The sequence below is a fragment of the Ostrinia furnacalis genome, unplaced genomic scaffold (assembly GCF_004193835.3).
Source record: "Ostrinia furnacalis isolate ACB-3 unplaced genomic scaffold, ASM419383v2 OfSCF4031, whole genome shotgun sequence".
Classification (NCBI taxonomy): domain Eukaryota; kingdom Metazoa; phylum Arthropoda; class Insecta; order Lepidoptera; family Crambidae; genus Ostrinia; species Ostrinia furnacalis.
In genome coordinates, this window is record NW_021134270.1 from 27,892 (window position 1) to 165,301 (window position 137,410).

Below are 137,410 nucleotides of genomic sequence, written 5' to 3' on the forward strand. Positions count from 1 at the left end.
ATTTAGTATTTTACCTACAACTTATTAAACTTGTAGGTTGAAGCCTTAAAAAAACACTGATACTGAAACCTACTTTAAAATCTGTTTTTTTAAGCAAGTTTTATCTCTTATTTCACAAAGTTTCTATTCTCTCTTTTAAAAGTTTGATCTTTTTCGTCACTTATTCTTTTTACCAATTTTCTTTTTTTTTTTTTTCTTCTTTTTACTTATTATTTATAACACACAAAGTTTAACGAAGTGAAGTAAGTTCTCTCTCAGGTAACTCGATTTCATTTTAAAGTTAAGCATATATTGATAAGTTTATTTAACACAAAGAACCAAAGACCAAACAACATGAATCATTTACTAATAAGGGGCGGTAACGTTTAAATTACGAGTAGCTCAATTTGTTTACACGTGAAAAAGTTAAGGCTGGGTTGCACCATCTTACTTTAACTTTGACAAACGTCAAAAATCTATCAAACTCCATACAAAAAGCAACGGTTATCGTCATAGTTACAGTCAAAGATAGGTGGTGCAACTCAGCCTAAGTGTCATTATTTACAGGGAAGCGCGTTCATGATTCCGCATAATTTTGTATAGAGTTACACTAAGATACATTTTCATGACAGAATTCCTCTGAGTAAATACCGAAATTAAGAGATTACTTAATTAAACGTAGTCAGACTTGTTAACTTTCTGGTGTAGGCGTTTAACAACTGAAATTCATTGAATTGGTTCAGTGGTTACGGTGACTTAGAGATCATGTCAAAATCTAAATCGGAAAAAATATTACAAAAGATATGCCTTGAAGGCATACTGTGTTAATATTTAATTAGGTAAGTACATAAGGAAAGACTGGGTACGGTTGTAACAAGGTACGTTTGTAACAACGTATTATCGAACTACGCACGGTAGGTGAGGGGTTATCCAAGGTTAGTGAGCAGGTAGGGAAAGTCCCACAAAACCCACTGGCAGTCCCCATCGACCAGTATATGCGCAAAGCATTTCCCGACGTAAAAAAGGGGTAAAGCTGAAAGGCATGCAGGCGACAAGTCCATAGCCTTGACTAGTCGCCCGAATGCTCTTCCCCTTGTACCCCTTTCTATGTTCTTCTGATTAATTTTGTTGCGGGTCCAATGACAGTTTAATTTTCCCCCGGGACAAACTTGACCTTCATTGGTTGGGTTTTTATGGCGATCAAGCTGTAGATCCCAGCTACACAGGAGTTGCAGTGGTGGGAACGAGAGGTGGGAATAGTCCCGAACCGTACCTACCCTACCCAGTTTACCCTACTTAAAATAACATAGTTAACCTTAAGTGAACTTTGTGCTGGATAACACCCGCCTTTCACTACAATAAAACTTACAACTTTATTGTTCATTCCCAAAGTCAAGTGAAAGGTCAGCTATTATTACCAATCGATGATTATTTATTTACGAAAGAAACTGGTATTTCAATTCGAACGTTGAACGAAAACAATGTTATTAGTTACTTCTAAACTTAGGTGTTGGTGTTCAATACCAGCTTTAGTTTTCAAAGTAGGTATGTTACATTCGGAATTAGCCCATATTAATCAGAGACCAGACCATTAGCTGAGCAATTAACATTTAAATATTAGGACACAAATAAATAGATTATAATTATCATCTACAAAAATAATCGTCAATAACTTCAATGCACATAATTGATACCCGTGACGTTAGTTCACGAACCACGAGGCCGCTGGCAATCGTTCGATATTCGTCCTTTAAATGTTAATGTTCATCTAAATACGACGCGCACAATAGCTAAGGACTTCTAAGTAAGACCAAGTAAAGTAAATTTCAAGTACCTAAAGTAACCGAAATTCAACCGTAAACTATGACTATCAATCAAAGTTACCAAATGTCAGTAACATAAGCCTTTGTTTCAACTTTCAACGACTCTGAAAGCATTGTTAATTCTGAATAGAGTCGTAGTTTTAAAATGTCTGGCTCCAAATAATTTAATTCAAGTCTTCGTAATGAAAATCCAAAGATTTATCAGCGCTTTTGTCTTTGATTTTTTTGTTGAAATGCGTGGTACTCAAACCCGATTCACAATAATTTCTAATGAGAAAATTGTGTTCTTTCTTTAAAATTCGTATAAATTCTTATTGCGTATCTTATCGATTACTGCATAGGTACAACAGTGATAATCGCGACTTGTGCCTATGCATAGCACCTATGGGTACAGTAAAAATGAACTAAGCGATACGCGAATTCTTACGAACAGTATACCTTATATTCTACTGGTCTTTCGACGGAACCATCGTCTATACTTAGCTCCAAAACTCTTCCCTCTTCATAACCACCGATTATTTTTGAGTCTGTATCATATTTATAGTATTTTCAAACATTCGAGTCAACTCAAGTATGCTAAACAATCTGGGAACAATTTACCTGATTATTCAATCGGGAATCAAAACTAGGACAGTCGGGACTAGTCGGGAGACCACCTTCACATGAAAATGTTCTCAAAATAATGTTTTATTGATGAAATGAGAAAGTTTAATGTCCCTTGGCAACCACAGTGAAATACCTATCATAAGCTTTATAACAATCAGTCTGCTAAATGGGATGCAGCAAATATACTAAAGTTGTCATTGATCGGGACGGTCCAAAAGCCGATAAAGGCCAATGTGCAAAGCCAAAACAAACTGGGGCACGAGACCACGTAAGAACTGATAATACATAGGCGATTGCGGTAGAGGAAGCGATTCTTAATCGTTTCAACTGATCCAGAGCGGGTCCGCCCGGATGCCTGCCTATAACACTACGTTTTCCGATCCGTGCTCACCACTCTAGGACTTTTCTGCCCAAAACATCATTTTATGGATCATGTGGCCCGTTCACTGCCACTTAAGTTTGGAAGTTCTGCGGGCTATGTCGATTAGATATGTAGATGTATAGGAAGTATTTATTTGTTTTTAATCATTTATATTACACAAAATTTAACGAAGTTAGCTGTGTCTGTAGTAAATAATGTAATAAACGACTCAAATAGCTTCTCTGTGTCCAACAGTTGCGTGCACATTTTTAGATTTTAAACAACTTTATGGCCACGGTAATACTATCATACAGTATTGTAACTTCATATAAACGGACGAAACGCGAGCTTTCCTTCGAAATTCAAATCTTGGTATGCGCTCGACATGCAAAAGTCGGGGGTGTCGCGAATGTGCCACAGTAATAAACGGACGATGTGTTGTTTTTTAAACAGTAAGCGCTCTTTTTTTAATAAAAATAATTACAAGCACCTATTGATACAGGGTGTTAGGTAAATGGGTTTATGAGCCGACACTAGCCCATGTTAACATATGCGTATGAATGGTATGGTGAAGTCAGTGATATCATCATTTTATTTATTTTTTAATTTTCACACAAAATAAAATTTATAAGATCAGATTTGTATGAAAATTAAAATTATTAAAATGATGATATAAATTTTCTGACTTCACCATACCATTTATATGCACATGTTAAGTGTTAACATGGGCTAGTGTCAGCTTATAAATCCATTTACCTAACACCCTGTATAATAATCAAACATTTTGTACGCTTCAGTTGAGGCGCATACATTTTACGGTCGCAAATTTATAATATTTGTTAAAATCTTAACACAAATAATCACAAAACAACATGCATTTATATCCTATTTCATTCATGAAGTATTTTGTTTGTCAAAATAAAATAAAATAAAAATTACAATCACAAAACTAGATAGAAATTCTAAGTAGGCAGATGTCATGAAAATAGGGTCTGCAGGTGGTCAGCCCTATCGCATGTTGTCATACGGTGGCGTACCGCGCGGCTGTTGACATTTATTTCAAAAATATGGCCGAGTTGGAATACTGTATAGATAGTATTACCGTGTTATGGCATAGAGCAATTGCTACTTACAATTTATTATCTAGTAGGTAAAAGACATAATTTTATGTTAGAACGTACCTACATAATCGACTGAATGCCGACCAAATCGCTTCCACTTATGTCTAGCCAAGCAAAACCTTTTTGGGACTCCGCTATTTTGTCAATATTATTCATTGTCTAGCATTCTGTGTTACCTCTACATAACGTCACTGCTAGAGACGTCATTTTAAACGTTATTAAACCGTCAGAAATTTATAAGATGTGCGCATTTTTGTCTTCACAAATAGTTTTATGTCTTCTATGAGTTTTAATTTTTAAAAATATCGTCCTCGTAGCCGTACATTACGTTCTTTCATTTGTAAATTGTTTCTCAATGCTCTTCATTGTGTTCAAGTTAATTAATACTTTTAAGATTTTTCAAATCTCAGCCTTTAGATTGCCTGAGTTAAAAAAAATGTTAAAAAAATATGGGAACTCTTAAACTTAAGATCCACAAAACTTAAAGCTCTTGTGTACACACTTTACACTGTAAAGCATTGTTAAACGAATAGGGAGTTCCGGAGTTAGTTTATTTATTAAGGCATACACAACAGGTATCAATCAAGGGATACAACGGTAGTTACAAATAATTGCAATTATTACAGAATAATGCTATATAAATCTAGATTGCAACAATTAGTAATTAATATTCTTCTACTGTTGTAGAATTTGTTTCAAAAATATAAAATGAAATTGTTTCCACGGCAAGCTTAACCAATTCTGCCACATTTGAAAAGTGTGACACTTCAATCTCTAGCAGGTGACTCGATCCATTCCTAAGTCCCTACTCAGCTGACCATATCGAATTTGGAGCTTCTATCGCTCTCACACATCGCAGAGAGTGAAAGGAATAGACACAGTCAATGCGCCGGAGTTCGTCTTACAGAATAGGACCCTTGGAAGATTGCCAGTTCCCATGTAGTAATTCACGATAGTATCTCTAAAACAATGGGAAAATACGATAATTCTTCGATTGCGACGCTAGATACGTCTGAAATTATGTAATGTGACGCATAGCTACAATCGGCGGTCGTTTTACTTTTAGGGTTCCGCCGTTAAGATTAATGATGAATTATTTATTTTTATTTTATTTATTAGGACAACCAACAAGACAAACACGCATACAAATTATTATCATCAATCTAACTTACGCATCGCCAACACGATAAGCGGTATAACTACCTACTCCTATTTACCATTTGACTTTGGACTTATACATCACAATACTGTAGTTAAGTTTTTTTTTAATTTTACCCGCGGCTTCACCTGCGTGAAATTTTGTCTCTCACAAAAAACTATACCGCGTGCGTCCCTGTTTCAAAAACCGGGATAAAAAATGTCCTATTTTCTTTCCCGGGACTCAAACCATCTCTATACCTTTCATCATTTGTTCCATCAAAATTAGGGCTCTCGCGGAAGACCAGTTTCTTGACATGCCCTTACGAGCATGTCAGGATAAATGCTGAACGGGAGCCTATTGACACAGTGGCCCACTATTTTCTATATTCGTTTTGTGTTGTTATTGTATATAATTTTTGCTTACTGTGTTCAATAAAGTCTATTTCTTTCTTTCTTTCTTTCCGAAGTTTAGACGTGAAAACGTAACCGACAGAAACAGTACGGAACGCTCAACACACAACCCGTGTTACGCTTAACCACTTTTTGATATTGCGCGCTATAAACCCGATGTCTCGTTATTAGAATGCTATTTTTGCAATATCCAAGGCAATTTTAAATGTCCACAAACAATAAGTGTTTCGGAGAATATTGCAACCAATAAAAATCTTGTTTGTTTAAATTACCATTTTAATAGGTATAGTGAAACCCGTTAACATAAATTTCAAGGTAGATCTTACTAGACCTTACCTAGGCTAGGTTATACTTAAGTGACGCTGAAAGGACTTGTTTAGTTTATTTTAACTTTAATTTATATACTTTACTTTTGTACTTTTTAAATCATTTGTCTAATTCAGTCATAGCATTTTGTAAGGTTACTTGGCAAATCAGGTTAGGTACCACGAAATTTTTCCTACTTAATCACAAGATACCTATTGCCAAAACAAATAAGGCAATCAATACGCTCACCTAAATTGCCTTATACTTCAATTTCATTAGATGAAAGCTCCAAGGCGTCCCGGTAGTCGGAGGCTCCAGGGAAATAAGGTAGAGTGTCCCACACGTTTAAAGGTATACTCAATTAACTAATCTTTCAGATATTTCAGAAAGATTCTGTTTTGAGGTTTGTTGCGTTACTTTAAGCGGCGCTTATTTTAGTTGACAGTAGCTAAATAGTTTTGGACCTATTCGTTTCTGCCCACAACTTGCGTTCTACATATTATTATTTACAAAGTGACATTTATATTTTGTTTCTTGTATTATTTTATTAATTTAATATTTAATGTCATATAAGTTAATAAATAAGGCGAACTTGATGCCTTAAGGCATTCTTGGTCAGTAAACCTTCGGGCTAAAGTAAAAATAAATATTTATAAGATGGTAAAAGTGACATTTGTTATTTGTATTATTTTATTATAATGTCAAGTAAGTCAAGGCATTCTTCACCTTTTGTAATCTTCTTACTATACAGAAAAATATAATATATTAGGTATATGGGTACCTTTTAATGACAACGCAAAACTCGTTAATGTTTAATGACTCGCATTAACCACGTTTTACTTAGTGAAGACTTATGACGTAGGTCGCTAATCTTAAGTACAAGATTACAGGTAGGGCTACATTTTGGATATTAAATCCCTGTGGCTATTACATAAGAGAGTACACATAATTGTAAATTGTGCCACCCTATAGTGTACTCGTACATAGGTACAACAGAGCTTGCTTTATCAAAAATACCATACGAAAGGTACAGCATATACACAAAGCAGATTTCAAATTACGTCTTTGAATTTGATGCATCTGATTCTGATGGTATTTCACATTCAATAAATCATCTCGGTCTAGTATCCACTGGACTTAAACCTCTCAAAACGCATGGTTTTACCTGCTCTTCAGCTTATTTCTTCCAGCTTCTGCCAGAGAACACTGTAGGTACCTAACGCTTACCTACCAATTATCGTATTACTCACTGTCTGCCTGTCTGTCCGTCTATTAGGTACCATTTCACGCTTAAACCATTAAATCGATTTAGTTGGGTATAGAAATACAGTTTGAAATCTAGGAAGACACATGAGATTGTTTTTTTTCTCAGTTTTTTGAACGGGAACACGTACTCAATAAAGTATTTCTGTGACAGAGTGAAACTCACGCAAGCGAAGATTTGGGCAAAAACTAGTACCTACTTTATACTTTAAGTATAATAGGTATGTAAGTTATAGTGGAAAACCTTGTTCATTGTGGAAAACCTTGGGGGAGGCCTTTGTCCAGCAGTGGACGTCATTTGGCTGAAACGAACGAACGAACGAAGTTATAGTAGTAACCTCAGATGGGGTAAGTAGTAACTTATCGACAAAACTTTTTTTACAAGGATTTTGAGGCTTTACAAAGGATATAACGCATTAATACCTACCTACTTAACTTATCGTTGTCACTCAAGTTTCTATCATATGCTTCAGTTTCAATGTGGTAGCAGATTTTCCGCCAACTTCGCTAAAGTTTCGAACGAATCTGTCCATCTAGGGTAAAGTTGAGATTATCAACTTCTTGTTGGCCCTCAATTTTTCCGAGACTTTGATACATATCAGATAATGGAACATCTGCTATCGTTTTAGTGTTATTAACATCCGGTAATGTAATAATAAAATGGAAATGCTGAAAATCAGTTTCTGATGTATGCTGAGCGGGTGCCTTTAGTCAGATCGAAGGGCACAAGCAGTGGACAGATAGTCCACTTGTGTATCTCTTTCTGTATGTACCTATGTCTTGCCTATTCTAAAATCTAACTATTCTAAAATCCTAAAATTAAAGTACAATTTCGTTTTAATTAAAGTAAAATTGTTACATTTGGATCCAAATAACACAATGGTTCTATGCTATTCCCATTCTATTCTAATCTAAAAAGGTAAGTAGGTAATAGATATTTTCTCCATATTAATTTATCCATATCATCTGTATTATTTTAGTCTACTTGAGTTAAATGTTAGGTATTTGAAATTCCTCCAAATTCACGTTTTTATTCCCAAATCATAAAATGCATGGCGTCGTCGTGTTTAAGATATAAAAAGTGTTATTTTGTTAGTTTCGTGTGTATGACGACGCCGTGAGACAAGACGCATCGACAAGCAGCTGTGCTGACGAGATATAATTAGAGATTTAACGGCTTTTTTTACGTACCATAACGTGTCACTTATCGCTACTACGATCGTGGAATATTTTGTTTGAATACACACGATATTCTTTGTTACGCGGAGAAATGTTTGCCAAAATCCTTACACTTGGATTCAAATGCATCACTAGCTTTTCCCTTGAGCCCAAATCTCAAAATACAATAAACAAAATGTGCCATTGCAATTGCGGCTGCTTTGTTCATCTGCATTATAAGAATGGACTGTCAAAATGCGAGCATAGAATTTGCACATTTATGAACCTGTGATGTCAGGTCACTTGTTCGCCAACAAGTTTACTTTAGTTAAGTCAACTGATGACCTAACTGAAAACCGACTTTGCAAAAAGCTTTGGTTTGGATCCACCAAAATCCCAATAAAATTGCATTTGCCTGTAATTCTTTGTTTTTATGTGCGACTATGGTTAGTTTATACAATACAGAGCTTTTAAGCTCATTTTCAATGTCAAGGTAATTAAGTTCCATGAATCAGGATTCGAGAACGTGATATGTACTTTGTAAGATTTCATACAACACTACATGTAATTCAATAGCTATTCTCATTATCTGTTGTTGGTTGAGGATATGTTTACTTTAAGCTCGTACCTATTTTTTCATTATTACTAGATTAAATCTTCAAAAAAGACATTCTCAAAACTTATTTGTTTAACTATAATAATTAATTGATAATAATCTGGGGGCACGGCAGTGCCCCCGCCAAGTCGAGCGCGAAGCAAACACTGCCGTACCATCCTTTACTGGAACCATTTCGCCGCATTTTTAGGCCCCTATTTGAGAACCTCTGGATAAGACCAGAACGCAGAAATTTTCGTCATCTAGTAAGCTATAATCACATACTTTAAATCTAAAATTTCAAGTCTGTAGGTCATTTAGTTCCGAAGTTAAGCGAAAGCAAAGTTTCACATTTACGACACTCACTCACTGATGATCATCAAAATAGAACTAGTACTTCCCATTAACTCAGAGGGCTGAAATTTGGTACAGAGTTAGGGTTTAATGGCCACATAAAGGGAAAACTATAAAAACTAGGAAAATCGAAGATCTGGAGTAACCACATTCATAATCAATACTACTCCGGCCCCGTGGTGTTCGCCTGTATCGCTCACCGCTAGATGGCGCTAGCACTAGCAAGCGGTGTCCAGATTTTTTTCCTTTCTAGAGAAAGTCGTCGATTAAGTTGAATGTTGTGTAATTTGCATTTCGTTGATTGGTGCAATGGTGTCATGGAGCACCTGGTTTTGTCACCCTTCAACGGCCAAGTCACACAACATTAACTATAATAATAAAGAAATCGCAGTAAGGAACCATAGACTTGGCACGACTTTGTCTAGATTTCATTACTTTTTAGAGATAAACAAGCAGCTCCATCGAGACTTGGCTAGTTTTTTACAGAATGTTTTTGGTGGGATTTATTATGTACCTAAGTAATTTCATAGGCAATCAAATAAGTAGGTATTTGTTTTCCTACAGGACGCTTAATGACAGTTATCCGCGTCTATACAGATTTGTATGAAACGTTTCATTAACCTACATGGAGTCACTGAAAACGTGATTATTATAGTAGGTACTCGCGTACTAGCGAATTACCTATACTTAACTCATATTTTCTCAAGTAGGTTATTGCGCTTTGATTTGGCTAGTGTTTTTTTTGTATTAGCATTTGTGATTTATTTTGTCTTGAGCATTGTCATTCACTTGATGAACAACCATTAATAAGAATCGTAATCGAAAAATTCGTAGCAACAGATAGATAGATACAGTAGGTATAGGTACATCACCTTGTTAGCGGATGAAAAGAGAATAATATACAAGGAATTTCTCTGAAATCTTGCTTTTGTATCGAATATTTCATGAATTTGCGTATTCATAATATTTGCGACGACTAAATTACTCATAGTAAAATGTGAAACTTATTCATACGCTATAGCTCACAGCTTTCGTAAATCAATAAATAAATAAATAAATAAATAAATCTTTGGACAATTTCACACAGCGCCAGCTAGCCCCAAAGTAAGCAAATACATTAAATATGATAATGTTCTGTATAATTTTATTATTTATTTATTGATAAAGATTATTTTATCATTTCTTAAGATTAATATTAGACAACATTGTCATTTTGCAGTGTTATACCTTAAAAGGGCTCAAATGTAAAAGACAGCATATCATCTTTATTTACAGGTAAATACAAATTATAAATTATATTTTCAGGAGTTTCAATGACAAAGAAAGAAAATCTTTCTTGGACAAATTAAACTTTTTATTAAAATGTTAGATGAGAGACAGAGATGGATGGATTTATTATTTGAATTTATCAGTGTAGCAGCAAATACGGCAAACAAGGAAAAAGATTTTTATAACAAAGGTGTCGCGTTGACAAATGGGTGTATCGCGCCTACGACAGCCTAAGACGTGCTTTGTGAGGAGATAAATAACGAAGGGATCGATAATCCCATAAATGATTACAAGATAAGTCACCTTTACGCCTTCCATCTTGATAAACGCACAACAAAAAGGAAATTAATGACGACATTACTCTACACCTTTTTTGCAAATATGGCTTAGTATGTGACGTGCATAGGATAAAGCCAGTGTTATGTAAGTATTAATTACGTTTATTCAAGTAATGAAGTGACAGTATCATTACAAAAAGATGGATGATAAGAGTTTAAGATATCCCCCCGCTTCCCTTATGTTTCAGATGTCACTTACTGAAACTTCATGCGGGCTTACTCTTTTGCCCCTTACTTTTACACTCTGTTATAATACTTACCTTCCTAATCTGTACTAACTTGTAGTATTAACCCTCGCTGTACGAGGTGGGGTGTGACACACCCCAGTCCTTTAAAAATAGCCACAATTTTAAAAATATGCAAGTGCTGAATTTGAAATTCTCAGTAGCTGGAATTATGACACTGCTGCTTCGATCAGCGTTGCAAAATCAGTCCAGCGGTGACTACCAACTGAGTTACATGCCTTTAAAGTGCGTGTGGGTGTCACACACCCCACATGGTACGGGACGTTGTTAAAAAGTTTAAAAAAAAATCTAACATTTTTGGTGTAATTTATATATTTTTAGCTTTGTCAATTGAATAAAATTCAATACAAATATTATTTTTCGTGATTTTTACGGTATCTGAAATTTTCAAGCACTTTTAGTCAAATGAGATGACTTTTAGTGCGAATCTGGAAGTTTAGTACTGAGATCCGAAGATGTATGTGAACATACACTTATGGGCTACAATTTATACTTGGTGATACAATTTATGGGCTACTGAAATGGGATAACATATTTTATAAATAAATAAAATTGTTACGCTCCCATTTTATGCATTGAGCATACTCATTTTCTTTCATCAGAATTGTGGTAAATTGAAAACCGATGATCAAAACAAATTTATACCCTTCCAGTTTTTAATTTACTTTTAAATTATAAGTAAATACTTGTACTTTGTTAAATAAAAACGGTTGTCATAATTAAAGGCACTAATTAAATATTATACATAGGAAACTAATTCCTAAATTACAAGAACAACGGAAATTGTGTCTTTTTGTTTTTTTATGATAAAAATGTTATAATACATATTTTCAGCTCAGAACATTTCTTAAACCTAATTAGCATACGTAAATAATCAATATTAAATATTAAATTCCACCTAAAAAAATGTTGAATGAAAATTTTATCACTTTGTATATTGGGGTGTGTCATACCCCACCTGGTACGGGACGTAACTTTTAGTCACCTCGTACACGGAGGGTTAACAGCGTTTTATTAATAATTAACTTTAAAAAAAAATAAAACCGACTTCAAATGCGTGAACACAAAAAAAAACTAAAAATTAAAAATATTGCGTATAAAAAAGTTCATCCCCAATTTTCCACCCTTGGGGTGAAATATTTTCTTCAAATTCGCATGAAACCACCCTTTTGATAATACCTATTCAACAAAAAAATAATCGTTCAAATTGATTTATAATCGGCGGAGATATTGCGTATAAAAAAGTTCATCCCCAATTTTCCACCCTTGGGGGTTGTTTTTTCTATTATTAAATTTAAATGGCCACCCTTGAGGTATTACCTATACGCCGAAAAAAGATTTGTTCAAATCGGTTCATAATTGGCGGAGTTATCGCGTAACAAACATAGAAAAAAAAAACATACGGGTCCTACCTCCTCCTTTTTTGAAGTCGGTTGAAAATACTGAACCTACATATAATACAGTGACTACGTATTTTATTTCAAAGTTTGAACTATATGACAATATTTTATCCGTCAGAAAAAATGTTAGATCGCTGTAAAATTGCCGATAACACCCAATCGAAACTTTTCCGACGCCGAATCCAACCGTTCGAGGACGCAGGTGAATGACGTGTTGACAAATGAAAGCTTTTCGCCTAACGCCGTGAAACGTGAAACGAAAACAGCGTTGGAATCGCTTAAATCGAGCCTTGGCACAGATAAACAATTGAAAAAAGTCTTCTATCGTCCGAAAATTAGAATTCAATGGATCCGAAGTGACTAGCACTTTTAGAAGATTAGGTACACTTTTTTTGATGCCAGGCTATAATGCGCGCCGCGATAAAATCATATCGATGATTATCTATAGACGATAAGGGTATGGGCTTATCACGTAAATTCGATAAAATGGCGTGATAAAAGCTTATCACGGCGCGCGTCCTAGGCCTAAATTTTTGATCATCAAAATACTAGGACAACATGTAATTCTTGCTGTTCACATCACAAGTCTTTGCCCATATCAGAATGCTAAACTACCAATGCTAAACCAGCATTAGTATTGGTAATCGATATAACTTATTGCAGAACTTTCCATGGCTTGTTTCTGCAATCAATCAATACTCGTAAGTACGGACGACATCAAGGTTTTAAGCTTTGTGGCATCTATGCACTTGTAATGGGTATATTACGCAGTGTGCTGTGTAATATGACTATACTAGCTTTCCGCCCGCGACTTCGCCCGCGTGTAATTTTGTCTGTCACAGTAAAACTTTAACGCGCGCGTCCCTGATTCAAAAACCGGGATTAAAACTATCCAATGTCCTTTCCAGGGACTCAAACTATCTCTATGCCAAATTTCATCAAAATCGGTTCAGTGGTTTAGACGTGAAAGCAAGACAGACAGAGTTACTTTCGCATTTATTAGATGACACTTTATCAATACCGACAGCGAATGAAGTTCTGAGTGAATCAAATTATTGTTCAAAAATGAAATTTCTGTATGAAAATCCTAACTTATGGAGTAGTATTTCAAGAAAAGTTAATTTATAAAACAGACCTTATATTTTTAAACGCAACTTATCGTGCTCAAAAGCAACAGCTTTTCCTTTATTTTCTATCTAAAAGAACTCATATGTTACTCGTAGATAAGCATTGCAGGTTAATTATAACTCCTAACAATATCCATTGCACTTTGTATATCCAATAAGCTTTACTTAGCTAAGTGGACCAACAAATAGATTGTTCATTATAATAATTGGCAAGATATCTTAGTATCGAGCTACCTTGTAGTAATTAAATGTTAATCAGATGAACTTTCTAGGATTAAGTAATTAGATTTGACCATCCAGGAACTTCGTAGTTTGAAAAAACCTCATAAAAATTCAAAACAGTTGTATAAAACCGACTCAAGGCCAGGTTTTTTATCCGTAGTGAATTCACATAGTCAAAATTAGGTAGGTACAGAAATTTCCAGGAGAGCTTATTTCTTCTTTTAAAAGAGACCAATTGGTTAATAAAGTTATTTATTTAAGTTCAATAAAAAAAGAAAAATAACCAAAGGAAGAGCCATCCTGCCATTAATGATAGATCGCCCGGTGCTTTGTCCTGCTGGAAGCTCTTCTGGAAGGACTGGTATTTTGTTCTAAACGTCCTGCCAGAAGATTATCGCAAGTCCTGCCCGCAGTACGCAATTTGTACGTGTTTGCTTGCTGGTCCTTCCAGCAGTACGGTGACCTTCAAATTTGAACTCATCCTCACCAGAAGTAGTAAACACTTGGTTAGTGTTTATTAAATAAAAAGTAATGTCGTAGAATCATTTTGTTTAACCAGTATTTTACTTTTCTTAATATATTATAAACTTGTTTATCTTCTTTCAACTTAACTAATAGGAACTATAATAAGGAACTTTAAATTAATTACTTTGGTACGTCACTTTGTATTAGAAATTACACCTATCACTTACAAATACACTACAAATTAAAAACAAAAACAAGAAATAAATTATAAATGTTTGATTAGGCTGGAATACTTCACATTCATTATAATATTATCGCCAAAATGTTGCCGACTCCACGCCCGGCGCGTCAAAATGTGTCGCGCGAGCGCGAACGCGCTGCCCCCGTGTATACTCGTGCGCCATCGGGCTCCGACTAACGGTTAGTCGCGTTTTTCGATCTTGGGCACTATTGGGTGAAAGAGAGAGAAACACTCTATTTTTTCGTGTAAATTTGAAATTTGTACAATGTATACTTACGAAACTGTGATCTTTTAATTTTGCGTCCTACCGGAAGTACTTTAAGTCCTGCTGGCAGGACTCCGGGCGATCTATCATTAACCTTATCATTGTTCTGAAAGTGTAAACAATTTAGAAACTGATTTATTTTCATTCAACTTATTTTCCTTCGATGCCGATCGATTCCCGCCTTAGGCAGTTCGATTTTTTCAAGTTGTTTATTATTAAAAACTTATATTCCACAAAAAAATCGTAAATTAATTGTTAACCATGATATTTATTAATCACTGCAGTCCCACTCAACCTAAGTTCTCATAAATTAGGGATAGACTGCACCTCGGCGAGCGTCATTAAGGAGAGTGCATCGTTTTTCCAATCAGCAAACTAATGAACACAGACATAAACTACCGCTGCAACCTGAGACATGGGCGGGGAACATGAATATCATTAAATGATTGTGCCATTTACATTTGTAGTGATAAATGTATAATAGCGCCAATAAAAACTAGAGATGGGTTATACTAGGTAAATTTGATACTAGGTGCACCTATTCCAAGTATTTATTAATACTTGATCCAAATACCTATTCCACCTAGTACGTAGTAATTTACCATACTTGACGCGACTAGTGCGGACTAATCCACGTATTATGACTTTAAAATACAATTTTCTTTGAAAAGATACAACCGTAGTATTAATAATGCAATTTGAAATTGAATAATAATGTTTTTGCTGGCTGTTGATTTATTGATATCCTCCCTTCATACTTCAACAGGCTATTCCTATCTCACACCTGCCTGCGCTCAAATTTGTTTGTCAGACAGAGACGGAGTGAATCTCTACGTTCGCACATAAGCTTAGCGAGAAATACGCGGTGCGCGTAATACACGACTACGGATTATGCAATAATAACCTCTATTACTTTGATGGTAGGGTCGGAAATCGTGTAATTTAAAAAATACTAGGTGGACGACTACGGATTATGCAATAATAACCTCTATTACTTTGATGGTAGGGTCGGAAATCGTGTAATTTAAAAAATACTAGGTGGATCAAGTATTTTAAAAATTGGAATAGGTGCCACTTAGTACTGTAAAATACCTAGTGTGTGGATCTGTTCTAGTAAATACGTCTCATCTCTAATAAAAACTGCAGTATTCTAACAAATAAGTAAAGCTGTCTGGCCAGCGTGATGAATGCGAAATCCTCTGGTAAATTAGAGAGGGTCCGTGGCCGAGTCCCCCAGTATTTGACGCACCCGTGGTGGACGCCCCCGATTTAAATAAATCTAATATCATATTTTTTTCGGCTTTTGCACTAAGTACAGTCAACGAAAAAAGTTTCACAAGCTAATTATTATACTAAACTATGCATGTTTGACGCTATTTATGCAATCTGGGAGCAAAATTTTAACCCAAAACCAGCAGTAGTAAGAAACAAAAAACTTTTGTAGGAATTATTTTCCTTTCATTAGATTCATTTTTGTGTTTAATTCTACTGGCCTAATAAATATTTATTCGTTTATAAAAAAAATTGTGCCTGACTGTACATTTGATTAAAAATTGCTTCAAATCGAATTTAACTGACCGGGGGCGTCGACCACGGGTGCGTCGAAAACTGGGGGACTCGGCCACGGACCCATTAGAGAGGGTTGTGCTCCTGCAGTGCAGTCTTATGCAATATCTTACTTTACCTTTAACAAACATCAAACTCCATACAAAAAGCACCGGTTATCTTTATAGTTACTGTTAAAATTAGGTAGTACAATTCAGCCTTTTAAATGGTCTGATGATGAAGTAGTAAGTGCTTATGTTAGGTGAAATGAAAGAGTTATAACAAAATCGCCTCAAACGAAATTTTGACTTTAAAGAACTCTACAACACATCAGACGTTAAATTGCTATAGCAAACTAGCTGACTCGGCGAACTTCGTACCACTTTTGAAAATTCTATAGCCTATGTCAATCATATTAAATAATAGGAATAGGATTCTAACGTTGAAAGGATTTTCCAAATTTTTCCAGTGGTTTCGGAGCCTATTCAATTCAAACAAACAATTTATTTATATTTACTCTTTATAATATTAGTGTACTTAGGTATCTATCCCAACCCCATAAGGTGTCACAGTGTACCTATAGTTTGATATGTCTATCGTCATAGTTTTAATTGATACCTTTCTCTACAGAAATCGATATATATTGACAAAAATAGATTTATTCGGGGCGCGACCATGAAACTGTAATATCCGTCAGAATGTATTGCCGCTGGACTAATCACCATTTACAAAATAATGGTCACAGTTTGACATCGTATTGTTCTTCAAATTTACTAAATAGGTAGCTTCTATATTTCTTTGAAGGAAATACTCTGAATAACAACGTATACAGTTAACAGTTCCTACCAATATTATCTTCATCATCATTTCAGACACAGGACGTCCACGGCTGAACATAGGCCTCCCGCAATGATTTCCTTATTAACCAGTTGGTAGCATCTTATACCTACCTAGTACCAGAGTAAATACAAATGAGTAGGTCATCTTCATAGAAACGCACCGAGCGCGGTTTGTATGTGAGCGCGCCAATACGTATGTGGCGCGCACGCACACACTGACAAAATTCGGCGCAACACCAACACCCCGCTAATCCACTCTAAATTTTGTCAGTGTGTGCGTGCGCGCTCACATACAAACCGCGCTCGGTGCGTTTCCATGAAGATGACATACTCATTTGTATTTACTCTGCTAGTAGGTACCTTAGCATCCTTCAATTGTATTTTATAATTATAACTGACTCAAGCTTTGACTCTTAGCTACCTTATCGTTCGTTAGATAAAAGATAATTTCCAGTTAAAATTCAGAACCTCCAGAAATATAATGAATTTCAGTTAGTTATAACTTATCGTTGCCGTTGTACGGCATTATCGTTATAATAACCTACAATTATTTAACCTTAAATTAAATTATGAATAAATAACGGTTATTATTATTTTAATATATTACTCAAATATAGTTAAGTGGTGTGAGGTAAACATCTGTTTAGTACGGTAACAAAATGAATACTTAAAATTATGAGAATTTGTCAGTTCTATAAAAATTGATTGATAAGATATTACTAAAAAAATTGCATGCCTAAGCAGTAGTTAACTAAGTTGATGAGTACCATACATTTCTTAAGGTGCCAGCACCAAAATTATTTATCACTCCCATCTATCTAATAATGGTGATAAATAGGTGATGCACCATAAAATATTGCATATAAATATTTATGCCATTCAGCAAAAGCCATATAAATGCGCAGCTTTTATAGGCCCACGCTGAAAGCTTTCTCGCGCACTTTCGCCGCACCTCCTTTATGGTGCCTGTGCTTTATAGCATCCGACGGGAAGACGATGTTAATGCGTTAAGAAAACGTTTTCATAAACGTTTGTTGAAGTAAAAGTGCAGTATAATTTTAAAATACTGTCTACAATAATATTATAAAGAGGTGTCGTTTGTAAGTTTGTGAATTTGTTTGTTAACTACGAGTAAAACGATACAATTTCTTTCATCATTCCTAATTGTTCTGTAACAGACTAAAATTCCTCGTAATTTCAATAGAGCCCTGAGAATATCTTCATTCTGAATATCAAAAAGCAATTTATTTTAAAGCAGGACAGGCACGCTGTAAGGTAGTATTAGAACTTTACGAAATTGATTCTGCCCTAAATTGTTTTAGAGGATATCTGGGCGGTTGTTTCGGTAGACGCTACAATACCTACAATAAAATTTCTCCATGTCTTTAATTGATTGTGGTGTCTAGCCAGTACTTGTTTAATACTAGCTTCTGGCATGCCAGCAGTATCGACTGTGTAGAACTACCCACAGAATACCAGCGTCATGTTCTATAGAGCATGACACACGGGGGGGTGCCATTTTGATTCAATAAATTTTATTCTGTCAAATATCTGATAACTATTGTGAACATTTAGTTTTTAATAAATAAAAAAATGTTATAAGTAAATTGAGCTTCTTTATTTCGTCACGTTGTTTACGGTTTTAAACATACCAATTCCTATCGTCAAATTAGTTTAGATTTAGAAGATACTTTTTTGCATGAGAGCAGCGAGACAAAATTTCGCGTTTATTATACTTTATAGTCAAACTCAAACTTTATAGTAAATAAATACATTCAACGTAAAAATATGCTGCTAAAAATACATCGTCCAAACACTGTCTACACAAAGACAATTCATCGCAAAACAAACATGGACGCTTGAAGCAGGTAAATACTGCCCTAAATATTCACGACGAATATGAACAATGTTCCGAATGAACAGAGATGTTTACGAGTTTTACATAACAACACTGTGATAAATATCGTAGTTTATCATACGTTGTATACTTAAGTATATACTGCAGTAGGTATATAGTGTTACATTAGGCTGAAAAATAGCGTAGTAGGTAAGCTTTGTATGACATTGGCAAAATTAAAATACTTGATGGATTTGTCATATTACGTAGTATGAGTATACTGTGTTACATATTTATACACTGAAAAATAGCATAGTAGGTAAGCTTCAGGCATTGGCAAAGTTTCAATTGATGGAAATTCTAGCAGTCATCCTGACTTTGTCCGTTTTTGATTTTGATTTTGTCGCAAAAGTATGGATTACCTCACGTAACACGTGCCACAGTAAAACGTGGATAGGAAAAATAATCGTAATCTAATCTATTTAAGTATAGGAAAACATAATATACCTGTAAGTAACCGCAATCAAAGTTAATCTTTGTCTGGGTATTTAGGAAGGTAATTCCTTTTTAATATGATAAGCCTTTATCCAATTACTTCTGCCAATCCACCCAAAGATTTGTATAAGTTACAGAGCGTTATGTTTTTTGTGACAGGTAAAATAAAAATCTATTGCTATATATTACAGTTTATAATCGAGCACAAAAGTAATTTAAATCATATGTATTTTGGTAAAAAGGTTTTTCAAAAGTTATTTTACAGATTTCAACAAAACTTTAACCGTAATAATTGAGACAGCATTGAGATTTAAAAAATGCAATATTATGATATTTTTAACAGCGTTGATTCTTAGATTAAATAAATAGAATGAATATATACTTTTTCAACTGGAAACAGACCAACCGAAACACATTCTACATCTTCTTTTAAGAGCGTTTACGTCTAGCGTGGCATGTCAAGTTTAGGTAATTTCGATGCTAGTTTTATTCACACTAAAATAATTATGACTGTGTGCGTGTTCTCACGCTCTATAGTCAAACCAAAATACTTTGATCCACCATCGTAAAAGTGTGCCAGGCTGTCAAGTGACAGCTCAAGGAAACTATAAAATCTTCAAATCTTCCAACACCGACTCCATAATTATAAATAATGGTATACATTAGTCCTAATCAATAATAAATACGTAAATTCTTTATCAAATAGTAAATTATCAAAGGTTTTTTACTATTTTGAGAATATTTTATACAGNCACCGATTACTCCGTCAATTGTGGACCGATTTTCAAAATTCTTTTTTTGTTTGATAGGGTACACTTCTGAGGTGGTCCCATTGTCACCAAGTCAGGATCTGATGATGGGATCCTAGGGAAATCGAGGGCAACTCCCAAATTTTATAGGGACGTATATCGTTTTTCAAACGTTTTCTTAAGTTATTCAAGTATTTGCTCCTGGAAATCATCATATCATATTGATGAGCTGATGATAGAAGGTAAAACTCTTTAATGTTTAGGAGTTGGAGGATAATTCTTTTAATTTTATAGATAAGTATAGTTTCTAAAGTTATTCAAATATTAGCATTAGATAGTCATCATCTCATCATGATGAACTGGTCATGATACGTACAACTCCTTAACGCTTAGGAGTTGGAGGATAATTCTTTAAATATTATAGGTACAAATAGACCAACAGTTGTATTTTTTCATGTTTTTAAGGTGGGCTGACGGTTTAAGATCTTTTTAGGTTACCGATATGGTAACCTGTATTTTGTAGGGAATATTATTTTACACTTGACATGAAGAATATAGTCTCAATGTACTGCTTACCTTCAGTGGTAATACGTGGTATAATAATAAGTTAACTAAAAAGCAAGAAATAAGTTAATTTTTATAAAAAAAATAAAACCGACTCCAAAAAACATACACTAAAAAGTAGAAAAATAATTACTAATTACATATTTATTAGGACGAATTAATATTTATGTATACCATGATTGATACTTTTGGAGTCGGTGCAGGCAAACTTCATCCACTTGAAACTCCACCCGAGTTTCGAAAAATGTTTTTTTAGCGGATGCCTACCTACTTACTTCATAACATCTACCTGCATGCCCGATCCGTCCAGTGGTTTGGGCTGTGCGTTGTTAGATCACTATGTCAGTCAGTCAGTCAGTCACCTTTGAGTTATATATGTATATTTAGATTTCAGTGGAACTATTCTAATTAAAAACAATTCCTACCTAATTAGTGGCATTTTTGAGACTCCACGTTAGAGCGCGCTGAACGGTACTGATGACCTAAGGCCAAGGGGAGGAATATATGGCCTATGACCATATTATACAAACTTAGGTTAGGTACGCGATTCTTCACCGGGCTGGTAAGTATGCAGTTTCATGAATTTTCCAGTCGAAAAAAAAGGTACACGATTCTTACCATACGCCCATTTATTGTGAAGGCTCGTGTTCAGCAGTGAATATTTCTAACTAAACTAAGTAAATTGCAAGGTAGGTGCAATATTGAAACATAAAACTTCAGTCATGTCTCTTTATGCGGCACATAAATGATGTAATAGACATAAAATGAGCCCTAATAGTAGAATCAATAAAACTTATGTTAGATGTTGGAGCTTCGTATGCCAATGAAATACTACGAGCATTTACGACATAAGTAGTTAGGTTTTCTGGCATGATATATTTTTAACCTTTGCCCTGCTCCAGTTTATGTAAACCTCTTAATGTCAGATAATTCTGAGGTTAACCCCTTCAAGAAATGCTGAATATAATTATTTAAACACAGGCTGTCTTTGTATTTTCTTTTCTATTACCCATTCGAAGTATTTGGTAGTTGTATTTCTTTAACCAAACAATAACGTTACTTTGACATCAAAGTAAGAAACCAGATACCTGAAGCTGCATACTTCAAAAGTTCAAAACTTGTTTACTTTCAACTTTCATAACTTTGTTTTCGCCTTATTTTTGCAGACGGCGCCTTTCATGAAACCTTCTATTATGAACAAGAAAGAAGAAAAACCTAGTGTTTAATGAGCATTTTTTTAAGAAGTAATCTCATATATTAGACAAGCACATTTTTATTGTACTTTCGCATCTTTAATAATGATAACTACAATAACTACCAACTCTATGTTGGTCACACATGGACATGGCATGAAAATGTAGGTATCTTATCGAGTTTCTTTTATTATTTTTTTCTCACGACTCGATTTTCTCCTATGCAATAAACGAACTTCCTATTTATAAATGTAAAAGCACAGTGAAAGTTTATGACTGAGTACGGATTTATGGATTTTTGTTCACGCAAAACTACTAAACTGATTTTGATGAAATAAAGTTTGGTATTATAACATAAAGACATAGTTTATACTGATTTGTGATTTTAAACTGAATTTCACGCGGGCAAAGCCGCGGGCAAAAGCTAGTTGTAAATAATTTAGGCATTTAAGCCCATAGAGCCACTACCTACCCTATATACCACAGTATTAAAAGATTTAGTTGGTCTTCGTTCGTATGATGAAATTGGTAGCACTATTTCGTTTTAACTGAATATTATGATCACGTAGACTCCAGAGCTCAGCCCGAAGGGAAAATAACAAAATAGGCCTGTTCTAGTCAATGCACGTCACTTAAGCTTCAAATGAAGATTGAGTAAAATTGGAAAAATACACGCAGGAAGATTTAATTAAGGCTACTGACAACGCCACTCTTGCAGCGGAGCTTTGGGCTGACACTGTGTAGGTTTGTTGTCGACACAAGAAGAAGATTGGAAAAATATCATGAATTTTTTATCAGACAAGCAAAATGATTAGAATCTACAAGGTTCTGAACGTAACTCTAGTGATGGGAAAGTGCCTTTCTTTTAGATTTAAGTTCCTATACCCAAATAAAGCTGACCCTGGCTCATTTTGCTGTCCTGATACGTCGTCATCGTCATCATCATTACTAGTCTGTGTGCCTAAGGCCACAGCAATGCTTGGAGTGATGATGATGAATCTGGAAGTCTCTAATATTCCCACAAATAAGTAATTGAAGCGATTCTACCCCGATCATTATCAAGTTTTATGGAGAACACATTACAAAAGCAAATGATAAAGTCTATTAGGTATATGCTGTCTTGATTATTGCAAGAACCCATACAGCTTTACTCAATACTCAATACTCAATACTTTTATTGCATAACCACCACTTTAGTAAAGCTTAACCCTGTTCAAAAGCTTATTTATTACTACTAACTTTTACTTCGGGTGCTACTTCAAAAACAACCTTCAACTTTGTGTGAGCATCGTATAACTCTCAGGTATGGCCGTAAATCACCATAAAAATGAGCTTAAAATCTAAGAATACGGAATCGGTAAGCAAGGTCAGCCAAACGAGCAATTTGTGACGTAACATTCCACGATCTGACTTTACTAGTATGTATAGTTCTTGCAACTCACGAAGGCGAGAGAGCTTTATTTGTGTGTGTACACAAACGCCCGTATTCACAAACGATGCTTGCTTAAGTGAAGCAGCAAATTGAACGCACAGCATTTGGAGCTCTGTGATTGCTTCATGTGTCACCCTGTTCGTCCACGCGCACTGTGAGACCTCATAGTAATGTTTGTGAATATTAGCGTAACTATGTAATATCCCTATGAAAAATGTTCAATTCATACCTTGCATTTTCGGTAAGCGGTTTAAAAATATCCTCGACTTAAGTAGGTTCAGTCGACAGCAAATATTTACATTTTTGTTGGAAAATAGCATCTATTACAATAGACTAAGATTGAAATACTGCCGTCTGTACTTTGCCGGGAATCCTAAAAGATGGTCAAGTTATTTTTAGAAAATGGTACAGGATTTAAATAAGCGGTTTAAACATACCTACCTTTTCTAAAGTTCTTTACTGGGAATCCAAATGTATTAGTCAATGTATGATATATTTTAAAGTTACTTATCTCAACATATTTTGTACTTAAACATAAAATTGTAAATAGTTGTAACAGATACCCTTGACGAATAGTAAACCACTTCGTTTTAATTATCTATTCTACTTTGATCACCTGGATGTGATCACCCATGTGATCAAAGTGGACTCCAGGCGATAATTTGGTGTCCTTTGATCCCCTTTAACACCTGGGCTTGGACGAATAAACCACTGGACACGAAACCTACAAGATTTCTAAGGAAACACGATCAACCACTTTTTGCGGGGGGAGAGGTTTGACAATTGTCAAATAATGACATTTAGTGCTGGGAAAAGATCGTAAATTTTTATCGATAGTTATGTAAATGAATGAATGAATGAACCTAACGAGATAAATGAATTATGGATTGATTTAATATTGAAAGTTTCTTTAATTGAAAGACTATAATTAATTATTGTATCGTGTTTATTATAATGCCATTGGTAAATCATAGGTACAAATAATATTACAAATTATTCATATAGGTAGGTAACTAGGTGAAATATTTTTTGGCTGTGTTATCATTATCAAATTCGTAAAGCAATAAACAAATAATATTCTGTTACGATGACTAAAATTATCAAAACAAAAAATCTATCATTCGTTGTTGCGTTCATATCGTTTGTTGCGGCGCTTCTTCTCAGCACTTGCCAAATGTTGGTCTCGAAGCGCTGGTAGGGTAAAAAGATTATGAGACATGTAGAGGCTCCTTAAGAGCAAAATGACGATTTGTAAGAACTATTTATTAGTCCAAACAAATAAAGAAATTTTGACTTTGACTTTGACTATCAAAATCTAAAATTAATTTGAATAATTTCAGTTTCAGTTTGTTTGGTATATCGATAAACTTATCGACATTTTTCAAGCCCTTTACGTCATAAAAAATGAGATGTGAATGAATGAATGAAACCTATAATCCAACCAAATTAAATATGCTACATGTTTTAAGCATTTACATGTACAATGAGTACTTTTTAAAATGACGTAATCATATTTTGTTTACATATCAAATTTTATTTATTTTACGAAAAAATAGCTACTATAATAGATTTAAAATGTACTTACGCGTGATAAGAAACATTTCTTGTCTGACAGGAATAATTTTTGCAATAAAGTACGGCGCATTTACCCATTTTTCGTGATATTTTTACTCTTCGAGAGCTGGCGTCATACTGACAAAGTGACAACCTGACAACATTTACCATGGCTAATTTAGCCATGGTAAGTGCTAGCGGGGTAAAGACGAAAACGTCACTCGTTACGCGTCCAGTGGTTTATTCGTCCAAGCACCTGGGTGATGAAATCCAGATGATCAAAGTGGAATAGATAGTTTAAAGTTACATGAGATTATGGTCCTATTGACAGTACTGCACACTTCGTCGCCTTTCCCAATAAGTCACTAATTACGGTTTTATTAAAACGACTGAGATGTAATGCGCGATAACTTCAACTCAACAGTTGTTGATCACGCGAACACCACATTTGCACAGCTGCAGAAACTCTGTGCTCCTTATAACCGAACACATAAGGTTCATAATCCTCCATTTTACGTTTGAGGAATTTAGGTAGGTACTTTACCTTCGACGTGCCAAAATAACAAGCGACCTCACTTAACCTACACGATTAATTATTCGTAAACGTGAGTATAGATTAGAGCATTTACTTGTAACAGAACAACGGCCGCTCTATGAAATGTTCTAGGGTCAGTGTCTTTGTCACTCTTTCTCAAACCAAATGTCGTAACATTTGACCTGTATTGTATCATTCGTAAGAATGTTACATTACATAGAAATACATAGTCTATACTCATCTTTAAGCTGGTCACTGACTTGAGCAATTTATGCCAACACGTTCGCAACGAGAATGTCATTGAAGAAAGCAAGAACTCACCAACTACAAAAAGTCATCAAATGAAATTTAAAGCTCGAATGAATTCACCTTTACGAATTGACTATTGCACAAATTCACTATTCTAGCTCTTAATAAAAGGCATATTATGCGCGGTGGATTAATTATTTCTATTCATAATTAAGCTTGAAAAATAATTCATTTATTGATTTCTCTTGCACTTAACACTTAGTAAAGATGCTCACTCACAAACATTTATAAGTACCTAAGTCACGTTACTCATATAACAAAATAAATGTAACATAGGTACTCGTATATGAAATTTAATTTACGAGAACTAACGTCTCACATACAAAAGCTTCGCTACGAAGTTTCGTAGCATTTCATTTGAAGACAGACCTACGCTACGGTATGGCTATTGACTACGAAATTACTACGAAATGTAAAATTATTGTGAATTCTAAATCACTTGTTGTATTGATATTGTTGTGAATATTTTAGTCTTGTTTAAGTTTCATTCGTTTCTAAGTAAACTGCTCCAAAGGCAAATATTTTCATTCCTTTTTCAATATAGGTACTTACTAACTGTATGTACGATCAACTTTGTACGAAATATGATACTTACTTACACCTCATTCATTTGTTTCTAAAAAAACATCTGACAGTTAAATTAATTACGCCCGAATTCGCAAACGATGATTGCTGGAACGCACAGCGTTGAATAGAGCTCAGTGATAGGTTCGTTGAATATGAGCGTAGTCTTATAAAGAGGAAAGATTTTATTGTAGGTACTTAATGAAATCCAAATAGCCTTTTTAAACACGAATGAAATTTTGTTTTTTCCTTCATTAGTATTCAACTCGCGNGGTTTATTCGTCCAAGCACCTGGGTGATGAAATCCAGATGATCAAAGTGGAATAGATAGTTTAAAGTTACATGAGATTATGGTCCTATTGACAGTACTGCACACTTCGTCGCCTTTCCCAATAAGTCACTAATTACGGTTTTATTAAAACGACTGAGATGTAATGCGCGATAACTTCAACTCAACAGTTGTTGATCACGCGAACACCACATTTGCACAGCTGCAGAAACTCTGTGCTCCTTATAACCGAACACATAAGGTTCATAATCCTCCATTTTACGTTTGAGGAATTTAGGTAGGTACTTTACCTTCGACGTGCCAAAATAACAAGCGACCTCACTTAACCTACACGATTAATTATTCGTAAACGTGAGTATAGATTAGAGCATTTACTTGTAACAGAACAACGGCCGCTCTATGAAATGTTCTAGGGTCAGTGTCTTTGTCACTCTTTCTCAAACCAAATGTCGTAACATTTGACCTGTATTGTATCATTCGTAAGAATGTTACATTACATAGAAATACATAGTCTATACTCATCTTTAAGCTGGTCACTGACTTGAGCAATTTATGCCAACACGTTCGCAACGAGAATGTCATTGAAGAAAGCAAGAACTCACCAACTACAAAAAGTCATCAAATGAAATTTAAAGCTCGAATGAATTCACCTTTACGAATTGACTATTGCACAAATTCACTATTCTAGCTCTTAATAAAAGGCATATTATGCGCGGTGGATTAATTATTTCTATTCATAATTAAGCTTGAAAAATAATTCATTTATTGATTTCTCTTGCACTTAACACTTAGTAAAGATGCTCACTCACAAACATTTATAAGTACCTAAGTCACGTTACTCATATAACAAAATAAATGTAACATAGGTACTCGTATATGAAATTTAATTTACGAGAACTAACGTCTCACATACAAAAGCTTCGCTACGAAGTTTCGTAGCATTTCATTTGAAGACAGACCTACGCTACGGTATGGCTATTGACTACGAAATTACTACGAAATGTAAAATTATTGTGAATTCTAAATCACTTGTTGTATTGATATTGTTGTGAATATTTTAGTCTTGTTTAAGTTTCATTCGTTTCTAAGTAAACTGCTCCAAAGGCAAATATTTTCATTCCTTTTTCAATATAGGTACTTACTAACTGTATGTACGATCAACTTTGTACGAAATATGATACTTACTTACACCTCATTCATTTGTTTCTAAAAAAACATCTGACAGTTAAATTAATTACGCCCGAATTCGCAAACGATGATTGCTGGAACGCACAGCGTTGAATAGAGCTCAGTGATAGGTTCGTTGAATATGAGCGTAGTCTTATAAAGAGGAAAGATTTTATTGTAGGTACTTAATGAAATCCAAATAGCCTTTTTAAACACGAATGAAATTTTGTTTTTTCCTTCATTAGTATTCAACTCGCGTATATTTTAAACATCAATCATAATCAAATCTGCTGAGTTCCGAGCACTTTTAACATGTCTAAAAACTTTTTATCTGGGCCAAGTCCATTCGATAATCCTGAACGACCGTCCGTGCCAAATTGTAGCCAAAGTTGGACGGAGTCGGGGCGACGCACAATGCATACTAATTCGATACTATTGAGCGTACTAACCTGCAATGAGACTGAGTCCATCGAATTTAGTGTCCCTTACAATTACAAACCCTACATTCTAGTTCGTGCAAATAGACTCTGGCAATTCACCTTCTAACTTCGGCCTGATCATCACTTTCAATCAGGTGAGATGTAGCCCAAAAGGTTCCTGTATTGGATGTAATAAGCATGAAAGATATTTTGAGCTTACCTACTTCACGTTATCATTCTCGTTAATCTTCAAACGCAAAAACACAGTAACGACTTTTGTGACAAGACTAAATCGACCAATATTCCCATAACCTTTAAAACTCACCATTAGTGCGTATCTTGATGTATAAAAATGAAGCCGTAATAAGTGACATTTTCAGCTCTTTGGTAAATAAGCGATACATTAAATTACCCACCACTTAAACGGTATAATACAAGAACGTCAAGTGACTCCGTCTCCATTCTAAGGTTGTCAATAGTAAGTCAATAATGGCTAACAATAGGCGCCCGTCTAGGCCACTGCCGAGGCCTCCATACATTTTTCATGGCCTTTTGTACAACCTACTATTCGAGAAAGGGGCCACCTAAAATATGTAACGCCAAATCTAAAACTAAACGTGCCTTATTTCGTTACACATAGAGGCGAAAGTATAAAATCGTTTGTATCGCGCATTGTAGAGACCATTTAAATAATTCAGTGGAGCTCTGTCCGCTAGATCTGTTAGATAAAACTGTAAAATTGGATCTTTATTTGCTACATTTGAATGAAACATACACGACAGTTGATATTTTCGACGCCGCGCATGTAATCTTTGGTTCGTCGCAGCAAGCTGTTTCGTAATCAATTTTGATTCGATTAATTCGTATACCTACATCTTCAGTTGACAGCCGTCTAGTGAATCATGTATCAGACTACGTCGGACTTAGAGAGATGCCTCACGGTGCGGTGCGGCGCCGCACCGCAACCATTTTGCCGCATGGTGGTATACGGCGCCGCAACGGCACCGTCTCGCTCAATCTCAATCGAAGTATGGTGTGCTTGCGGTGCGGTGCCGGAACGCACTGTCTGGCATATCATTGATTTTTATATGCAGGACGCCCCAGCGGCAACGCCCCGGTGCCGCGCCGCGACCGCACCGCACCGTGTGGCTTTTCCCTTATAAAATTACGGGTTGAAGCGGAGTTTTGGGCTGACACTGTATAGGTTTGTTAGTTGTCGACACGACAAGAAGAAGAATACCGATGGGGGCAAATACACTATACCTATGTGTGATGAACCTTAGAATCCCGATTCAAGGACAGGGTAGAGTGTTTTGTTTATTTAAACTTTAATTCCAAATAAATTCGAACATAAGGCGAACTTAATGCACTAACTAAAACATTCTCGACAAGGGAAAAACAATAGTTTTAATTACACTTACATGTGTGTACCTGTAATTTCTATTTAGTCGACATAACATAAACTCTACTAACTAGATTATTTCAAAAACCAGAAAGAACTTCAACTTAAAAAAGACTTATAGTAGATACGTAACTCAAAAAAGCCCTAAGATTACTCTTTCAGTCATTGACACATTACACGATTTTCGCAAATAAAATAAAATCTTTCAATTGCTTATAAAGACCATAACAATATATTTGTGGTAACGGATACAGGAAGCTCCTTGATTGTGACCCTTAATTGGAGATATATCTTTTGTCGTGGAGGAAATGGACAAATGTCGTTTATCTTTTGTTGTTTCCAATTACATTTAGATATAGATTTTTTGTTTTTCTTCTTCCCTGGGGTTATATGGATTCTCCCTGCCAGGCGAACAACATGGCTTAATATTGGACAGTCGACTTAACGTGCTCTATGAAGCAAGAAATCATTATTTATAGACTGCCAGATAACCAGCAAAATATTTACGAAACTGGGCACATTAATATTGATTTTATAACAAACTAGATAGAAAAATCATCCCAACTAATATTATAAATGTGAAAGTAACTCTGTCTGTCTGTCTGTCTGTCTGTCTGTCTGTCTGTCTGTCTGTCTGTCTGTCTGTCTGTTACGCTTTCCCGCTTAAACCTCGCAACCGATTTTGATGAAATTTGGCATAGAGATAGTTTGAGTCCCGGGAAAGAACATAGGATAGTTTTTATCCCGGTTTTTGAAACAGGGACGCGCGCGATAAAGTTTTTCTGTGACAGACAAAATTCCATGCGGGCGAAGCCGCGGGCGGAAAGCTATAAGATAATAAAACCAACACATAAATTAATAGATAAAATCACAGGATTACTAAGTTTCTTTCATAATGTTGATCTATGAATATGGAGTAACTCCTTAATAGAACACAATTTAGAAAGTTAGTGAAATACTGAAGAAAAACAATTTCATTTTCAAAAGTTGAGTGAAGCAATATTATCGAAACTTGAAAACCTATGAAAACGGTTTGATGCAAGCATGTAGGTGGTTTAGTTACATAAGATTTTCTTTTATAATCTATCAATGGTTTACTCGTTATGGCTCACTCACATCAGTATTTGTTTAGTCCGCTTTCACTACATTTTCTCCCCTAATGCTCAAGTCATTATAGACCCCTATAAAAGTTTGTACGTAACAAAGTTCAGGCAACAAGCCCAGCTAAAGTAAAAAGTATCGGATAAAAACTCATAGTAATAAAAAAGAGAGTTAGTTGACTTTGATATTATTAGCTATATTCTAAAGCACGAGAAAAAAACTTGAAAAATGGCGATATAAAACTCATTATTATTATGCTTTTGGTAATAATATTACCTATCTGAATCAATTTTTATAATGATCGTACTTACGTTTATAATGAATCGTACTTACGTCACTTTAAACTAGGGTTCAACGCACATGTACTCTTATATTTTATTAGTAGGGTTTTTGAACAAAAGAAGCTTTTCAGACTTTCTAGGACATAGCCATAGCCAAAAGCTAGTCCATTGCTACATTACTTGTATGTCTACATTATATTGCTAAGGGCATTGTTTGACTATACCGGGCGACACCATCAGATGAGATGAGATTGCGCTCAGCAGTACCTCATGATTGCATGACACAGGTGTTGACATTTCATGAAGATTTATGTCGCTAAATGAGGAATTGCCGGGCCATTGTGTACCTTGAGCACAATACTTTTCAGGGTGAACTTATTGAATTCAATAAATTGAAAGCAATTAAAAAGTGGTAAGCAGAATTTTACTTCTATAGTGTGAGGCCATAAGGTAAATTTACATAAATTGCGGTCTCTATTGGTCGTTAGTGTAATTCGAGACAACTGAAAACTGGTTAACTCAGCCCACATTACGTAGGTATGCGTAAAACATCCTATGGTATAAAAAGTTGCTCGTTTCAAAAGGCCAAATTTTATTTGACGCGAAACTTCTGATCCTGCGCGGTTAAACGAAACTTTTGACGTTTTAATGAAACCGTAAACAGTCACTTCAAAAGGATTTCCGTATGATGTTGAAACAAAACACTCTGGCCCTCTTATTTGTTCAGTTATGAGATGAGTGTTAATCAGGGCTATTTTCAACGGTTCCTAATTAAGGTTTCAGATAGTTATCTGACACATATCTAGCAAATAAAGGTTACCAATTACTGGTGAATTAATATACCTACAGATAAGGTACCGATACCTACGCAATGAACAATAAATAAATTTGTAAATAGCTGTTAAAGGTAAGTTAATTCATTTTAAAATTTAGTAAAATTCCGTCCAATAGGTTTTGCATGAAAAAGTGAATACAAACTTTCGGGATTATTATATGTATTATTAAAATACTCTATAGCAAGTAAGTAGCAAATTAATTATTACGCAGAAGAAAACAAGATTTGAGTATTAAAAGTTTTTATGTCCATAAAATGTTTATGCCTAATCCATTGCGGTATACTAAACAAACATAATAAAATATAATAAGTACTTAATGAAAATACAGCTCATCATGTTTAAAGCCTTAAATCTCTTTTATGACCGAAAGAAAAGCCCGTAAAGGTATATTTAGCCTTCATGAAATTAGAAAATGAATTTATAATCGCCATCTTTGATGCCTGAGCTGTATTGAAGCTTAGTAGCCTACAGACGATAGCATATAAAAGTAAACATTGTGGAACCTTACTTAAGGCGCGCGCGCACGGATGACTTTTGTCACAGTATGTCTCTCCATAGATAAGAATAAGTACTACGTTGTCTCTCTTTTTCTCTTTATAAAAGTGTAAAAGAGAAAAATATAGTGTCGACAAAGTCACCCATGCGAGCATAGCTTTAAAGAGTTATAATAGGGGTGAATTTCCAACAAATGTATAGTCAAATGTTGACTGTACGGGTACAATACGTGTAGTACGGTATCGATGTCAAACGCCAAGGCCGCAGTGGGTTTACACCACCTGGACTTAGGGAAACAATTATTATTGGTAACAAGAATATTAAGTAATTTACTGAAATAATTAAAAGAAATCCGACAATTTAAAAAAGGAAATGTAGGTAATTTATGAAAACTGAAAAGAAAAAAGCAGCAGTTTCAGAATATCTTTAATTAATATTCAATTGACATTAACAGTCATGAGCCATTAAGGTAAGTATATGTTACGGTAAATGTGATAAATGTGCAAATTATGAATAATCGCCGGTTATTATGAATAATTACCTCATTTGGTAAGTGATTAATATGAAATCATTTATGTATGTATAAAACTAAATAGGCGGCTTAGGGGGTGGCCCAACCCAAGTAGCATTTTACTCCATTTAAGAGTTCACATTTAGTTCCAATGTGTACTTAAAGCATTAGTACAGTTCACTCGTGATGTATAAGCTGTATTATTGCAATTAATTACACCTATACCTGTCTAATGGACTTATAGGAGTGTAGACTAGTGTAGAGTTATACTTTTATACGATTGTTGGTGTTATAATACTCTAACAACTATCCTTTAGTCAGCCGTCTGACTAAGAGCATTATAGGAGGGTAGAGATACGGCAACCGCTGTTTAACGGCCTACTTGTACGATGTTATAGAGCTAGCATTTTAATAGAACACACGTGGTCATTTATAAAGCCAAAGGCTGTTATGTTTACTTGTTTTAGACTGTTATACAGCTAGTAGCTGTAGTAGGACTTGTTTGTGATAATTAAAATAACCTTTTTTTACTATCTGTACAAAAGTGTTTCAATGGTTCGCATGTGCACTGTAGGCTGTTAAAAGGACTATATGTGTTGTCCATTAGTACTATTCTTATTTGCTTTAAGCTGAACATGAATGTGAATGTGATATTCTATTACACATTTCCCCAAGCCTGTTTTTAGTTGTTCATGGTGGTTCTGTACATGATGCAGAGGAAAATATTATGCCTGAACCTGAAATTTCCCTTCAAAATATACAGACAGAGGGTGATGATAGATAGTATTACCGTGGTGATGATTGCAGTTCTAGTGATAGTGAATACCATTTTGATTTGGACAATTATTTAACCTTTCGCAAAAAAATAAGAACATGGGCTATTGAAAATCGTATTCCTCATTCCGCTTTGAATAAATTGTCAGGCATAATAAACTAATTTAAACCGGGTACACTACCGTCTGATGCTTTAGGTATTCATACTTGACTATTAGTACCTGGGCTAAGCGATTTAACGGACATTAATAATTTTTAATGCGGATCTCTAAAATTTCAGTATTTGAAAGAATTAAAGATACACAATTGACCTGAACTAGGTACATCTTAAAGCTGTACATAAGTTCACATTAGAATAAATTTATAGACATTAGCCCTGTAGTGGTACAAATGTGGAACTTCATATAGATAACAGCATTCTAACAGAACACATGTGAACCTAATATACGCTCACCGCATTAAATTGGAGTTAAAACAGTTCACATAGCCGTATTTCATTTCCACCATTTTGTTCTACATAACCTAAAATATTTACCAAATAAATCTCCAAAATTAATGCAGATTTATCACAAAATTCGCAGATAGAGCGATTGAGTTTTGGTTTCATGTTATAATTAATTACCGTAATATAATTATAATGCCAATACAATATCAAAAACTGAAAATTGTAGATTTCCTCTCAGCCAGTTTTAAATATTTTAAAATGAATATCGCGTTTTTACAGAGGCGCGTAAATACTTTAGCCGTAAATATGTATACATTTCACGATAAAGTTGCATTCCCAATGGCATTAACATTATTAAGTATTTAAAACCCGTGTTATTATTTTCATAAATGATTATCCGCCCGAGTTGTTTCCCCTTGGCACTCACGTACAAATACCAAACTAATATTAAAATGTGGAAATAATTTAGGACACACGTGAACTTTAGGTAGCATTGGAGTACTTTTGTCGGACTTTATAATTTTGAAAGCTGTGCATTTAGCCACTTGTTACTCTTTATTACACTCATGTACGTTGTATGGTTCACACTGCGTCCCACATAGTGCCGTAAGTCAGCCTTAAGTCCGATGTTACTACTTAAACTGATATTATAATGCTATTATACTGCTAATGTACAGCCATAGTGAACTTAAGGCTGTCTAATTTGTGCCCAAACTGGTTCTATAAAAGCATTATAGCAAGCTATACAGCTGACATACACAGCTTGTGGAGTACATGTGAACGACTAGACATACTATATAGAACCCCGAATGCTACTTGGGAATGGCCACCTCCGCCGCAATATAAAAAAGAGTATAATTATTTATTAAAATAAGAAAAAGTTCAGAATAGCTTAGGTTGCATTTTTGAACTAGATACAAAATTAACAGAATAACGAACGTCAGGTCATCTAGTAATTAAAATAACACGTTCGACTTTCCTTTAACGGCTTTCGACATAATCCCAGTATACGCACACGTGAGAAAACCGGTAAAGTTTCGTAACGCGTACAAAACGTATTTCAGACTGTATTCGGTAACATTTTTTTTAATAACTTGTCTTGATCATTTTAGGCTTTGTTTGTATAAAAAATGGGTGTCATTTGTTAGGCCACTGTATACATCTCAAGACTGATACTTCCGTCACTGTACAAATATTGTATAAGTATTATAGAGACAGCTCTATTTGTAAAGAAAAATCCCCATCTTTTTCCGCGTCTTTTCGCACGCGTAACCTTCGTGGTAGAAAAATGGCGTGATTAATGTAACCATGCCAAATAACTGATATTTAGTACTAAAAGTCTTTAAGCTACAGCGCAAGACAAAACTTGGGAAACAAGGTAATCATAAAAAAAAAAACTAGGTTTTTAGTTGCTATTTTCAACAACAATTAAGTCTGTCCCTGTAAATCCAGCTTTGAAAGACCTTTCCCAGGGCAACTTACATTCACACTTCGATCAAGGACAAATAGGTACGCCTAATTCAATGGCATGAAAAGGTAATAGCGATTTCGTGTTACAAAGTAAAACGGGCCTATTTTTCACGATAAATCCAGTCTACTAGAGGCTATTTTTGCTGAAAACAACTGAATAAATTGAAAATGTTATGCCGTTTTATGAAAGTGGAATTTTAAGTTCGCAATTCAGTCATGAAGTTATTAAAATGTTCAACTTTAAACTTATTTCATTTTACAAGTGAATACAGTTGAAATAGCAGCGAAATATTTCGGTTTTTGTGTTGTAGTTGTACTTACATATTTCGCGGTAATTTTGCATAAGTTTACAAAATTTTGATCATTGATTACGAAATTTTTTTCATTTGTTGTCATTATCCAAAAGTACAAGTACCGTCATCCATAATTAGTAGAACGAAAGTCCGTAGAGGCTCAAATTCCAAAAGCATGTTTGACACAGCATCTAATCAAGTTTTTTGGGGTAAATGTAAGCTTTATACATGAGTTGGTACTGAATATTCCACACCACACGTACGGGCGTTCCCTAAATTGCACGCTATGCTGAGGGTAATTTTATTAGCATCCGCTTGGCATATGCCACTAAATGCAACTGTACATGAAATACGGTTACAACATTATAATCTACCAGTCAAAAGGCCATTAGTTTAATAAGCATGAAAAAATTCATCTTTTCCATTATGAATGTAAATGTTTATGAACCTAAATTGCTTGAATAAAAATTAATTATTGAATATTATAACTAAAGTCTACACAAGTCTACTAGACACATTCTAATTATTATTACTAAGCTTACTTACGTAGGAACCTTTTTCCAATTAGGTATTATTGTTTGCCTGAAAAAAATTATGCTATGCCCACCTCCGATTTACTAAACGTAAACTGTGTTGGTAGAGTCATTTGAATTTACCATAAGACTTCAAGTATACTTGAGTTGTTTAGCAGTTTCTTTGATAGTTTAATTTGCTACTCGGCTGGTTTACTTTGCCCTCCCGTCGACTGTTAAACCCTGAGGGAAGAAACGAGCTAATGCTTTAACAGAAAGTTCGTTGGTGTCATTTCAGTAAAGTTTATAGCAAGAAAACTTTACGAAATTTAGAAGAATGCGAGATTTCTGTATGAATATTCAGGTCTGTAATTTAGCTTCGAGGGGAAAGTTCGCATTACTCTCGTGTCAGGTTAATCTATTAGTGTGGGTACAGTCAGCGTCAAATAGTTCGTGACGCCCAAAGTGGCCAAAAAGTTAAATTGTCAACGCAACCTTATTCTAAATTGTAACAAAGACGTGTTGCGAACTTTTTGGTTACTCTGGGTGTCACGAACTATTTCACGCTGACTGTACCACTGTATACTGTCTTCAGTATTCAAAGCTGCATGGCCTAAAATATTGCCTATGTGGTTGCATACCGATTACATACTACTACATCAGTTACTACACTAGTGGAGAGGCTGGTTCGACTCCTGACAAGAACAAATTTTATGGATACCTCCTACTTAGTCAGAACTCAGAACGTACGAAGTTGAACCTTAACTTCGAACTCCTCCTATATTCTTTTGATCAATTTCGTTGCTGGTCCAATGACAGTTTAACTTGACCTTCACTAGTTGCGGTTTTATTGGCAGTCAAGATGTAGATACTGGCTACACAGGAGTTGCAGCGGTGGGAACGAGAGGTGGGAATAGTCCCGTTTAACCAGAACGTTCCCATTCAATGGTAATATTGGAGGACTTTACAGGAAACATTACCGATAACGGACCATTCGTGCGTTTACCATAGACCCCTAACTTTAAAACAAGCTTATGACTAAGCACTCATTACAGCCGTCCTTCGGCCATATTAATGAGCGATATTGATTGCCTTATTATTTTCCAAGTTATCGTTAGTAACGCGTTTCTAAACAATAATCGTAATAATACCGTTGTAAAGGCCTTGCTTATACAACAACAAATAAATAACTATCTGGATCATCATAACAAATCATAAATTTTATACAATATCTTGTATTTTATATCATAGGAGAATGTATAACTACAGTTAATTAACAGCATTTCATCAATTACACTGCGGAACAAAAAAAATAAAAAAATCTGCGGCATCTATTTTGTTCATGGATTTTGTAAACACTTGTATTAGACATAAATGGTGTGCATTTACTTTCTTTGGATTGACTCTGGTTCTTGAGATAAACGAGACGCAAGAAATCAATGAAAAAAATTAAACGACCCTCCCTAAACTTATATTAATTTGATTATACCCACTAAGTTTTATTTTCTACTCATGTATTAGTGTAGTTGTAGTTACAACAATTTAGTAATCAGCTGCTAGACCTTGAAATTATCAGTTTGTGTCTTTTAAATTAATTTTTAAAGAGCTTTTTGTCTCAAAAAATATGAGTTCATTATAAAAATCTTGCATTTACAACCCCAACAGTTTTTGTGAATATTTGGCTTCTAAACTTACAAAAGCAAAGAAATAAGATCACGGAGGTAGTGATAAAAACCTACCAAGCATAGTTTAGTATAAAACTTCCATAAAAGAATAGATATTGGGGGTCCAATATCGTCTGCAAGTCTTGCGTAGACTCTTTGCCATACTGGAGTCAAGCTGGACGTAAAGGACTTCAATTTGGAAGGCCAAAGATATGAACTGAGCTTTCTTATCACTAAAATGATCAAAAATCAGCCAAATTAAAGTCCTTTACGTCCTGAACGTCCGTTTGAATATGGAAAAAATAAATTCGATTGACCGCAAATTCGTACTCTTATATAAGACACTGTATTTGTAAACCACATAACACAAATTCAATCTGAAGCTTGGCTAAGCATTGTTTTAGTAGTCAAACAATATTTGGGGAGTCACAGAGCACCAGACTTTTCAGAATTGGTTGCTAAATTGTTTTAAAAATTTTACACATAAGGAGTATTAAATTATTTTTTTTACAATAACCATTTGGACAGGTTCTCCCATAATCTGGGTAATCACAATGAGGAATAAGCAGAACGGTTCCACCAGAACATCAGGATAGTGGAAGAATGATATCCACGGTCAATGGGCCCGCCAATGATGGCTGATTACTGTTGCCATAAATATGGAATTTTCCTGACCAAAACCATAACATAAAAGCTTACAGAAAAAGCTTTTTGTAGTTTTTTTTTCTATTATTTGATGAAAAGCAAATATATTTTTAATTTTTATATCGTTCTTAAATAGGATCTTAGTTTAAATATTTTTTTATACAGATTGGTATTTTTATTTTGGTTTTTTTTCATATAAATAGTGAATAGTATTTATCTCAAGATCTAGAGTCAATTTGACAAATCTAATATTTTTCTAGTATTCAGCACACTAGTCGCATTCAGAATTGACTCTAAACTACCATGCCGCAAAATGACTGTTCCCCAGTTATCTAAGAAATAAATAACATGGAGCAATAGAAAAGAAGAGGTATTCTTAATATTCTAAGCTAGTGGACAGGACCTCACGTAGGTACCTACCTACCTAAGGCCCGATTCGACCAAACTTTTATCCGAGAATAACTCCTGTGGGTCTAGACAAAGTGCAAATTATAATCGCAAACCAGTCGAAAAGTGGTCGAAAAGCCCGTTTTTTGTATGGAGTTTTGACGGATTCGATTTTCGATTCGATCAAAAAGTGCGTTTTGTCTAGGGGGGCTGGTATAACTGGCACATTGACAGTTTCAGTATGTCAAAACTGACTATGTTAAGTACATAAGTACATGGTTACTTCCTGACTTATCCTATTTATTGTACGTACTCAATCAATTAGTATACAGAGGTGGTAAACGAGGCTCTAAAATCCAATTTCAAAAAGTTTGATCATAATTTCCGTAACCTATTTTTACGCAATACCAAATATTATGTTTGTTTATATTCAGCCTGACAATGAACTTTACGACAAACATCCTACATCTACCAGTTTATATTAACTGGCATATAATAGAAGCAATACTGGGGTTCCGCAGTCGAAATTGAAAATTGACCAATTTGATGTACCGGGGAACTGAATTACCTTTTAAACTCCTTCCTCCATTCCGTTAAATAATGGATATTTTCTTATTAACCTCTCGTTCGCACCGCTCAACTCATGTGTAGCCAGGATCTGCACACAGCTTAACTGCCAATAAAAACCCAACCAGTGAAGGAAGGTCAAGATTTTCTCATTAACAACTTAAATATGGAAATTATGGATGTGGAAAAATAAGGAAAGAAAACTATGCACGACTTTTCTAAAACACATTTCATTTAAACCCTTTAGCAAAAAATAGATTTTTAGATGCTTTGGGAAAAATTGATCGTCGATTGGATTGGCGAAAAATGATGTCATAGTTTTTGCCATCATACAAAATCTGTTGAATTAGAGTCAGCCCCCAAATTAAAGTTTTAAGCTCAATCAAATTATTTGACAAAATAAATAAAATTGTCTTATGCGTAAGATCCATCCAAATTCCAAACGTTAAAAATAAAATTAAACCTCCCCGCACATGCAATCAGTTGGTCGATTTAAAAGATCAATATTTAGATCTAATAATAGATTTGCAAATCAGCTTCACGATAACATCCATGAAATGCAAAATAAATCTTCAAAACTCTTCCCTACAGCCAATACACACTTTGCTCTTTAAAAAAGTTTTATAGCGTCATTACTGACGCGTTTAAAATATACAGTCTGTCTGGAAACATTAAATCAATCAATTATCTTCCGAAAATATTGGAGGCCACGTTACTTCATCATTATTTCAGTTGGTAATTAAAACACTATTTTCATGATATTGATCGGAGTCGATATTTGAACAGAGCTTTTACAGGTTATTGATACAATAATATAGGTAATCTGGACATAGAAAACACGAGAGATACCTACCTACTAACAAGACAGAATCTTGTAAGAGCATGCCTAACATTGTGCGTAGGACAATAAGTACGTTTATTGGATTATAAATGTAATTATTATTTCATTGGTGAACAAATACAATATTATTTTAGTTATTTTACTGAAATTATGTTTATAAATCACACAAAATTCTAAATTAAAGGTTTTTTTAAATACTACAATATTATTACAATACAATATTTCGAATATCAGAGGGTAATCAGCAATCACTTTTTATTCAAGATAAAGTAGGTAAGTAAGAAGAAGAAAAAACGCCAGAACGTTTAATTTCGATGATATTAAAGAGCGTTAGGCTATTCAAGTAAACCTAGACAATAGCAGGCCTGGCTCACTCCGCGCGGTACATCCGATAATTACCTACAGCGAAGCGCCCCGCCGGCGGGTATTATATCAGTCGAGTGTCAACGCGCGCGCCCGTCGGGACTTGATGTTTTGCCTTTAATAAATAATTTCTTTTGAATACAATTTATGATGTTTTAAGAATTTTATCGTTAAAATATTAACTATTACCTTTCCGTGTAGGTAAATGAAACGGAAGAGTAACATCGATACACCAAATTACGACAAGCTAGTTCTTTTACCATAATGAATGTCTACCCCAATAATTTTACCCCAACAATATTCAGTAAAAAATAAATTGTTGCCAAAGTACCGCGAGTATCATTAGATTTTGTGCAAAGCCAAATACAAATATGATTTTCGGGTGTAGCCGTTTCGTGTTTGCGTAGTAAGTAAGTAGGTAAGTATGATGACGTCATTCTATCTTCTGTGATAGTAGGTATGTTTAATTTATTTGTCTTGTGTTAAAATAGGTATGAATGAAGACATTTTATTAAAATAAGTACTTTTTATCCTAAGTAGGTAAATATTTAAAATGTTATTTTTACAAAGGTAAAATAACACAAATACTTACCTACATACGTACCTCATTACAAATACCTAAGTAGATTAATTATATTTTTTCACTAGACAGCATAGCAACCCTAGCAGCGTAAGAAGAGTTCAGAGGCACGCGATAGAAAGAGACAAAACTTGTAGGTGAATAAAATTGTAGGTACGTAGTGCTGTGCGAGCTGAATTCCACTGTATCGCGTCGTAGCAAGACTCGCATTTATTTAAATCGTCTTGCGGAGTAATCCTTCTGTACCTGTACTATTACTTATTCTGTGACAATAGTTAATCTCCTTGAACCCCCGTGACAGTCAAAGATTAGAAATTTGAAGAGCTATTCATTAACTTCGTTGAATACCTTGTCTAATCTCAAGTTACTTCGTAACGAATCGTGTGCTGGATTATTACGTGCTAGATCAGTCTTTCCCAAAGTGGGCGATAACGCCCCCTTGTGGGCGCTGCAGGCTTAAAGGGGGGTGGTAAGAGACCCAGAAAAAAATCGGGACGTTGTGTAGAGGCTTGGGAAGCGTCATCTACTAGGAGGACTCTTAGACACCGACTGAGCTCGACTCTTGACTACAAAGGTGGGGGGCGCTAAAAAATATTTTATTCTCAAAGTGGGCAGTAAACTAAATAAGTTTGGGAACCGCTGTGCTAGATGGATGAGCAGGCACAGATCTAGGGGGTAGGGGGCAATGGGGGCCATTGTCCCCCAAGCTGACAATTTTAAAATCGTTTCTCTCCAAATGCTTCCAAAAAGATGGAAAATGAAGAAAGAAGTTCTTGACTGTTCTTGAATAGTGTGAGAAAGATACTAAAGCTGAGTTGCACCATCTTACTTTAACTTTGACAAACGTCAAAAATCTGTCAAACTCCATACAAAAATCACCGGTTATTGTCATTGTTACGGTTAAAGTTAGGTGGTGCAACTCAGTCTAGGTCTAGGTAAGTATAAAGGATATCATACCCGAAAATTAATATACAAAAATATTATTATTATTAGGCTATATTTTTTTGCGCAATATAACGCCTATTATAACTACATATGCTAGTGTTTAGCTTGAACTACTGAAACCTGTACGAACTGGCTGTAAAAGTAGTTAATTTCGAGTAGAATTAAGTATAACATTACCCATTTTCATAGGAAACGCCCTTTCGAAAGTTACCCGGATAATTTAAAGGATGTAGATGCAAGGACGTAATTGTTTTGCGAAGTTTACCTCAGTCGGAGTGCTTGTATCGATATACATTAGCTTTTATCGATACTTACAAGCGAGTATGCTACTCTATTTATAGTCCTTCCTTGGTGTTTGTACCTTTATGGCCACAGTGTTGTAGACCATAATTATTATGTTAACTTGATAAAGAAAAAAATACCCGGGAAGAAAATCCTTTCTCGTCAGCACTAGTCAACACACCGTAGAGATTTGAAATACTTACCTACATTAATCGAATCCAAAAAAGCATCACAATATGACCGGCTTGGTAGCAGTTCTGTCCACTTTTTGAGTCAGTTAATTCAGTGACCTTTCGCTTTTAAAGATATCAAAAAACGTTTTGTTATCTTTTATTAACTTCATGAAATGAACTTTATCATAAATTAGATCGCAACTTTTTTGTAGATCACTCTTTACATTTTTGTAACAAGACTTGCCGCCATTTTACCTATCTTTGTTGAGATTTATTCTACCATTCTCAATCTACCATAATAACATCATTAAGTCGAATTACTCCGTTTTGAATTGCTACGTTGATTGGATTGCAGATTTATTTCTTTGTGCTTATTTCTACTGTAGAAAATATAAGAAATCAGTACACATTTTGATTCAAAGAAAATATTATAAACTTATTATTGTTAAGTTAAGAATAAAATTATATTCTTGCATTAATTCCGTTATTGTTTTTTCACCATTATATTCAACGTCTTCTGTTTTGTATTATCGTATTGTAGTAGCTATGGTCACCATCGCAATCAGCCACCAGCCACCACAGGATTTCTGGCATGTTTTTCTACAATCGGGCCTTTGAAAGGCGGAATCATAAATCTAATCTATAATATAAAAATGAATCGCAAAATGTGTTGGTAAGCGCATAACTCAATAACGCCTGCACCAATTTTGTCAATTCTTTTTTTTGAATCTTCGTTGAAGTCCAAGGATGGTTTTTACGGCGAGAAAAAATCGAATAATTTCCGGGAAAACCCCGGGCGAAGCCGCGGGCGGAAAGCTAGTCTATAATATAAAAATGAATCGCAAAATGTGTTGGTAAGCGCATAACTCAACAACGCCTGGACCAATTTTACCAATTCTTTTTTTAAAATGTTTGTTGAAGTCCAAGGATGGTTTTTACAGCGAGAAAAGTTTGAATAATTTCCGGGTAAACCCTAAAAAACTCGAAACTTCACCCCTAAGGGTAAAACGGGGTCCACGCGTACGAAGTCGCGGGCGGCCGCTAGTATCATATAATAATGTTCATTCAATCCTGCAATGACGTAAAAAATTAGACAATAGTGATCTCAAAGTCAGAGAACGGCTATTCCTACTTCTCGTTCCCACTACTGCAACTCCTGTGTAGCCAGGATCTACAGCTTGACCGCCAATAAAAACCCAACCAGTGTAGGTTTTCTCCCGGGGAAAAGTCAAACTGTCATTGGACCCGCAACGAAAATAATCAGAAGAACATAGGAGGAGTTAAAAACATCATATTAAATGTCTTAAAACTTACAACAAAACCCCTCATTATTTACAAAATGCTACCCTGAGAATTCTAGCATGTTTACAATGAGAGCCATAATATGTTTCATTTCGTATGCCATCGCTTCAGAAATGAAGTCTACTAAATTCACATTTCAATTATGCATCCTGAAAATATGAAATCTATAAATCATGTTTATGAGTAATGAATGAGACAAGCTGGATGATAGATGAAGCCAGTTAAGCCAATTCAGTTTTCGACGGATTTAGCTTTGAAACGCGAATTGCATTCCATGACAGGATCTGAAACGCTTTAACCTATCATCGATCTAAAATTTAATTAATATAGTAAAAAACACGTCGCCTTTTTTTGTACTTATTTATCTCAGTTACGAAAGTCAAAGTTAAAAATTTCTTTATTTGAACAGACTATGTACTTAGGTACAAATCGTCAAATACTTTGCTCTTGAAGAGCCTCTACATGTCTCATAATCTTTTTACCCTACCAGCTCTTCGAGACCAACCTAAGGCAAGTGTTGAGAAGTAGCGCCGCAACAAACTCAATCACCACTGTCTGCCGGTTGATATAAATAACTAGAAATAGCAGTAACTAGTAGAAAGTACATTATTGATTCAGGAGCAGTTCTCTGAATTTACCACGCATTCTTGCATGGTGTATCTTATAAGAATATACAAAATTGCGGATATCTAGACTTCAGATAGATCTTACCTGCAACTTATTAGCACGTTATAGGTACAGTACAAGAGTGTCCACTTTTGATAAGTATCTACTGCAGAAACACAATCTAGTTAATCCTGTCTAATTTATTAGAAGTAAATGGTGGATTAGGATCTATTATTTTATATTGCACAATAATGCCTCCAGTATTAACACTTTATTTTTCAAAGGTTTTACAAATTCGTTAAAGAATCATTCGATGCCCTCTTTAAAACGTATTTTTGCATGTTTGTCCCACAGAATTTACATTTACAACAATACCAGCGGCATTCGCTTAACAATTCATGTGCGATTGGACTGTGTGTCTCACGTACCTCATTTAAATATGAAAGCTACACAGCGCTTTATTTACCCTGTCCATGTACGGGTCAAATAAACACTGGCACCTCATGGTGTTGAAATAAAGACGATTTTGCTACGAGAATGTACAGTCCGATGTGCTGTGCACTGTACAGACCCACACAAAATATCATTGCACTGGCAAATATTGTTATTCGGTTAACAACCCAGTCTTAATTGACGTTTTATTTTGGATTACATAATTTTATGTTGCAAATAGTATATCTATCTAAATATATGTAACTCAAAGGTGACTGACTGACTCACTGACTGACATAGTGATCTATCAACGCACAGCCCAAATCACTGGACGGATCGGGCTGAAATTTGGCATGCAGGAAGATGTTATGACGTAGGCATCCACTAAGAAAGGATTTTACGAAACTCCACCCCTTAAGGGGGTAAAACGGCCGCTAGTTTTGTATAACATTTAATATGGTACTGGTTGTTGGATAAAGTAAGTTTCACTACTAAAGAGCAGTTTCGCTTTCAGGTAAAGTTTCAGAGGGTTAACTGATATAATTATTATACATTTTATGACACTATCCAGCAGATAGTGGTAGGTTACCTTTGACCTTTTATCAGCCAGATATCCCTATCCAAAACCTGTGATCCGAAAATATTTTTTATCTGACATATAATATGCTATCAGTGATATTACTAGCAAGAATATAAAAACAAGAAACAGCCTTAAATCAAATGGACTTCTATAGCAGTTTATCGTCATTTTACTGAAAATAATTATAATAGGTACCCACACTGGACCTCCTACAGTGTCATGTAGATTACTCGTAGCTCTCTAAATAACTATAATAATTAAAGTAGCATGTACCTAACTACAGTAGTTTTTCCTATTAGAGGAACATTTCAGCAACAATTTCAGACTTAATACCTACCTAACCCTTAAATTGTAAACCCTCAGTATGGTTATATCATATCCCTAAGCTGGCATCAGCTCTGGATCACTGGGGTTTCACCCACTGAATGCAAAATAGATTACGCGAAACCTCCTAATCCAGGGCTTCCCAAACTTTTTTTTACTATGACGCCCTTGGAAATTTACCATTGTTTTGAACGCACCGTTTGGAAAACCCTTTTTTTTACGTCGGGAAATGCTTTGCGCATACCCACTGCCTGTCCTATCTATACTTAAGTGTACCTATGCAAGTACGAGTACATCCGTAAAGATCTCATGAGAGTAGAGTTCTATGTATGAAAAATGGAAACAAGAATTATTAATTTATTAATAACTTTGAGAAATTATTATTGATCACAGAGACATCCATCATCATCATCATCTCAGCCACAAGACGTCCGGGGCCATTACTGAACATAGGCCTCCCGCAATGATTTCCACATCCCCCAGTTGGTAGTGCATCCAGCGCCTTCCTACTACCTTTATGAGGAACATTAATAACAGTTAATAACTAAACTTCATTATTTTTACGTATTTTGGGCGAAAACTAGGTTTACCTACTCTACAATTTTTTTCATAAAAGTAAAACGAATCTTTTCTTTTTTGGACATTACTCAAAAACTAAATAAAGAGTACATCAGTATGTATGTATACGTTTGCAACAATCTTTCAATACATTAGCTTATTGCAAAGAATTAGGATAGTTTCCATACAAATCTAACCAATTCCGTTAAAACATCACACACCGATAAATTTAAAAGTGAGAGCATAATCAAAACAGAAAATAATATATTATTATTGCGGATTCACCCACAAGTGAAACATCTTGAAAGTTATTTGAAAGCGATACAATAAATTCCAATTAATTTAATTGAGAACTTCATCGTACGTATTGTTTTAAAATTTAATGAGTTTGAGAAAATTACCAACATAAATTAGTTGCCGACTAAGACGTAAACTAACTCATTGTCTTATTACAGATAATCCATAAAAAATACGACCTAATTAAGGAATGTAACGTAAAATTTACTAATCCAATGGGTCATTAGCTAAAAACGTTAAAATTCATCCAATAAGTTACCTGACGAAGCGAAACTTTGCGGTGAACAATTTTAATTACCTTAAGAATAAAATCCGTCTTAACGCCGCTCCGTTGCCAGCACAAACCACTTATAGAAACCTCACAAGTCAGTTTTTATTCACAAATTGTTTTGCTTTATTCACAAATTGGTTAAACTTCGGAACACCGTCGTACGAACTCGCGTTTTCAGCAGGCGTCTACAGCGCGCGGGACGACTGTCGCCTCACATACCCCCAGCGGTACTGAACAATTCCCACTGAAAATAAATAGACACGGCTCACGGTATCCGAAAAACTTTATTAACCAAACTTTCGCATAGTTTAGTAATTTTAATTTGAAATAGCTGTCGTATGACCCACTTTCTTCTATCTGAAGTTATTATGGTTCCGTTGCACTTATGCCCTTGCATTTTCAGTTTTGCAAAACTAGAATAAATCTATTATCACTTCGTGTTGGCAAGAATTCAAAGCGGAATCTTTTGAAATATGGCCACTTCGTCGATTAACTGTTGGGGACAATGTTGTCTCTTGTATTTTTGGAACCATTTAATAAAGTTTCTCATTTTATGAAGTCTCTTCTTCCTAGAATAAAAAATAAATAATCTCAATCGTTAAAATTACTCGTATATTCATTTATTTTGGACACGTCCAATTTACAACTAATTGGAAAATCTGTGAAAACCTATTTCCTCCGACTTGCTAGGCCTAGGAGTCTTCAGGCGACTTGGTCCACGGTCCAAGTAGGTCCAAGACGCCGGAGTGAATTTTTTCACGATGAAGTTTACACTAACTTTTTATTAGAAGTTTATATCAACGAAATATCAATTTCTGAACGTATGCCGTTGTCACATCGCAGCTCTCTTCTCTACGCCATGTCAATCAAAATCCCTTTTGACGCGAGCGCTTTTTCAAAACAAAGTTGTGAAATTATTTAGCAAGCATTTGGCGTATCATTTTAGATGAGTCTAACTTAGTTTTGGAGCTGGTAAGTCTTTGTTCTAGTGATTTTGAATATGTGAAAAAATAACAACTTTTGCCTTTAATTCCCGTCACGATACCTGGGTAGGTAGCCAAAATTTTCAGCACTTTCTGTACCTCTATATTCTGAACATTGTGTATAACTACATAATAACACCTGTCTCTAACCTCTAACGAATCAGTAAAATATAAAGATATACAGCTAAGTAGGTAATCAGCTAGTTTAATCGATTCTTATTCTCATGCACTACTTCTATTTTTGGATTGAATTTTCTTATCACGGTGGTTTGTAATTCTTGTAAGGCTCAGACTGTTTTGCATAACATTGCACCATAATAATAGTTTATTACTAGTAGTGTTCCCCTTTAAAAGCCTTTACACGCCCATATAATAAATACAATAGGCAAGAAAATGATGCTACTTTTTTGTTACACTATAAAAACACACAAGAAATACATTAAAAGGTAGGTAGTATAGTAGTGTTAGAAGTGATTAAAAGTTGGAAACTCATTATAATATTAAAAGTTAACCTATTCGCATCCTGCGGCAAATTTTCAGCAAATTCGTCCGGCTTAACTTTTAATGGGATGGGTTCGAGTCCAAGTTTATGCATATAAGTAATATGATTTGCATACTCGTAACCCCGTTGAAAAAAGCATGTTATATGAATAAGGTTAAATTAAAGTAGGTACTTTTCCAAAATAAGAAGAGGCTTAAGGTCAACGAACACAGAGGTGGGAAGCGTGGGAAAGCGGTCGCGATCGGGGACGGTATTACAAGTCGCTCTGTATACATATAGTAGTTCTTTTATTCGTAAGTGCCAAGATCAGATCTCTCAGTGTCAGTATCTCTCTCTCATTAATATCTCAGTCCAAATTAAATATATTTTTTATTTATTACATACATAATAAAAAAAAGTAACCCCTAGGATGAAGTCTGGATTAAAATGACATTTCCACACTAAATGACAATTTAAGCCAGAGTTCAACTAGTGTAACTTTCATTAATAAAGGGTTTAGAGTACCAGAAGCATAAAATAAATACCTACTGATTTTCATAAATTAGCAGAAAAAGTTTAATTGCCTATACATCAGACCTTAATGTTTGTGGATTGATTGATACACCAGACGTCGGTGTTTGTAGTTTGAACAATGATAATCAATATTAATTTAAGAGTTCTGTCAACATAGAAATTGAAACATAACATAGAAACAAACTTAGAAAGCATACCTTTGTTACTGCAAAGTTTGATAAAAACTTGGCTGAGTTAAAAGCTTTTCCACGTCATTCCGCTGCGATACTATTTCTACTGTCACTAACTATTTCTGGTGTATTATAACCTAAATACCATTAATAATATTATTTTTAACTTTTGCAGAATAAGGTCATTGTGAACGTTTTTATTTTAATCGAGTGTAATTTTACTGAAAAGCTTACCTTACCCTGTAATACTAAAGGCATGTTACAACTTCACCACGTGCTGAAAAAGACCCCGTCACTCGTAGTTATACAGGGTGGAAACGATAAGTGATCTCACTCGATTATTTATAAACTACACAAGATATCGAAAAACTGGTTACTGATCCTGAAAGTGCTTCACGAGATCTATCCAACGGTACCAATAATGGGTTACATAATAAACTAAATCTATCCGAAAATTCAATGTTTTCAGCTTCCATACATTTAGTAAAACCACTTATTATTAAAAACTATACAAGATATCCAAAAACTGATTAGAATTGATCCTGAAAGTGCTTCACGGGAAGACAAGACTTCCGTCCTATCATATCCTGCGCTTTTTACTATCAAAATTGAAGACATAAAATCAATCTAAAAGCACTTAAGACTACACATGAATAAAATACCATCGAATTTGCTCCAAACAACGAAAACTATGCATGACGTAAACGCCAAACTAAGGGCTCGCGCGCACGGGTGACTTTTCTCGCCGTGACTGTATCGTCACTTATATCAAGTCCTTGCAGATCTATGGAGGTGTGATCACGTAGCGACGTGACAGTGACAGAAACTTTTTTTGCAGGCACCCGTTCGCGTCCGACTTTTGTCGCCGTGACAAGTATATCTTTCTCTTTTATTAAAAGAAACAGAGAGACAACGTATTATACTTATTTATACCACTGTATATGGAGAAACATACTGTCACGGTGACAAAAGTCAACCGTGCGCGCGCTCCCATAAACTTTCCCGTTGTCACCTTGATGCAAATGTCGTAACAGAGTCGTTTACGTAGTAATTTCCACGGCATCTATTATTCAGGCTTCCCAAAACAATAAACAAAAGAAACGTTCGGCTCTGTGTCGGGCGAATACCAAATGAGAGGTGCGCGGTGGACAGATCACTTAGCCTCACAGACGAATCACAATATGCTTGGACTTATTGTACAGACGATAGCACGTCAAGCCAAGAATTGGGGCTACCCTATATGTTTGAAACTAGCTGTGCCCGCGTCTTCGTACGCATTCAAATAGTTTAAATAATAATTTAACCGCCTCTGTGGTCTAGTGGTAAGACCACCTGCTTCAGTACCCGCAGAGGTCCCGGGTTCGATTCCCAGTGGAGACAGATTGAACTGTTCGGTTTGGTTGGTGGTAGGGCTTTTTCTAAGTCCGCCTTGCTAGCTACCACCATCTTACCTAAGTCTGTCGCCATAACAACAATGTTAACAGCATTGTTGTGTTCCGACAGTTAGAGGTAAGATAGTCAGTTCCTCCGTGGTAGAGGATTCCGGGTGAAGCCCTCTTCCACCTTTGGCCTGATCATCACTTACCATCAGGTGAAATACAGCCAAAGAGCTTCCTCATTGTGAATAAAAAAAAACCGTTTTTGCAACATTTTTCTTTACAGCTCCGGCTCCGGCCCTATTGGCTGTAGGCTGCCTTTTATAGCCTAAAGCCTTCCTCGATAAATGGGCTATCGAACACAAAAATATTTTTTCAAACCCGACCAATACAGAACGCCGTCTATAATGCACAGTGGTCTATGCCAGGGTCGTATTTGTAATATGATTTATTCAAATTTTGTGCTGTAACAATGTAGATCGGAAGAAGGGTCCGGTCGGCCGGCAGCAGCAGATGGTATTCTGACGACATAGGTAGGTATCTGTACCAATTAAGATAATAGCGACAAATAAATGCGTTTATTGGGAGCGTTTGGCCGAAATCCTACTTCCTACTATCCTACTAATATTATAAATGCGAAAGTTTGGATGTCTGGATATCTGGATGTTTGTTACTCTTTCACGCAAAAACTAGTGAACTGATTTTTATGAAACTTTACAGTACCTATTTATTGTTTATAACCCAGAATAACTTATAGGCTATATCTGTGACAAACTAAATTTCAAAAAAGGCAAAAGCTAGTTATAAAGAGTAACTAAATATCCGTCGACATTTTTACACTGCGCATCTAGTCCCAAACATTTATTCTGTGCAAAACTTAAAGATACTTACTATGAATACAGAGCATGAAAACTTATTGGTTGGTTTTTATCATCCTTATTTAAAAAACATTTGCTACCTAATTGAATATAAAAAGTTAAAAGCCTTTTAACGAATTCAATGTTAATTAACATCTTTACTAAAAAATCCACTTGAAAATATGATATCTACAGGTTGAAGTATTAGGCTATTATTTTTTGTTACTTTTCTAACATAATATGTAGACTTTTTTTGTAGATAAGTTGCTTTAATTATAGGTCTCCCTAACCCAGTATCTAATAGGTCAATGTATCGTGGGGGGGGTGAGCAACTGCCTCTGGTGAAAAGAGGAGGGTCATGCTTAAAACTCAGTATTTTGACACATTATGACGTGACAGAGCATACAAATCTGAAGTCTCGCTGACATTAATTGACGTAACAATAAACACGCTCACACGCCGCTTCCATACCTCAGGCAATAGACATGTTGACACCACCAATCTTAAAACTGTCAAAACGAAACTCTCCCATAGATTTTGTATGGCACCACAAGCAAGTGACGTCACTATTTTGTCAACTCAATCAAACTACTTTTTTCAATTACAATGCGAACAAAAATCGTAATTTACAGGCAATTTAAAATTAATTAAGTTTTTAAGACCAGCATTAAGGGTCTTTTTAAAAAAGTTGGGGTTTCGAATTATTGGGGTATGGTGTCAAACTGTCTATTACTGAGTTATATGCGCTAGATCTGTAACTGACCTGAGGATATTTTGTGCCTGAGAGGGCTTAGTGTGAGTTTAAATAAAACGTCATCACTAGTGAGCGCGTCAAAAAATCTATGAAGATCTTGAAGGTATCCGCTAGGGTTGCTGTAAAATCCGCCATACATTTAATGTCATTCTTTTACGCAGTCACTAGTGAAGACGTTTGATGTACCTAAACTCACACTAAGCCCTGCTCTGATAATAAATCATAGTACTCAAGAAATGAACGTTTAAAAACTTTGCTATCAAACTCGCAACATACCTACCTAGACAAGTTATTCTAGACTTGTTATCTCTGACTTCCAATTGCACTCCGTCGAATTTGATTGACCTCCAATAGTCTGCCAATTACGACCAATTGCATTTCGTCCATTTGACCTGGAACGTGTCTCAGCTAGTATAGGTACAGTGGACAGTTTTTTTTATAAGTAAGTAATGTAGGTATATTATTGAAACAAAGTTTTTTAAATTACGAGTAGATGGTACTTACCTACTATACAGGGTGGAATTTTGTACTGCCACCTACTCTTAATACTGTAGATAGGAAATGTTACTTATAGAAAACATTACTTAATTTTTCAAAAGAAAGAGATCTATCTACATTCAGAGATTTCCGAAAACCGAAAATTCACCACCATACCAGATATTTTTTGTAAAGAATTAATTAAAAGATTAATTAAATTTTGTGGTTTTCCTTTCATTTCATTTGTCCAGTTTGTTAAAGAGATTTCATCCTTATAATTAACCCTAACGATCGATGCAATAAAACTACAGGATGTCATTTTTAACAGGTTTTAGACAGTTCGATTCCCGGGTCTACTCTTCAGCTTTATATTTGTATAGTTGTTTGTATGGCGTATCAAAAGAAACAGTGTAAATCTTCAAGACGATATAAATGAAAGCACTATTTATTTCAGGAGGTCCTTCAAGCAGAGCTGATGAATTTCACCCTGGCGAGATCCTCTTCCCTCCCACGAGTGTGTTATGTGCTACATATTTAACTGCTTTGGATGGCTACTCGACTTAATACAGCGGTGAGATAATAGTAATATTAAATACTAGCTTTCCGCCCGCGGCTTCGCCCGCGTGGAATTTTATCTGTCACAGAAAACCTGTTTCAAAAACCGGGATAAAAACTATCCTATGTCCTTTCCCGGGACTCAAACTATCTCTATGCCAAATTTCAACAATATCGGTTCAGTGGTTTAGGCGTGAAAGCAAGACAGACAGACAGAGTTACTTTCGCATTTAAAAAATAAATAAAAATAACAAAAACTCACAAATAATCAATTTATTGCGTCAATAACAAGCCAGAATAAAGCACTTCAAAAGTGTTAAAAAATTAGACTAGATTAAAACTACTATAGAAATCAATTAACTGACAATAATGTGTCAATCAATACGTCTACTTATACACGATAATGTGCTACAAGCACAGTATGAATGTCGTATAAGTAATCGTAATCTGCGTATAGCTGGTAGAGCTTGCGACGGATTTAATACGGCCATTCTAAGCCCGGATAAGGCAGAGATATTTTAGGAGATGTTTACAATATTTCATGCGTCCAGCACGCTTAGACACGATGCCTTCGAGAGTAGATAAAGGTTAGAGAAACGACAAAGAGAAAACACGAAGCGTTAATCTCACTATGACCTGATTGTTAATCATTCGTTACTTAGACCTAAGTGGAGACATGCAGAATCAGTTCTATTAATCTGTGAAAGAAATCACTGTTTTGAACTTAAAATATTCAGTGCTCAATGCTCATGAATTACGTTGAAGACTAATTTTCAATCGCCAGTTAACTCTTCTGATTAATAATTTTGAGACGTTATGCATACTTCGAACTTAATCTTTGGATAAAAGTTATTTGGCAATAAAAAAATCGACACTATATTTTTACTACTCCATTATCATAGGACTTTAATAATTGAAAAAAGGAAATGCTCTATATGTAACAATGAAGTTTCCCTAAAGTTCTTAAAAATAGCGTAGAAACGTAGATCGCATTAAGTATTGAAAGCCAAGTTTGATCGATTGACCGAAACGTACCTTCGACGGCAAACACGATATTTGATATTGGTGGTTCCTACCCAAACATCCATAACGTAATCTCACCTTTATAATATTTCCAAAGGAACCTGAAAATATACCATCATACCATCAGATTAATTTCGTTATACTTTCGAATTTTTCCAAGTATTTTTTTTGTAAATATGAATCATCTAAAAAGAGCTTAATGGTTCGATTTAGGAGCTATTTTTCAGGAGCCACAGATTAGTATTTTTGTTTAAAAAATTACAAATGTTTTAATATATTAACAAAATAATGTAGTTGTGTAGGTTTATTGTATGAAGGGGCTTATATCAAAGGTTTCCAAAACATTAAATATAGTCTACTAAACTCCATCCATGACTGGAACAGCAATTTTAATAAGTTTCAATCCAAAAATAGGTGTTCGATTTAAGACTAAATTAAGTTTAAATGTCCTGTAAAGGGTCAACTAATAAGTAATTAGATTTTACTTAAGAAATGAAGTCTACCGATAAAAACGACAAAAGTTTAGTCAAACAATTTACAAACGTTTTTCGTTGATTGCTTCTATATTAACTTCATCACGTAACCTTTGTTAACATAATTATAATTAATTTAATACGTACCGAAGACTACCTGGCTTATTAAGAACCGTTTTGGTTTGTACGCGTGTACATTATCTATGAGAATCTCATTAATTTGCGAAAATTGGGCGTCATCGGATGCGAGGCGGCAAACATGCCGGCAATTTGTGGCGATTCCACGTCAGAGGCGTTTTAAATTAATTTCCCGATTACACTAGATAATATTTAGCAACTAATAACCTTGTTAAATACAATGCAATATTGTCTGACAGATAAAAATTTGACCCGCCTACATTAAATTCTGTTTATTCAAAAATAACTGAACATCGTCGTCGTACTCGTCGTACCACACTCGTACTCTGATAAATGGTAATCTCAGTAGTTTTTTTGCCCCTGCAAGAATAATAAGTAAACAAGTAGGTATCAGAGAATTAAATATCAGTTAAAAATAGTAGCTAATATTAGTAGTAGGAAAAGAAAATACGTACTTATTCCAAATTATTGACAAGGCAGTTGGTTTACTAATAACAAAAATAAACTACTTAAACCTTGTCCTTGTATCATACATTATTCCATGTGCTTAGAATAAATTTGCATGTACCTAATACACTAACTTATTAACAGCTTTATTACAAAAGCAGTAAGAATTTCTGTAAATCACGCTCTTAACTGTTTTCCTAATCGATGTCTTAAACATTACAAGCCTAGTTGTTTTCACATTAGCATAATTTTTCCACTTTTTCACCCATTCATTGTCAAGTGACAAGGTAGGTAAGTGTTTTTAATGGAAAATTTTCATTGTATCACAATAATCGTATTTCTATATTTATGTTTTACAAATAGCTATATAAATATACTAGGCACTTTTGTAAAATAGCAGTTGTTAATACCGCAATTTAACGCACAAAGAGCGCCATCTCTTAGTGAACTTAGGGTTTAGATTCTTCATAATGTGTAGACGTTTTTGCTTGTACGAATAAATATTGGAGTATCATAATGTAGTAGCACATTAAGCTGAACATAAGGTACTTCTTGTGAGTATTATTAATAGGTCCTATTTGGAGCAAAAATAATTCGATCTGCTGTCGCCTTTACCAATAAATTAGAGTCAAATTCCTATACATTTTCTTCTTTCTGCAGGGTTATCACTTTCTTCCTAGCATGCTGGATGAGCCTAGCCATATGCATCGGACTGACGGTCGCAGCCGTGGCCGGCATCGCTTACGGATACAACTACCAGATGGCCGAGTTCCTTACGTTCACCAGTTAGTACTTAAAGTTTTACTACAGCCTAGAAACTGAGATTTAATGAGCGCATGAGTCACTTTTGTCATGGTTTTTGCCCTTTCATGAAGGCATCAAGAGTTCGGAGCAATGCAAAGAAACCAAGCGAGCTGCCTGCCTGACACCAACCAACATTTTGACAAAACAAAAGGACTAGACTATATTTAAAATAAAGGATTCGATTGATTATTTTGTTTAATGAATCATTTGCTTATGAACTTGAATTGTTGAGCAAATTTACATAAAATAGGACAAAAATATCCCATTATTGGCTATGTGTATGTAATAATAAAGTTATAAAATAAATGGGCAACTATCTTTGATTCAAAGAAACAGAAATTGCATGATATTCTGACATTTCCTTTATTTAATAATACTTGCGAATGCCTCCTTAGTGGTAAAATATTCAAAATACAATAAAATCGTAAAGCACACACCTAAGATATAAGTTAGCTATTGTTTGCATTCTATGTCGTAAATAACGATCCTTCCGAAAATAGGGATTACCTACATACATTTATTATAAATATTTCGCGTTCCCTAACAAATTACTAGGCTTGCGTTATCAAATATTATTCGGATGAATACGAACATTTTCATGTAGGTAATCAGTCCAACACACATTGTATTGTGTCTGTGACGTCTGTTAAAATATCAAATATTGTACTTACACTATTTAAATGGTGCTTTTGTTCTCAGGATCCGACGTGACAGTCTACATGAGACGAGGTCAATTCTACGACAGGCCAGACGTGAAACCAAGGTATATCTCTAGAAGAACAGGTGATGAAGAAGAAGGTAGGTTCAATTGTTTTGGACCAAATAATCATTTTTCTTTCTTTCTTTCTTTCATAATCAGATGATTGTCATCCGTTAGATTAGACAGTTGTTGCGTTTAATTTAGTATAGGTAGCTGTTCTTCGCTTTTGGCCATATTTTATACCAGATTTTTTTCCTGGCGCAATTAGTAGTGAAATCTTGTAGGCTTATGTAGGACTCATTCTGTTTATGTTAACTGTAAGCAGTAGGTATGGTTTCCGAATAAAGAAAATAAATAAAAATAAATAAATCAATATTTCTGGCAAGTTCTTGCCTTAAACCAAAATAAAACTCTCTTCCTTCACTTTTTGCCAAGACATTTTAAGGGAAACCAATAAAACAGAAACATCTATATTTACACCCACATCGATATAAAAGCAAAAAATTCTTACAGCTTTTCCAGCTCACGCAGGTGGCGATGATGATTACATTGCAAGGGACAAGGTAGTCCCTGACTCCGACAACTCCAAGCCGCTGCCAGCCTCCTGGGGCGGCATCAGGGGCGTGCACCAGTTCGCTGATAAGCTGTACAAGTATACCACTGAGGCGAGGAGAGTCATATTTGAAGATAGCGGTGTGCAGGCTGATGTTTCTACTGAAGTAAGCTACTACTAACTTTCTTTAAATAAATAAATAATTATCATTGGACATTTTACACTGCGCTTCTAGTCCCAAACTAAGCAAAGCTTGTACTATGGGTACTAGTCAACGGATATAAACATACTTAAATACTTTTTTTTTGTAAATACATACATATACAGGGTGTCCCGTAAATGTCAACGTAAAACCGGAACTGGGTGTTGAGGCAAGTTGTGCTGGTTATCAGAAAAATATAAAAAAAATCTGTGGCATATTTTCAAAATAATAGGCATTAAAAAAAATCAAAAAAATCTACTCCCTAGGTGACGGTCTTTTTACTCCTTTTTCCGAAAATTTATATTTATAAGTAGGGTGGGTGTACCAATAACAAACCGAATAAGCGACATTTTAAAAGTAATTTTGATATTGTGACTCAATTATTACAACAATCATTGCAAAAAAAAGAATTAACTACTCCTTGTCTATCATAGAATCAAGTAGCTTATCCCAATTTTCTTAATAGCTGTAAGGTTTATTTTTATTGAACAATCGATGTGGAAAGTCGCAATGTGCCTAAGGTTGACCAGATCGTACCAAGTCGTGTTTGTCGCTTTTATTTATGACTAATGATTGGTAGAAGTACGGCAGTGCTACCAAACGTAACAAAAGTGGCGGGAAATTCGACAGATTGTTAATATTTTGATGTGAAATTAGAAATGGTGTACTACTTGTTCCTGGTGTGGGACTGGTGCACCCACCCTACTCGTAGTATAATATCCGTTAGGCTAGCACCCATAACACAAGCTTATAATAGCTGCTTACTTTAGGGCTGGCTGGCTCTGTGTGAAATTGTCCAAAGATATTAATAATTTATTTATTTATCATCTGTCCGTGTCTGATTTTTTTTTCAGACACAGCCATCTCCGCGAGATTACTACAAACTGACCGCATCACCATCCCGCCTCATCACCAAACTCATATCCATAACACCGAACGTTGCCATCTCCACTGCCATCTGGAAGAGTGGTGACGCCAAGATCATCATGAGGAACTTCCAAATATCCACCATGAAGGATATGGATTCTGACTCGTATAAGGCATACCATTCTGATTATATCGAAAAAGATGAACAGGAGGAAACGAGAATATATCACAATAGAGAGGAGAAAGAAAATAAAGAAAATAAGAACTTGCCCAGAAAACAGAAAGTCCACAGAATAAGACCAATTATTACACCCGACTTGCGGTTACGTGATGAGTATGAACCCACAAGAAGGTAGGAATTATTTTTGTTTTGTTCACATTTTCATACAACCCGTTAGTTGTAAGACACCATGGTAAATGTATAAAGCATAGAGATGATAGAGATCTAGAGAGATGCCAACTAATGCAAACAATAGAAATTCACACACACAAAGTAATAATAATAAAAAAAATATGTCGCGAAGAGTGTGTGTCATGCACACATTGCATTCAGTGCTACTATTCGTTCGCATACCAAGTTGCAAGTAATTTACCTACGTACAGCACCACTACATAGGTACGCAGTGACATGCGATTGAATGTATTACTTTGAATATGCTCATTAACCACTGCGGTATCGGTACCTAATGTTCGAATAATCTTTAGTACTACGCAAGCAATGTAAACTGTTTACACATAATTATGATGTAGCTGCTGTCATCATTGCTGACACGAGCAGTATTCTGTTTTTGGTCATATTGCTTCAACACTGACCCCGCCCCCTTTTCACATCTCCCTTTAGTTTCTGTGTGTATAATAGACATGCCACGAATATTCGGCTACTATTCGGTATTCGGCCTATTCGGCCACTTTGTTTGGTATTCGGTATTCGGCCGAATAATAGGTACTATTCGGCCGAATACCGAATACCAAATCATGGAAAAAAAAAGACACATCATATTAATCAAGATTTGTCTTTATTATCAAATTACAATACTTTAATAAGTAAAATTAATCAGCGGTAAGTTGTGATGGATAAAAACAAGCTTTTCAGCATTTGACGGTAGCAAACGATTACGCTTTTCATCATAAATGATACCAGCTTCAGAAAACAACCTCTCACTATACACGCTACTCCCGGGAGAAGAAAGATAAACTTTAGCAAATTTCGAGAGGTTTGGGTATTGTTTTTCATTAGCTGACCACCACTTGTAAGGATCAGCTTTCCGATGTAGTCGATTTGATTTCAAATAAAAATCCATCTAATTTGCCACAGTATTCTTCTCCACGTTATCCTCATCATTACTATTTCGCATAATTATCTTTAGCGACTTCCTCAAAGCAGTTCCAGAAACTGTCGTGTATTTCAAGAGGACACGACAGACAGGTCGCAACCTGTCGTATTATTATTTACGCACTCGACTAGCATGTACTTTGTGCCGAATATTCGGCCGCCGAATATTCGGCGCTTCGGCCGACAGCGTTGCCGAATATTCGGTATTCGGCCAAATCACTATTCGTGGCAACTCTAGTGTATAAAGTAAAGCATCCGGAGGTGCATTTTTCTATCACTAACATTTCATCATTATTAATGTATCAGGTATTCAAATTAAGTACAATATCGATTAAATAATTTATTTCAGACACGATTATATCCTTAATAATAAATACAGTAAAAAACAGGACAACAGTCAGACTTAGCTTAGGCGCAGACCATCAACTTTTAGTTGGCCGATAGTTGGGCCCGATTTTGATATCGATGAACCGTCACTGTCAAAAGGGCGCATAACTGGCGTAGAATGGTTTAACATGTATTACTTTTCTCTATGGTAACCCCCATGTTGGTACCCGCTGAAAACCAGCTTCGTGACTTGACGACTTGTGTCATGACACGATTTTCGCTGAGCGGGCGCCTTTTCAGCATGGCTCAGTAATTTAACCTCTTTACATGTATGCATATAAATGTTAATGCTGAATAAAGGTATTCTATTCTATTCTATTCTATTCTATAATTTGTAAGAAGAATCGGTCGATACCTCAGATCATAGAAAGGGAATCTGAGGTCGATACCAAATCGTTGTAATGTGCGCACTTCCTTATATTATGCCCAATATACTGATTTTAACTGCCCGACTAAACTATCAGCCGACGAATAATCGGTGACCTGCGCCTAGGCTTAATATAATAGTGAGAATCACTGAGAATACTAATACAAGTTCAATCTTTTCAGTGAACCTAGGTTGAATATGCGCCATTGGGGTCCAACCACCACTCCGATCTTCCAAGACTATTCAGAGGACGTGGATGAAGACAGGATCGTTTACAAGCCAGGGTGAACGTTTAAATTTCGAACGAGTTTACTTTTTAATACTTAGGCTGCTTTTCCACCAAAGATGTGCAGGCGATCGGTTTCTAACTCCCATATCTAAGTTACTACCGTTCCATTATTCAGTGGTATTTTAATAGTTCTTATATGAGTTAGTGAAATAATAATTTATAGGTATGATGACATCCTTCTTGCGTTTATTTACCTACTGTTTTTTTCTTTTTTCATATTTTTTTTAAAATTGAGTTTCAAAATAAATTGCTAATTCCCTAATTACATATTTACTTTTGACTATTTTCAATCATGTTTTACAATAGATTTAAAGTACAATCTACAAACTATTATGCCCTCTGAGATCCCCATTACTGGGTAGTTATGATTATCATATAATTATGAAAAAAATAACTCAAGATCATTCAAGCAAAAAACTACAGTTAAAGATCCAATGAAAAGTGATAAGTACCTACCTGCTTTATTTACATTATACTTATGTATATTATTAAAATTATTGTTATCAATATCTATCATGTTTAAGTAAAATATATAAAAAGTAAATAATTAACTTAGTTTGTTTAGGACGGCCAATAGTCTTTGTTACTCCTAACATAATAAAGCAAATTTTACACAATAGTTATTTTTATTCTCACTATCATTTTACTGAACAAATTGTTCACGTTTTTGTTCGAGTTCACACAAAACGACATAAAAAATATTTTATTTTTTAACAAATATACAAATATCCTTTAATCTATCTTAATAGCTACCAACCATAATAACCAACCCCTAATTTGGTCGTGCTTTTTACCACATTATACAAATAGCCTTGATCGAGTGTTTGTTACCAGCGAATTGAGCCAAAATTATTTAGATGTGTAGCTGATAAATAAGTAATAATTCCCCGTTAAAGCGTGGACAGCTCTTTCTCCCATATAATTTATATTAGTGCACTTCCCATCCAAGAATGCTTCCCATGATTCGCAGTTCCACGAGGGGTAAACTGTGCCATCGTATATTGTATCGGTGAAGTACTCATATGCCCTGGCATGGCTGCAAGATGCTGAAAAAAAGACAGAGTGAGCTTACAAACCCAAAAACAATAAAGGCTCCATGTCTAATTCATATGATTTATTCAGAACTTAAGGCCCTTTCCGGGGCACTTGTAAACGTCCCAAATATAGCTTGCCTTCCACCTCTTCGGGACAACATAATTATGGGCTGATGCTGAGAGAAACTTATCTTCCATCATCATTATTTCAGCCGTAGGACGTCCACTGCGGAACATAGGCCTCCCCCAATGATTTCTACAATGGCCGGTTGGTGGCGGCCTGCATCCAGCGCCTTCCCGCTACCTTTATAAGGTTGTCGGTCCACCTTGTGGGACCTCCTAATAAATAAGTAATTAGAAATTATTTTTCTACTTTTTAGTGCATGTTTTTTGGAGTCGGTTTTTTTTGTTATTGTATATCTTACCAGAGGTATAGAAGTCTTCATCTTCACACCCAGGCTGCGGGAACATTCCGCTGTTGGGGAAAAAGTCCTCGTGTCCCAAGGGGCCTGCGAACCCCATAAGCTCCCCACAAGAGTGGATAATGTCCACAAAGTCAGCACTTGAAGAGTCAATCCTCAGGGACGGAGGCAAGAGGAACGGCCACTCGAATAAGGGAGCGGCGGGATCAAGACCTGGGAATTAGGTACACATTTACTTGAACTAGTCGGTACATTTTTATCTCTTTTTCTGCTACATAATTGAAAAGGTTTAATGGTTCGGCCAAACCAACGCGATCACACGCGATCAGCCGGCGATCAGTGCAATTAAGTCTGGTCGCCATCGCTGCATGCCGCGGCTGATCGCGTGTGATGGCGTTGGTTTGACCGAACCTTAAATTGTGCCCACGGTGCCGCGGTGCTGGTAGGTCGTAAAAGGGATGCCAAATAGTAGGCAGAGGGTTGGTACTTTGTAGCCATAAAAACATTATGTATCAAACAGTTAGAGACCACGGAAAAATGTGTCAGTACCTAAGGCCCGATTCGACCAAACTTTTATCCGAGAATAACTCCTGGTATAACTTTCAAAGCCAGTTTCAGTATGGGAAATTCAAAATGTTGAATAACTGACGATTTATTGAGAGATCAATATTTACTCTTGTTTGGTCGAATCCACCCTAAAAGTATTAATTTAACCAAATTACTGAATTTATGAAATTAGCTTGCATTAATTGAATTTCACTAAACCACGTTAACTGTGTGCCAGTTAATGTGGTTTAGTAGGGGATGGTAAAGTAGACTTGCTTCCACCCGTGGTCTAGCACTTCCAATTACTTATCCATACAAATATAAGTACTTAATTTATAATTTAGTACCAATGTATGCGATACTAAAATAGCATAAAGCAGTGGTGAGCACAAATTTTGATATAGATATAGGTAGGTAAGTTCTGACACAACTCACAGATTTTTAACCACTGCAGCACTGATTATCAAGTTATCACACTGTGACCGAGTATGTAGCACGCTTGAGCAGAACTGTGCGTCAAATTGAGTTTCCCTAAGATAAACTGGGGCTGTGCAATATGCATTTAGTACATTTAGGCCCAGAACACACGGTGAAACGCAATTGCAACGAAACTGCAACTGCTAGTTACTTTTGAGTTGCATCTAAGTTTCTGCCATAGATTCCGTTGAGAGACCACACATGACGCGACCATTTCAAACCGGTTTCAAACTGGTCGCGTCATGTCAACGAAATCTAAGCTGAGTTGCAAATCTGTCAAACTCCGTACAAAAAAAAACACCGGTTATTGTTAAAGTAGGTTGGTGCAACTCAGCCTTAAGTAACTCTACTGCTTACAATTTACTTGTTACCTGTCACACGACTGATCGCAAAGCTGGTCTGCGAAGCTGCCATCCCAACCACATGCGCCCCTAAGCTATGTCCAATCAAATGCATGTCCTTCCCACGAACACCATGTTTCAGATGCAGAGCTTCCAAAAACAGCGCCATAATTTCCGCGACAAAATTCGCCAAGAATGCTGCTACACAATAATACGTGTCAGCAATAGAACTCCAATCGAACGATATGACATTCACGTTGTCGGTCTCCAAGTACGCATCTTTGATGAGGACCACAGACCTATCTTCGACAGAAGACTTCCAGCCGTGCGTAATGATTTTTAGCGGAGTATTTTTTATACTATAAACCTTTTGGTGCTTATGTACTGCCATAGCATTTTCGTCTAAAAGTATATAATGGTCCTTATTGCCCCTAAAAGAAATATTCGGGTAACAAGTTAAACAAATAATAATCACAATAGGCACTGAAATTAACCATGTAAAATAAAACTTACTTTAGGTATAATCTAAATTCTATTTTAGTTTGGTTGTCACCGTGTACATTCTGCGGTGGCAAATCATCAACAGGGCAGTAAACGAAATCTGAAGGCAGCTGGTCTTTATGCATAATCGGCAATTCAGAATTTTTAATAGTGTCATAATTAATATTAACCACATCTGTAATTTTTACAAAATAATAATACTAAATGCAAAATAATCGAGAAAAAATAATAATTTATCTGCCATACAACCCGATAGTGATAAATGCGCACCTGTGACGTCACATCTCACTTCATCGCTCTGGTACAGACGGGCCGAACACGGGGAGGTGTGACGGTGTGCGGGTAGGTGGGAGGGAGAAAAAAAAGATGGGAGGGAGTCGCATTCCAGCGAGGTGCGCAGTTAGCTCGATAAGGCTGTATTTACAACTAACAAAATAAAATAAACGCATAAAATAATATGGATAACATACCATTTCAGTTAACCTCTAAATACAAAGAAAGCAATAAATTCAGTAAATAATTGCAAAGTTGACTAAATCAGAAACAAAGGCAACGCAGTTCTCCGATCACCTTTCGAAAATCGACTGCCTACAATTAAGGCCGACTTACACCACCTTAAACTTTGGCAGACGTCAAAAATCTGTCAAACTCCATACAAAAACCACCGGTTATTGTTACGGTCAAAGTTACACTCAGCCTTAGTGTTAAACGGGCGCTAACTTATTATTATTATTATTGGTTTTTGGGCCTTTATTTGCGCCAACTCGACCAGGTTTGATCTATTGTGGCAGCCCTTGTCTTTAAAGTTCACTGCTTAGTCCCGTTGAGTCTATAAATTTCCAGATTCTTTGGAGCGTGATATCTGCTATCTCATCCGGGTGCATGATGTGTCGCCCGAGATGGATACTTCTTTTGCTCATAAGCGGGAAGCATGAGCAAAGAACATGCATGGCCGTTTCTTCTTCTGTATGGCAGAATCTGCACAGAGTTTCCTCGGTCATGTTCATGTTCGATTTATGTTTGTTTAGTTTGCAGTGGCCGGTCAGTATTCTAGTCACTGCACAGGCTTTGTATCTTACGCGCGAACTTGCCAATATTCCGAATTTGTGACAGTACAAAATCCAACGCGTTATGAATATCGTGGTCCTACTCAAACAGAACTATCAATGTGTACCGAGTCAACGTTAGCTTAGGTTGCCATTAAGTTACCGCCATATTTGGCTAGGCTCTCCCAAAAGATTCAAAATACAAACAAAAACAGTTTTTGTTTCATGCTACTCCATTTCGTAACTAGCTTAAGAGCCATTTTACATTTTCGTGCGAATTTATAATCTTAAGCAACACCCAGAGATTATTTAATAACTGCGAAAGATAGGTCAATCCTTGTTGTTGACCATTATTGTAACGGATTTACTAAAACTCTTTTGCTTAATTCTCAGTGCCCCACCTCCCACAACCATTTTACGGAAAAATTGCCGCAGACTCAATTTCAAAGCTATTATTATTTATGCTCGTATAATAAGCTTAAAAATGTATCATAATCATCGGACATTATATTCTTGTAGTCCATTATTCAAATAAATTTCAGAATTGAAGAGTATTCGGTCCTTACAAACATCTTTGTAGGTAACATTATAAATGAATAATGAAATGCATGAAAAAAAAGCGAACGCTCGGGGGGTCGCCAAATATTTTTTCATACTAGGGGGGTCGTGTCATGAAAAATGTTGAAAAACACTGATCTAGGAGTATGCACACACAATAGCCTGGTGATTTTAGCACCCGAAGGAAAAACAAAAAAACATTGTTTTTCATAATTTTCACATTTATCACTTTAACCGTAACATAATTATATTTTATGTATACAAAGAAATCTGCGGAAGGTGTAGTGTTTCAATTATGTTTTAGAAAGATATCATAATTTTGTAAGTATTCAAATATTAAAATTTAAACATAATAATTTGTAGGTTTTATATTAAAAAATATAATCGTATAACAAAATTATTTTTCTTAAAATAATTTAATTCTATTAGAACCATTATCCACTTCTTCGCAGAAGAAGTCTAGAGAAGTAAAAAGTTCTTTAGAAGAAGTAAAGAGCTAGCTAAAAAGACTTCTTTTTAGCTAGCTCTTTAGCTTTTTAGTAGAGATGAAACGGATAGTTGTTTGGCCGGATACCGGATACCGGATATCCGGCCAGCTGCTAGGCCGGATAGCCGGATATCCGGCGGCCGGATAGTTGGCCCATTGTTTCGTTGCATGTCGTGACGAGTTTAGCGCCGCACAGGTGCTTCGAACACAATCAGTGGGTATATTAGTAGACTAGACTAGTCACACTTTTCGAAAATCGAATCCGGTCGAATAGAATGTCAGATTTTGCCACTTGTCTAGGGGGCAGATCAATTCGGGCGATTTCGGTTGCTATCGTGAGTGTGTGATTGAATAGCGAAAATTAAATTAGTTTACTTGTTGCGTAATCTGACTGAACTGCGTGCATGCATCATGTCATCAGACCATCAGTGAAAAAAGATCGCTTTTTTATTTGGCAATATTTCGTCATTAACAGATATTTACCATTTATGTATTCGTCATTAGAGTGAATAGTCCAGAAAAAGAAATTAATTTTTTGAAAGGTCTTAATATGGCTTTTTTGTAACTTTTTGGACTTTAAATAAAAGCCGCCATTATTATAAGCCATTTTATTTATATTTACCTCAAAGATTAATTTATTTCACTTTATTAATAGAAAATTGTCGTAGTTTTTTAATATCCGGTATCCGGCCGGATAGTGAGTTACTATCCGGTATCCGGCCGGATAGTAAATTTAGGCCGGATATCCGGCCTACCGGATAGTTACCGGATATCCGTTTCATCTCTACTTTTTAGCTAGTATGAAATAGGGATGTTATGGATATGTAGTTTCGGTTATGGATACGGTTACGGATATAGGAATATTATTATACCGGTTTCGGTTACGGTTAGGTACGGATATTTTTTTATTTCGGATATCCGAAAGTTGCGGTGACGGTTACGGATATCTGTGCTTTACAATGCAATTTGCAATAGTTGTCCAACACGGTTCAATGATGGCTGCACACTTTACATCAAATAAAAAGTAATGAAAAAAAAAAGATATCAATCACTTTTTCAAGAATTAAATCCAAGTAAACCAATAAAACCAAGTTTTCTTAGTATTCGATTGTTTGATATCAACAAACAGGCTCCAAATTGTCTTTTGTTTCTTTAAATTCTGTGTTCGAAATTCAAAAAAAGACTATTGAATGAAAATGTGAATGTGCCAGGTTCAAAACTGCATAAAAACTTTTTGCTCGTCCTAATATAAAATTGTAGCTAGGTCCAAACGAAACTGAAAATAAAAGGTGGGGCAATAGATGTGTCCAGAAGTGTATTTAGGGTAGCTCCCCTACATGTAAAGAGGGGATGATTTTTTTTCATCTTCTATCCCATCGTGTGTGGTATCGTTGGATAGGTCTTTATTACAATAGCTTAGGGGTTTCTAAGACCATTTTACCACAACTACGGAACCCTACACTGCGCGTGGCACGACACGCACTTGGCCAATTTTTACTCTTGACGTTGCGTTGACAGTTCTTACCTAAATTCGCGCGGTATATTTTTGTGTAATGGCTCTTATGAGGGCTGAATAAAGCATGTGTTTCAACGTAAACAATAATAACCGTGAATTTATCATGTAGAATTATTGTAGATAGTTATAGGAGAACTACTTAACATGAAAGTTAAGACAAAAATAGCTATACCTACTTTACATTCGAATATCATTTTGAGTCTTCGGGAAAGGAATCTGTATAAATTGCTACCTCCGCCTAGTATAGGCACGGTAAACTATCACACCTACAGTATCCATGTGCACTTACACAAATGCAAAGCTCAGCTTGACCTCACGAACTTTTAAAAATCTAAGTATGAGAGGCGAGAAAGGACACGAGTGAAACAAATCTCGGTTGTCAACGCACTAACGTTTATTACTAAAGCGCGGGCGCAACCATAGTAGAATCAAATATCATCGCTCGCTCGGGGCTTGAGTTGGCCTACTTGTTTGATTCTACAAGGCGCAACCGCACAACTAACCGATGCAAAGAGCAAGAAAACAAGTATTCGTCTTAATTTTCTTATCAGCATCGGAAACAGCTTCACTGAACACCCGGGATAGACGCTGTATTATCAGGTGCGGCAATTCTTTTAGAATCACACCCGATATCAATGCACGTGGAGATATTTTTGGCACTACAGGAGCGTGTAAGTCCAAGTTTCTGAAAGAATATTTCAGTTTTCGTTTGACTTATTATTACTTAATAAATAAGCTGTAGAAATATAAACGAGGTGATGATATGCTAGATTAATATTATGATATTTTATTCTTATTCAACTAGCTGATAATCATAATGGGGTTATCTTACCTCCAGCCCGTCACTTCGAAACTAGCTAAAGATTTGAAAGGCTTAAGCTCGATATTTTTATCTTTCGTTTGTTTAGACCTTAAAGCCACCCCAATGGACACATAGGACGCGATATCTTGGACTTCGCCATAGAATACGTACTCGCTTTGAGCTGAGCCTATGCTGAAAGAGAGAACTCCCCGTATCTGTAAAATAACAAATATGTCAAAACTGAATTTAAAAAAAAACCGTTACTTTTGTTCAATGGATTGTTTTATTTTTGTCAAGATTTAAATCTATTGTGATCGCCAGGGTGACTTTACAAACAGTATCCAATTTGGTTGAGCGTAATCATAATTGAGGCAAAAGGAACAAGTGGACTGTATCTAACTTAAAAATATTTTTGCAGGGTTTCCAATAAAATAACTAAGTACTAACGCGAGGTAGTCTGCGGAGATGGAGTTTACAAAGAAGTGATGGCGAAAATAGCGATCGGTACACCTCGTACAAAATGCTGGAAAATGTCGGGCTGGGTGGGAGAAACGACCATAGGAAACATCCCGGTGGAAGAAGGAAGGATTGCACGTACCTTGAGGTCCTGGTTGTTAGGCCCAGAACAGACGGTGAAACGCAACTGCAACGAAACTGCAACTTTGTGATGATTCTGATGAATGAGACTGAAAGTTTCAAACTGGTCGCGTCATGTGTGGTCTCTCAACGGACGCTTTGGCAGAAACTTAGATGCAACTCAAAAGTAACTAGCAGTTGCAGTTTCGTTGCAGTTGCGTTTTACCGTCTGTTCTGGGCCTTACAGATGGGAGTCGCAAGGGCTTTTTTCAGATGCTTCGTAATACCACGCGCTCGAGCACATGGGCGGCCAGGACAATTCCTCTTCCAGGACGAAAGATTGGCAACTCTTTGCAAAGTCACCCTGTATAGTATTATTCTGAGTTGGTATTTACATTTCTTTGGTACCAAATAAATATTTTTTCTTTCTTTCTTTCTTTCAATTTTTCACTCGACATTGGCAGAAATGAACCTCTCAAAGAGGTTTAGTTGCCACTAATTAAAAAAAAAGAACGTTAGGTTCGTACCTTAATGCATTTAGCTAAAGGGGTTTTCTATCTTTAAGCATCTTAAGTCGTTATGTTTACCTGTAAAGCACTAAACCTGACAGTGTCGTCTATTTTCACAAAAGACTTGATATACGGGCCTCCCTTCTGAGCCGAGTATGCGGAGTCCAAACCACTGACCACCATATCCCTTAGAACTACTTTGTGTTCTTGGAGCTGCCCCTCATGCTAAAAGAACGCAAAAAGAATTAAAATAGATATGAAATAAACTTTCATCCATTCGCCGCCTGACTAGCTACCACCATCTTACCTAAGTCTGTCGCCATAACAACAATGTTAACAGCATTGTTGTGTTCCGGCAGTTAGAGGTAAGATAACCAGTTCCTCCGTGGTTGAGGATTCCGGGTGAAGCTCGCTTCCACCTTCGGCCTGATCAACACTTACCATCAGGTGAGATACAGGCCAAGAGCTTCGTCGTTGTAGATAAAAAACCGCATTGGCCGAAACTTTTGACGCACAATTATTGTTTAGCCTAACAGTGGTTTTGGCACTATTATACTTTCGCCGAAAAAAGCTATGCCTAAATTTTAGAATCCCTAATATTAAATTTCCTCCGAACGCCTTTAGACTTATAAGTTTTAATCGCGGTCTTTCGGCACTATGATTATATGTATTACACTGAAGTATTGAAGGCCATAATATTAGGATCTCTGCTATTAAACATTTATTCCGCTTTAGACAGCTGCTACCGCTTTGTACCTTTCGGCGTGGAAACGCTGCTGGGACCCTGGGGCCTGGAGACAAAAAGCTATTTACTAAGCTTTCCACCCGCTTCTTCGACGTTTACCGGCGACCAGAGGTAGGACGTCGACCTATAGGTGTCTATAGTTTCTGAGATTTCGTGATGAGTAGCGTAATCATTAATTACGTTATAAATAACTAGCGGCCGCCCGCGACTTCGTACGCGTGGATCATGTTTTATAAGTTTGTGCGAATTACAATTTAGTAACTGTAAACATTAGACATTATAAAAACATTCCGCCTAATGTCGCATTTGGGAAATTAAGTTTCGGCGAAAAAAACTTACACGTAATTTAAAGGAGCTAAAGACATTTCGGCCAAATAAATTTATGCAAAAACATTTAGGGCTTAATGTTACCATAGGCAATTATTAAGAATACAAAAAATTAAGCTATTCGATAGAGACACAAATACCTTATCGTTCCAACTAATAGTGACGTCCTCCCATTTTACAATTCCACCATCTTTAGTGACCGTCATCTGGTTTACGTATCTTGTTACGTAAGTCATAAACTGCCCGACCGTCTTGAACAATTTATTTTGTCCGTTACTGAGAAATAATAATAAGTTATATTGCTAACATATTCACTGAAAAAATATAATATGAGAATGTTCTGGCTTTGTACAGGGTGTTAGAAGGTAAATGGTATATTATAAAGCCGACATTAGCCTATGTTAACATATGCTTAGTACTAGAGAGTATGGTGAAGTCAGAAAGCAATGTTTTTAAAATCAGATCTGTGTGATTTTTTTTTTCAAATATGATGATATCTGACTTCTGACTTCACTATACTATTTATATGCATTTGCTAACATAGACTACTGTCGGTTGTATATAGTACCTACCATTTAGATGTACCTACAACCTATAGGTACACAATGTTACTTTGCATTCTTTGTCATATTTACAGAGGTAACTTTATTACTGACACTGAACACAAATCAGTTAGAAAAAGAATGTTAGCTAGCATCTAAAACTAGGTTAAACAAAGAAGCTGAAAGTACAGTAGTAGTAACCCTGGGTTAGAAGTAAAATAATAACATCAGTCCTTCATTCATATCGTACCGAATCTTAGGTAAGAGCTCTCCAAACATGGCCGAAGTGTTTACGTAAGTATATACAGCCCCTTGCAGTTTTGGCATCAATTCTCCTCGTATCGGCCGTATCAAAAGCAATTCCAGCTCCATGCCTTTAAATAAAATTTACTTTTGACAAACTGACGATCTGGTGAAGGTCACGGGAGGTGCCTGGATGCGAGCGGCGCAGGACCGGTCTTTGTGGAAATCCTTGGGGGAGGCATTTGTCCAGCAGTGGACTTTTTTCAGCTGAAACGAACAAACCCCTCCCTTAAAAATGAAACACTGTTAAACCTACACTTTATTATTTTCTACTTGATACCCATTCCCACGCGGCGTGGGACGTCCACCCACAAGGTGGACCGACGAAATCATAAAGGTAGCACGAAGGCGCTGGACGCAGGCCACTACCAACCGGGCAACATGGAAAGGATTGAGGGAGACCTATGTTCAGCAGTGGACGTCCTATGACTGAGATGATGATGATGATACCCATTTGTGAAGAGTTGCGGTATTTTTCAGAAGCCGGGCTGAAAACCAGCGCTGCATGGACCTTACGCTGAGCCGGATACCCTCGTGTGTTACCCCCTTAGGTGTTTGTTTTTTATTTTTATTTTTATTTTTTGGGTGAATATAAATGTTTATTTATTTATTTATTATCTTTTACCCTTACAGCGAAATCTACATTCGCCATAAGGCAAAAGGCGAAAATAGTAATTTTATTGAGTAGGTAAGCGAGACTATTCCCATCTCTCTTTCCCACCGCTGCAAGTCCTGTGTAGCCGGATCCACAGCTTGACCGCCTTCATTTCATTGAGTAAATGAACATAGCTAATAACTAAAATTAAACCCTGTATACATTTTGTGTTAATACCTTTAGGGTGCATTTTCTTTTCTTTTCTGAAAACTGTAAAGGTTTCCGAACGGTTTATATTTTACATAAAAGCAATGTATGTACCTTGCTGTTCTGAAAAATATGGTGCGATTACTGGCGGCGACCCCAGTCCAGGGGTAGTTATCTAAAATGGAATTGAATTGTTTAATTACTTTGCATAATTTGAAGCTAGTAAAGATTCACGCTATGAATAAATTTGTTTTTATACATAATAAAACAATGGAATAATATCTAGTTAAACCTAAAATACTCATATTCTACTATTAGGTATGTTCTCTAAATAGATAATTTTGTGTTTGTATTATGTGATGTAATTCGAATTTAATAAACCGATACTGCCTTTTTCTTATTTGTAATATTTTTCGAAATCTAGGTAGGTACTCGTCAGTTAAAAGTAGGTTACCATAGTACCACTTTTGTCTTATTTTTGTAGTCAAAAGTAGTTTTGACCGATTATGAGTTTTAACTGTAACAGATATAGGTATTTACCTCTACGGAAAACCTGCAATCCCTAAGTTTGAAAGAATCATGTCCCAAATTCACTGTATCACCATGCAGCGTCGCTATCGTTAACCCAGTCAGGAGGCAGTCCTCGGCCACAATACTGAAATACATAGTTATGTCTATATAGGTACGTACATATACCATGAAAAATATGGCAAAACACTTTAAAAATAATGATTTAGCTATGCCAAATGAAATAGGGAGGAATACAATATTAATTGGATGTTCCAATCAAGTAACCCTGTATAGGTACCTATGTAGAGTCTTGCTGCTTCATGCAGATTATCAAAAATACTAATTTGAAGACGACATCAAAGTACATTTTGGCGCTAAGTGTCAAATGTAACTTACGTAACTTCTCCTTCGTTCTGAACCTTTTGAAGGTTGAACGGTGAGTTTTCGTACCCCAAGGAACTGTACGTCACGTCTGACAGGTTCCTGAACAGCTGGTATTCAGCAGTGATGAACATTCTGCTGACTTTCGACTCCATCGAAAGCACGTGCGAGCCGAGATCGAAAGACACTTCAGGGTCTTTCAAGTACGGTTTGTCAAGATTCGAAAGATACAGATCTTTGAGGAGCCTGCAAAATAAGCGGAATGATAGGTTAATAGGACCAGAAAATCGGTAAAAATTTTTTACTTACTCACTTTTACTTTGGAAGTTAAATTGTAATCCCGTTAAACTTTTCATACTTAAGGTCGTAGCACACATATCAAAGGTAGTAAAAATGTATACAAAAATCACGATGTTGTTACCTGAAGCGCTCTATCGTGACTAAAATTGCATGAATTTATGCATAGTTTCCCATTACCCCACGCCTCTCTACCTCGAACCGTTTGCCTCAATCTCAAGGGTTGCTATTTGCAAAAAATGTTGGCCCACCATATCTACATTATCTACGAGTATAAAAGCGAAAGCCACTGACTCACTCACCTACTCATCACGAAATCTCAGAAACTACAAGTGCTAGGAGTCTCTTGCATGGGGGTTCCTTTTAACCCTAGATAGCTAACCTTCCGGCGTACCCTGTTTAAGCTAACCATCCGTCGAAACGACGGGTATTAAAAAAATATTATTTTTTGGACGAAGTAATTTAAAAAATCTAAGTCTTTTTTATAGTTTGGTTCATTCATATGTTTGTAAATAAATGTGCATTATTTAAATTCACCTTATTTATTTATTTATTAAATTAAAATACTTTTTCTTAGACCTCTAAAGAAATTGGAACATTTTGTAAGTAACCACTTTGACATGCAATATCTATGAAAATTTTAAATAAAACTATCGTTTTTTTTTCTTAATATGGTACGTAAAAACATTTAAAGTAATAAAATCATAAAATATTTTTTTTCTTTTTAGCGCAAGTGACACAAAAATCAACTTAATGTTTACCGCATATTTTTATATGATATAATGATGATATAATGCTGATTTTTGTAATTTCCGAGGGAACGGTATTTGAAGTAATTGACGAATCACGTTCCACGTCTGAAGACAAGTCTGATGGTGGGTTTTCATAACTTTCCTCATAATCTCATGGTTAATAATTATGATTACTTTGCACATCATCTTCCACCATAAAGTTTTCGGTCTCAAGGGCAGGACTAGCATCCAGGGCATCGTTAGTATCTTCTTATAGTAGTAGATTTATTATTTTATCGTTTTTTAATGAAAACAATATGAAAATCTAAAAAAATATCAAATTTATCAAAAAAATGTATACGTGCACTTGAACTAAATTACTTACGGTAAAGCTAACCATCCGTCGAAACGACGGGCAAAGATCAAATATCTTTAAAACTATGAAACTTACCTGCCCACTGCCTACACCACTGCAAAGGACTTCCCGGCCACTGAGTTGGCTAGCCGGGATAAAACGTTTGGACGTGGCATTAAAAAGTTACAACGTTATTTCTTTTCAATGCCCGTCGAATCGACGGAGGTTAGCTATCTAGGGTTAAAGCGGGATACACGCGTACGAAGTCGCGGGCGGCCGCTAGTATAAGAATAATCTAGTAAAACCGATGCATATTCCCAATTATCGAATCAAACTGACCACGTCGGACGTGAATTAAATGACGATTACAGATAAGGTAAAGCCATTTCACATTGAGGAGATCCGCAGGAGAACCAAAGTGACCGACATAGCCCGCAGAATTGCTAAAATCAAGTGGCAGTGGGCGGGGCACATAGCTGATAGAGCTGAGCCGAGCTGAGCTGAGCCGCTGGGGCAGAAACGTTTTTGGTGGACCGACGATCTGGTGTAGTTCGCGGGAGGTGCCTGGATGGGGGAGGCCTTTGTCCAGCAGTGGACGTCATTTGGCTGAAACGAACGAACGAAAGCCAATTCCAACCACCTTTAGCTATTTGTGCCTTTACCCTTGTTCACATCTAGACAAACTATAGAGACTACAAAACAAGTTCCTAATAAATCTAAGGCTCTATTTACATCACTGATACGAGAGATTGATGGAGTATTTAACAAGTAACTTACACTTTCACAATGTTATCGTTGACAATGATACCCTCCGTTAATCTGTTGTAGTCTTCAGACTTCCTCACACGCACGTTCATGCCTTCTGTGCCTGATGTTTCTTTCAGGATCTATAAATATTTTTTTTTTTTTTCACAAACATTACAATGACACAAGTTATTAAGCACATTACAAATTCATAAAACACAGTTGTTTGTGTGAGACTGATGCCTGTGATAGGTATTTGCATACCTGTAGTACAGGTCATCAGGCTCCCACCACCCCAGATATTGGCACAATTTAGAATTAATTTAAGAACCGATAGTATATTACTATGACTCAGACATGGTAGTGATGTATGGCAACGTATTAACTATTAATTAACCTAATTAATCTAATCAGAAAAGGAACACTAGGATTTGTTATTGTAGTGTGTGTGTGTGTGTGTGTGTGTGTGTGTGTGTGTGTGTGTGTGTGTGTGTGTGTGTGTATATGTATGATCATCGTTAAGTGATATAACCCGGTCCAGTTAACTGCGCACCTGGCAGCCTTGACGTCACATGACGTCACATGACGTCACATGACGCTCTGGTACGACGGGGCACGGGCACGGGGCGAACGAGGGGAGGTGTGCAGGTAAGTGAGAGAGTCGCATTCCAGGGGATGCGCAGTTAGCTCAATCGAGTTGTACGGTACATTACAATGTTTTATTAATCACCAAATCAACGTGCTTGTTAAAAAGGACAATGACCAAAAGTGGTCCAAATGTCCACCACTAATGAGACCTATATTGGCTTATAGTCCATTAAATAGAGATTAACTTTCAGTATGGGACGAAAAAAAAATAAGCTGTCAGTAAAAAGTTATGACCGTATGAAAAATTGTTGTAGTTTACGCGCTAATCTCAGGTCCGATTTGAAAAATTATTTTTGTTATAGATAGCCCATTTATCAAGGATGGTTTTAGGTTATATAACATCACCCTACAACCAATAGGGGCGGAGCAGCGACCACCCGACCATAATTCCAATATTGATGTCTTTCTTCTGAGCTTATTTTTTTTTCTTTTAGCGAGAATCTAACATGGCACACTAAGCGACATGACATAACATGCATAGATTAATCCAAAATGTGCGATAAATAGAATGATATCAAGAAAATTTTTCGGATGAAAAGGTAAAAAACATGACTTTTCATTCAGTCATAACTTTTTACTGACAGCTTATTTTTTTTTCGTCCCATACTGAAAGTTAATCTCTATTTAATGGACTATAAGCCAATATAGGTCTCATTAGTGGTGGACATTTGGACCACACTCCATACATTTTTGGTCATTGTCCTTTGTAATTACGAAGCAGGTCACATCAAATCAAATATACACTATGGTTTGAGATAGAAAGATACATACATAGATACCAAATTATTTTAAGCAAAGTTGTACTACAAAAATTACATTTCAAAAACTTACCAACTCTATCGAATTTTCTATAGGTTTTCGAAACTTCTTCCATTTGTCATTGAAAGTTTTGATTATTGCTGTAAGCACGATTTAATATTACTAGAGCATGTACCAACTACCTGTGTTCAGTTTAATTAAATTTTTACAGAAGCATTATTTTATCCACAGTACAAACATTTGTGTGCATGAACATATTTGTTTGTATTGGATTGGGTGTTTTCTATGTATAATATGTATATATTTACAAAAAAAAAAGTATTTAAGTATGTTTATATCCGTTGTCTAGTACCCATAGTACAAGCTTTGCTTAGTGTGGGACTAGAAGCGAAGTGTAAAATGTCCAAGGATATTTATTTATTATTATTATTATTTATTTATATTACTTTTGAAGATTGATTAAAAGTTGAAATTAGAGTTCATTTCCCGGGAACAAAGCCCTACGATTTCCCGGGAATTCTCGGCTCGAGAAAATCGTTGGGCTTTGTTCCCGGGAAATCAAACTCGAGAAAAGTCGAGAAATCATGCAGGTACGAGGGGCGGCTGAAAAGTTTTGAGCCTAAGTATCTTCAAGTGCTATTATTGACTCGCGCTAAATTTAATTAATTTGCCAATAACCTCCTTAGTAGGTATATGTACAAAGTTTCATTTCATTAGCGTCATCACGCTTTTAGTAATTAATCCGTAAACATCATCATGCCTCAGTCATCCGCGCAATGTACGACATCGAAGTACACAGTAGGGCTTGCAATATCTGATAGTTTTCAATTCCAGAACTGATTTCCGATATTGGGCACTCAACTCCGGAATTCCGGTTCTAGTTCCGGAATTGGTTAAAAAAAGAAAGTCCGCCTCCCGACAAACACGTACCTACACGTATGTCGCCTCTACTTCCGAACTTTGCACAGGAAAACTTTATCGCGCGCGTCCCTGTTTCAAAAACCGGGATAAAAACTATCCTATGTCCTTTCCCGGGACTCAAACTATCTCTATGCCAAATTTCATCAAAATCAGTTCATTGGTTTAGGCGTGAAAGCGAGACAGACAGACAGACAGCAATAAAACATAAATCGCCAAAATGATAGTTATTATTGATTGACACTTCACCATCGGAATTTTTTCGAAAATATTGAAAATGGCAATGCCAGATTTTTTATGGAAGGTGGCGTCTTTTTTTTTTCGCGCGGCCATCGACCAAACTTTATTTTTTGATTACAAAATAGTGTAATAAACCAAACTTACTATGACATATTGTATACCTCTAAAAAAAAAAAGTCAATTTCCGGCATTGTCTTTTCAGTACAGAAAACAGTCAATATTGCCGTTTTCACTTGCTAAGGCCCCTTAATTTGATAGGAAAACCACTGAATTTGTTGACGTTGTTGGAACCAAATAACATGAGAAAACGTTTAAATGTAAATTTCTCCACAACCCGAGAAGACCCGAGAAATCAGCCTCGAGAATTCTCGAGACCCGAGAAATTGAAAAGATCGAGAAATCATAAACCCTAGTCTTGAAATCGGCTAATGTTTGATATAGGAGACCATCACTATTTCCCAAATGGTATAGCATTAATAAATGCGAGAACCTAAATTGATCTGCGATAGTTTACAACACTTACGATTCTCAAAGTACTTCATCACATTTTTCTCAATATTCGTTGACTCTATATTAGCAACGAAACACAATAACAAACACAAGAAAAACACCCGCATTTTTCTATTTACTAATACATTGACTATGTAACAGTTTTTCAGATATAAGAACTTTGTACCTGAAGAAAACAATCGTCATTCACATCACATTTGCAATAAAAGTCAATACCATATAAGTAATTTATTAAAGCACCAATGACTTTTTTGATTGAAAATTTATAATTACGATAAGAATATTAACAACTTGTGTAACACAAAGTTGCTTAACGAACTGAATATTTGAAACGGTCTCACCGTATCTAATAGACTGAAAACACTAAACTCCCTGGACTATGCTACATAAGATTATAATAACATGTTTTTTATTTAGTTTTATCGTGCATAGTATATCGGTGGAAAGGCGAGATGGAAATGGTTTGTATTTTTACTGTCGAATTATAATTTAACAAACAATTATACGGAAGTTACGAAGTTTACAAAGAACCTAATAAGAATCTATGGGTTATAAAGTACGAGTACCTACCTACTCGTAGATCATACTTACCCCTTGCCGCCATTTATTATTTCAGTAAAAAAAACTCAACACACATCAGACAATAGCGTAGAGGCCCACCTGGATGACTCGCGGCAGGTCGACGATCAACATTGCTGGATCACCCTGAACGCCAAGAACCACTTTGAGACTATGGACGCGTTGGATGGTACATAATGTGTTAATTTTAAGGATGGAAGTACTCAGGCACCGAATTCAAAGCCCCTGCCCCGAGCGGCTGTTAGAGGGGCACTAGCAAAAGAACAAAAGGGAAAAAAGGGTCATAGTACTCACTCAGTTATGATACTAGTCCCCCCGTAATCCATCAAAGAGGCCACCATCAAACCACATTTTATGCGATTCTCTAAATGTGAACGAAATAACCGCCTCTGTGGTCTAGTGGTTAGACCACCTGCTTCAGACGCAGAGGTCCCGGGTTCGATTCCCAGTGGGGGCAGAATTTTCTGTTCGGTTTGGTTGGTGGTAGGGCTTGTTCTAAGTCCGCCTGGCTAGCTACCACCATCTTACCTAAGTCTGTCGCCATAACAACAATGTTAACAGCATTGTTGTGTTCCGGCAGTTAGAGGTAAGATAGCCAGTTCCTCCGTGGTTGAGGATTCCGGGTGAAGCTCGCTTCCACCTTCGGCCTGATCATCACTTACCATCAGGTGAGATACAGGCCAAGAGCTTCCTCGTTGTGGATAAAAAAAAGTGTGTGTGTGTGTGTGTGTGTGTGTGTGTGTGTGTGTGTGTGTGTGTATGTGTGTGTATATGTATGATCATCGTTAAGTGATATAACCCGGTCCAGTTAACTGCGCACCTGGCAGCCTTGACGTCACATGACGTCACATGACGTCACATGACGCTCTGGTACGACGGGGCACGGGCACGGGGCGAACGAGGGGAGGTGTGCAGGTAAGTGAGAGAGTCGCATTCCAGGGGATGCGCAGTTAGCTCAATCGAGTTGTACGGTACATTACAATGTTTTATTAATCACCAAATCAACGTGCTTGTTAAAAAGGACAATGACCAAAAGTGGTCCAAATGTCCACCACTAATGAGACCTATATTGGCTTATAGTCCATTAAATAGAGATTAACTTTCAGTATGGGACGAAAAAAAAATAAGCTGTCAGTAAAAAGTTATGACCGTATGAAAAATTGTTGTAGTTTACGCGCTAATCTCAGGTCCGATTTGAAAAATTATTTTTGTTATAGATAGCCCATTTATCAAGGATGGTTTTAGGTTATATAACATCACCCTACAACCAATAGGGGCGGAGCAGCGACCACCCGACCATAATTCCAATATTGATGTCTTTCTTCTGAGCTTATTTTTTTTTCTTTTAGCGAGAATCTAACATGGCACACTAAGCGACATGACATAACATGCATAGATTAATCCAAAATGTGCGATAAATAGAATGATATCAAGAAAATTTTTCGNAAAAAAAAAAAAAAAAATTTTGCAAAAATTTAGATCATCAATAAACAACATCTACTGGTGCTTCTATGCCCATTTCATGTGTGTAACCCGTCACCACTGACTGGTAGGTAGTATGTTTTTAGTCTAGGTATATGATTTTTTTTTTCAGAGAGATATGCTAAATGTCGACACAGCTTTCATAACAAAATCACCGCCGACAATCAGGAATTTGACAAACATTTACTTAAGGTAAGTTATCTAATACCATCATCAAACCTGAGCTTTTATATTTTTTTCTATTTTACACTTAACTTGGCATTCAAAGTGTAAAAAGAAAATAATAATAATAAAAGCGTATCTTATCTTCTGGAAGTTTAAAGTATCACATTCTACTAGGCAATGCTCTCTTCTCGTGGAAGGGTGAGCGGGCAGAAGGGCAACCCCAACGACATCCCAGCCGGGCTGAACCTGGGCGGCTACTGCATGCTGAAGATGGAGAAGTCTGCCTTGTAAGTCCCAAATTAGTAGGTACTTAACGAAATACCAGTGTATGCCTTTCTTTTCGAACATTTAAAAAAGAAGTAAAGGAACCCTTACTTCGTAAATAAACATTTCTGGATAGGTTCCATAGTACCACCAACTTCAAGCGAAGCTGGTTCAGTACTGCTTGTAGTAATGTCAATATTTTTTTCGCATAGGTACCTACTTAGGTACGCATTATTTTCATTTATTTATTTGATCTTTAATGCCATATAATTGGTAGGTACATAAAGCTAATTCGGCATTCTCTGCCAGTTAACCTATATTCCATTATATTCCAGAATCCCCGATATGGCATGTCGTTTACAAGTAAAAAGCGGACGGCCATAACATCGCTATTTGGGTAACTGCGTCCATTAAAAGATTATAACCACTCAACATTATCACGCTTTATTGAACAAATCAGTTTGGTCCTTGACTCGACGTGGCCATAAAGGCGGGCTCTTATTACATTATGAAATTCCAGCGAAGGGCGTGTAATCCGTGCCCGTAATACCCTGGAAGACCACTCTCACATTCAGCGTCTAATAGTTTGTGACACCCAAAGTAGACAAAAACTCCTCAACACGTCTTACCTTCTTCTAGTGATAGGACAAGACAGTATGGGGCGTGTAAAAGAGTAAGAAATTGACTGCATTAACCTTTTCTCTGCCAGATTCTTCCACCGCATGAAGCTTCGCAACAACACCCGCTTCCGCATCAACTACTTGCATACAAACCTCAAGGACCTGGAGATCCGGACGCAGCTGTCGCTCCACGACCTGCACCTCGTCGGCTCTTACGAGAGAGCCATCACCGATAACGATCCATCGATACTTTACTACGTGCCTACTTTTGGCCAAGCTGAGTGAGTATGAGACCTATTAAATATGCACTATGTTCGCGACCATAGAGACTCAGTGTCGCATTATAAATTCACGCACACAAAGTAATCAAAATGCCTATGTGCTCAACGTTCGAATTATCATTAGTTAGTACTAATAAGCAAACAATGTAAACTGTTTACATTATGACGTCGCTGCTGTCATCATTGCATTCACCAGAAATGTGTTCTGTTTTTGGGCATATTGCTGCGACACCGGCCACGCCCCCTTGTCACATCTCCCTTTAGTTTCTGTGATCTGTACCTCTAGTACGAAAAACTTTCGAGTTCGTTTCGTTGCGTATTCAAAGTGTCATCGAAAAATTTTGTATGAAAAATTAAACAGCGCCCCCTATATTATAGCCGCCCTAGGGGGCGCTGTTTAATTTTTCATATAAAATTTTTCGATGACACTGAATACGCAACGAAACGAACTCGAAAGTTTTTCGTACTAGAGGTACTGGTTCGTGACAGACTTACGCGATCGTTCGTAACGAAGCGATATGGAGATATTGTTTCTTTGTCTTCTTAGACCGAATCTGGATCCTGTCCAGAATATTTTTAGTTACTTTAGACTACATAAGTTAAAATTATCAAAATCTTAGCCTGAGTTGCACCACTTAACTTTGTCCTTTTAATTTATTATTATTAATTATTAGTAACCAGAAGGCGTAGGCCTTCAAAAGATGCTATTGGTCGAAGTAAAAGACGAAAATACATACTCGCATAATAAAATCTACTGGTAGGTACTAATATTTATTTATGTATTTGTTACAGAATTCTTCTTCGGAATGTGGAATACAAAATGGAAGGGAGAATGCGAATGCTAGAAGATAGTCTATTCATTGTTTTAGTCAATTCAGAAATATCTTATTATGACGCTGTGATGTTAGTAAGTTAAGTAATATTAATCGAAAGCCAAGTATTACAGATCATACTCAGTAGTATTAATACCTACTCGTGCTTAAGAGGTTAGGTTTTGAAGGATGGTGGGGTGCAAGGTACTTATCTTATTTCATTCATATTTCAGTACAAAAACAATGCAACCCAAAACAATCCCATACCATTAAACGAGGCTGTGACCGGTATGTAGTTATATGCAATTCGTAACTTGTAGCAATCTGTTCCTTTCTTTGGCAGCCACATCTAATTTTTACGAGCACTAACAAGTACACTAACGAGGTACAGTCAGCGTCAAATACACTAGCGTTCGTGACACTCAAAGTGAGCCAAAAAGTTAGCAACACGTCCTTGTTACAATTGGAATAAGGTTGTGTTGTTAACTTTTTGGCCACTTTGGGTGTCGCGAATTATTTGACGCTGATTGTACCTATTCAAAAGTCAAATGAATATTTAGCTATAAATCATTTACAGATGACTTCATCGAAAGAATGAAGTCAGACTTAGATGAATGGCTACGTGATTACTACAACGAGCATTTAATATTTTTCAACAAAATCGGACCAGCAGCATCGGAAAAATATCGGTGGGTTGATGAACTAAATGTAAGAGTTGTAAAAGTAGAGGAGTTAAGTAAAAACTAAATATGTGTAGTTGGGTTGTTTGTAAATCTAATTCAATAACAAAAAACAAAAGAGTTATCGAATCGCTTAGTCCAAGCTGGCGGAATGTCAACAATGTAGGGATGGTACGCTAACCTGCGTTTGGTTCCCGCTGATGAAAGGGGACTGGTAGGATTAGGATTCTGTGTAGTAATGTTTTGAGTTATAAAAGATTCCTCTCTTTACCAGAAGCAAAAAATGGAGGATTTTTCCATCTGGCTTACGCTTCCCACGCTGGCCAAGACGGGCTGGAGAGGCCAGATGTTCGTAGTTAGCCTTAGTCACCTTTTTGAAACATTTATTGCTTCTTCAGGGAATATGAAAAGCAGAAAACTGCAATGCTGAACAGCTACGTTGAAGACTCTATAATGGAATTGAAGTCTAAACTTCACAAAGTCAACTCCACGTCCGTGAAATTACCCAACTTTAGCATTTTCTCTATCACTGGAATGGTAATAAAAACGCCTAAAATAAATATTCTGCTGTTAATTAATTCTCTGTCACTCCACATTTTTCACTCAAACAATATTTTAATGTACTCTTCTTTTTTAATTAACGCGATGTCGTCGCTCATCGTTAAACGGCCGGACGCGATCAGCGTTCAAATCACAGACTTCTAAATATTGTGCTACTACGAGTAAACAGCTTGTCTTGTGTTTAGAGCACTGAGACAGTGCGGTGCCTATCTCAAATTAGGTAATCAAAATGTGCATGTACATAAATATGTAAACGATGAGTGATCGACTACAATCATTTACGGCTCATATCTATGGCTGAAATTGTTTTTAATGGGCGTTATTCATTTATTTTGTTTTTAGGAAATAAAACTCAGAGATGGAGTTCTTCGAGGCTTGGATTCCATGTACCGCCGCTCAATGGCCACCGGCAAGAAAGACAAAGACGTGCGCATGGTCGACGCAATCGTTGGTTTCAGTTCCCTGAAGGTACCTTCTCCGCGTAACATATTATAGCCTTTGCTCTTCTAGAAAAGAAGTTAAATAAATTCGCGGATTCGAATGTCCATGTTACGCCCTACCCAGTTTCAGTTGGGAGCTCAATTCTCGAGATTGTCGACAAGTATGTCTACCTCGGACAAACGATTCAGCTAGGTAGGTCCAATTTCGAGAAGGAGGTCAATCGTCGAATCCAACTCGGCTGGGCAGCGTTCGGGAAACTACGCAACATCTTTTCGTCCAAATTACCTCAATGCCTGAAGACTAGAGTGTATAACCAATGTGTGTTACCAGTGATAACTTATGGCTCGGAAACGTGGCCTCTCACTATAGGCCTTATACAGAAGCTCAAAGTTGCACAGCGTGCTATGGAGAGGGCTATGCTTGGTGTTTCTTTGCGAGATAGAATCAGAAATGAGGAGATCCGTAAACGAACCAAAGTCGCTGACATAGCCCGACGTATTAGCAAGCTGAAGTGGCAATGGGCAGGGCACATAGTACGCAGAACTGACGGCCGATGGGGCAGAAAGGTTCTGGAATGGAGGCCGCGTACCGGAAAACGCAGCGTGGGACGTCCACCTACAAGGTGGACCGACGACATCGTAAAGGTAGCAGGGAAGCGCTGGACGCAGGCCGCTACCAATCGATCAACATGGAAAGCATTGGGGGAGGCCTATGTTCAGCAGTGGACGTCCTGTGGCTGAAATGATGATGATGATGATGAAATTCGCGGAGTGCTGCAATCTGTTTGACCAAAGTTCTAATTCACCAGGTGGTATACAAATATAATGCACAACTGTCGAATGGAATGCCCCCCCTCAACGGATTGATGATCATGACGGCAGATGAGCTCACGTCGCACATGGCTATGCAACTCGTAAAAGAGCCGGAGACCGTGGATCTACGGTTCGATTTCATTCGTCAGATGAAGTAAGTTGGACTAAAACTTGATATAAGTAAATAAGGTACGAGTATACTTGCAACTTCGTTATGCCCACATTTCTGTTCTAGGCCAGAATCATTGACCATAGAGGGTCCAGCCAACAGAATGATCGCGAATTTCAAGCATATTCTAGAGCACCACATCATTTCTCTGATGACCAACGCGTTAATCCACAACATTAGGTCGCTGAGCACTTTAACCAGATGCCGTAAGTAATAAAACGTGCCCAAGCATGGGAAAATGTATAACAAAAATATAAGTCTTAACTCTACTATGGTGACATTAATATTATTACATTATTTTAAATTAAAACTTTTCAGATCCTATTCTATTTGGTCACGTTGACGAAGGTCAAGAAGAAGAAACTGAAGAAAAGGAGGAGGAACAGAAAAATACATTGGATGATATAGATAATCAGGACCCCGAAGAATATACTTACAATCTTCCCGACAACGAACTCGATAAACATCCCGACAACGAACCCGACAAAGATCCCGACAACGATGTGGACAACAATGACAACAACCTTTCAGACAACAATCGCGACAACCATCCCGACTACATAGTTGATAAAGAAGATAGCATAGAAATAGAACTGCCCCCAAATGAAGAAGGCGAAACGAAGTCGGTGCGATTCAAACACAAAGAAAGTTTGAATATCACGAACCTAAATAAATAAAAACTGCTATTACGAATAGTGTGTATTTTTTATATTACCACGGTACCTATAATCATATTTTAACTAAAGCATGTTAATGACAATGAGTTTTACAGAAGCTATAATATTTTATATTACTTTTGAAGGTTGAGTACCTACTACTGTTTGATTTAGGGGACCATCACTTATTTCTCAAATGGTATTTAATAAATGCGAGTACCTTTATTGATCTGCGATAGAGACCATAAGATTCTCAAAGTAGTTTCTTAATATTCGTAGACTCTTTAATAGCAGCGAAACAATAACAAAAACAAAGACAAAAACAAGAGAAACACGCTAATTTTTCTTTTTACTTATTTATATTACACTAGCTGACCCGGCGAACTTCGTACCGCCTTAGCGTAGAGATTTTCTTAATATTTTTTTCCGTAAGAACCATCCTTGGACTTCCACAAACATTTAAAAAAAAGAATTATCGAAATCGGTTCAGCCGTTCACACGTGATGCCGTGACAACGCGAAACGGGTTTCATTTTTATATATAAAGATTGCCTATGTCACAACTTTTCAAATGTTATACCTGCCTGAAGAAAACAATCGTCATTTAATCATATTTGTAATAAAAATCAATACCATAAAAGTAAAATATTCAAGCACCAATGACTTTTTTGATTGAAAATTTATAATTATGGTAAGAATATTAACAACTTGTGTACCACAAAGTTGCATAACGAACTGAATTCCTAAAAAGATATTTGAAGTGGTCTCACCGTAGACTGAAAACACTAAACTCGCTGAACTATGTTACACAAGTTTATATTAACATGTTTTTTATTTAGTTTTATTGTGCATGGAAAGGCGATGGACAGACGAGATGGAAATGGTATGTATTTTTACTGTCTAATTTAAGGAACACACAATTATACGGAAGTTACGAAGTTTTCAAAGAACCTAATATGAATCTTTGGGTTATAAAGTAGGTACTAGGGCATGCAAACCGGTTAACCAGATAACCGAAAAACCGGATAACCGACACAATTTGGAACTCGGTTTTTGTCAGTTATAAATCCGGGTTTTTCGGTTTTTTCGGTTTTTCTTCTACGATTTTAGATAATTTAATAACTCATACAAGAACACGCTTCTTTAGTCATATCAATAAAAACAATTATTGTAATGCAATGTGAATGAGTAGAGTATAGTATATGGCTATGGTATTGAACTAAAGTACCATGTATCTTCTAGCTAAAGCCATAAGCGCGCGGGCGCAAAATGGAACGCGCTTTGTATTTGACCATTGCCGCCATTATTTTTGCTTTGCTAGTCTCTGTCAGTGTCAACTTACATATTATTTAAATAAGCATAACTATGACCAAATTTTCTTCTTGATTTGTGCCATTTTCCAGTATATAAGTGATACGAGTTACAAAATGAGATCAAGTAATGATATAATGAAGGATGATAGATGATTAATTAACCCTACTTTTGCTGATTCACGTTGTAGTTGGTCTACCATATCAATCATATCTTCAATGCTATCACTGATCAGTGCGATATCGTCGGCAAATCGCAGGTTGTTTAGCCTTTCTCCATCGATTATTATTCCCTTGCTTGTCCAATCTAGCTCTTTAAAGATATTTTCAAGGGCAGCGTTGAACAACTTGGGCGATATGGTGTCACCCTGACGGACTCCTCTCTCCAGTCTAAACGCATTGGTTAACTTATGGAGGCGTATCGAGGATGTTCCGGATAGCTGAAGGTGTTTAATGAGCTGGATGTACCTTTCATCAACTCTACTGTCCGCCAGAGCTTTCTCCACTGCCCATGCTTCCACTGAGTCGAATGCTTTCTCATAATCGACGAAGGTGATAATAATTGGCTTCCGGTATTCATGACATTTTTCAATCACTGATGAATACAAAAGTAGGGTTAAAAATGAATTTGTCAAAAACGAAAATCATGACGAACATTGAAAATGCGAAAAATCACGTCCTACCTGTAGAATTGGTCGACCACTACATCTATCTAGGCCACAAAATCACTCTGAATTCTGAGAATCAGGTTGCGGAAGTAGGAAGGCGCATCGGACAAGCTTGGGCGGCATTCGGGGCAAACAGCCATGTTCTACGCTCCAAGAAAATTGCTCAACACCTAAAGACCAAGGTGTTCAACCAGTGTGTACTGCCGGTCTTCGTGTATGGGATGGAGACCACGACGCTGACAGAAAAGTCTGCTGAGAGACTCCGAGTCGCACAACGAGCAATGGAAAGACAGATGCTTGGCGTCTCCCTACAAGATCACAAAACGAACGAGTGGATCAGAGAAAAGACGAGGATCAGCGACGTGGTGGAAGAGATAGAGAGCCGTAAATGGAGATGGGCAGGACACATTGCACGGATGAACCAGGATCGCTGGGCCAGAAAGACCCTGGAGTGGAGCCCCCGCAACAACACCCGCGGCAGGGGAAGACCGCCTAAACGATGGACAGACGATATCCGGCAGCAGGCTGGAGTGAACTGGATGCGTGTGGCCAGGGACAGAAAACGGTGGAGGGTTGAAGAGGAGGCCTATGTTCGAAGGCGAACCCAAAGGCTGACATAGATAGATAGATGATACCCTTTCCCACCCTTTGAGTCTCAGTAAAGTTGTGGTGCTTTACTGAGACCTCCTATGGACAACTTGAGAGAACCAGAAGAATCACGATGCACTGTTTTGCTTCACTTGCCCACACCCATGGACGTTCACGAACACTCAATGGTTAATAATCCACCATTATTACACATTAATAGTCGCCCACACACGAATTTGAGGAAATAAAACAAAACCGCTAACATGACGCCCGCCAAGAAGTCCTGACCAAAGGTTTTGCTTTGCTAATGAGCGAAGTATCCTATTGTTGATCTCTTTATATTTGATTTTTAATTAAACTATTCAATTGATCTCACAATATTATGTTCAGAACATGTAACTTCATCTTGTCAAACTAGAATATAAAAGAAATAAAATTATTTTTATTATAATTTGCAGCATTTTTATTTACTTACAAACAGTCGACCCGAAAAACCCGAAAAAAACCGAAAAAACCGGTTTAGTTCGGTTTTTAAAAATGAAAACCGAAAAAACCGGTTTTTCCAAACCGCTCGGTTTTTGCATGCCCTAGTAGGTACTCGTAGATCATACTTACCCCTTGCCGCCATTATTATTTCAGTAAAAAAAACTCAACGCACATCAGACAATAGCGTAGAGGCCCACCTGGATGACTCGCGGCAGGTCGACGATCAACATTGCTGGATCACCCTGAACGCCAAGAACCACTTTGAGACTATGGACGCGTTGGATGGTATGTGTTAATTGTGTTAATTTTAAGGATGGAAGTACTCAGGAACCGAATCCGAGGCCCCTGCCCCGAGCGGCTGTCAAAGGGGCACTAGCAAACGGAAAAAAGGGAGCGCTTCGTAAGAAAAATTATTTGCGGGTGGGCCTTGCCCACCCCAGAATGGTCTATTGCCCACCCCAGGATGTTGGGGTACCCATTCGAAGATGAGATAGTTGATAGCACTCACTCGGTTTTGATACTAGTCCTTTGAAAAATAAGCCTAGTTTTATTTGGTTATCTAAGTGTGAACGAAAAACGCAAAAAAGGTCATTATTATACAACATCTCGCGCCTCTATGCCCATTTCATGTGTAACCCGTCACCACTGGTAGTATGTTTTCAGAGAGATATGCTAAATGTCGACACAGCTTTCATAACAAAATCACCGCCGACAATCAGGAATTCGACAAACATTTACTTAAGGTAAGTTATCTAATACCATCATCAAACCTCAGCTTTTACATTTTTTTCTATTTTGCACTTAACTTGGCATTCAAAGTTCAAAAAGAAAATAATTATAATAAAAGTGTATCTTATCTTCTGGAAGTTTAAAGTACCTATCACATTCTACTAGGCAATGCTCTCTTCTCGTGGAAGGGTGAGCGGGCAGAAGGGCAACCCCAACGACATCCCAGCCGGGCTGAACCTGGGCGGCTACTGCATGCTGAAGATGGAGAAGTCTGTCTTGTAAGTCCCAAATGAGCACTTAGAATAACAGCAATAGCATTTATTTTCCACGATGAACAGAAAAAAATCTGATCCGTAAAATCTTATCTATGCACGCGCTGTGATCGCCATCGCCGACGCGGGTTGCACGCGTTGGTTAGACCTAAGCTTAAAAGAATAAGAAATTGACTGCATTAACCTTTTCTCTGCCAGATTCTTCCACCGCATGAAGCTGCGCAACAACACCCGCTTCCGCATCAACTACTTGCATACAAACCTCAAGGACCTGGAGATCCGGACGCAGCTGTCGCTCCACGACCTGCACCTCGTCGGCTCTTACGAGAGAGCCATCACCGATAACGATCCATCGATACTTTACTACGTGCCTACTTTTGGCCAAGCTGAGTGAGTATGAGACCTATTAAATAATTATGCACTATGTTCGCGACCATAGAGACTCAGTGTCGCATTATACATAAATTCACGCACACAAAGTAATCAAAATGCCTATGTGCTCAACGTTCGAATTATCATTAGTTAGTACTAATAAGCAAACAATGTAAACTGTTTACATTATGACGTCGCTGCTGTCATCATTGCATTCACCAGAAATGTGTTCTGTTTTTGGGCATATTGCTGCGACACCGGCCACGCCCCCTTGTCACATCTCCCTTTAGTTTCTGTGATCTGGTTCGTGACAGACTTAATTACGCGATCGTTCGTAACGAAGCGATATGGAGATATTGTTTCTTTGTCTTCTTAGACCGAATCTGGATCCTGTCCAGAATATTTTTAGTTACTTTAGACTACATAAGTTAAAATTATCAAAATCTTAGCCTGAGTTGCACCACTTAACTTTGTCCTTTTAATTTATTATTATTAATTTTTAGTAACCAGAAGGCGTAGGCCTTCAAAAGATGCTATTGGTCAAAGTAAAAGACGAAAATACATACTCGCATAATAAAATCTACTGGTAGGTACCTACTTATATTTATTTATGTATTTGTTACAGAATTCTTCTTCGGAATGTGGAATACAAAATGGAAGGTAGAATGCGAATGCTAGAAGATAGTCTATTCATTGTTTTAATCAATTCAGAAATATCTTATTATGACGCTGTGATGATAGTAAGTTAATATTAATCGAAAGCCAAGTATTACAGATCATACTCAGTAGTATAATACTCGTGCTTAAGAGGTTAGGTTTTGAAGGAAGGTGGGGTGCAAGGTACTTATCTTATTTCATTCATATTTCAGTACAAAAACAATGCAACCCAAAACAATCCCATACCATTAAACGAGGCTGTAACCGGTATGTATATGCAATTCGTAACTTGTAGCAATCTGTTCCTTTCCTTGGCAGCCACATCTAATTTTCACGAGCACTAATAGGTACAGTCAGCGTCAAATACACTAGCGTTCGTGACACTCAAAGTAAGCCAAAAAGTTCGCAACACGTCTATAAGGTTGTGTTGTTAACTTTTTGACCACTTTGGATGTCGCGAATTATTTGACGCTGATTGTACCTATTCAAAAGTCAAATGAATTTTTAGCTATAAATCATTTACAGATGACTTCATCGAAAGAATGAAGTCAGACTTAGATGAATGGCTACGTGATTACTACAACGAGCATTTAATATTTTTCAACAAAATCGGACCAGCAGCATCTAAAAAATATCGGTGGGTTGATGAACTAAGTAGAATGCATGGTAAATTCAGTGAACTGCTCCTGAATCGAATGTACCTACTACTACTATTTCTATTTATTTATATTAACCGGCAGACAGTGGTGACTGAGTTTGTTGCGGCGCTTCTTCTCAGCACTTGCCAAATGTTGGTCTCGAAGCGCTGGTAGGGTAAAAAGATTATGAGACATGTAGAGGCTCCTTAAGAGCAAAATGACGATTTGTAAGAACTATTTATTAGTCTAAACAAATAAAGAAAATTTTGACTTTGACTTTGACTTTGACTTTGAAAAGTAGACCAGTTAAGTAAAAAACTAAATATGTGTAGTTGGGTTGCTGATAAATCTAATTCAATAACAAAAAACAATAGTTTTGTGTCCATTGAGCCTGTTTGCATTATAAAAGAGTTATCGAATCGCTTAGTCCAAGCTGGTGGAATGTCGACAATGTAGGGATGGTACGCTAACCTGCGTCTGGTTCCCGGTGATGAAAAGGGGCTGGTAGAATTAGAATTCTGTGTAAAGCACGTAGAATCCCGTATTCCCGTCCAATGACCCCAAGTTGCCCATCCTTGTCGCTCGCACGTAATTATGCGCGACAGCAATATAATATAAATATACATTACGCGCGAGCGACAAGGATGGGTAGCTTGGGGTCATTGGACGGGATTCTACGTGCTCACGGACCAGGCTTTAGTAATGTTTTGAGTTATAAAAGATTCCTCTCTTTACCAGAAGCATAAAATGGAGGATTTTGTCTTCTGGCCTACGCTTCCCATGCTGGCCAAGACGGGCTGGAGAGGCCAGATGTTCGTAGTTAGCCTTAGTCACCTTTTATGACTTTAAAAAGTAGACACTTATTGACGGTAAATATTAAACATATTATTGCTTCTTCAGGGAATATGAAAAGCAGAAAACTGCAATACTGAACAGCTACGTTGAAGACTCTATAATGGAATTGAAGTCTAAACTTCACAAAGTCAACTCCACGTCCGTGAAATTACCCAACTTTAGCATTTTCTCTATCACTGGAATGGTAATAAAAACGCCTAAAATAAATATTCTGCTGTTAATTAATTCTCTGTCACTCCACATTTTTCACTCAAACAATATTTACCATTGAATTAGGTTAAAATGTACTCTTCTTTTTTAATTAACGCGATGTCGTCGCTCAGCGTTAAACGGCCGGACGCGATCAGCGTTCAAATCACAGACTTCTAAATATTGTGCTACTACGAGTAAACAGCTTGTCTTGTGTTTAGAGCACTGAGTCAGTGCGGTGCCTATCTCAAATTAGGTATTCAAAATGTGCATGTACACACGACAGCACATCAGGTTACCCATTTTTGTTGCAAACTCGCCCTTATTATAACTGCACAAGACCCCACCGTGGTTACGTTGACGTGCCGTCGTCGGTACATAAATATGTAAACGATGAGTGATCGACTACAATCATTTACGGCTCATATCTATGGCTGAAATTGTTTTTAATGGGCGTTATTCATTTATTTTGTTTTTAGGAAATAAAACTCAGAGATGGAGTTCTTCGAGGCTTGGATTCCATGTACCGCCGCTCAATGGCCACCGGCAAGAAAGACAAAGACGTACGCATGGTCGACGCAATCGTTGGCTTCAGTTCCCTGAAGGTACCTTCTTCGCGTAACATAGCCTTTGCTCCTCAAGAAAAGAAGTTAAATAAATTCGCGGAGTGCTGCAATCTGTTTGACCAAAGTTCTAATTCACCAGGTGGTATACAAATATAATGCACAACTGTCGAATGGAATGCCCCCCCTCAACGGATTGATGATCATGACGGCAGATGAGCTCACGTCGCACATGGCTATGCAACTCGTAAAAGAGCCGGAGACCGTGGATCTACGGTTCGATTTCATTCGTCAGATGAAGTAAGTTGGACTAAAACTTGATACAAATATAGGTATGAGTATACTTGCAACTTCGTTATGCCCACATTTCTGTTCTAGGCCAGAATCATTGACCATAGAGGGTCCAGCCAACAGAATGATCGCGAATTTCAAGCATATTCTAGAGCACCACATCATTTCTCTGATGACCAACGCGTTAATTCACAACATTAGGTCGCTGAGCACTTTAACCAGATGCCGTAAGTAATAAAACGTGCCCAAGCATGGGAAAATATATTATAAAAATATAAGTCTTAACTCTACTATGATGTCAGATACCTTAATATTATTAGGTAATTTAGGTACATATTTTAAATTAAAAACTTTTCAGATCCTATTCTCTTTGGTCACGTTGACGAAGGTCAAGAACAAGAAACTGAAGAAGAGGAGGAGAAACCCAGGCCCGAAACTGGTTTGAAAAATACCGTTATTATTATGTTCCATATCGGTTGTTGCATAAATATTTACTACTGAATATCGTGACGATATCAGTAATATCCTATGATTGTATCGGCCGATTCTTCATACAAATTAGAATCGGGCCCGACTATCGACCAACTAAAAGTCGGTGGTCTGCGCCTATGCTAAGAAGTTGCATCAGAAATGGTGGAAATAATAAAGTACTGGTGTTTGGTCAACCTTTTTACACATGACCTACTGAAAATGTATCTTTAACAATTAGGTAAGCACTTACCTGCAACCAAGCACGATTAAGTAATGTATGGTAGTTGAAAACATTTGTATCTTTTTGAATTGTGTAGGATATTCGCTAATCTCCCTTATTATCTACCAGAAATGGACGACAACCAGAAAGAAGGCAATGTCTACCTCGACGAAGTAGAGGCTAGCAAAGAGGCAGCCGAGAAAACTGACGATAACACAGTGGGGGATACCAACACTGAGGAAGAATCGCCTGCCGAGGCCGCAGCCCCGGGCGCAGTCTCCCCCAGAGCCATGATCGTCGTCCCACCCAACTGCCCTGGGAATCAACAAATGGGCTCCGACGGCGTCTGCCGCGACGTATGGTAATGGAATTGATTTCTCCAACCAACGTATACCCCCAAGTAAAGAAGGCGAAACGAAGACTGTGCCATTCAAACTCAAAAAAAAGTTTGAACATCAAATAAATAAAAACTGCTACTTATTCGAGTGCTGTCTTTTTTTTAAGTGGATGAAAGAATGAAAATAAATGTTAATGATGTCGTTTTCTCGAAAATACTTAAGGCCTACCTACCTACTCTGTTACAACTCCTGTAGGCTGTAATGTTATAAAATACCCTTGAAAACTGAACCTATAATTTTTTCTGTACAAACATAACAAAAGCATGCTTTAGAGCCATTCTCACAAATGGACGGTTGTACAGTAGCGGCGGTCCGCACCGGGTGCCAAGCATCAGGGGGTGACAAAGTCGCGCAGATTAGTACTCACTGACGCATCTGCATGGCAAGGACGGTCGTGATGTCATGCCAGGGGGGGTGCCATTCTGGGGTGCCTTAGGCTATAATATATATTAAGTGCGTGTTGAATGCCTAATGATGTTATTNCCGCCCCGCGTGCCAACCTATGCTACGCCACTGCCACCACTGCGGGTGTATGTTTTCCCTTTCACGCAAAAATTACTATGTTCCTTTCTGTTTAGTTAGGGACTAGATCCTGAATGTCCAAGATTTAAACAAACTCAGTTACTAAATTAGATCTTATAATTTTATTGATATAATAATAAAATAAATAATCTTACATTTTAAATAGATCAGTGATATTCTCCGCTGGCTTGTCCTTCTTCGTGATGAAGAACAGGCCGTGCACCTTCATGTGAACCTTCAGGCTGCCTCCGCAGATGAAGCCGCGGCCGCAAATGGTGCACACGTAAGGTTTCTCACCTGAAACAAACGTCATACTGTACCATCCACAGATTAGAGATATGCCAATCAATGCCCTGAGTTCGAAACTCAATGTCGCATTAGAAATTCACACACACAAAGTAATCAAAATATGTGCTCATTATCCACTGTGGTATCAGTACTCAACGTTCGAATAATCTTTAGTACTACGCAAGCAATGTAAACTGCTTACGTTATGACGTCGCTGCTGTAAGCTACTTTTTCTCAAACGCAAGTCAAACGCTTCACGAAAATTTGCTGTTTTAGTAATTTTAGTTTGAAAAATAAGGTGTCGGACTTTTAATAGAAAGTGCCTAAATCTGTTGTTTCGTCTTTGTTAGCGTGTGAACTTTACCGTGATCCCGATTTGCACTTCAGCTGGAATGATAATGGAGCGCGAGTCGAACGCGACTGGAGATGAAACGCGAATAACATAAGGTCCATAGTCCATAATCACCTGTGTGAATGCGGCGGTGGCGGATGAGCACACTTCTGGAGTAGAACTTGGCTTGGCACACATTTTTTTCTGATATTTAACCACTTGTCATTTGACATCTGTCAAATTTGACCATTGGTTATTTTAACTACGAATCAAAAAACCGGGCCTTAATGTTCGATTGTTTGATATCAACAAACAGTGTGCTTACCATGAGTTTACGTTAGGTGTGCTCGCTAGCGAGAACGTCAAAAAACTTTATGAAGATTTTATTTCTTGAAAGTAGCCGCTAGGGGGCGCTGCACAATATGTCATACATTTAAATGTCATTTTTTTACGCAGTCGCTAGCGACCACACCTAACGCCTATGTATTACTTTTCTCTATGACCTAACGTATAGTTCCAAAATACTGCCCCCTTAGACAAAACGCACTTTTTGATCGAATCGAAAATAGAATCCGTCAAAACTCCATACAAAAAAGGGGCTTTTCGACCACTTTTCGACTGGTTTGCGATTATAATTTGCACTTTGTCTAGACCCACTGGACTGTCCTGTCGATGACATTGACAGTGGGGCGCCACCGTCTATACCGGATCGCTGGTTCAGATTTTTGCCATGTTGGAAACCATATAGTTGAACGATGGTAGCGCCCCCCTGTCATTGAGTTTGGTGGGACAGTTCAGCGTGGGTCATCTATAAACTCATGGTAAGCACACAGGCTCCAAATTGTCTTTTGTTTCTTTATATTCCGTGTTCGAAATTCAAAAAAAAGACTATTGAATGAAATTGTGAATGTGCCAGGTTCAAAATTGCATAAAAACTTTTTGCTCGACCTAATATAAAATTTTAGCTAGGACCAAACGAAACTGAAAAATCAAAAGATGTGTCCAGAAGTGTATGTACCTATAAGAATTTTTATATCTGCCTGAAGAAAACAATCGTCATTTTTAATCATATTTGTAATAAAAATCTATACCATAAAAATAAGAATACATGCACCAATTACTTTTTTGATTGAAAATTTATAATTATGATAAGAATGACGGCCGAATACTGAAACGCCATTTAAATATTTGACGGCTTCTCAAATAGTTAAGCAGCTCCTAAACTTACATTTCGCATACTCAAAACAATATCTGAGCAGTTCTCAATTTTTAAGCACCTCTCAAATTAAGTTGCACTCAAACGCCTCTCAAATGAATTTTCGCATACTGAAACGCCATTCAACGATAAGCATTACTCAAACAACTGTCAAATCGTCTTGAGCAGCCGTTAAATTTGAGAGTGCTTGCGCGGTATCTTAAATCCTATTCTTATACCTAAATCGACCTAAATAGTGGTAAATAATGTCTGTGTCATCGTTATCATTTCTTTCGAGCCTCGAGGAAATACCTAGATCTAATCGCAGGAACGCAATAAGGCTGAACGCTATTGAAAAATATTATTATAATGACATGCAATTCCGAGCGAGGTTCCGCGTCTCTAAAGAAACGGTGTTGTTTCTGGATTCATAATTTGGAAGCTCTTTGAAACCCCTCACCAAATGCCATACAACCAGTGGACCAAATACTTATTATAACCCTACTGTTCTACGCAACGGGAAGTTATGAACGTGTACTAGGTGATATCTTCCACATCTAACAGCCAACTGTGCATCGTATAGTGCACGAAGTAACAACCAAAATAGCTGCTATGAAATCGCTTTACATAAACATGCCTATTTCTGAGGATTAAGGGGACATCGCATAGCAGCATTTCCAAGAGTTGTTGATTTGTCAATTTGATGCTCTGTCAGTCAACAATGATAAATGTCAATTGTGGTTACGTTTCGGTCCACGATCGCCACTTAATAGATTTCAACAATAAAAAGTATCACGTTTAAAATTATTTTTTTAATGAAATAAAAATGCAAGCTTAATTTTTTTATATGACAAAACGAGATTTATATATAATAGAAACTAAAAATAAACTGTTCTATGTTAAGTTGATTGAGTATATTTACATAAAAGACAATACATAAACAAACGATGCTGCGTGTAATGGATAAAAAACGCAAAGTTATCATTTGTGTAAATGAAAACATACTTTTTTGGTAAATGTTGCCATTATGTAAACATTTGAGAGCTGCTTAGCTGATCACGGCTTCAAATCCGTTGAGTGGCGTTTGAGAATACCATTTAAAATTAAAGGATACTTAAATTTAGGAGCCCGTCAGCTGAGTGAAAGATTTGAGTAGCGTTTCAGTATTCGGCCGTGAGTAACATAAAGTTGCATGACGAACTGAATTCGAAGTAGTCTCACCTTAGACTGAAAACACTAAACTCGCTGAACCATGTTACACAAGTTTATATTAACATGTTTTTTATTTACTTTTATCGTACATAGTATATCAGTGGAAAGGCAAGATGGAAATGGTTTGTATTTTTACTCAATTCGAAGATGAGATAGATAAATGTAGGGTGCCATCGTGCGTGTTTTGCTTTCGATGTAAACTCGCGGAGAAGAACAGGCCTGTTATTGCCCAAATATTATACATAAAAATCATATTTTATGGTACAACGTAAGTCTAACTTTTACGGTGGCATTTTCTGTATTTCAATAGACTGTAATTCTAGTAACGTTATACCGTTAGGTAAATCTGATTTTTATGTATAACTAGCTGTGCCCGCGACTTCGTCCGAGTGGAATAATTACTTTAAGTAATTAAGTCTAATGCCCGTTATCACCACCAATCCCCAATTTTTAAGTGACCTCTATGAACACATAATGCCTGTTAGGGGAGAGTTCGGTATATTGTACCGCCGGGTAAATTGTACCACCCTCATGTTTCGTAAAGTATAATTATTGAATGTCTGTAATTGCAACACTCAGCGATACACAACTAAATTCAATTAATATCGGCCATGTGGTTTTTGCCGTGACAACAAACACGTGTGTTTTATTTAGAAAAGTATTTTTTCATTGTTTTCAAGTAACTTTTGACAATACATGTTTAGTTTGTAATTTTGTTAAATTTAATCACAGGATGTTTCTAACATATTATTTAGAAGCGTAAATTAGTGTGGATTACAATTATTTAAAACATTTTTCGGTATTTATAAGCTATATTTTATACCGATTTTTTAAAAGAACTATCACCTAGTCGGTTAAATTGTACCACATCAAGTTGTATGGAACTTTACCAAAGGATTACAAATTTTTTTTAGTAAATCATATTTTGAAGTTATAATAGCGTAGTTATGTTTGACTAACAATAAATGAAAGCAAAAGACTGGCAAAGTAGATTAGGTACAAGTCTGCTTACGATAATTGGAATTACAAAACTTTTACTCAAAATCGTGATAACGTGTAAAACAATATCGATTGTCTATGTTATTAACTACTGTTCCTTCTCGTTTCCTAATTTGTTAAGAATGTATCGTATAATATTTTGCCATTGTTTTTTTATAGGCTTGAAATTTATTGAAATCCAATTTAGTAACCCTGTGGTACAAATTATCGAACCGGTTGGCTAAATTGGACCGAAGTTTTGAACTCGTACTTTGTTGATTTGTGCTAAATATACAACAATCATATTAATTAATACTTATGAAATAGTAAGTTGAATAATGTAGGGGAAAGTAGTACGAGATGATCCCCTTAAGCGGGAATCGCTGTAAAATACATATTTTTCAAGGTAAACCAAAAATAAGGACGATTACTACTAGTATATTTATCTATCTAACTTTCCTTATACTCAAAACCAGAAATTAATTGAGGTTTCATTAAAATATTTCATTTTTTGCAAAATCTTACAAAGTGATCATCTTGTACACCCCTGTGGGTAAGATGATCCCCCTGGTAGGGGTAAGATGATCCCTATGATTCTATTCTATGATCTATTCTTTTCTGGTTGTATTCCTTTCGGAGTACCTATTTATGCGAACAAATCGTTAAAAAGTTAGAAAAGAAAAATATTTACGAATTAAATAACGAAAATAACTTAATCTTTCTTAGTACCTGCTAAAAAGCGTTTAAATAATTTAAACGCTTTTTCGCTGGAGCTGTGTTGCATATATCACTAATAAATTCACCTGCTTCATCACCCTCTACCCCAGCACATGCTTTATGGCCCCATTTTCCACATGCATAATATTTTATCCATCCTTCACCCTTGGTATCGCTTGAAAACTTTTCTGTTCAGTACATCCACTCAGTATCATCTTCTTCAGACTCAGGTGAGTTATATGAAGTTCTCTTTCTTTTATTTCACTTCCCTTTACCTACTCCATTGACTTTTTTGTTTTAATTCCCAGGGATCATCTCGTACATATAGGAAGGGATCATCTTGACCCAAGTCCCACTTTTTGTTAAATATTTGCTAAAATAATCTACAAGTACGCGTCCATGTTTTTATGGCCAAAATATTAAAATTAAACATAATAGAAAGCCTAACGACAACAGTAATTACATTTAACATTGTTTGAATAAAAGCAGCATAAGCTCAAAGTCATGCCTATTTTAGATTAAAAGTACACAATTTATCTTTTTTCTGGTCAAATTCGATGTATCGCTCACGCCACCATTACAATTTGACTGAGGCGGGGAGGTGTCCAGAGCTATGTTTTACCAGTGAAAGAAACTAAATGACGTTAGTGGTTTCAGCACAATCGCAAAGGATCATCTTACCCCAGGGGATCAACTCGTACTACTTTCCCCTATGTTTTATTATATACCATGGACATTAGCAATAACAAAAGAAAACTATGTGTAAAATGGGATTAAAAAAAATGGTCCAAATTAGCGGACTCTCCCTTATGTGTTACATTAGGGGTCACATAAACATTAGGGAATTTCCCTAGGATCCCATCATCAGACCCTGACTTGGTGACAATAGGATTACATCGAGAGTATCCCTATCAAGTATCCCTAAAAGTTTCAAGATTCTAATTCCTTCATTTAACCTTTCATACCTTTTTTTTGTCGAGGAGGATATGCTTTGCGCACTGTCACCACTGCCGGGGGACAGGGTGGTGTGTGGGACTCCCGGCGCCCTTTAAAAGGGCGCTGCTCCGTCCTTAAAAGGACGGGGTATACCCACTAAAACCTCCGCGGCGTACCGTCATCGCCCGAGTGGGGGTGTCGCGAGTATCCGGCCGTAGCCTTAGACTTCCGCGACATAACCTTTCATCCCTCTTACTTTTAACCCCTTTCAACCTCTTTTTCGCATTAAAAATAGCGTATGTCCTTTCTCAGACTCTGGACTGTCTGTGTTCCAAATATTTTCAGTCAAATCGGTTCATACAACCTTTCATCCCCCTTTTCAACCGCTTACAACCCCTTTTTAGCAATAAAAAGTAGCCTATGTCCTTTCTCAGGCTCAGGCTCTAGACTATCTGTGTACCAAAAATATCATCTAAATCGTTTCAGTAGTTTTGACGTGAAAGAGAGACAGACACATTTACTTTCCCATCTATATCTATACTTATAATAAATCTGTAGAGAGGTCAATTCTGTACATGAAATATATTTTCAAAATAACTATCAGAGGGTGATTAGTGATCGATACTGATGCCAAAAATGCAATCAGTAAAATTTTTGTCTGTCTGTCTGTCCGTCTGTATGTTCCTTATAGAAACAAAAACTACTCGACGGATTTTAACGAAACTTGGCACAATTATTCTTCGTACTCCTGGGCAGGTTATAGGATACTTAGGAATTCCAACGGGAACGGGAATTAGCGGGAAAATCCTTTTGTATGAAAAATCTAAACCGCTTAAGTTAGACGCTTGAAATTTGGCATGCAGGTATCTTAGTAGATTTAAAGCTTAGTTACAACAGGATATTGCAAAATTCCCACGGGAACGGGAGTTAGCGGGAAAAAAACATTTGTATGAAAAGATCTAAACCGCGAAATGAAGAAAATGAAGGGGGTAAAACGGGATCTACGCGTACGAAGTCGCGGGCGGCCGCTAGTTTATAATATTAGTATAGATATTTGGACAATAATTAGAAGTATTTTCCCCAACAGCCAGACCGTTTTGACAGTTCCAACTCCTTGCCAGAGTTTTTTTAGGGTAACTCCCAAAGCCACCATGACCCAAACTTCATAATTAATTCCTAGATCNGGGCCATGGTCACGATAGTGATAAGATTAGATAGCTCATGTCAATGCTATTCTGCTTTATTTATTAGAATAAATGAAACTTTCTATTGACACAACTATACTTATTATCAACAACAGACACCACATCCACATTTTACTCAATAATCAATAAAGACTCATGTACTTATTCATTTTTTAATTAATTTTTGTAGCCAATCGAACTTTGCTCAGTTGATTTCCAAAAACAGTGACGTTACATATTTTCATACCAGCAGTTGCACCATCTTACTTCCACAAACGTCAAAAGTCTGCCAAACTCTATACAAAAACAACGGTCATCGTTATAGTTACGTTTAAAATTAGGTGGTGCCTTATTCTACAGGGTGGAATTTTGTAATGCCACCTGGAGGCAAAGTACTCTTAATACTGTAGATAGAAAAATTTATTGAAAGAAAACATTCCTTTATTTTTGAAAAGAAAGAGACCTGCATTCAAAGATTTTTCCACGACACAAAATTCCACCCTGTATAGTAATAGTGAAACAGTTTGAATAGATCATAATCATATTAAAAAATAATCTGTAAGTATACCGAATTCTAGCTAAACTAAGGCCGAAATTGTTTCTTGACCAAAACTAGTCAAACAAACGGTCGGTCAGTCATTAGTTGACTTAGAAATCTTTAAAAGTAAACACATACCAACTTCAGTCTGCTCATCATCTTCCGTCTCAATTTCAGCTTCTTCTTTGATCTTCTTATCCCAAGAAGATAAGTCCACGTCAGAGCCAACGATGTCTTTGCACGCTTCCAAGATTTTAGTGGCTCCTTCTACGCACATTTGTTGGCGGCCTTTACGGCGGCGCACTTGCAGCCCTAGAACAGGAAAATACATAGTTAAATAATGCTTGATGGACAGACGACCTCAATAATGCTTGATGGACAAACGACTTAAAGAATGCCTGAGGGACAGATGACCTAAAGAGTGTCTGAGGGACAGACGACCTAACGAGTGTCTAAAGAACAGGCTACCCAGGTGATGCTCGTTAGACAGACGACCCAAAAAGTGTCTTAAAGGACAAAAAACCCAAATAATGCTCGATGGACAGACGACCTTAAATTGCTTGATGGACAAACGACCCAAAAAGTGTCTAAAAGATAGACGATTCAAATAATGGTCGATGGATAAACGACATAAATATAATGCTCGATAGATAGACGACCTTAAAATGCTTGATAACCAGACGACCCAAAAAGTGTCTAAAGGGCAAACGACTCAAATATTGCTCGATGGGGAGACGACCCAAAAATTGTCTAAAGAGCAAACGACTCAAATAATGCTCGATGGCCAGACGACCCAAAAAGTGTCTAAAGTATATATATATACGACTTAAATAATTCTCGATGAACAGACGACCTTAAATTGCCTGATGGACAGACGACCCCAAGAGTATCTAAATAACCGACGACCTTTAACCGCCTCTGTGGTCTAGTGGTAAGACCACCTGCTTTAAACGCAGAGGTCCCCAGTTCGACTCCCAGTGGGGGCAGATTTTTCTGTTCGGTTTGGTTGGTGGTAGGGCTTGTTCTAAGTCCGCCTGGCTAGCTACCACCATCTTACCTAAGACTGTCGCCATAACAACAATGTTAACAGCATTGTTGTGTTCCTGCAGTTAGAGGTAAGATAGCCAGTTCCTCCGTGGTTGAGGATTCCGGGTGAAGCTCGCTTCTACCTTTGGCCTGATCAGCACTTACCATCAGGTGAGATACAGGCCAAGAGCGTAAAAAAGCGACATTAAATGTATGACGGATTGTACAGCGCCCCTAGCGGAAACTTTCAAGAAGTAAAATGTTCATATATTTTTTTAACGCGCTCGCTTGGAGCAAGATGAACTGACTACCTTCTGCCTGATGGAAGGACAATCCAAAAAGTGTCTAGGGGACCGACGACCCAAAAAATGTCTAGAGGACAGACAACCAAAAAAGTATCTAAAAGAAAGTCGACCCAGATAATTCACGATGGACTGACGACCCAAGTGTCTAAAAACGACACGAAGAGTGCCTGACGGACAGATGATCGAAGTGTCTTAAGGACAGAAGATCCTAAAAATAATGCTTGATGAACTGACGACCTTAAAATTGCTTAAATGACGGACGACCTAAATGATACTTAATGGACGGACGACCTAGTGTATAAAAGACAGGCGACCATAAAATGTCTGATGGACAAACGACTCTAAGATGCTTGATAGACAGACGATCTAAAGTGTCTAAAGGACAGGCGAACCAGATAATTAGCGATGTACTGACGATCTTAATAATGCTCGATGGACAGTCTAAAAATGCTCAAATACTGTTTCTTAAAACACATTAATTTATTAAATTTTACTATCACTTACCAGCCTTATCGCTGCTAGCACCTCTCAGATTGTACCCGGGACACGACGTAAAGTAGACCACCCGTAACCCGGGACAGGTTTTAGTCAGGTGGTCATGCCAGGCGGCCAGACGACCCTAAGAATGCTCGATAGACAGGCGACCTTAAGAATGCTCGAGACAGACAATAACCTCCAAAATGTGTCATAAGAACAGGAGATCATAAAAATTATGCTCGATGGACAGATGACCTAAAGAGTGTCTAAAGAACAGGCGACCCAGATGATGCTCGATGGACATTCGACCCAGAGCGCCTAAAACAGACGACCCAAAAGTGTATAAAGAACAGGCGAACCAGATAATTAGCGATGGACTGACGATATGGACTGATGACCCAAGTGTCTAACAATAACACGAAAAATGCCTGATGGACAGATGATCCAAGTGTCTTAAGAACAGTAGACAGAATGCTTGATGGACGAACGACCCAAATGATGTTTGATGGACGGACGACCTAGTGTCTAAAAGACAGGCGGCCTTAAGAATGCTCGATAGACAGGCGACGCTAAAAATACTTAATGGACAGACGACCTAAAGTGTGTCTAAAGGACAGACGATCTAAAAAATATAAGAACAGGAGAATCTTAAAATGATGCCCGATGGACAAACGACCCAAAAAGTGTCTATAGAATAGGCGACCTAGATAATTCCCGAGGGACTGACGACCTATAGTGATTGGTGGACAGACGACCATGATTAGTGTTCCAGTATTTTATTTTACAAAAAGTAACACTAACCTGCTTTGTCGCTGCTAGCGCCCCTCAAGTTATACCCGGGACAAGAGGTAAAATACACCACCCGTAACCCGGGACAGGTTGTGGTCAGGTGGTCATGCCAGGCGGCCACCACGGACGCTGGGACCAGATCTGTCTTGTGCAGGACCACGACCATGTTCCGGAGGCGAGAGTGAGGTCGTTGGAGCAAGAGGGACTGACGACCTTCTGCCTGATGGCAGGACGACTCAAAAAGTATCTAGAGGGCAGACAACCAAAAAAGTGTCTAAAAGAAAGGTGACCCAGATAACTCACGATGGACTGAGGACCCAAATGTCTAAAAACGACACGAAGAGTGCCTGATGGACAGATGATCCTAAAAAATGCCTAAATGACGGACGACCTATACTTGATGGACAGACGACTCTAAGATGCTTGATGGACAGATGATGCAAGTGTCTTAAGAACAGTGGACCCTAAAAATGATGTCCGATGAACAGACGACCTTAAAAGTGCCTAAATGACGGACGACCCTAAGAATGCCTGATGGACAGACGATCTAAAGAATGGCTGATGGACAGTCGATCTAAAGAGTGTCTAAAGGACAGCCGACCCATATAGACTGACGACACTGTACTCTAGTGCTTAGTGGACAGAGGATCCAAAGAGCGCCCGATGGACAGACGACCATGATTAGTGTTCCAGTATTTTATTTTACAAAAAGTAACACTAACCTGCTTTGTCGCTGCTAGCGCCCCTCAAGTTATACCCGGGACAAGAGGTAAAATACACCACCCGTAACCCGGGACAGGTTGTGGTCAGGTGGTCATGCCAGGCGGCCACCACGGAAGCTGGGACCAGATCTATCTTGTTCAACACCACTATCATGTTCTTCTTCTGTTCCGTGACCACGTAGTGGTATAGTGATGGAGGGAACATCATGCCCTGCGGAAGAACAATTAATAAATTTCTATTTTGAAACGTCAAGTGACAAAAATCAAAAACTAAAAATCTAGTATTGATAGCTATAGACTAAGAGCGAGTGAACGCCACACCTACGTCATTTCATAAAAGCTGAGTTTTTTTTTAAACAGTCTGGCAAGGAGTTGGAACTGTCTGGCTGTTGGGGAAAATACTTCCAATTATTGTCCAGTTTTTTAGGATAGCTCCCAAAGCCACCATGACCCAAACTTCATGATTCACCAACATTATATCCTATATTGGGAGCATACGCTGACAAACTTTCAGCTTTTCTAAAATGACGTAGGTCTGGCGTTCGCCGTTCACCAGCTCTTAGGCCCAGAACAGACGGTGAAACGCAACTGCAACTTTCTGATGATTCCGATGAATGAAACTGAAACTGAAAGTTTCAAACTGGTCGCGTCATGTGTGGTCTCTCAACGGACGCTATGGCAGAAACTTAGATGCAACTCAAAAGTAACTAGCAGTTGCAGTTTCGTTTCACCGTCTGTTCTGGGCCTAAGGGCTGATTTTTCAACCTTCAGATAATTTTGAAGAATAAGTTTGGCACATTGACAGTTTCAGTATGGGAAATATTTCAAAATTCCTGCTGCACTTAAGGAAGTATCGTTTGTGAATACGGGTGTTAGTCTATAAGAAACTCACAGCATATCTAACGTCCACAATCAGCAGTAGTACGTCACACATCTCCAGCACTCGCCACAGCTGCCGCCACGTTTCCAAGTTTAATTCGAAGTAGGATATGTCCTTCCAGTGCTCGGAGGCTTGCAGCTGGTCTACGTAGTTCTGGAAATAAAAAGAAAGAAATAAACTTTATTTGCCACAGACACATACTAATACGGCTCTTTCCTACGATAATTCAGTTGCGCGAACTTACTGAACGGGCGCTTTTTTGAAAGAAAGAATGAAAAAATATTTCCAGGTTGTGGTTTTGTAAAACAATACCCATCTCAGGGATGGTAGAAGGACACGAACATCCCATTTGCAGTGTCCCACAAATAACCAATCTATTCGAATTTTCTATACGGTTTTGTTATTAAATTGGACCAGTAAAATACAGGATCCAGTTTTGCTTAATAGAAGTGTTGCCACTAGTACTTTTCTGCATAATATTTTTTGCAAATACTCGTATTGCAAAGAACCGTATATGCACAAGTCCAGTTTTGCAGAATACAGTGATGCAGGATCCCGTTTAACTGGATTGCCGATAGGGTTCTTAGATCTATTGAGTTATTTAATTAATGCAACAAAAAAGTTAAAATATTAATTTCATTGCAGGTCCAATGACAGTTTAACTTTTTATCTCGGGACAAACTTCAAAATTGACCTTCACCGGTTGGGTTTTTATTGGCGGTCAAGCTGTAGATCCTGGCTACACGGGAGTTGCAGGTGAGAACGAGAGGTGGGAATATTCCTGTGTTCTTCATACCTTGAAATACCTCTGTTCCTGCGCGTCCAGCTGAGCGGGACTCATGCTGAAGTCCCATGCCGGCCGCTTCGGGAACGACAAGTCGGACGGGAAGAAGTCCGTCGGGTCAACTTCTAGTTCCTTCTCCGGGACCGGGTTGAGGGCCTTGCTGGAATTTAGTTACTAGACCACAGAGGCGGTTACTAGACCACAAAGGCGGTTGCAAGACCACAGAGGCGGTTACGAGACCACAGAGGCGGTTGCTAGACCACAGAGAGGCGGTTACTAGACCACAGAGGCGGTTGCTAGACCACAGAGGCGGTTGCTAGACCACAGAGGCGGTTGCTAGACCACCGAGGCGGTTGCTAGACCACAGAGGCGGTTGCTAGACCACAGAGGCGGTTGCTAGACCACAGAGGCGGTTGCTAGACCACAGAGGCGGTTACTAGACCACAGAGGCGGTTACTAGACCACAGAGGCGGTTACTAGACCACAGAGGCGGTTACTAGACCACAGAGGCGGTTACTAGACCACAGAGGCGGTTACTAGACCACAGAGGCGGTTACTAGACCACAGAGGCGGTTACTAGACCACAGAGGCGGTTACTAGACCACAGAGGCGGTTACTAGACCACAGAGGCGGTTACTAGACCACAGAGGCGGTTACTAGACCACAGAGGCGGTTACTAGACCACAGAGGCGGTTACTAGACCACAGAGGCGGTTACTAGACCACAGAGGCGGTTACTAGACCACAGAGGCGGTTACTAGACCACAGAGGCGGTTACTAGACCACAGAGGCGGTTACTAGACCACAGAGGCGGTTACTAGACCACAGAGGCGGTTACTAGACCACAGAGGCGGTTACTAGACCACAGAGGCGGTTACTAGACCACAGAGGCGGTTACTAGACCACAGAGGCGGTTACTAGACCACAGAGGCGGTTACTAGACCACAGAGGCGGTTACTAGACCACAGAGGCGGTTACTAGACCACAGAGGCGGTTACTAGACCACAGAGGCGGTTACTAGACCACAGAGGCGGTTACTAGACCACAGAGGCGGTTACTAGACCACAGAGGCGGTTACTAGACCACAGAGGCGGTTACTAGACCACAGAGGCGGTTACTAGACCACAGAGGCGGTTACTAGACCACAGAGGCGGTTACTAGACCACAGAGGCGGTTACCTACCTTGTAACTTACCTTGAAATACCTCTATTCCTGCGCGTCCAGCTGAGCAGGGCTCATGCTGTAGTCCCAAGCCAGCCGCTTTGGGAACGACAGGTCGGAGGGAACCGCAGAGGCGGTTGCTAGACCGCAGAGGCGGTTACTACACCACAGAGGCGGTTACTAGACCACAGAGGCGGTTACTAGACCACAGAGGCGGTTAACTACACCACAGAGGCGGTTACTACACCACAGAGGCGGTTACTAGACCACAGAGGCGGTTACTACACCACAGAGGCGGTTACTAGACCACAGAGGCGGTTACTACACCACAGAGGCGGTTACTAGACCACAGAGGCGGTTAACTAGACCACAGAGGCGGTTACTAGACCACAGAGGCGGTTACTAGACCACAGAGGTTAACTACCTTGTAACTTACCTTGAAATACCTCTGTTCCTGCGCGTCCAGCTGAGCAGGGCTCATGCTGAAGTCCCATGCCGGCCGCTTCGGGAACGACAGGTCGGAGGGAAAGAAGTCCGTCGGGTCAACTTCTAGTTCCTTTTCCGGGACCGGGTTGAGGGCCTTGCTGGAATTGTATTTAGATGGTAAAGCCTATACTCGTACTAACATTTGACGATTTGTAAGTATTAATTTGTTTCTGTGTGTGTTTTTTAAGCGTCACTGACTGGTATCCCAGGGATGGAAAGAGATGTAGAAGTCGCCAACGAACAAGATGGGAAGACGTCCTAAAACTCACAGTTGGACACTATTGGAGCAGGGTAGCACGCGACAGGTCCCAATGGAAATCGATGGAGGAGGCCTATGCCAAGAGGCAAACTGAGCTTCGGGATATTTTATAACACAGATCTTATTATTTATCATATTTTGTAACTATTATGTAACCAAGTTCAGAATAAAAAGGCTTATTATTATTATATTATAAGTATTAATTTAATTACTCTATACATATAAAGATAATTTTGATTTTTGATAACTGCTGCTTCGTTGTCGTTTGTTCGATTGTTTCAGCCAAATAAAGTTTACAGGTCAAGTAAAATGGACTGGACTGGCCCTATGCTGCCTGTATCTAGATGCTTTTCCATTGAGTGGGAGGACCTGGCTACACTAACAGGGTATTAGGTAAATGGGTATATGAGCCGACACTAGCCCATGTTAACATGGGCATATAAATGGTATGGTGAAGTCAGAAATTTAATGTCATCATTTTAATTTTTTAAATTTTCATACAAAATAAATTTTATAAAATCCGATGTGTATGAAAATTAAAATAATTAAAATGAAGATATCAATTTTCTGATATTCATACCATTTACATGACCATGTTAACATGGGCTAGTGTCGGCTCATATACCCATTTACCTAACATCCTGTATTTTTCGCTAGATGGTCACCACTCAAGAAGTTTTCTGCCCTAATGGCCATTAGTTCTCCTCAAGCTATATGCCCCACCCACCACCATTTTAGTTTGGCAAGAGAGTTGTGTGAAAGTGTGGCTTTCAAAGAAAACATAAACTGAGAAATCAACAAAAGAAGTGGCTTATTTGTTGGAATACAGATTGCCATGAAGAAGAAACATAAAAATCTTTCTTTCAAAAAAAAAAGTTTGGCGGGAAAACTAAAGTAACCAACATAACCCACAGCATTTCCAAATTTAGATGTTTTGAAATTAAAATTTTTAGTGTACCATCTAAAACTTCATTTTTTTTAAAACTTGCACATGCAAATCTCATCAGAAAATACAAATAGTATAACATCATCTTGTCTCAGTAATAAATTAATATCTATTGAAAATGTAATGAAAAATAAACTCACGCAGCATCCTCTTTCTTCAGAAACAATTCTTCATCGGTCTCCCGGTAGAACTTGAGGGCATAACGGTTGGAGTCTCCCCTGCCACCGCGGTTGCGAGGCTGGTAGTTCACGGAGACCACCTCGCAGGTGCTTGTGCCGGACGATGCTGAGGATATTGACGAAGATATAAGAATAAATTGTTTATTGTGAAAAATAAAAAACGTTAAAATAGCAGTATCGTTATAGCCAATGAGCTGCTGTCATAGACATAATGTCAATGTCACACTAGGATCAAATGTTAGAATAGCGAGACAACCAGAGACGACTCTGCGCGCTTTTGTGCTAAGTGATGAATTGTATTTAAAATAAGGCAACATAATCTGAAAGTTGAGTATTCAGTGTTTTATTTATGAGGAATGATCTACCGGCCTCTAATAAAACGTAGTTTTTTTTTTTCAAAAGCATTAACAATCAATTGCTGGCTGTAACAGCGTATTACACTTGAACATTTTCATGGGTTCATCTAGTGTCCGAGCAAGCCCGACAAGCGAAAGATTATGGGTTCGATTCCCGCCTTAGGCAGTTTGATTTTTTCAAGTTGTTTAAGAATAAACTTTGTTGAAAGGGAACTGCTTTTCTTTCACTATAAATAATTTTATTGAAAGTAACCTTTTTACATAAACCAAGTTAAATAAGATATACTTTAAGGATTCTATTTATTAAACAAAATTTGAATTCCCACAATGACCAGACCGAACAGTCCGCGTCAAATAGTTCGTGACACCCAAAGTAACCACTAAGTTTGCAACATGTTTGTTACAATGAGGGCTATCGTTTTAATACTTAACAGTTGGCACCCCTGGCGATTGACAGGACCTTACTCAACAGTGGCGCCATCTTAACGAGTGCAAATGCGATAGTCCTCCTACCACTTTAGCGCTCACCAGTTGGTGCCACTGTCTTCGCTACTAGCAAGTGACGGGACCTTACTCTACAGTGGCGCTAACTGGTGAGCGCTAAAACCTCTTTGTCGTCGGACATTTTGTCCTGCTGTTCATAAACTCAAGAATAAACAAAACAAGGAGAAAATATCTTGAAAACGCTTTACTTACTGGATAGCAGCAAAGTTTTGTTCTTCTTTGCTTGTAGCTGCTGTTTCTTCGCCTTGCCGCTAAACGGCGTTTTCCTACGGGCTTGCGGCATCCTTGAAAACTGTCTGAAAAAGATAACATGCGTTTGTCTTAGCGTTTGTAAATAACTCCGTAATTAATTGGAATACATACTTTTCAGAGGCCAGAAAGGTGAAATGTTTAAATTTTAATTGTTTTCTAGGTCTTTAAGCAATAATTAACTTACTGTTAGCAACAGAAACGAATTTCTTTAGTGAGAAAAGCACGCGGCCGGCTTAAATCGAGTTTAGTTTAAAAATACATTTTAAAGTTGTTTTAAACATACCTTATGCCGTATTAATCTTGTTCTTGCACGAATTTTCAGTAAAAAATTGATTTTTACCTGTAATTTTCCAAAAAACTAAGTTTTTGTCGCATTCGAAACTATGACAAAAAGACAGAAAAACCGAATTGTCAAATTCATTTACTTTCTAGATTTATCGTGAACGTTATTAGTCTTTATTGCTTTAGCAATAGAGTTTAAAATAGTTTTGAACATGTACACTGTAGTCAGCTGTCAAAATTTGTGTTCCCTTAGTTAAAATATACTGCTTTTGTAATCGTTGTGAAACAGTACTTTGATTTATTCAAAAGACTCCATATCTGTGCAAAAGACAGAAAATGAAACATCGAATTTTAAATGTTGACATTTGAATAGAAACATAACCATCTTGTGGGTACTTTACAATGTCAACATTTTAATGGTTTGAAGCAAAATTATTTAAGGTTCTTCCCGTGGGATTTCTCAGTGCTATGAGTATTTGCATACCTGCTAGTTTGTGCGGAACTCTCATTGCGTGAATCAGACTTGCACATAACTGGATTTTTAAATTAATTACCACCAAAAATTCTACTGATGCGCATGTAATGAGAACTATCATGTCTATCTGAAAGTACCTACCTAATGTCAAAAAAAGTCAGCTGTCATTCATCATAACCTCAAAAATACCATATATTTACGGGGCAGTGTTTTTGCGTAAATAAACAACAAATCCGTGTGATAGCTACTAAAAATCCTAGTATTCATTAAATAAATCAACCAAATATGTTACCATTATCGCTATTACGAACGGCTCAAAACCACCCAATGTTGGTGGAGTTGAAGAATGGCGAAACATACAACGGCCATTTAGTTTCTTGTGATAATTGGATGAATATCAACCTCAGAGAAGTGATCTGCACGTCGCGGGACGGAGACAAGTTCTGGAGGATGCCAGAATGCTACATTCGGGGCAGTACGATCAAATATTTGAGGATTCCTGACGAGGTGATAGACATGGTGAAAGAAGATACGCAGATTAAAGCAAGAGGGCGAAGCGAGGTGTCCAAGGGCCGTGGTGGAGGCCAGAACATGAGGACTGGTGGCCGAGGGACCGGCAGAGGCGCTTTCGGCAACCGCGGGCGACCAGGACCCCTAAACAGAGGTGGCGGGAACGCAGGCCGCAATCCACAGAATAAAAATAAAAAATAATGTAGGTTTTTCGCTGTAATAGACTCTAATTTAAATAAATTAAGACTTTCTTTTGTATTTTTGTTGTTTTCTTTACTACATACTCGATTCCTAACTCATTAATATTGTAATGTTGTGGTATGGTAGGTAAAAACTTGTTCCATTTTTGTCTGAAATTAACATAAATTAGCTACTATAAGTAATAATTCTTGTGAATAGCAAAATTTATACTGAATTGTGAGTGGAAATGTCCCCCAATCAATAAATTCCTTTGCAAATACAAATTACTAACAAACCATTATATAAATGTGTAGTAATTTCATGGGTGATTAGTGAACAAAACACTCTTTTCTAATATTCACTAATACGCAATGTAATTTCATGAAAGTGGACATTAGATACTAAATAGCCAGTAGAAACCAATGTGTTTTCTGAAATGGGCAGCTTTAGATTAATGATTTTACTTATGACTTGTAAGTAAACCTTGAAATTACTTTTGATCATTTTCTTGTTCATAGTCCACACTGTATTAATATTTAATTGAACTCTTTTTTTTATAAAATACAAAATACGAACTATTACACCAGTTTCCAACCTCCCAAACAATCCTTAACAAAAATAAATAATAACTAGTATTGCTGGAACTCCCTGAATAGACATAGGCACTTTTGTTGGTTCCACTTGACACCATACAACAGCACTGGTTTCCTGTTGATAGTGTGCCTTGTCTACAAATTACTACTGAATTGTGTCATCAAATTCCATTCAGTAAATTTTTTCAGCGCTATTCCTCATCACCTCAGCATCCTTCGATCCATGGAGACGGAAGTTCACGAACTATGGATACATGAAGAAGAGGAACAGTAACTTGAACCATTTAGACATTCTCTTTGAACCATACGACTACAGACTTCGCAGGACGGTGATGAGAATCAATATTGTTGTATGATGGCAAATTGAAAAAAAAAATCGTGAAAATCGTTGATAGTTCACTCTTAAGGTGTCATTTGAATTACTTATTTACCATGTTTACAATCTATACTATAATAAAAGAAAGTCGTGTTAGTTACACCACTTATAACTCAAGAACGGCTGAACCGATTTAGCTGAAAATTGTCAGGGAGGTAGTTTAGAGCCAGGAGAAGGACATAGGATACTTTTTATCCTGTTCGAAATTAAACAAAAAGTCTGCTTATTTATTGCCATTAAGGCGGAACAAAGTTCGCCGGGTCAGCTAGTTGTATTTAAAGTCCGGTCGCCGAGCAGATAGAATTTCGCTCAATGACCCCAAGCCATAGTTTTAATAACTCTATGCCCCAAGCAATTACGCGCGAGCGACAAGGATGGGTATTTTGGGGTCATTGGACGAAATTCTGTGGTGCGACGGGACTTTAAATGACTTTATCCTATTCCTACTCCCTAGGTCGGTTTTGAACTAATTAATGTTTTCGAGTAAGTGTACCAAAACTTTTAGTACACTTGGGCGAAGACATTTGCGCGCACGGCACTTGCGTGAAAACATTTAGCGCGAATGGAGGATGTTTGCGCGAAAGAGATGATCGTCGAAGTCTCTTCTGAAATTCTTCGCAAACGTCCGCGTATCGCGCATGTGGATTCGTGCAAGTGTCTTTCGCCTATAAGTGTCCCGACACATCCTAAGATCCTTTATTTAAAATGGATTATGAAATAAAACTAGTGCATAAAAAATAATAATTTATTTTGACTGGGTATAAAAAATATTTTCCTTACATCTACAACTAAAACTAATTATTATGGCATCTTATTTAGACAAAAAAGACAGTTTGCATGAGTAAAATGACTTGTTTATGGCCCGGTTTCCACCAAGACGGAGCGAATCGGAGATGAGAAGTGGAAATAATGAAATCTGATTGGTTATTCAATACACTTATCTTCGCTCGGCTCCGCTTTGGAAAACCACACACTTCTCTCCGCTTTGCTTTGGAAAACCAGGCCTGTTATAGATAGTTTCACCCACTCGGACGCGCCCCATGTTTGGTCTCGGTCGCGCGGGGTGCGGGGAGTGTGGTCCGAGCAATCCGTAAGGCATTACCCAAAAGATAAGGAGACATGTAAAGTGCCCCATAAGGGCTACCTTTTCTTTTTTTATTATTTTCTATTGACGTTCATGAGTGCCACTTGTGGTCTAAACTGAATAAATATTTTTGATTTTGTAGTGTGCGTGTGCACTCATGGAGCATTTTTTAGCGGGTACCGATAACACTCAAACATTAGCGGAAGAATGGTGGGGCGCGTCTTCGTGGATGAAACGATCATGTAGAAATACATTAAAATAATAAAGAGTGATCATGAGTAGGTAAACATAAAAAAATTGTAGGTATAATTTTGTAAATAAAAACTTGCAATAAAACGCACTTATTTTAAAAATCATAATAAAGGATGGATTAAGTAAATCATAAAGGTACAATCGTTGCTTATTCTACTCTCACAACACTTAATTTGTACAAAAATATACAAGATAATAATAATAAAAAAAATATGGAGGAAAATAAGCGAATTTTCTGGACTGTTTCTTATCAATGTATCAAACTCTCTAATGTACCAGAGGCAAATGAAGGATTTGGTCTACACTCCCCATGTGTGCCAGACAGCTTGGTACTCCGTTTTATTTGAAATGCCCGTTTCTATACAGGGTGTTAGGTAAATGGGTATATGAGCCGACACTAGCCCATGTTAACATGGTCATATAAATGGTATGGTGAAGTCAGAAATTTGATATCATCATTTCAATTTTTTATCAAAATAAATTTTATAAAATCCGATTTGTATGAAAATTAAAATAATTAAAATGAAGATATCAATTTTCTGACTTCACCATACCATTTACATGCCCATGTTAACATGGGCTAGTGTCGGCTCATATACCCATTTACCTAACACCCTGTATAGTCCGTGCAATTCACGAAGGCTCACTCGCTTTACTTGTGTGTGTACGTGTACACATGCACATAACGGTAGTGTAATGTCTGTCAAAACTTTTGAAAAACGAACAGTAGCGAGCCACCACACATGTAACGCTCACTCGCCTTCGTGAATGAGGGCTATCGTTTTTATACTTAACAGTTGGCACCCCTGGCGATTGACAGGACCTTACTCTACAGTGGCGCCATCTTGATGAGTGCAAATGCGATAGTCCTCCTACCACTTTAGCGCTCACCAGTTGGTGCCACTGTCTTCGCTACTGGCAAGTGACAGGACCTTACTCTACAGTGGCGCTAACTGGTGAGCGCTAAAACGATAGCCCTCATTGCAACAACTATCAATACAATATAATCATCATCATCATCAGGTCATTTAGTCTCCACTGCGGCCCTCTACCATAGACAATTTGGCCTACACTATTTACTATACAACAATGTTCTGCACAATGCCCACAGGCACTTGCTGGATTTGCCCAATGCTGGGCACTATCCCGGCGGCCATATTGGGCTGGAAGTACATGCGGTTCGTCAGTTCGATTTCCGGGTAGGGCTCTTGCTTCTTGGTTGGCATTGTCCGCGTTTGCTGTGGAAGAAATAAAGGAAATAAATAAAAAATACTTTTTATTTTATTTTTGATACCAAATAAATATTTTTCTTTCTTTCTTTCAGAATTTTAGGCCCTATTATAATAATAACTAGTGGCCGCCCGCGACTTCGTACGCGTTCATATTTCTTTTCAAAAATAAAGGAATGTTTTCTTTGACTAAAATTTTCTATCTACAATATTACGAGTACTTTCGATCCAGGTGGCATTACAAAATTCCACCCTGTATACCCATAAAGCCCTGTAGATCCAAGACAATCTTTGTAAAGCCCAATGCCCTGTAAAGCTAAGCGTCCACTTGTCGGTATCGTACGCAACGGACGCATCGTACGAAACACATCGTATCGGATGTGCGATGCGTACGATGCGGACAGGTAGACGCACTTATATGAGTTTCCATATAAATAATATTACAATCCGTTGCGTGCGATACGTCCGATGCGTACGATACCGACATGTGGACGCTTAGCTTGAACACTCATAATGCCCTGTATACATCCATAATGCCCTGTAAACACCAATAATAACCTGTAAGCACCCATTTTTTATATAAATTTATATTTTTCACAACAAAATATTCATAATGGTTTGCCCAACTTTATGTCCTATATTTAACTGTGGAAACTTAATTGGTTTATGTGTTTTCTTACTGCATCTAAGTTAAATTATATTGTAACTGTATGTTTCCCAAAAATAAATAAATAATGCCCTGTAAACTGACCTTGGCTCGCTTGGCGCCGCCGTGCATCATCTTGACGTGTTTGTAGATGGAGGTTTGCCACAAAAACGTAGCTGGACACAGCTTGCACTTGAAGATTTTGGACGAAGAGCGGTTCGTGTGCATTGCCCACACGTGGCCTTTGAGGCGCTTCACGGACTGGAATAGGTTAAATGAAAATGATATTTATTTAGTACAAAAATATTACTGTACATAGTTGGGTTACTGTTAAAGCTCGGTCTGTGAGCACGTAGAATTTTGTCCAATGACCCCAAGCTACCCATCCTTATCGCTCGCACGTAATTATGTTGCTGTCGCGCTCGCACACTCACTGCGGGCGCCCGTCGCACAGTCGCGACAGCAATATAATTACGCGCGAGCGCTAAGGATGGGTAGCTCGGGGTCATTGGATGAAATTCTACGTGCTCGGCGACCGGACTTTAGCTGTTCGCATCATAGTTATCGAAACAAAAGATGTAAGATTAACTTACCTTGTAAGACTTCCCGCAAATCTCGCACAGATGCTGTCCATCTGGTTCCTTACTCTTCTTGCCTCCGTGTATGTTGTTCATATGCGCCACCATTATTTTGGCCGTTTTGAACGCCTGGGAACAAAATATGGGGAAATTAATATGAAGAATGTCCTAAAATTCATTTATTTATTTAGAACTTGGTTGAATGGAGGTGTTTGTATTGATTTTTACTAGGATTTTTTTTTTACAATTACGAATTGGACCAATTCGCTTTTTTCTGCAATAGTAGTAAACTTGAATAACCTGCTTATTTTTTTAATTTTGGATATCCTTTTATTTTGGACGAATTGGACCAATCGCGAATGGAACTAATCGCGAATTTGTAAATTTTTCACGATTGGACCAATAAGGGTTTTCGCGAATGAAAGATCCGCTAGATGGCGGGACGTGCATGTGGGGTCTGACTGCTGCGTGATTGGTGGATTTTGACATATCTGTTAATGTCATGTCAAAAATAACCAATCATGCAGCATTTGGACCTCGCGTCTACGTATTGCCATCTAGCGGATTTTTCATTCGCGAAAACCCTCATTGCGAATTGGACCAATCGCGCCTAAACGCATTAAATACTTCGGATAACGTTTTTCAGAATAGCATGTCGGTCAACTAAATTCTGGTTACCTTGAAACAAACGCTGCACTGGTATTTGATCCTCTTCAAATGGTCCCAGTCGATATGGTCCACCATGCAGTATTTCGTCGCGAACTTTTTGCCACAGTAGTTGCAAGTGTGACTGGAACAATCAATTTTTATATTAGAATAAACAAAAATACCCAAATAGATTTTTAATCATCGGATATTTATCGGATACGTTCGGATATTTTAGTAATATTTCCGATACGTTCGAATATTTTAGGTCATATTTTCGAATAATTTTAGATACGTGTAGATACTTTTTCACACGTTTGGATATTTATCGGATACGTTCAGATATTTTACCGAAACATGACGGATACGTTCGGATACTTCACTGACACTATCGGATACGTTCGGATACTTTCGTTTCATCTTCGGATATTTTCGGACATTTTCGGATACTTACGCCAACGCTTCCTCGGCCACATGCCGCTTGCTCAGTCGCATGTGGTTGTTGTAACAGTCTCTACTGGCGAAGCTCTTTCCACACGCGCGACATTCGTAAGTAGCGCCTGCAATAGTAATTGATTAAAATTAGCATTAGCATTAATACTGGTTTTCTTCCAATCCAAATCCATCCGTCAACTGTCAAATTTCAATATGTTTTTGGTCAAAATATCTGCGGTTTTCGATCTTTTTACATTTTCGTATTGTTTATAAGACTATTTAAACAATATTCAAGTGTAAACGCATCGAAAATTGCGGATTTTTAATCGAAAACTGAATTAAATTTAATAGTTGAAATGCGGAATTGACAAGGATTGAATATGGGAAACGTAAGTGAACTGCCACACTGGCGGATTGCAAGCGTTTTAAAACAGAGCGGCGACGAAGCGAACACACTTGTAATCGGCCAGTGTGGCAAGGCCCTAAGCTCATAGACTCATAGCAGACTTATCAACTCGGAAAGGGATCAACACCGTATCGCCTCTCGTTCGAAGCGTTTACGTTTCTGTAAGGAATCCCTTTCCGGTTTGATAAGTGTGTTACATCCGTAAATCATTAGCATGCGAAATCAAAATTAGCAATAATTAAACTAATTAGTGGACGTCATTTGGCTGAAACGAACGAACGAACGAAACTAATTGAACTTGAGAATTTTCATGAATGCTAAAATTCATAGTTAGCGCGCGGCAACGTAAGTGCGTACGAAACAAACGTAACCGCATCAACTCAACTCGAGACGGTCAGTATTTTTTGTATGAAACTCCATACTGCAACGCACACTTATCCGCACCGTAACGTAAACGCCTCACCTCGGTTGACAGCTCGCGAAAGGCGATACGGTGTTGATCCCTTTCCGAGTTGATAAGTCCACAGAATAATATTAAGTACTTCGTACAGAAGATTTTCTTCGAGAAGGTATTTAAAAAAATGTATGCTCAATATCGTTAACAATATGGTGTAATTTAGCTTGTGTCAAGAGTCGAGCACCATTTTGTTGACAAACGTCAGTGATCGGTACTGCGCCGAAGGCACAGGGCTGACTTCGGTAAAATGATGTGACGTGAGGTGCCAAACTGCGGAAAATGACGGAGGAAATACATGATTTAACATGAATTATCATGAATAATATTAACTACTTGTTTACCTCTCAGAGTCTTGAGGCAACTTAAAAAAGTACATTCTGTGTTTTTATTATTATTTAGGCAGTTAAATACTGCACAGTATTTAGTACACCATTTTCTTCCATCATACACAAGAATACGCGTGCGTGAGTCAATGTTCGCTCATATGTGAAGCCTTGTCGAATAGTATCCTGTAGGTGGGCCATCGTGCGTGTTTTGTTTTCGATGTAAACTCGCGGAGATGAACAGGCCTGATAAATCTGCTATGACCTTTAAATTATTTTAAAGCCTACTTGCAAAAATAAAATGAGTTTTAAGTTTTAATTACTAGCCTGCGTCTCTTTCTCGATGCGCACGAGTGTGACGCGCCAAGTTGCGTTTCCATTGGAAGAGTTTGCCGCAGATCTGACACGGATATGTTAGGCCGTTGTGGATTACCCTGTAAATAAAAGTTTAGGGTAAGGCCCAGAACAGACGGTGAAACGCAACTGCAACTTTCTGATGATTCTTATGAATGAAACTGAAAGTTTCAAACTGGTCGCGTCATGTGTGGTCTCTCAACGGACGCTATGGCAGCAACTTAGATGCAACTCAAAAGTAACTAGCAGTTGCAGTTGCGTTTCACCGTCTGTTCTGGGCCTTACTTATTTTAAAGAACTAGTTACAAACATATAACACCGATATTTAATTATGTATACCATGTTTTAAGCAAATAAATAAATGATCTTATCTTATCAAAATAAAATATTAGTAAATTCATAATCGATCTAATGAATGGATTTTAACAGATAGAAGGATGACCATAAACGCCACCGAAAAGTCACAGAAAAGCAACAGCCTCAATTTCGTTTATCTCTTCATCATCATTTCAGCCATAAGACGTCCACTGCTGAACATAGGCCTCCCCCAATGATTTCCAGATTGCCCGGTTGGTAGCGGCTTCGCTACCTTTCGTCTATCTGGATGACATGTTTATTGCAATTGAGTGAATCTAGGATCATTAAAATATTTTTTCAAATCTGTTAATACGTGACAGGAAAAACACGCAACCGAATTGAAACCGCCTCCTTTTTTTAAATCGGTTAAAAACTAAAGGAAATTGCGGATAAAAGCTAGCAAAGTAATACTGGGACGTGTAAAAGCGCTTTTTAAAAGCCTATCTGCAGAAAATAAATTACTTTTATAGGTCTAACTTAACCCAGTCAGTCTGTACCTGAAAATGGGTGCAGCACGAAAGGGGTGACACGGACATAATATAACGTGACAGAGCATACAAATCTGAAGCATTTCCAGCAAGTTCCAAAATACTGAACTGTCCTATGCCTGACATTGACAGCGTGGCGCCACCGTCAATACCGGATCGATGGTTCCGATTTTTGCCATGTTGGAAACCATATAGTTGAACGATGGTAGCGCCCCCCTGTCATTGAGTTTGGTGGGACAGTTCAGCGTGGGTCATCTATATTATTATCTGAAGTTTCGCTGACGTTTGACGTTACAAAAACACCCTTCCGTATCGCTCCCATACCTCAGGTACTGAGTTGAGCGCTAGTTCTACAACTTATAATACTTACACATGCGCCCGGTAGCTCTTCTTAGAGTGAAACACCTTGTTGCAGCCTTTGCAAGGAATGTACAGTTTTTCTTTTGCCTTCTCCTCTTTGCTTTGTGTCTGGCTTCTGTAAAAAATAAAAATTTGATGAACTTTTTATAAGCTCAAATTGGCGTTAACGGGGATTAGGAACTTTTTGACGGGTATTGTGAACGGGGAATAGTGGAATAAGCCTTTATTTCAACCGTTAAAGTATGAAATTGTTGTGTATCCCTCTTTTATTCAATCTGAACATAGATAGACTATGCAAAGACAAGCTATGACGTCACTTTCTTGTATCAAAAATTTAAAATACATAATAAATATTGCACATTTTGAGCTACAACACTCATTTTTGTGCAATGTGTCAACTACCCAAGTTAAAACCGATCAAGCTAACTACGCACTTCGCTGGAATGCGACTCCCTCGCACTCACCCGCGCCCAGCCGTACCAGAGCGGCGGTGTGACGTCACGGCTGCTAAGTACGCAGTTGACACTACTGTGTTGTACACTTCTCAGGCTGGCCAGACGGATTGACTAGTCTAAAGTCCGGTCGCCGAGCACGTAGAATTTCGTCCAATGACCCCAAAAGCTACACATCCTTATACCTCACTGTGGGCGCCCGTCAAAATTCAAATTCAAAATTCAAATTGTTTATTACATGAAACACGGTACATAGGATGGAACACAAAATTGATGATACAGTTCAACATGTCTCGCCAAATTATGGCGTGTAACAATTAATCCAGTCATAATAATATAAGTCACACATAATAATAGAGTAGTTAAACAAAGTAGGTAATATTACAGTCCAATATAGTTAATTTAAACATTTATTTTTACACAATTATTTCTTTAATGTCATAAAAATTGTTATCTAGAAGCCACGCATACAACTTCTTTTTAAATAATTTCAATGGCAATTCTTTTATATTTGCAGGTATCTTGTTATATATCTTTATACACATATTTAAGCAACTTTTTACATACAGTGCGGTTCTAGGAACAGATTTTAAAACAAGTCTATCAGGGTTCCTTTTATTCCGAGGATATATATCACCAGCCCTATAAAATAAACGAGCATTTGTTTTAACAAAATTACAGATTTCAAAAATGTAAAGGCCTGGCAAGGTCAACAGCTTAAGTTCCTTAAAGATAGGTTTACATGTCTGGTAGGGTGGTACGCCATATATAGCGCGTATGCACTTTTTTTGGGCAACAAATGCCTTATTCACTTCAACACTATTTCCCCAGAGAAGCANTATATGTATATCACCAGCCCTATAAAATAAACGAACATTTGTTTTAACAAAATTACAGATCTCAAAAATGTAAAGGCCTGGCAAGGTCAACAGCTTAAGTTCCTCAAAGATATGTTTACATGTCTGGTAGGGTGGTACGCCATATATAGCGCGTATGCACTTTTTTTGGGCAACAAATGCCTTATTCACTTCAACACTATTTCCCCAGAGAAGCAGTCCGTAGCGTAAGATAGAGGCGACATAGGCATGATAGGCTGCAAGGATTGTGTTCCGATCTGTTACATGGCGAAGTCTCTTTAGAACATACACAAAACGATTCACCTTGTTACAAACTTTGTCTACTTGTGATTTCCAATTAATTTTTGCGTCTACACTTATACCCAAAAAATTTACTATGTCAGCTTGTTCAATGCAAGTCCCTCGATATGAAATATTTAAATTATATTGCATAAAATTATTAAATTGTACATAATTTGTTTTGGTCAAATTTATTCTCAAATTGTTTATGTCAAGCCATTCAATAATGTCACACAGTGTTTTGTTAATTTCAGCCTCATGCTTCGTCAAACCATCTTTTAAGTCATTTGTAATAATAATAGATACATCGTCAGCAAATAATATAGTTCTATATTTTGTTACATTTATAATGTCATTAATATAAATTAAAAATAGAAGTGGCCCAAGAACACTTCCTTGTGGTACGCCAAATCTATTGCAGATGTACCTGGAGCTATGTGATTTTCTTATATTGTCTTCACCAGTACTTGTTATAATTACAGACTGCTCTCTATCCTGTAAGTACGACCTAAACCACTGGAGTGGTACTCCTCTTACGCCAATTGCTTCCAACTTGTAGAGTAAAATGTTGTGATTAACTAGGTCAAATGCTTTTGTCATGTCTAGAAAAAGAACAGTAGTTAATTTTTTAAGATCTACATTAGTCAGAACCTCTTGAAACAAGACAAACATAGCAAGAGTAGTAGATTTTCCCTTTTGGAAACCATATTGATCTTTATTAATTATGTTGAATAGCATACAGTATTGCATAAGTCTTGTAAACATGCACTTTTCAAAGATTTTAGATATAATTGAAACAAGAGTAATTGGCCTGTAATTCGTCAAATCGTTTTTGGAGCCTTTTTTATGTATTGGTATTATAACAGATAACTTTAACCGCTGTGGGAATTCGCCTTTTTCAAAGGACAAATTAATCAAGTACGTTAGAATAGGTGTTAATTCGTTAACACATTTTTTAATTACATTTGTACACAGCTCGTCTGGGCCTTCAGAATTCGTATTATTCAAAGACAGTATTTGTAATCTCACTTCATCCTCTGTCATCGGCAAAAGAAACATAGAATGACCTAGACTAGCCCCCATAGTTTTAAGGGTTAAACTAGGTTTTATATTAGGACTTGGGATTGATGCCTCAATGAAATGTGTATTAAATGCCTCAGCTATAAGTAGCGGGTCATGGACTTCCTCCTTATTAAGAAGAATGTGGTCAATATCAAAGTAACTATTGTTATTGTCAATATCTTTTATTATTTGCCATGAAGCCCTTGATTTATTTTTGCTGTTGCCAAGAAATCTACGGTTNCCTCTATGCCAGGGTTTTTATGTTCCTGGTCAGGCTATATGTCTCGTTTCTGTCGGGCCTGGGTCACAGATGACCGTTCTTCTTTAAACACAAAGTTCAATGTACCTCAGTGTAATTACCACAGAATAATAATAAGTACTACGTACAGAAGTTTTACTTCGCGAAGGTATTTAAAAAAATGTATGCTCAATGTCATTAACAATATGGTGTAATTTAGCTTGTCTCAAGAGTCAAGCACCATTTTGTTGACAAACGTCAGTGATCGTCGGCACTGCGCCGACGCTATAGGGCTGACTTCGGTAAAATGATGTGACGTGAGGTGCCAAACTGAAGAAAATGGCGGAGGAAATACATGAATTATCATGAATAATATTAACTACTTATTTACCTCTCAGTGTCTTCAGGCAACTTAAAAAAGTACATTCTGTGTTTTTATTATTATTTAGGCAGTTAAATACTGCACAGTATTTAGTACCCCATTTTCTTTATTTTTCCATCATACACAAGAATACGCGTGCGTGAGTCAATGCTCGCTCGTATGTGAGGCCTTGTCGGATAGTAATCCTGTAGGGGGCCATCGTGCGTGTTTTGTTTCCGATGTAAACTCGCGGAGATGAACAGGCCTGGTATTACTTCATACTCGTTTACACAATCATAATCATAATCATTTATTTGCCTTAAATAGGTGGTTACAGAGTAGTTCTTATTTGATTAGATATAATGTTACTTAAGACCTATTTAGTCATAGACTATGACATGCAAATATACAGAATGGTTACAGAGTGAGAAAAAATAAATTTAATGTCAATAGGCTAGTTGCCTAAAAAAATTTTTTTAGTCCGTAATGTTTAATATCAAAAAATATTGGACACGTATATTTTTATTTGTCAATCTAACAAATAATTACATAGTTATGGTGCGTTGAAGTTGCGCACAACGTCACAACGTGCGGCATTTTTAAGCAAGCGTTGACGTCACGGGCCTCTTCTTATGAACTTTGGGGCGCTTTNGTATGATTATCTTAATAAAGATTGTTCAACGGATAATCATAATCATTTATTTGCCTTAAATAGGTGGTTACAGAGAAGTTCTTATTTGATTAGATATAATGTTACTTAAGACCCATTTAGTCATAGACTATGACATGCAAATATACAGAATGGTTACAGAGTGAGAAAAATTAAATTTAATGTCAATTATGATTAGTCAATAAATCCATGCATCAACCATATTATCCATACAACATTCAAGTTATTCTTTGTACTTTAAGAATTCATCCACTGAATAAAACGTATTTTTTTTAAGCCACTCTCGTAGAACTTTTCCAAACCGGGATTTTGGGAGCAGTTTAATGTGTTTAGGTATCTGGTCACAAATCGTCATTCATAAATAAACACTAGGGACGTCTACTCACGTGTCGCCGGCTGTACGTGGCCGAGGGGGGGCGCGGCGGGGTGGTGCCGCCGTCCGAGCTCAGCTGGAATTCAAAGAAACGTTTCAATAAAACGTACAAGAAGTTACATGGATGCATTATGAAAAAAATTGCGGCAGTGTGCCTGCTTAATTTGTACGTCCAACATAATATGCTTATGTAAAAAAAATATCCACAATTTGAGCAAACAAAACTTTAACATTGTTTATGCGCAGTTAGGAAATCCTAAAAAAAACTTTTATGCTTGTTTTCACCATTAATCCCTAATTTTTAAGTGACCCTATGAAAACAAAATTCTTGTTGTGTTACCATAGGGGTCACTTAAAAATTAGGGATTGATGGTGAAAACGGGCATTAGTCTTTCAATTACATTATCAAATAATATTGGACACGTATATTTTTATTTCTCAATCAAACAAAACTAAGTGATTACGAAGTTCTGATGCGTTGAAGTTCCGTGTGACGTCACAAAGTGATACGCATTTACGTCACGGGCCTCTTCTTTTGAACTTTGGGGCGTTTTCTCTTTAAATTTTCATTAGTTTGAAAAAGTGAAAAATACGTGTCGAGTATTTTTTGATAAGTTAACTGACGGACTTATTCAAACTCTTGCTTTTTTTTAAACTAAGAAACGTCCCTATTATTTTTAATGTACAGTGTTAAAGACTGGTCCGTGCGACGGGCGCCCGCAGTGAGCGCGACAGCAACATAATTACGTGCGAGCGACAAGGACGGGCAGCTTGGGGTCATTGGACGGGATTCTACGTGCTCACGGACCAGGCTTTAGACGGAAAAGGTAAACAATGTAATCGTACCGGGTCCCTGGGCGCCTGCGGCGTGTGTTGTTCGGGCGGGGCTTCGGCGTGGCGGTGGCGGTGGCGGTGGCGGTGGCGCGGCGGCGTGCGCGGCGGCGGCGGCGTCAGCGAGCGCGCCCCGCTGCCGCCCGGAGACGCGCTCGAACCCGCCTCGGCCGCTTCGTCCGCGTCTAACCCGTCCGCTCCGCCGCTGAGGACACGACACGGGTTATACCAGAGTAAATACAAATGAGTAGGTCATCTTCATAGAAACGCACCGAGCGCGGTTTGTATGTGACCGCGCGCCAATACGACATACTGACAATGCAACGTTGGGCGTTGGGACGATTAAATAAGTAGACTGACTGCGTATTAAGAGCCCATTTATTAATAGTGTATAACCTTATATACTATGTAAGGAATGTGAGTGTGTGCGTGCGTGACGCGCATACTACACCTCCCCCGTTTTTTTTTATTTTTTTTTTTAAAGTTAAGAAAAAGAAAAAAAAATATAGTTAGATAAGATTTGAGAAAAAAACGTTTTGTATACATTTTAATAATTGGTTACTTGACACCATAATAAATCCAAGATATAAGATTGAGTAAATTAAAACAAAAAACATATTATTTAAATCAGCCGTGTCAAATAACCATAACAAGTGAAGTGTTAAAAATATTTAAAAAAAATCTTAATCTAAACGTGTTGTTGACGACTATTTAAACTGTTATGTAATATTCATTCATATTTAAAATAAAGTCACATCCAAGTATTTCGTACTAATTCGTACTAGTCCTAAGTCATATCCATTAAAGTTTCCATTTCCGAGATAAGTACATAAACAATTCTTATGAGGTGGCCACCCTCATGTTTTAATAGTTAGTAGATCTACTACATGTACAAGTCATTTTTTTTATTTATTTATAGTCGACTTAATTCATTTTATAATATTTTAATCATGGTACTTTTATAACATGTGCGCGCACTTTATAATAATATTTATTTATTTTCAATAATCATTTAAATTAAGGGATAATTTTAAGACTTATTAATGTCTCCAACTATTCTCACAGAGATATCTAGTATGCACCATGATCGAACGAAGGATAATTCCCCTTAATATTATTTATTTTAGTACCATGTTTACACAATATTCATATAATATTTCAATATTCATTCAATATCTAACAAAATACTTTACAATCTCACAAACCTACGCAATCAATGCACAAGAATATCTTAAAACTTTTGGGTGATCAGTCCAAAATAATTAAAAGTATCATATGTAATGAATGCATGCCTAACTTTTAGCTCACCTTTACAAACAATATCAAACTATTTTATAACTTTGCCTATCTGAATTTCAAACCAAAACCTGCATTATAACAACAAACCTTTATCTCATATAGCCTTCATCATTTAATATCATTAAAACGTACATTCCTATGCCTACAGTTTTCTAGCTTACAATATTCCTCCTTATATTTTTTTTTATACAATGTATAAATTATATTCTGTCATAGAATCAAAATTATTCTTATTATTATTATCGTCTTATCCGTGCAATCATATTTTCCATTTCATAGTTATTACATAATTTCTAGTTACATAATAAGTCATTTACTATACTGAATATACTGTAATAAAATCATATTAAAAACAAAACAAATAGATTTTAAGTAAAATTATTTACGTTCATAGTCGTAAAAGTTAAAATGTATGTAAATCATTGTGCAATATCTATTGTGTGTTGACCCAAATAAATCAGCAATCTATAAGTCAGCCAAGTGATATTTTACCTACACTGCAAAATATTTTTCAACATAGAAATCATCAAATTATAAGTATTGCGTTTTCAATGGTTTACTTTACATTATTTCGTCATAACATAACTATTTTAATTAATTTCATTACTGTATCATGAAAAAAAATGTCAAAATATTGTTTTACTTTAAAGTTAAATCCAACCAATAATCCTAATTAATGTTTTGTTAAAGATACACATTTAGAAATGCGATCTTGGTGGTCTTAAAAAGTCTACAAATATGACACAAATTTAAAATATTTACTTGCATATCAAATACAATTATTGTTTAAAATGTAAAGATCTTAATTACAGCGAAGTATTGTGTCGATACGCTAGAAATTACCTACATGTCATCATAACGTGTATGATGCTAAATCACGTTTTGCTGATTTGCAATAAGTCGTACCTATGCGTTGAGTGCAATGACATGACTGTGTAACAAAATCATTGACCTACTTTTAGAAATTCAAATATTTTAAAATACAAATTTTAGTAATAATATTAATGTAAATAAATCCTAGTCAAATAAAATGTAACAAAATGAGGCTGTAAAACACTGGTGTGATTGTGTAAAAACTAAAAATACTCAAATTGGTTAATTTCTGTAAGAAAAAAAAAATTACAATATTACTCTTTACTTCTGCAAATAAAATATTATGCGAATTATTCAGTACATATTACATTATTATGTTGTCAATAATAAGTCGTCAACAAACGTTATTATTAATAACGTTGTTATTATTTTTAACTTATACATAAAAAGATATTTATACATGTTACATCTTCAATAAAAATATCGAATTCCCTTATTCCATTGCAAATTTGTAAATTAAGTTTTAATTAGTACATTTAATATTTCCATAAAAAAATACTCACAAAAATAATTTTCTTTAAAAAACGTTACGAAATTATTTAAAAAAAACATATCTCAAATTAAACCAATAAATTAACACTTCAAAAATTAAATTATTCTCCAATTTAAATGATAATAATAAATGACAAACATATTTTACCGTAGAATGATGACCTAATTTTTTAAGAGGACAAGAGGACTTTTCTTCATGGGGCAAAAGGGGACTTCTGCACGGGGACTTATCATGATGTAGGGAGGGTTCTCCCGGCTGCACCACTTCCGACTCGAACACTCCCGGCACCCTGCTAACTGCTGTTAACCTCATCTGGCTCCATCATCGCCCGGCTCCCAGCACATGTTGTTACCTCATCTGACTCCATCATCGCCCGGCGCCCAGCTCGTTCAGTNCTTTGTTTGTAATATCCCCTTCACAAAAGCTGTCAATCTTCCCTTTTCCATAACAAATTCTTTCCTAAAAAAAATGTAGTTTAAAATATCCCCAGTACAATATGTCAATCTTTCCGTGCCTTACTAACGAATGCTGCTTGAAGTTCGAGTCAATCTTATTCTGTTTTGTGATTAGTTTAAATATGAAATTTTCCAAACAAAAGCTTGACATTGATTTAACTTTAAGGTTCGTTTCGTTATAAGGCTCTTATTACTTGTATCTAGACAAATTGAAAAATAGCTCTAAGACGATAGATCCCAATTAAAATATAATGTAGCAGTTAGTAATTCGAAACTAAACTTCTATGCATCTGTTTCTCGTTTGTCTCTGTCTTTACATAATGATAAATTAAAATTGAGTAATAAAATAAATGAAAAACACTCTTTCTCTCATTGAGTTAATGATTGGTTTCATTAAGTAGATAGAGTTGCGACCATAACATAGTCATAAATTTAAGTTATTAAGGAAACTGTTAGGTAAACGTGAAAGAAAGTCTAGCCAGGAGTTAGGAAGTTATCTAGACGCGGACGTTCCTAAACTTTCCATCCTTATGGACCGAAAGTTCTGGACTGAGTCCGGTTTTCACTTAGACCTGTGCCAAAGAAACCAAAAGGATAGTGTAGGGTTGGCAACCATCCAAATATGAGTATACTTAGATGCACAACAAAGTATGTGTGCCTGTTTAATAGCTAATAAAATCTGCTAATATTTCTAAGATAAAAGCCGGGTGGAACGACAAGGTGACTGACGACCTCATAAAGATAGCAGGAAGGCGCTGGATGCAGGCCGCTACCAACCGGTCAATATGGAAATCATTGGGGAGGCCTTGTGTTCAGCAGTGGACGTCCTCTGGCTGAAACGATGAAAACCCGGCGAAGCTACGAGTATATCACTTTTCAAGAGCTTTTCTGTTGTAGTTAAAACAATTCATTGATGAGTTTGACACCAAACTGTCTGTCATGTGAATCTAGTTACTAAGAAGTATTTTTAAGTACGCGTTTTTTAGGATTACAAAATGAAGAAGTGTACTGAGACAGGTACTATTTCAAGAATGAATCTACTTCTAATGCTGGCATACTCAGCTTAGTTAGATGAGTTAACAAAATAAGTACTTAATTCATCAAAATCTTCATATTAGATGGGTAACCCTATTTAGCGACCTACTTGTTATACCTAAGTACATCAACAGGACACCAAAGTAAACACTGTAATACCTTTTGTATAAGGACTATATTGCAACAGAAATCCATCCGATGTGCTGTTGACTGCACTCTTTTGCTATGTTTTATTCAAACCGCAGCGTATAACCAGGACAATATTTATGTGGGGCGATGGATTGTTGGACGAAGTCGAGAGAATGATAAATTAATAACATTAGATATGTGTTAGATCAAAAGCTGCTACGAATGAGTAAACAATAAACAAAAAAATAACGAAAAGAGCTTCAGTAAAAGATACTTAATTAATGGCAACACAACAGACCATTTGTCCCTTATAGGATTTAAACCCGTTTCTGCTCAGATATTTTGTCACTGTCATCATCGTCATTCATCATCTACTGCAGGAGCATTTTACACTCCCCACGCTGGACAGAAAAGCTGGAGAGGCCTACCTACCGTCACATCTTAAATGTCAACTGTTTATTTTTGTATTTTATGTGCTTTTAGAAAAGTAAATTATATGGTCAGAGGTTTTTCTCAAAGCAAATTAATATGTGTTAAGTCTAATCTTTCGTAGGAAGGTTCGTATATTGGTTCTATCTACCTATTAAGGCGAGTGCTCACTACGGACTCAGCTTGGCTCTATTTAAGGGGTGTGCACACTGTCTCAATTCGTTTTTGCCTTAAACGGGCTCGCGAAGACCGAAGTTAGATTGCCGGCTTTATTTGTTGATGATTATGTCAGCTGTTTTTGGTAACAGAAGGTATATAATATTTTCTAAGTAAACCTTACTGGGAAGAAGGGCCGTAGGTTTTGTCGTCCTACTCAACTCTAATAAAAGCCTAAGGTTACTGATTGTTTTGCTTGATTACATCATCAGCCCTTGTTGACCCCGAATAGCGAGTCTCAACAGTTTATACAAAAACATATTGATAAATAATAGATTTCCCATAGGTACAACACACTTACAATCTTTAAAAAGGTTATGTCACACTTACTTTTTTTTTTCTAGATGTTATAATAGGTCCATTTTTATTTTTAACTCGTAATTACGAAAATTCATAAAATTAAGACAAAATTTGTGGGTTTAAAAACAGGCTCTAACTCTACATTCGCAGTATGTATGTATGGTATGCTTAAGAATATTTATTTATTTACTTTTAATTTATATGCCACCGCGGCACCGCTGCAACACCTATGTGTCACAGAATCTACCCTGCAAAACCTATGTACCAATCCAAACCCAACTAGTGAATGCCAAGCTAGTCCCAGAGGAAAGTTAAACAGTCATTGGACCCGCAACGAAATTAATCAGTCGTATTGAAGAAATAAAGAAACCGACTACGAGAAGAACCAATTATATTGTTACAATCGTATGTGGAGTAAGAAGCGCAATCATACAAAAATGTCACGCATACGGTCGCGTGCTGAAAACATAGTCGATCATAGTCATTTTCAGCTTTGTACTGATTTCATTAGAGACAACGGGACTATTCCCACCTCTCGTTCCCACCACTGCAACTCCTGTGTAGCCAGGATCTACAGCTTGACCGCCACAAAAACCCAACCAATGAAGGTCAAGTTTGTCCCGGGGGAAAGTTAAACTGTCATTGGACCCGCAACGAAATTAATCAGAAGAACATAGGAGGAGTTCGAAATTAAGGTTCGACTTCCCTCCATTGCAAAGCGGATGACAGGTGACAAACAAAGGTTTAAAACCTTTAAGAAAAAGATTATGCACCACGGACAATAAATTAAATTAAGGGGGCCTATCTTATGAGCAATTAGCAACTACCTGCCAATAATATTTTTCACAAAATCGCTTAAAAGCACGGAAATTTTTCCTTGTCGCGACAAGATCGGTGTAATAAATTGCGGAAACAGATGTATGTTGTATTGAATTAAGCATTATATCACGTTCATGTTTCCAAAGATCACACTCCCACAAGATATGATGGGCAGACTGCTCATGACTGACATCATCAGTGGAACACTCGCAAAAAGGAGACGGAACTAGTTTGAATTCGTGAAGTTTATGTTTAAAGTTGCCATGTCCCGTGAGGAACTGCGACGAGCAATGGTCGATTTCTAACCATCGCCTAGTTAGACGTTCGCGTACATTCGGGAAGAATTTATATAAGTGACGTCCTTTGACTGACGTATCCCATCTTTTTTGCCATTCATTAAGTAAATCTTCTTCAACGACTTCTCGGGAATCAAATAATCGACTTATTTTAGAACGATCGCGGCTATTTAAGAAATCGGAGGTTATATTTTCCCTTGATGCGTGCTTGATGATTCATTAGAGACAGTCATTAAGCTGCTGTCATACGATATTACAGCGCGTGTTTTTCTGTTGGATTTAGTATGAAAGTGTAGAAAAAATTGTTAAGAGCTCTATTTTGAAGGGAAGTGGGTTACATTTTAAAAGTTTAACTTAATTCTAGATGAAACTAATGAACTACGCCTTTTCGTTTAAAATTACACATTACGAAATATACCTGCATAATATGTCTGATTAAAATGTAAGAGATAAGTACGTTATTTTACATGGTTTACTTTTTTGCGCTGGGACCATCTTAAGTCCATCGACGTAGTCGCTTTTATTTTGGGGCCTTTTTGGCTACCAACGTGTCAGCGGATTCACTCAAATGCCAGCTTTCCTTAGTAATGGAGATGCAGTCAAGTGCTTAAAGATACTTCTCGATCAAATATGTAGCTTCTGCCAACCATATTTAGATACTATTTGCTGCGTCTTGTGTTAGCCAACGATCACCCTAAATAATTCTCTGTCGAACGTATCGTTCAGTTATTTCACCTTGTTAGCGAATCGATTCGCTCCGAAGCTCTAATGGGCATATTTCATAAGCGTTAAACCACAATCATTTTCTATTGCAATTCGTAAGAGTGAGTTCACACAAGAATGCAACTAAAATGGTACCTACATAACTTTTAAAAATTTTTTTTTTTTTTTTTTNGACGATTAAATAAGTAGACTGACTGCGTATTAAGAGCTCGTTTATTATGAGTGTATAACCTTATATACTATGTAAGGAATGTGAGTGTGTGCGTGCGTGACGCGCATACTACAACAAAATTCGCCGCAACCACGACTGGCTCCACGCTAAATTTTGTCAGTGTGTGCGTGCGCGCCGCATACGTGTTGGCGCGCTCACATACAAACCGCGCTCGGGCGTTTCTATGAAGATGACCTACTCATTTGTATTTACTCTGGTTATACTGACCGTTAGAACTGCGCCGAGTTATGGTATATTCACATAGCTACGTGGTGTTCGCGAGAAGAGCGACTCGGCTGATGCAATAAAGACCCTCCACCATATAATGCAACGAATCGGACGTCACGGAGCTATGTGAATAGACTCTAAATTGACTACAGACTTTCTTTCTCAGCGTATGAAAGATAATTACTACAACATACCATAATATGCAACACTATTTTTTATTCGCGAAGGAAGTCACTCAAAATTTTAAATCTAACTACTGTCTTAATTTTCTAAGCTACAAATAAATACCTCACTGTTATCTACGAGTGAAATGCCAATCTTCGTCTACCTAAACAATACATGGACGCGAATGATACTTTTGCATTACTTATACACGTCCGTTGACACTACGCAAATTACAAAATAATTTAACAAATAAACAGTCTTACGTACACGGTGTAAAGGAGATTCATTAGAAGGAACCTAAAGGGATAGAAAGGGTAAAATAATGGGAATATTATTTTAGGGCCATCCATTTATTACGTAAGACGATTTAGGGAGAAGGAGATATCGACCATATCTTTATATTTTTTTACAAAAAACAACCTTTGATACCACGCCTGACCGCATATTTGATGCGACTTCATGCGAGGCGGGTTCGAACAAGCTCATGAAAATTCAACTGCGCTTAAAGATCTGTTTGATTGCAACCTCATTAGTAAATGAAATAAAAATGTGATGTGTCAATGTCTGTATCCGCAATTAATCCGGCTCGAAGGATCAATGAATAAAACTACTGACTGAATTGATGATAAAAATAATTAATATTATTTTGCAATCAAATGCTTTATATTTATCTATATGGGCATTGACATAATATGACATATTTTAATTTCTTTTACTAATGAGGTTGCAGTCAAACAATTCTAAAAATAAGAAACATGAAGAGAAAGGGTCAGCCTATTCTTCTTTTGTCTTTTCACCCTCCCCCTATACAGGGTGTTAGGTAAATGGGTATATGAGCCGACTCTAGCTCATGTTAACATGGGCATATAAATGGTATGGTGAAGTCAGAAAATTTATATTTTCATTTTAAGTTTTTTATTTTTCATACAAAATAAATTTTATAAAATCTGATTTGTATGAGAAATAAAATATTTAATATGAAGATATCAATTTTCTGACTTCACCATACCATTTATATGACCATGTTAACATGGTCTAGTGTCAGCTCATATACCCATTTACCTAACACCCTGTAGAGCTGTTTGATTGCTACCTCATTAGTAAAAGAAATAAAAATGTGATGTGTCTCTGTCTGTACCCGCAATTAAACCGGCTCGAAGGACCAATGAATAAAACCACTGACTGGCTTGATGATAAAAATACTTAATATTATTTTGCAATCAAATTATTTATATTACATTGACACATGACATATTTTTATTTCTTTTACTAATGAGATTGCAGTCAAACAATTCTAAAATTAAGAAACTATGAAGGATCAGCCTATTCTTCTTTTGTCTTATCAACCTCCCCCTATAGATGTTAAAAACTGGCAAAAATGGTCTTACGTAACAAATAAACGTCGTTTTTATAGCAATTTGAAGCATATAAACACTTGAATAAGGCAAAAATTGTCTTACGTAACAAACAAATGTCGTTTTTATAGCAATTTGAACCTTATAAACACTAGAATAAGACTCACCTGTCGTCGGAATCGATGGGCTCGGCTTCGGTGGGCAGCTGGCGCGAGGCCTGCGCGCGCAGGTAGCGCTCGCGCTCCCGCTCCGCGCGCTCCCGCGCCTGCGGAAGGGACCGCTACAGTTAACGTGGCATCAGTCCTTCCACTGCTGATTGCGACGCAACATTGGAAGACAACGCTTCCCAGTTGATTGAAATACACATAATTAACTTTAAAAAAAACCGACTTCAAATGCGTGAACACAAAAAAAACTAAAAATTAAAAAAAAGTTCTATCCTTGGGAGTGAAATATTTTCTTCAGATTCGCATAAAACCACCCTTTTGATAATACCTATTCAACAAATAAATAATCGTTCAAATTGATTTATAATATAATCGGCGGAGATATTGCTTATAAAAAAGTTCATTCCCAATTTTCCACCCTTGGGGGTTGTTTTTTCTATTATTAAATTTAAATGGGACCACCCTTGAGGTATTACCTATACGCCGAAAAAAGATTTGTTCAAATCGGTTCATAATTGGCGGAGTTATAGCGTAACAAACATAGAAAAAAAAACCATACGTGTCGAATTGAGAACCTCCTCTTTTTTTGAAGTCGGTTGATAATTACATACCAATCAAACAGTTTACGTAGCGCACACAGCGCTATATTGACAAAATGCATACACAGACAATGGAGAAATTTCGTAATGCTGAAAAGGGAGAAAAAGTGCGGCGAAGCACCGCAGGTACAGCCCGCACATCGATTGAGCGAGACGGTGCCGTTGCGGCGCCGCATACCACATGTGTACAGTGATGCGGCAAAATGTTTGCACCGTCTGGCATAATTATTGCAGATTTTTATATGCAGCACGCCGCAACGGAACCGCTCCGGCGCCGCGCCTCGACCGCGCCGCACCGTGTGGCTTCTTTCTAACTGAATGGGATTAAAATATAGATCGAAACTAAGCTCAATAAATAAGACAGTTATAATTATTTTTGGAATGAGAACTATCGTATTTGCACTCATCAAGATGGCGCCACTGTAGAGTAAGGTCCTGTCACTTGCTAGTCGCGAAGACAGTGGCACCAACTGGTGAGCGCGAAAGTGGTAGGAGGACTATCGTATTTGCACNGGGTGCGTGTGTAGTGTAGTATGGTGTCGCGTGGGACATTCTGGGAGTGAGTAGTCGATGCGAAAAATCGCTCAACGGTTGGAATGTGCAGGTGTCAAAATGTCCATACGGACCGGCGGTTAGTGTGGCAAAAAGTATAAACGTCGAAATGAGCAATGGTTAAAATGTCTTCGGATTTATTCGA

The 137,410-nt window shown here is 37.1% G+C and overlaps 8 protein-coding genes across 8 annotated transcripts; 4 read left to right on the forward strand and 4 right to left on the reverse strand.

Moving 5' to 3' along the window:
- The first annotated feature begins 53,249 nt into the window (after positions 1–53,249).
- LOC114358578 (uncharacterized) lies at positions 53,250–61,037 on the forward strand. The gene is made up of 6 exons (XM_028312577.1): positions 53,250–53,320; positions 56,046–56,170; positions 56,889–56,987; positions 57,403–57,608; positions 58,499–58,863; positions 60,781–61,037. The coding sequence occupies exons 1-6, from the start codon at positions 53,271–53,273 to the stop codon at positions 60,884–60,886; spliced, it is 951 nt and encodes a 316-aa protein (XP_028168378.1). The 5' UTR covers positions 53,250–53,270; the 3' UTR covers positions 60,887–61,037.
- A 688-nt stretch (positions 61,038–61,725) lies between these two features.
- On the reverse strand, positions 61,726–64,482 carry LOC114358580 (pancreatic triacylglycerol lipase-like). Its single transcript, XM_028312579.1, has 4 exons — positions 64,221–64,482; positions 63,738–64,138; positions 62,347–62,556; positions 61,726–61,933 (listed from the first exon to the last, which is right to left on the reverse strand). Exons 1-4 carry the CDS (start codon positions 64,331–64,333, stop codon positions 61,737–61,739), a joined length of 921 nt encoding a protein of 306 aa, XP_028168380.1. The 5' UTR covers positions 64,334–64,482; the 3' UTR covers positions 61,726–61,736.
- A 3,831-nt stretch (positions 64,483–68,313) lies between these two features.
- On the reverse strand, positions 68,314–79,207 carry LOC114358568 (uncharacterized). The gene is made up of 10 exons (XM_028312568.1): positions 79,175–79,207; positions 75,473–75,582; positions 73,328–73,558; positions 72,962–73,076; positions 72,536–72,596; positions 71,567–71,690; positions 70,915–71,050; positions 69,781–69,927; positions 68,648–68,832; positions 68,314–68,500 (listed from the first exon to the last, which is right to left on the reverse strand). The coding sequence occupies exons 1-10, from the start codon at positions 79,205–79,207 to the stop codon at positions 68,314–68,316; spliced, it is 1,329 nt and encodes a 442-aa protein (XP_028168369.1).
- Positions 79,208–80,885: 1,678 nt separating this feature from the next.
- Positions 80,886–86,057, forward strand: LOC114358572 (uncharacterized). The gene is made up of 10 exons (XM_028312571.1): positions 80,886–81,027; positions 81,714–81,905; positions 82,698–82,812; positions 82,951–83,012; positions 83,278–83,406; positions 83,796–83,934; positions 84,301–84,426; positions 85,208–85,365; positions 85,447–85,586; positions 85,699–86,057. The coding sequence occupies exons 1-10, from the start codon at positions 80,918–80,920 to the stop codon at positions 86,055–86,057; spliced, it is 1,530 nt and encodes a 509-aa protein (XP_028168372.1). The 5' UTR covers positions 80,886–80,917.
- Positions 86,058–90,016: 3,959 nt separating this feature from the next.
- Positions 90,017–94,177, forward strand: LOC114358573 (uncharacterized). The gene is made up of 4 exons (XM_028312573.1): positions 90,017–90,478; positions 93,468–93,662; positions 93,741–93,880; positions 94,012–94,177. The coding sequence occupies exons 1-4, from the start codon at positions 90,300–90,302 to the stop codon at positions 94,152–94,154; spliced, it is 657 nt and encodes a 218-aa protein (XP_028168374.1). The 5' UTR covers positions 90,017–90,299; the 3' UTR covers positions 94,155–94,177.
- Positions 94,178–101,308: 7,131 nt separating this feature from the next.
- Positions 101,309–112,333, reverse strand: Ns4 (Nucleostemin 4). The gene is made up of 8 exons (XM_028312574.1): positions 112,052–112,333; positions 111,709–111,812; positions 110,618–110,762; positions 109,223–109,370; positions 106,855–106,995; positions 105,963–106,173; positions 102,782–102,955; positions 101,309–101,373 (listed from the first exon to the last, which is right to left on the reverse strand). The coding sequence occupies exons 2-8, from the start codon at positions 111,797–111,799 to the stop codon at positions 101,309–101,311; spliced, it is 975 nt and encodes a 324-aa protein (XP_028168375.1). The 5' UTR covers positions 111,800–111,812; positions 112,052–112,333.
- Positions 112,334–112,662: 329 nt separating this feature from the next.
- Positions 112,663–113,257, forward strand: LOC114358579 (U6 snRNA-associated Sm-like protein LSm4). The gene has a single exon (XM_028312578.1). The coding sequence runs from the start codon at positions 112,811–112,813 to the stop codon at positions 113,234–113,236; it is 426 nt and encodes a 141-aa protein (XP_028168379.1). The 5' UTR covers positions 112,663–112,810; the 3' UTR covers positions 113,237–113,257.
- A 3,229-nt stretch (positions 113,258–116,486) lies between these two features.
- Positions 116,487–123,337, reverse strand: LOC114358575 (zinc finger protein 57). Its single transcript, XM_028312575.1, has 8 exons — positions 123,279–123,337; positions 121,809–121,913; positions 120,567–120,673; positions 119,073–119,178; positions 118,652–118,763; positions 117,989–118,102; positions 117,501–117,656; positions 116,487–116,758 (listed from the first exon to the last, which is right to left on the reverse strand). The coding sequence occupies exons 1-8, from the start codon at positions 123,335–123,337 to the stop codon at positions 116,600–116,602; spliced, it is 918 nt and encodes a 305-aa protein (XP_028168376.1). The 3' UTR covers positions 116,487–116,599.
- Positions 123,338–137,410: the final 14,073 nt, after the last annotated feature.

Bases quoted from the DNA above. Each gene is read 5' to 3' on its own strand.
- LOC114358578 (XM_028312577.1), top strand. From the start codon at position 53,271: ATGTGCTACATATTTAACTGCTTTGGATGGCTACTCGACTTAATACAG. The intron at 56,988-57,402 runs GTAGGTTCAATT...AAATTCTTACAG, and splicing joins AACAGGTGATGAAGAAGAAG to CTTTTCCAGCTCACGCAGGT. The intron at 57,609-58,498 runs GTAAGCTACTAC...TTTTTTTTTCAG, and splicing joins AGGCTGATGTTTCTACTGAA to ACACAGCCATCTCCGCGAGA.
- LOC114358573 (XM_028312573.1), top strand. From the start codon at position 90,300: ATGAAGCTGCGCAACAACACCCGCTTCCGCATCAACTACTTGCATACA. The intron at 93,663-93,740 runs GTAAGTTGGACT...TTTCTGTTCTAG, and splicing joins GATTTCATTCGTCAGATGAA to GCCAGAATCATTGACCATAG. The intron at 93,881-94,011 runs GTAAGTAATAAA...AAAACTTTTCAG, and splicing joins GAGCACTTTAACCAGATGCC to ATCCTATTCTCTTTGGTCAC.
- LOC114358575 (XM_028312575.1), bottom strand. From the start codon at position 123,337: ATGCCTATGTCGCCTCTATCTTACGCTACGGACTGCTTCTCTGGGGAA. The intron at 120,674-121,808 runs GTAAGTATTATA...TTTTATTTACAG, and splicing joins AAGAGCTACCGGGCGCATGT to GGTAATCCACAACGGCCTAA. The intron at 119,179-120,566 runs GCTAGTAATTAA...TTACTATTGCAG, and splicing joins GCATCGAGAAAGAGACGCAG to GCGCTACTTACGAATGTCGC.
- Ns4 (XM_028312574.1), bottom strand. From the start codon at position 111,799: ATGCCGCAAGCCCGTAGGAAAACGCCGTTTAGCGGCAAGGCGAAGAAA. The intron at 110,763-111,708 runs GTAAGTAAAGCG...CAATATCCTCAG, and splicing joins CAAAACTTTGCTGCTATCCA to CATCGTCCGGCACAAGCACC. The intron at 106,996-109,222 runs GTAAGTTACAAG...TTTTATTTCCAG, and splicing joins AGGAACAGAGGTATTTCAAG to AACTACGTAGACCAGCTGCA.
- LOC114358572 (XM_028312571.1), top strand. From the start codon at position 80,918: ATGCTCTCTTCTCGTGGAAGGGTGAGCGGGCAGAAGGGCAACCCCAAC. The intron at 82,813-82,950 runs GTAAGTTAAGTA...TTCATATTTCAG, and splicing joins ATTATGACGCTGTGATGTTA to TACAAAAACAATGCAACCCA. The intron at 84,427-85,207 runs GTACCTTCTCCG...CTAATTCACCAG, and splicing joins TTGGTTTCAGTTCCCTGAAG to GTGGTATACAAATATAATGC.
- LOC114358580 (XM_028312579.1), bottom strand. From the start codon at position 64,333: ATGCATAAAGACCAGCTGCCTTCAGATTTCGTTTACTGCCCTGTTGAT. The intron at 64,139-64,220 runs GTAAGTTTTATT...TATTTCTTTTAG, and splicing joins GAATTTAGATTATACCTAAA to GGGCAATAAGGACCATTATA. The intron at 61,934-62,346 runs GTAAGATATACA...TCTTTTTTTCAG, and splicing joins TGAAGACTTCTATACCTCTG to CATCTTGCAGCCATGCCAGG.
- LOC114358579 (XM_028312578.1), top strand. From the start codon at position 112,811: ATGTTACCATTATCGCTATTACGAACGGCTCAAAACCACCCAATGTTG.
- LOC114358568 (XM_028312568.1), bottom strand. From the start codon at position 79,207: ATGTTGATCGTCGACCTGCCGCGAGTCATCCAG. The intron at 72,597-72,961 runs GTAAATACCTAT...ATTCCATTTTAG, and splicing joins ATTGCAGGTTTTCCGTAGAG to ATAACTACCCCTGGACTGGG. The intron at 69,928-70,914 runs GTATTTGTGTCT...GCGTTCTTTTAG, and splicing joins CTATTAGTTGGAACGATAAG to CATGAGGGGCAGCTCCAAGA.